The 120000-nt window shown below is 40.9% G+C and overlaps 1 protein-coding gene and 1 long non-coding RNA gene across 2 annotated transcripts; both read right to left on the bottom strand.

Moving 5' to 3' along the window:
• Positions 1 to 30738: 30738 nt before the first annotated feature.
• Positions 30739 to 109573, bottom strand: LOC145865967 (NLR family CARD domain-containing protein 3-like). Its single transcript, XM_082970859.1, has 2 exons — positions 109423 to 109573; positions 30739 to 32534 (listed from the first exon to the last, which is right to left on the bottom strand). The coding sequence occupies exons 1-2, from the start codon at positions 109571 to 109573 to the stop codon at positions 30739 to 30741; spliced, it is 1947 nt and encodes a 648-aa protein (XP_082826985.1).
• Positions 109574 to 117032: 7459 nt separating this feature from the next.
• Positions 117033 to 118519, bottom strand: LOC145865974 (uncharacterized). Its single transcript, XR_014383113.1, has 2 exons — positions 118462 to 118519; positions 117033 to 118066 (listed from the first exon to the last, which is right to left on the bottom strand). It is a non-coding gene; the product is annotated as an uncharacterized LOC145865974 (long non-coding RNA).
• Between the last annotated feature and the right edge of the window lie 1481 nt (positions 118520 to 120000).

Raw genomic sequence — 120000 nt, 5'->3', positions numbered from 1 at the left:
AGGTATCAGATTTAGATTGTATTGAGTATACAGTCCACACCATATCTATTTTGACAGTGAAGATAACATTTTAAATGTGGCTCTAAACTCCAACATTTTGGATTTCAGATCAAATGTTTCATATGAGGTGACGGTATATAATCCTCCTGTGAATGATAGTTTTTGCCTGCCTCACTAATGATGCCTTTTGCCGTTTCCCTGCCTGTACTGTTGCCTTTTTGGACCCCCTGTGTATGACCTTCTGCCTGCCCCTGGACCCAGCTACCTGCCTCCTCCTGTGGTCCTTTACAATAAACACCTGCTGAGCCCTGCGCTTGAAACCAGCTCTCTGTCTCCCATCGTGTTCATTACAGATGGTGACTGGAGTCATTTTATTTACAAGTGAGTAGATAACATGTTTCTAAACACTACTAAAAGCATCCTGATGATGCATGATTAAGAAAAATCATGAATGAATCATGAATAATAGTGAGAAAGTTACAGAAGCTACAACAAAACATGCTAACCTCTCACCATTACCAATAACAGAGGCTACAACAAAACATGCTAACCTCTCACCATTACCAATAACAGAGGATACAACAAAACATGCTAACCTCTCACCATTACCAATAACAGAGGATACAACAAAACATGCTAACCTCTCACCATTACCAATAACAGAGGATACAACAAAACATGCTAACCTCTCACCATCACCAATAACAGAGGATACAACAAAACATGCTAACCTCTCACCATCACCAATAACAGAGGCTACAACAAAACATGCTAACCTCTCACCATTACCAATAACAGAGGCTACAACAAAACATGCTAACCTCTCACCATCACCAATAACAGAGACTACAACAAAACATGCTAACCTCTCACCATTACCAATAACAGAGACTACAACAAAACATGCTAACCTCTCACCATCACCAATAACAGAGGCTCATTCCTCATTATTCACAATTAATTCCTGATTATTCATAATCATGGTAGCATCCACATGAATGTAGAAGTGTTCAGAAACATCTATTCTTACTGACAATACAAGTGAAGTGACTCCAAAATGACAGGACATTATTCACCATTCAGTTTCTATTAGGAAAAACATCATCCAAAACACAACCAAGACAAACTGTAAATGAATTCAACAGGTTTGTAGAATCACAAGCTTGATGTAATCACTGCAGGCATGGAATATGGGACTAAATACTAAACTTATGATTAAATAAATTTGTTCAAATAATTAAGACTTCTTCAAATGGGAGAACTAAACTCAGCAATAAAAGAAACGTCCTCTCACTGTCATTTGCGTTTATTTTCAGAAAACTTAACATGTGTAAATATTTGTATGAACATAACAAGATTCAACAACTGAGACATAAACTGAACAAGTTCCACAGACATGTGACTAACAGAAATGGAATAATGTGTCCCTGAACAAAGGGGGGGGGTCAAAATCAAAAGTAACAGTCAGTATCTGGTGTGGCCACCAGCTGCATCAAGAACTGCAGTGCATCTCTTCCTCATGGACTGCACCAGATTTGCCAGTTCTTGATGTGAGATTACCCCACTCTTCCACCAAGGCACCTGCAAGTTCCTGGACATTTCTGGGGGGAATGGCCCTAGCCCTCACCCTCCGATCCAACAGGTCCCAGATGTGCTCAATGGGACTGAGATTTCGGGCTCTTCGCTGGCCATGGCAGAACACTGACATTCCTGTCTTGCAGGAAATCACGCACAGAACATGCTGTATGGCTGGTGGCATTGTCATGCTGGAGGGTCATGTCAGGATGAGCCTGCAGGAAGGGTACCACATGAGAGAGGAGGATGTCTTCCCTGTAACGCACAGCATTGAGATTGCCTGCAATGACATCAAGCTCAGTCCGATGATGCTGTGACACACTGCCCCAGACCATGACGGACCCTCCACCTCCAAATCAATCCCGCTCCAGAGTACAGGCCTCGGTGTAACGCTCATTCCTTCGACGATAAACGCGAATCCGACCCTCACCCCTGGTGAGCCAAAACCTCGACTCGTCAGTGAAGAGCACTTTTTGACAGTCCTGTCTGGTCCAGCAACGGTGGGTTTGTGCCCATAGGCGACGTTGTTGCCGGTGATGTCTGGTGAGGACCTGCCTTACAACAGGCCTACAAGCCCTCAGCCCAGCCTCTCTCAGCCTATTGAGGACAGTCTGAGCACTGATGGAGGGATTGTGCATTCCTGGTGTAACTCGGGCAGTTGTTGCCATCCTGTACCTGTCCCGCAGGTGTGATGTTCAGATGTACCGATCCTGCGCAGGTGTTGTTACACATGGTCTGCCACTGTGAGGACGAACAGCTGTCCGTCCTGTCTCCCTGTAGCGCTGTCTTAGGCGTCTCATAGTACGGACATTGCAATTTATTGCCCTGGCCACATTTGCAGTCCTCATGCCTCCTTGCAGCATGCCTAATGCACGTTCACACAGATGAGCAGGGACTCTAGGCATCTTTCTTTGGGTGTTTTTCAGAGTCAGTAGAAAGGCCTCTTTAGTGTCCTAAGTTATCATAACTGTGACCTTCATTGCCTACCGTCTGTAAGCTGTTAGTGTCTTAAGGACCATTCCACAGGTGCATGTTCATTAATTGTTTATGGTTCATTGAACAAGCATGGGGAAACAGTGCTTAAACCCTTTTCAATAAAGATCTGTGAAGTTATTTAGATTTTTACGAATTATCTTTGAAAGACAGGGTCCTGAAAAAGGGATGTTTCTTTTTTTGCTGAGTTTAGATGCCGAAAGTGCTTTCATATCTAAAACGGTAAAAAATACAGTCTTGGCCAAAAGTTTTGAGAATGACACAAATATTATTTTTCACAAAGTCTGCTGCCTCAGTTTGTATGATGGCAATTTGCGTATACTCGAGAATGTTATGAAGAGTGATCAGATCAATTGCAAATAATTGCCAAGTTCCTCTTTGCCATGCAAATGAACTGAATCCCCCAAAAACATTGCCACAAAAGGACCAGCTGACATCATGTCAGTGATTCTCTCGGTAACACAGGTGTGAGTGTTGACGAGGACAAGGCTGGAGATCACTCTGTCATGCTGATTGAGTTTGAATAACAGACTGGAAGCTTCAAAAGGAGGGTGGTGCTTGGAATCATTGTTCTTACTCTGTCAACCATGGTTACCTGCAAGGAAACACGTGTCGTCATCATTGCTTTGCACAAAAAGGGCTTCACAGGCAAGGATATTGCTACCAGTAAGATTGCACCTAAATCAACCATTTATTGGATCATCAAGAACTTCAAGGAGAGCGGTTCAATTGTTGTGAAGAAGGCTTCAGGGCGCCCAAGAAAGTCCAGCAAACGCCAGGACCGTCTCCTAAAGTTGATTCAGCTGCGGGATCGGGGCACCACCAGTACAGAGCTTGCTCAGGAATGGCAGCAGGCAGGTGTGAGTTTTTCGGAGGATGGCCTGGTGTCAAGAAGGGCAGCAAAGAAGCCACTTCTCTCCAGGAAAAACATCAGGGACAGACTGATATTCTGAAAAAGGTACAGGGATTGGATTGCTGAGGACTGGGGTAAAGTCATTTTCTCTGATGAATCCCCTTTCCGATTGTTTGGGGCATCCGGAAAAAAGCTTGTCCAGAGAAGGCAAGGTGAGCGTTACCATCAGTCCTGTGTCATGCCAACAGTAAAGCATCCTGAGACCATTCATGTGTGGGGTTGCTTCTCAGCCAAGGGAGTGGGCTCACTCACAATTTTGCCTAAGAACACAGCCATGAATAAAGAATGGTACCAACACATCCTCCGAGAGCAACTTCTCCCAACCAGTCAGGAACAGTTTGGTGACGAACAATGCCTTTTCCAGCATGATGGAGCACCTTGCCATAAGGCAAAAGTGATAACTAAGTGGCTCTGGGAACAAAACATCGATATTTTGGGTCCATGGCCAGGAAACTCCCCAGACCTTAATCCCATTGAGAACTTGTGGTCAATCCTCAAGAGGCAGGTGGACAAACAAAAACCCACAAATTCTGACAAACTCCAAGCATTGATTATGCAAGAATGGGCTGCCATCAGTCAGGATGTGGCCCAGAAGTTAATTGACAGCATGCCAGGGCAGATTGCAGAGGTCTTGAAAAAGAAGGGTCAGCACTGCAAATATTGACTGATTGCTTCAACTTCATGTGATTGTCAATAAAAGCCTTTGACACTTATGAAATGCTTGTAATTATACTTCAGTATTCCATAGTAACATCTGACAAAAATATCTAAAGACACTGAAGCAGTAGACTTCTGAAAATTAATATTTGTGTCATTCTCAAAACTTTTGGCCACGACTGTATATGTATGAATACCTTTAAATAAAAGGTGACATTCTGTACTGTCACCTAATATGAAACATTCGATCTCAAATCCAAAATGCTGGAGCATAGCACCACATTTAAAACTGTAAGCTTCACTGTCCAAACATATATGGTGTGGACTATGTGTGTCTGGTAAACACATGTGGATCTAGTGAACAGTTATCACTTGTTGACCAACTACAGGAATACTGACCTCAGAGTCTCCAGTTTACAGTGGGGATTATCCAGTCCAGCAGAGAGCAGCTTCACTCCTGAATCCTTCAGGTCATTGTTACTCAGGTCCAGCTCTCTCAGGTGTGAGGGGTTTGACTCCAGAGCTGAGACCAGAGAAGCACAGCCTTCCTCTGTGACTCCACAGCCTGACAGCCTGCAAAGAGTCAAATCATATTAAAATCACACTGCTATGCTTTGGTGGTGAAAATAGAAGCAGTATATTTTTATTAACATATTCAGATACATCAGTCTCCTGAAACCTTCCATATCTATTCATAAATTAATGTATCATTATTAGAAATGACAAATTATCAAAGTTTTGCCTGCAGATAGAAACATGTATAATACAAATATTTGAGTAGACTGACCAGACCAGTTTAAAAGCAGTATCAGTCAAAAGACAGACAGTGAGGTATCAGATTTAGATTGTATTGAGTATACAGTCCACACCATATCTATTTTGACAGTGAAGATAACAATTTAAATGTGGTTCTAAACTCCAACATTTTGGATTTCAGATCAAATGTTTCATGTGAGGTGACAGTATATAATGTCACCTTTTATTTGAGGATATTTTAATTCATATCTGTTTCACCATTTAGACAAATAAAAGCACTTTATGTATCTAGTCCCCCCATTTGAAGAAGTCATAAGTATTCTGACCAAATCACTCATAGTGTATTAAAATAGTCAAACGTTTAGTATTTGGTCCCATATTCCTTTAATGCAACAACTACATCAAGCTTGTGACTCAAAGTCGTGTGTTGCATTTGCAGTTTGTTTTGGTTGTGTTTTGGGTTATGTTTTGCACAATATTAAAATGGTGGATGTTTTCTGTCTAAGTGAGAAGATACATGCTGGAGCATAGCACCAAATTTAAAACTTTAAGCTTCACTGTCCAAACACATATGGTGTGGACTATGTGTGTCTGGTAAACACATGTGGATCTGGTGAACAGTTATCACTTGTTGACCAACTACAGGAATACTGACCTCAGAGTCTCCAGTTTACAGTGGGGATTCCCCAGTCCAGCAGAGAGCAGCTCCACTCCTGAATCCTTCAGGTCATTGTTACTCAGGTCCAGCTCTCTCAGGTGTGAGGGGTTTGAACTGAGAACTGAGACCAGAGAAGCACAGCCTTCCTCTGTGACTAGACAGCCTGACAGCCTGCAAAGAGTCAAATCATATTAAAACCACACTGATATTCTTTGGTGGTGAAAATAGTGGCAGTATATTTCTTCAACATATTCAGATATATCAGTGTCCTGAAACCTTCCATATCTATTCAGAAATTAATGTATCATATTATAAATTACAAATTATCAACGTTTTGCCTGCAGATAGAAACATGTATAGTACAAATATTTGAGTAGACTGACCAGACCAGTTTAAAAGCAGTATCAGTCAAAAGACAGACAGTGAGTTATCAGATTTAGATTGTATTGAGTATACAGTCCACACCATATCTATTTTGACAGTGAAGATAACATTTTAAATGTGGCTCTATACTCCAACATTTTGGATTTGAGATCAAATGTTTCATTTGAGGTGACAGTATAAAATGTCACCTTTTATTTGAGGATATTTTCATACATATCTGTTTCAAAACATTGCCACAAAAGGACCAGCTGACATCATGTCAGTGATTCTCTCGGTAACACAGGTGTGAGTGTTGACGAGGACAAGGCTGGAGATCACTCTGTCATGCTGATTGAGTTTGAATAACAGACTGGAAGCTTCAAAAGGAGGGTGGTGCTTGGAATCATTGTTCTTACTCTGTCAACCATGGTTACCTGCAAGGAAACACGTGTCGTCATCATTGCTTTGCACAAAAAGGGCTTCACAGGCAAGGATATTGCTACCAGTAAGATTGCACCTAAATCAACCATTTATTGGATCATCAAGAACTTCAAGGAGAGCGGTTCAATTGTTGTGAAGAAGGCTTCAGGGCGCCCAAGAAAGTCCAGCAAACGCCAGGACCGTCTCCTAAAGTTGATTCAGCTGCGGGATCGGGGCACCACCAGTACAGAGCTTGCTCAGGAATGGCAGCAGGCAGGTGTGAGTTTTTCGGAGGATGGCCTGGTGTCAAGAAGGGCAGCAAAGAAGCCACTTCTCTCCAGGAAAAACATCAGGGACAGACTGATATTCTGAAAAAGGTACAGGGATTGGATTGCTGAGGACTGGGGTAAAGTCATTTTCTCTGATGAATCCCCTTTCCGATTGTTTGGGGCATCCGGAAAAAAGCTTGTCCAGAGAAGGCAAGGTGAGCGTTACCATCAGTCCTGTGTCATGCCAACAGTAAAGCATCCTGAGACCATTCATGTGTGGGGTTGCTTCTCAGCCAAGGGAGTGGGCTCACTCACAATTTTGCCTAAGAACACAGCCATGAATAAAGAATGGTACCAACACATCCTCCGAGAGCAACTTCTCCCAACCAGTCAGGAACAGTTTGGTGACGAACAATGCCTTTTCCAGCATGATGGAGCACCTTGCCATAAGGCAAAAGTGATAACTAAGTGGCTCTGGGAACAAAACATCGATATTTTGGGTCCATGGCCAGGAAACTCCCCAGACCTTAATCCCATTGAGAACTTGTGGTCAATCCTCAAGAGGCAGGTGGACAAACAAAAACCCACAAATTCTGACAAACTCCAAGCATTGATTATGCAAGAATGGGCTGCCATCAGTCAGGATGTGGCCCAGAAGTTAATTGACAGCATGCCAGGGCAGATTGCAGAGGTCTTGAAAAAGAAGGGTCAGCACTGCAAATATTGACTGATTGCTTCAACTTCATGTGATTGTCAATAAAAGCCTTTGACACTTATGAAATGCTTGTAATTATACTTCAGTATTCCATAGTAACATCTGACAAAAATATCTAAAGACACTGAAGCAGTAGACTTCTGAAAATTAATATTTGTGTCATTCTCAAAACTTTTGGCCACGACTGTATATGTATGAATACCTTTAAATAAAAGGTGACATTCTGTACTGTCACCTAATATGAAACATTCGATCTCAAATCCAAAATGCTGGAGCATAGCACCACATTTAAAACTGTAAGCTTCACTGTCCAAACATATATGGTGTGGACTATGTGTGTCTGGTAAACACATGTGGATCTAGTGAACAGTTATCACTTGTTGACCAACTACAGGAATACTGACCTCAGAGTCTCCAGTTTACAGTGGGGATTATCCAGTCCAGCAGAGAGCAGCTTCACTCCTGAATCCTTCAGGTCATTGTTACTCAGGTCCAGCTCTCTCAGGTGTGAGGGGTTTGACTCCAGAGCTGAGACCAGAGAAGCACAGCCTTCCTCTGTGACTAGACAGCCTGACAGCCTGCAAAGAGTCAAATCATATTAAAATCACACTGCTATGCTTTGGTGGTGAAAATAGAAGCAGTATATTTTTATTAACATATTCAGATACATCAGTCTCCTGAAACCTTCCATATCTATTCATAAATTAATGTATCATTATTAGAAATGACAAATTATCAAAGTTTTGCCTGCAGATAGAAACATGTATAATACAAATATTTGAGTAGACTGACCAGACCAGTTTAAAAGCAGTATCAGTCAAAAGACAGACAGTGAGGTATCAGATTTAGATTGTATTGAGTATACAGTCCACACCATATCTATTTTGACAGTGAAGATAACAATTTAAATGTGGTTCTAAACTCCAACATTTTGGATTTCAGATCAAATGTTTCATGTGAGGTGACAGTATATAATGTCACCTTTTATTTGAGGATATTTTAATTCATATCTGTTTCACCATTTAGACAAATAAAAGCACTTTATGTATCTAGTCCCCCCATTTGAAGAAGTCATAAGTATTCTGACCAAATCACTCATAGTGTATTAAAATAGTCAAACGTTTAGTATTTGGTCCCATATTCCTTTAATGCAACAACTACATCAAGCTTGTGACTCAAAGTCGTGTGTTGCATTTGCAGTTTGTTTTGGTTGTGTTTTGGGTTATGTTTTGCACAATATTAAAATGGTGGATGTTTTCTGTCTAAGTGAGAAGATACATGCTGGAGCATAGCACCAAATTTAAAACTTTAAGCTTCACTGTCCAAACACATATGGTGTGGACTATGTGTGTCTGGTAAACACATGTGGATCTGGTGAACAGTTATCACTTGTTGACCAACTACAGGAATACTGACCTCAGAGTCTCCAGTTTACAGTGGGGATTCCCCAGTCCAGCAGAGAGCAGCTCCACTCCTGAATCCTTCAGGTCATTGTTACTCAGGTCCAGCTCTCTCAGGTGTGAGGGGTTTGAACTGAGAACTGAGACCAGAGAAGCACAGCCTTCCTCTGTGACTAGACAGCCTGACAGCCTGCAAAGAGTCAAATCATATTAAAACCACACTGATATTCTTTGGTGGTGAAAATAGTGGCAGTATATTTCTTCAACATATTCAGATATATCAGTGTCCTGAAACCTTCCATATCTATTCAGAAATTAATGTATCATATTATAAATTACAAATTATCAACGTTTTGCCTGCAGATAGAAACATGTATAGTACAAATATTTGAGTAGACTGACCAGACCAGTTTAAAAGCAGTATCAGTCAAAAGACAGACAGTGAGTTATCAGATTTAGATTGTATTGAGTATACAGTCCACACCATATCTATTTTGACAGTGAAGATAACATTTTAAATGTGGCTCTATACTCCAACATTTTGGATTTGAGATCAAATGTTTCATTTGAGGTGACAGTATAAAATGTCACCTTTTATTTGAGGATATTTTCATACATATCTGTTTCACGTTTAAAAATGAAAGCACTTTATGTATCTAGTCCCCCTATTTGAAGAAGTCATAAGTATTTTGACCAATTCATTTATAGTGTGTTAAAGTAGTCAAAAGATTAGTGTTTGGTTGTAAACTAGTTGGTTGCATTTCCAGTTTGTTTTGGTTGTGTTTTGCCCAATAATAAAATGGTGGATGATGACTGGATAATTTTCTGTCTAAGTGAGTAGATAACATGTTTATAAACACTAAATTAATCCTGATGATAAAATGATTAATACAAATCATGAATGAATCATCAATAATAATGAGTGAGAAAGTTACAGAGGCTACAACAAAACATGCTAACCTCTCACCATTACCAATAACAGAGGCTACAACAAAACAAGCTAACCTCTCACCATTACCAACAACAGAGGCTACAACAAAACATGCTAACCTCTCACCATTACCAATAACAGAGGATAGAACAAAACATGCTAACCTCACCATTACCAATAACAGAGACTACAACAAAACATGCTAACCTCTCACCATTACCAATAACAGAGACTACAACAAAACATTCTAACCTCTCACCATTACCAATAACAGAGGATACAACAAAACATGCTAACCTCTCACCATTACCAATAACAGAGGATACAACAAAACATGCTAACCTCTCACCATTACCAATAACAGAGGCTACAACAAAACATGCTAACCTCTCACCATTACCAATAACAGAGGATACAACAAAACATGCTAACCTCTCACCATTACCAATAACAGAGGCTACAACAAAACATGCTAACCTCTCACCATTACCAATAACAGAGGCTATAACAAAACATGCTAACCTCTCACCATTACCAATAACAGAGGCTACAACAAAACATGCTAACCTCTCACCATTACCAATAACAGAGGCTACAACAAAACATGCTAACCTCTCACCATTAACAATAACAGAGGGGGTTTGATCTTTGTTAGTAGAATCACAAGCCTCACTGCAGGTGTCAGGAATCCCGCTTCCTGAGTCTGTTTCTGCCTGAGCTGACTGTTTTCTGTTTGGAGTCTAAGGGTGCGTTCAGAAACCTATCTGGTTGCCAGGCGACGAAGTTAGGCGGGAGATCTAGTGATTACCCTACACCTGCATCTCATCAACCTTCTGCACACCTGGTCCTGATCATCACCTCTTCATAAGCCCTGAGCTGACATCCATTCCCTGCTGGATCGTTAGCAACGAACAGCCTCATGTTTCCTGAGCTAGTCTTGTTGTTTTGTTCTTGTTACTGGTTACTCCCCCCCCCCCCCGTTTACTCTGTCTACAGTCATCCTCCCGGAACATTCAACTCCCTTGCCTGGCCGTCGGTGGATACAGTGACGTCATTGAATCCACCCATCTACTCTCATCAACTCACCTCCGCTGCCGCTCTGTCTCCTGGATCACTCAAATTACACATCAAGACTACCAATAAATACTCACCTTCATTTTACTCACCTTGTCCTGGTCTGCTTCTGGGTTCTGTCTTAGAGAAACGTGACAGCAGGCATGGAATATGGGACAACATGCTAAACTTATGACTACTTTAATACACTATAAGTAATATGTCCGAATAATTACGACTTTTTCAAATGGGAGAACTACATGCATAAAGTACTTTCATATCTGATAATACTGACCTCAGAGTCTCCAGTTTACAGTGGGGATTCCCTAGTCCAGCAGAGAGCAGCTTCACGCCTGAATCCTTCAGGTCATTGTTACTCAGGTCCAGCTCTCTCAGGTGTGAGGGGTTTGAACTGAAAACTGAGGCCAGAGAATCACAGGCTTCCTCTGTGACTAGACAGCCTGACAGCCTGCAAAGAGTCAAATCATATTAAAATCACACTGCTATTCTTTGGTGGTGAAAATAGTAGCAGTATATTTTTTCAACATATTTAGATATATCAGTGTCCTGAAACCTTCCATATCTATTCGTAAATTAAAGTATCATATTATAAATTACAAATTATCAAAGTTTTGCCTGCAGATAGAAACATGTATAGTACAAATATTTGAGTAGACTGACCAGACCAGTTTAAAAGCAGTATCAGTCAAAAGACAGACAGTGAGGTATCAGATTTAGATTGTATTGAGTATACAGTCCACAACATATCTATTTCGACAGTGAAGATAACATTTTAAATGTGGCTCTAAACTCCAACATTTTGGATTTCAGATCAAATGTTTCATATGAGGTGACAGTATATAATGTCACCTTTTATTTGAGGATATTTTCATACATATCTGTTTCACCATTTAGAAAAATGAAAGCACTTCATGCATCTAGTCCCCCTATTTAAAAAAGTCATATGTTTTCTGACCAATTCACTCATAGTGTATTAAATTAGTCAAAAGTTTATTATTTGGTCCCATATTCTTTGACTGCAATGACTACATCAAGCCTGTGACTACCATGATTGAGAAAGATCATGAATAATAATGAGTGAGAGAGTTACAGAGGCCACAACAAAACATGCTAACCTCTCACCATTACCAATAACAGAGGCTACAACAAAACATGCTAACCTCCCACCATTACCAATAACAGAGGTTACAACAAAACATGCTAACCTCTCACCATTACCAATAACAGAGGCTACAACAAAACATGCTAACCTCTCACCATTACCAATAACAGAGGCTACAACAAAACATGCTAACCTCTCACCATTACCAATAACAGAGGCTACAACAAAACATGCTAACCTCTCACCATTACCAATAACAGAGGTTACAACAAAACATGCTAACCTCTCACCATTACCAATAACAGAGGCTACAACAAAACATGCTAACCTCTCACCATTACCAATAACAGAGGCTACAACAAAATACTTGTTGACCAACTACAGGAATACTGACCTCAGAGTCTCCAGTCTGCAGTGTGGATCCTCCAGTCCAGCAGAGAGCAGCTCCACTCCTGAATCGTTCAGGTCATTGTTACTCAGATCCAGCTCTCTCAGGTGTGAGGGGTTTGAACTGAGAACTGAGGCCAACACTTTACAGGATGTGTTTCTGAGTTTACAGCCAGTGAGTCTGCCAACACAGAAGAAATACAATGACAGACAGGTTGTATTAAAATGATACGCTTAGCTTTCTCTGTTTACGCTGTTACCCATTTACAAATAATGTGTTGGGTTTGACCACAGATCTGAGACCAGAGAAGCACAGCCTTCCTCTGTGACTCCACAGCCTGACAGCCTGCAAAGAGTCAAATCATATTAAAATCACACTGCTATTCTTTGGTGGTGAAAATAGTGGCAGTATATTTCTTCAACATATTCAGATATATCAGTCATGAAACCTGCAATATCTATTTAGAAATTAATGTATCATATTATAAATTATCAACGTTTTGCCTGCAGATAGAAACATGTATAATACAAATATTTGAGTAGACTGACCAGACCAGTTTAAAAGCAGTATCAGTCAAAAGACAGACAGTGAGGTATCAGATTTAGATTGTATTGAGTATACAGTCCACACCATATCTATTTTGACAGTGAAGATAACATTTTAAATGTGGCTCTAAACTCCAACATTTTGGATTTCAGATCAAATGTTTCATATGAGGTGACAGTATATAATGTCACCTTTTATTTGAGGGTATTTTAATACATATCTGTTTCACCATTTAGAAAAATGAAAGCACTTTATGCATCTAGTCCCCTATTTAAAGAAGTCATATGTTTTCTGACCAATTCACTTAAACCTGTTAGGGCTAGGGGGCAGTATTGACACGGCTGGATAAAAAACGTACCCGATTTAATCTGGTTACTACTCCTGCCCAGTAACTAGAATATGCATATAATTATTGGCTTTGGATAGAAAACACCCTAAAGTTTCTAAAACTGTTTGAATGGTGTCTGTGAGTATAACAGAACTCCTATGGCAGGCCAAAACCTGAGAAGATTTCAAGCAGGAAGTGGCCTGTCTGAGAAGTAGTGTTTCATCTTGGCTCTTTTTATTGAAGACTCAGGATCTGTGCAATAACGTGACACTTCCTACGGCTTCCATAGGGTCTCAGAGCCCGGGAAAAAGTTGAACGATATCGAGGCAGGCTCTGGCTGAAACACTTTATCGCTTTTGGCAAGTGGCCACTCAGAGTACTATGGGCTTAGGCGCGTGCCCGCTTCGACCGAATGATTTCTTTTCCTTTGTCTGTTTAGCTAAAAGCAGATTCCCGGTCGGAATATTATCGCTTTTTTATGAGAAAAATGGCATAAAAATTGATTTTAAACAGCGGTTGACATGCTTCGAAGTACGGTAATGGAATATTTAGATTTTTTTTGTCACGAATTGCACCATGCTCGCTACCCTTATTTACCCTTTAGGATAGTGTCTAGAACGCACAAACAAAACGCCGCTGTTTGGATATAACGATGGATTATTTTGGACCAAACCAACATTTGGTATTGAAGTAGAAGTCCTGGGAGTGCATTCTGACGAAGACAACAAAGGTAATAACATTTTTCTTATAGTAAATCTGACTTTGATGAGTGCTAAACTTGCTGGGTGTCTAAATAGCTAGCCCTGTGATGCCGGGCTATCTACTGAGAATATTGTAAAATGTGCTTTCAACGAAAAGCTATTTTAAAATCGGACATATCGAGTGCATAGAGGAGTTCTGTATCTATAATTCTTAAAATAATTGTTATGCTTTTTGTGAACGTTTATCGTGAGTAATTTAGTAAATTCACCGGCAGTGTTCGGTGGGAATGCTAGTCACATGCTAGTCACTTGCTAATGTAAAAAGCTGGTTTTTGATATAAATATGAACTTGATTGAACAAAACATGCATGTATTGTATAACATAATGTCCTAGGGTTGTCATCTGATGAAGATCATCAAAGGTTAGTGCTACATTTACCTGTGGTTTGGGTTTATGTGACATTATATGCTAGCTTGAAAAATGGGTGTCTGATTATTTCTGGCTGGGTACTCTGCTGACATAATCTAATGTTTTGCTTTCGTTGTAAAACCTTTTTGAAATCGGACAGTGTGGTTAGATTAACGAGAGTCTTATCTTTAAATAGCTGTAAAATAGTCATATTTTTGAAAAATTGAAGTAATATCATATCTAAGGATTTGAATAACGCGCCACAGGATTCAACTGGCTGTTGAGTAGGTGGGACGCAAGCGTCCCACCTAGCCCATAGAGGTTAAAGTGTGTTAAATTAGTCAAAAGTTTAGTATTTGGTCCCATATTCTTTGACTGCAATGACTACATCAAGCCTGTGACTGCCATGATTGAGAAAGATCATGAATAATAATGAGTGAGAGAGTTACAGAGGCTGCAACAAAACATGCTAACCTCTCACCATTACCAATAACAGTGGCTACAACAAAACATGCTAACCTCTCACCATTACCAATAACAGAGGCTACAACAAAACATGCTAACCTCTCACCATTACCAATAACAGAGACTACAACAAAACATGCTAACCTCTCACCATTACCAATAACAGAGGCTACAACAAAACATGCTAACCTCTCACCATTAACAATAACAGAGACTACAACAAAACATGCTAACCTCTCACCATTACCAATAACAGAGGCTACAACAAAACATGCTAACCTCTCACCATTACCAATAACAGAGGCTACAACAAAACATGCTAACCTCTCAGCATTACCAATAACAGAGGCTACAACAAAACATGCTAACCTCTCACTTTTATCCCCAAATTAAAGGTGACATTCTGTACTGTCGCCTGATATGAAACATTCGATCTCAAATCCAAAATGCTGGAGCATAGCACCACATTTAAAACTGTAAGCTTCACTGTCCAAACACATATGGTGTGGACTATGTGTGCCTGGTAAACACATGTGGATCTGGTGAACAGTTATCACTTGTTGACCAACTACAGGAATACTGACCTCAGAGTCTCCAGTCTGCAGTGTGGATCCTCCAGTCCAGCAGAGAGCAGCTCCACTCCTGAATCCTTCAGGTCATTGTTACTCAGGTCCAGCTCTCTCAGGTGTGAGGGATTTGAACTGAGAACTGAGGCCAACACTTTACAGGATGTGTCTGTGAGTTTACAGCCAGTGAGTCTGCCAACACAGAAGAAATACAATGACAGACAGGTTGTATTAAAATTATACGCTTAGCTTTCCCTGTTTACGCTGTTACCCGTTTACAAATAATGTGTTGGGTTTGACCACAGAGCTGAGACCAGAGGAGCACAGCCTTCCTCTGTGACTAGACAGCCTGACAGCCTGCAGAGTCAAATCATATTAAAATCACACTGCTATTCTTTGGTGGTGAAAATAGTGGCAGTATATTTCTTCAACATATTCAGATACATCAGTGTCCTGAAACCTGCCATATCTACTCATAAATTAAAGTATCATATTATAAATTACAAATTATCAAAGTTTTGCCTGCAGATAGAAACATGTATAATACAAATATTTGAGTAGACTGACCAGACCAGTTTAAAAGCAGTATCAGTCAAAAGACAGACAGTGAGGTATCAGATTTAGATTGTATTGAGTATACAGTCCACACCATATCTATTTTGACAGTGAAGATAACATTTTAAATGTGGCTCTAAACTCCAACATTTTGGATTTCAGATCAAATGTTTCATATGAGGTGACAGTATATAATGTCACCTTTTATTTGAGGATATTTTCATACATATCTGTTTCACCGTTTAGAAAAATGAAAGCAGTTTATGTATCTAATCCCCCTATTTAAAGAAGTCATATGTTTTCATATGTTTTCTGACCAATTCACTTAAAGTGTATTAAATTAGTCAAAAGTTTAGTATTTGGTCCCATATTCTTTGACTGCAATGACTACATCAAGCCTGTGACTGCCATGATTGAGAAAGATCATGAATAATAATGAGTGAGAGACTTACAGAGGCTACAACAAAACATGCTAACCTCTCACCATTACCAATAACAGAGACTACAACAAAACATGCTAACCTCTCACCATTACCAATAACAGAGACTACAACTAAACAGCTAACCTCTCACCATTACCAATAACAGAGGCTACAACAAAACATGCTAACCTCTCACCATTACCAATAACAGAGGCTACAACAAAACATGCTAACCTCTCAGCATTACCAATAACAGAGGCTACAACAAAACATGCTAACCTCTCACCATTACCAATAACAGAGGCTACAACAAAACATGCTAACCTCTCAGCATTACCAATAACAGAGGCTACAACAAAACATGCTAACCTTTCACCATTACCAATAACAGTGGATACAACAAAACATGCTAACCTCTCACCATTACCAATAACAGAGGCTACAACAAAATATGCTAACCTCTCACCATTACCAAAAACAGAGGCTACAACAAAACATGCTAAACTCACCATTACCAATGTATTTATTTATAAGCACCTCACATTGTGCTTACTCACGACTTGATAGATATTCCCTCAGCGAAGTATGGCAGTTCCATGCAGGTTTCCTCACCAAGTCCATGGCAGCACAGCTACCCATGCAGACAGTACTCCTTAGTAACCGATATCCCCATGGCAACACGAACTCGTTAAGCTTCCCAAGCAATTCTCTCCCGGTGTCACACGATGCTAGGCTAACCTCTAGCTGGCTAATACCTCCACAACGAGACGGTAGCTTCAGTCGTTACTAAGTTTTAACTAAATTATAACAACTCTTTTATTAAATAAAACATGTATTTCCCTTCATGTCTTAGTAGCTATGGGTTTTGTTGTAGTTCTGTCGTCTTCTTTTATAATTTTTCTTCACCAACCGTCCTGAGGTAAAACGTCCATCCTTTCATCAACGTCTTTTTCCCTCCCGTTAACCAGGTCAACTCCCATTGGCCACAACTTAACAAGCGACCTTATTGGTCAAAACGTAAACTTCAAAGTAAAACAAACTATTCACTTATACATTAAATAAATATTTCTTCAAAAAGCATAATGCATTAACAACATTACAGTTTAGGAGCAATTCAATCATCTTTTAAATATAATACCAATTCATTATAACAAATAAACTCAATACTTGGTTCAAACAAGGGTATTACACAAACATACAGTCAATAATACAGTAGAAAAATAAGTCTATATACAAGGTGAGCAAATGAAGTGAAATAAGGGAGGTAAAGGCAAAAAAAGTCCATAGTGGTAAAGTAAATACAATATAGCAAGTAAAACACTGGAATGGTAGATATGCAGTGGAAGAAAGTGCAAAGTAGAAATAATGGGGAGCAAAGGAGCTAAATAAATAAATACAGTAGGGGAAGAGGTAGTTGGGCTAAATTATAGATGGGCTATGTACAGGTGCAGTAATCTGTGAGCTGCTCTGACAGCTGGTGCTTAAAGCTAGTGAGGGAGATAAGTGTTTCCAGTTTTAGAGATTTTTGTAGTTCGTTCCAGTCATTGGCAGCAGAGAACTGGAAGAAGAGGCGGCCGAAGGAGGAATTGGCTTTGGGAGTGACCAGAGAGATATACCTGCTGGAGCGCGTGCTACAAGTGGGTGCTGCTATGGTGACCAGCGAGCTGAGATAAGGGGGGACTTTACCTAGCAGGGTCTTGTAGATGACCTGGAGCCAGTGGGTTTAGCGACGAGTATGAAGCGAGGGCCAGACAACGAGACCGTACAGGTCGCAGTGGTGGGTAGTACAGTGGGGGAAAGTATTTGATCCCCTGCTGATTTTGTACGTTTGCCCACTGACAAAGAAATAATCAGTCTATAATTTTAATGGTAGGTTTATTTGAACAGTGAGAGACAGAATAACAGCAAAAAAATCAAGAAAAACGCATGTTAAAAATGTTATACAATTATTTGCATTTTAATGAGGGAAATAAGTATTTGACCCCTCTGCAAAACATGACTTCGTACTTGGTGGCAAAACCCTTGTTGGCAATCAGAGGTCAGACGTTTCTTGTAGTTGGCCACCAGGTTTGCACACATCTCAGGAGGGATTTTGTCCCACTCCTCTTTGCAGATCTTCTCCAAGTCATTAAGGTTTCGAGGCTGAGGTTTGGCAACTCGAACCTTCAGCTCCCTCCACAGATTTTCTATGGGATTAAGGTCTGGAGACTGGCTCGGCCACTCCAGGACCTTAATGTGCTTCTTCTTGAGCCAGTCCTTTGTTGCCTTGGCCGTGTGTTTTGGGTCATTGTCATGCTGGAATATCCATCCACGACCCATTTTCAATGCCCTGGCTGAGGGAAGGAGGTTCTTACCCAAGATTTGATGGTACATGGCCCCGTCCATCGTCCCTTTGATGCAGTGAAGTTGTCCTGTCCCCTTAGCAGAAAAACACCCCCTTAGCATAATGTTTCCACCTCCATGTTTGACGGTGGAGATGGTGTTCTTGGGGTCATAGGCAGCATTCCTCCTCCTCCAAACACGGCGAGTTGAGTTGATGTCAAAGAGCTCCATTTTGGTCTCATCTGACCACAACACTTTCACCAGTTGTCCTCTGAGTCATTCAGATGTTCATTGGCAAACTTCAGACGGGCATGTATATGTATTCTTGAGCAGGGGGACCTTGCGGGCGCTGCAGGATTTCAGTCCTTCACGGCGTAGTGTGTTACCAATTGTTTTCTTGGTGACTATGGTCCCAGCTGCCTTGAGATCATTGACAAGATCCTCCCGTGTAGTTCTGGGCTGATTCCTCACCGTTCTCATGATCATTGCAACTCCACCAGGTGAGATCTTGCATGGAGCCCCAGGCCGAGGGATATTGACAGTTCTTTTGGGTTTCTTCCATTTGCGAATAATCGCACCAAATGTTGTCACCTTCTCACCAAGCTGCTTGGCGATGGTCGTGTAGCCCATTCCAGCCTTGTGTAGGTCTACAATCTTGTCCCTGACATCCTTGGAGAGCTCTTTGGTCTTGGCCATTGTGGAGAGTTTGGAATCTGATTGATTGATTGCTTCTGTGGACAGGTGTCTTTTTTACAAGTAACAAGTTGCGGTTAGGAGCACTCCCTTTAAGAGTGTGCTCCTAATCTCAGCTCGTTACCTGTATAAAAGACACCTGGGAGCCAGAAATCTTTCTGATTGAGAGGGGGTCAAATACTTATTTCCCTCATTAAAATGCAAATCAATGTATAACATTTCTGACATGAGTTTTTCTGGATGTTTTTGTTGTTATTCTGTCTCTCACTGTTCAAGTAAACCATTAAAATTATAGACTGATCCTTTCTTTGTCAGTGGGCAAACGTACAAAATCAGCAGGGGATCAAATGCTTTTTTCCCCCACTGTATATGGGGCTTTGGTGACAAAACGGATTGCACTGTGATAGACTGCATCCAATTTATTGAGTAGGGTATTGGAGGCTATTTTGTAAATGACATCGCCGAAGTCGAGGATCGGTAGGATGGTCAGTTTTACGAGGGTATGTTTGGCAGCATGAGTGAAGGATGCTATGTTGCGAAATAGGAAGCCAATTCTAGATTTAACTTTGGATTGGAGATGCTTATAGTGAGTCTGGAAGGAGAGTTTACAGTCTAACCAGACACCCAGGTATTTGTAGTTGTCCACATATTCTAAGTCAGAACCGTCCAGAGTAGTGATGCTGGACAGGCGGGCAGGTGCAGGCAGCAATAGGTTGAAGAGCATGCATATAGTTTTACTTGTATTTAAGAGCAGTTGGAGGCCACGGAAGGAGAGTTGTATGGCATTGAAGCTCGTCTGGAGGTTAGTTAACACAGTGTCCAAAGAAGGGCCAGAAGTATACAGAATAACACCAATAACAGAGGGGGTCTGATCTTTGTGCCTCTGTAAATTTCTCATTCATCATCATTATTCATTCATGATTATTCATAATCATGGTAGCATCCACATGAATGTAGAAGTGTTCAGAAACATCTTCTATTCTTACTGACAATACAAGTGAAGTGACTCCAAAATGACAGGACATTATTCACCATTCAGTTTCTATTAGGAAAAACATCATCCAAAACACAACCAAAACAAACTGAAAAATGAATTCAACAAGTTAGTAGAATCACAAGCTTGATGTAATCACTGCAGGCATGGAATATGGGACTAAATACTAAACTTATGGCTACTTTAATACAATATAAGTGAATTTGTCCGAATATGTCCAACTTTTTCAAATGGGAGAACTAAATACATAAAGTGCTTTCCTTTCTTAACAGTAACACAGCTATGTATGAAAATACCCTCAAATAAAAGGTGACATTCTGTACTGTCACCTAATATGAAACATTATATCTCAAATCCAATATGCTGGAGCATAGCACCACATTTAAAACTGTAAGCTTCACTGTCCAAACACATATGGTGTGGACTTTGTTTGTCTGGTAAACACATGTGGATCTGGTGAACAGTTATCACTTGTTGACCAACTACAGGAATACTGACCTCAGAGTCTCCAGTTTACAGTGGGGATTCCCCAGTCCAGCAGAGACCAGCTTCACGCCTGAATCCTTCAGGTCATTGTTACTCAGGTCCAGCTCTCTCAGGTGTGAGGGGTTTGACCTCAGAGCTGAGACCAGAGAATCACAGCCTTCCTCTGTGACTCCACAGCCTGACAGCCTGCAAAGAGTCAAATCATATTAAAATCACACTGCTATGCTTTGGTGGTGAAAATAGTGGCAGTATCATTTTTCAACATATTCAGATATCAGTGTCCTGAAACCTTTCATATCTATTCGTAAATGAATGTATCATCATTAAAAATGACAAATTATCAAAGTTTTGCCTGCAGATAGAAACATGTATAATACAAATATTTGAGTAGACTGACCAGACCAGTTTAAAAGCAGTATCAGTCAGAAGACAGACAGTGAGGTATCAGATTTAGATTGTATTGAGTATACAGTCCACACATATCTATTTTGACAGTGAAGATAACATTTTAAATGTGGCTCTAAACTCCAACATTTTGGATTTCACATCAAATGTTTCATATGAGGTGACAGTATATAATGTCACCTTTTATTTGAGGGTATTTTAATACATACAGTTGAAGTCAGAAGTTTACATACACCTTAGCCAAATACATTTAAACTCCATTTTTACAATTCCTGACATTTAATCCTAGTAAAAGTCCCCTGTCTTAGGTCAGTTAGGATCACCACTTTATTTTAAGAATGTGAAATGTCAGAATAATAGTAGAGAGAATGATTTATTTCAGGTTTTATTTCTTTCATCACATTCCCAGTGGGTCAGAAGTTTACATACACTCAATTAGTATTTGGTAGCATTGCCTTTAAATGGTTTAACTTGGGTTAAACGTTTCGGGTAGCCTTCTACAAGCTTCCCACAATAAGTTGGGTGAATTTTGGCCCATTCCTCCTGAAAGAGCTGGTGTAACTGAGTCAGGTTTGTAGGCCTCTTGCTCGCACACGCTTTTTCAGTTCTGCCCACAAATTTTCTATAGGATTGAGGTCAAGGTTTTGTGATGGCCACTCCAATACCTTGACTTTGTTGTCCTTAATCCATTTTGCCACAAATTTGGAAGTATGCTTGGGGTCATTTTCCATTTGGAAGACCCATTTGTGACCAAGCTTTAACTTCCTGACTGATGTCTTGAGATGTTGCTTCAATATATCCACGTAATTTTCCGCCCTCATGATGCCATCTATTTTGTGAAGTGCACCAGTCCCTCCTGCAGCAAAACACCCCCACAACATGATGCTGCCACCCCCGGGCTTCACGGTTGGGATGGTGTTCTTTGGCTTGCAAGCCTCCCCCTTTTTCCTCCAAACATAACGATGTTCATTATGGCCAAACAGTTCTTGTATTGTTTCATCTGACCAGAGGACATTTCTCCAAAAAGTACGATCTTTGTCCCCATGTGCAGTTGCAAACCGTAGTCTGGCTTTTTTTATGGTGGTTTGGGAGCAGTGGCTTCTTCCTTGCTGAGCAACCTTTCAGATTATGTCGATATAGGACTCATTTTACTGTGGATATAGATACTTTTGTACCTGTTTCCTCCAACATCTTCACAAGGTCCTTTGCTGTTGTTCTGGGATTGATTTGCACCAAAGTAAGTTAATCTCTAGGAGACAGAACGCGTCTCCTTCCTGAGCGGAATGGCGGCTGTGTGGTCCCATGGTGTTTAGACTTGCGTACTATTGTTTGAACAGATGAACGTGTTACCTTCAGGCGTTTGGAAATTGTTCCCAAGGATGAACCATACTTGTCGAGGTCTACAATTTTTTTTCTGAGATCTTGGCTGATTTCTTTTCATTTTCCCATGATGTCAAGCAAAGAGGCACTGAGTTTGAAGGTAGTCCTTGAAATACATCCAAATGATGTCAATTAGCCTACCAGATGCTTCTAAAGCCATAACATGATTTTCTGGAATTTTCCAAGCTGTTTAAAGGCACAGTCAACTTAGTGTATGTAAACTTCTGACCCACTGGAATTGTGATACAGTGAATTATAAGTGAAATAATCTGACTGTAAACAATTGTTTCAAAAATTACTTGTGTCATGCACAAAGTAGATGTCCTAACCGACTTGCCAAAACTATATAGTTTGTTAACAAGAAATTTGTGGAGAGGTTCAAAAACACGTTTTAATGACTCCAACCTAAGTGTATGTACACATCCGACTTCAACTGTATGTGATTGACGATTAAAAATTCAATTCTCATGATGCCATGATTAAGAACAATCATGAATAAATCATGAATCAGAATGAGTGAGAAAGTTACAGAGGCCACAACAGAACATGCTAACCTCCCACCATTACCAATAACAGAGGATACAACAAAACATGCTAACCTCTCACCATTACCAATAACAGAGGCTACAACAAAACATGCTAACCTCTCACCATTACCAATAACAGAGGCTACAACAAAACATGCTAACCTCTCACCATTACCAATACCAGAGGCTACAACAAAACATGCTAACCTCTCACCATTACCAATACCAGAGGGGGTATGATCCTTGTGCCGCTTTAACTTTCTCATTCATCATCATTCTCGATTCATTCTTATTCTTACTGACAATACAAGTAAAGTGACTCCAAAATGACAGGACATTATTCACCAATCTGTTTCTATTAGGAAAAACATAATCCAAAATACAATCAAAACAAACTGCAAATGAATTCAACAAGTTTGTAGAATCACAAGCTTGATGTAATCACTGGAGGCATATAACATGGGACTAAATACTAAACTTATGACTACTTTAATACAATATAAGTGAATTTGTCCAAATATGTTCAACTTTTTCAAATGGGAGAACTAAATACATAAAGTGCTTTCCTTTCTTAAAACCTGTTAGGGCTAGGGGGCAGCATTGACACGGCTGGATAAAAAACATACCCGATTTAATCTGGTTACCACTCCTACTCAGTAACTAGAATATGCATATACTTATTACATATGGATAGAAAACACCCTAAATTTTCTAAAACTGTTTGAATGGTGTCTGTGAGTATAACAGAACTCAAATGGCAGGTCAAAACCTGAGAGATTCCTTTACAGGAAGTGGCCTGTCTGACCATTTCTGGAACTTCTTTGCCATCTCTATCATTTACTAAGGATCTCTGCTCTAACGTGACACTTCCTACGTCGTCCATAGGCTCTCATAGCCCGGGAAAAAAGAGAATGTCGTCATTCCAGCCCCAGGCTGAAACACATTATCGCCTTTCTCAAGTGGCCCATCAAGAGACACTAGCTTATGCGCGTGACCCCGACCGCCCCCGCCTTTGGGATTTTTTCCTCTGTTTGCCGAAAAGGAGATTCCCTGTCGGAATTTTACCGCTTTTCTACGAGAAAAATGACGTAAAAATTGATTTTAAACAGCGGTTGACATGCTTCGACGTACGGCAATTGAATACTTTGAATTTTATTGTCAGGAATTGCGCCAAGCGCGCGACACTTCTTTACTATTTCGGATAGTGTCTGGAACGCACGAACAAAACGCCGCTATTCGGATATAACGATGGATTATTTTGGACCAAACCAACATTTGTTATTGAAGTAGACGTCCTGGGTGTGCATTCTGACGAAGACAACAAAAGGTAATGACATTTTTATAATAGTAAATATGATTATGGTGAGTGCTAAACTTGCCGGGTGTCTAAATAGCGAGCCCGTGATGCCTGGGCTATATACTTAGAATATTGCAAAATGTGCTTTCACCAAAAAGCTATTTTAAAATCGGACATATCGAGTGCATAGAGGAGGTCTGTATCTATAATTCTTAAAATAATTGTTATGCTTTTTGTGAACGTTTATCGTGAGTAATTTAGTAAAATGTTAGCGAATTCCCCGTAAGTTTGCGGGGGGTATGCTAGTTCTGAACGTCACATGCTAATGTAAAAAGCTGGTTTTTGATATAAATATGAACTTGATTGAACAAAACATGCATGTATTGTATAACATAATGTCCTAGGGTTGTCATCTGATGAAGATCATTAAAGGTGAGTGCTGCATTTAGCTGTCTTCTGGGTTTTGGTGACATTATATGCTGGCTTGAAAAATGGGTGTCTGATTATTTCTGGCTTGGTACTCTGCTGACATAATCTAATGTTTTGCTTTCGTTGTAAAGCCTTTTTGAAATCGGACAGTGTGGTTAGATTAACGAGAGTCTTATCTTTAAATGGCTGTAAAATAGTCATATGTTTGAGAAATTGAAGTAATAGGATTTTGAAGATTTTGAAAATCGCGCCACAGGCTGGCAGTGGATGTTACGTAGGTGGGACGAATTCGTCCCGCCGGTCCCATCAGTAACACAGCTATGTATGAAAATACCCTCAAATAAAAGGTGACATTCTGTACTGTCACCTAATATGAAACATTCTATCTCAAATCAAAAATGCTGGAGCATAGCACCACATTTAAAACTGTAAGCTTCACTGTCCAAACACATATGGTGTGGACTATGTGTGTCTGGTAAACACATGTGGATCTGGTGAACAGTTATCACTTGTTGACCAACTACAGGAATACTGACCTCAGAGTCTCCAGTTTACAGTGGGGATTCCCCAGCCCAGCAGAGAGCAGCTTCACTCCTGAATCCTTCAGGTCATTGTTACTCAGGTCCAGCTCTCTCAGGTGTGAGGGGTTTGACCTCAGAGCTGAGACCAGAGAATCACAGCCTTCCTCTGTGACTCCACAGCCTGACAGCCTGCAAAGAGTCAAATCATATTAAAATCACACTGCTATGCTTTGGTGGTGAAAATAGTGGCAGTATCATTTTTCAACATATTCAGATATCAGTGTCCTGAAACCTTCCATATCTATTCGTAAATGAATGTATCATCATTAAAAATGACAAATTATCAAAGTTTTGCCTGCAGATAGAAACATGTATAATACAAATATTTGAGTAGACTGATCAGACCAGTTTAAAAGCAGTATCAGTCAAAAGACAGACAGTGAGGTATCAGATTTAGATTGTATTGAGTATACAGTCCACACCATATCTATTTTGACAGTGAAGATAACATTTTAAATGTGGCTCTATACTCCAACATTTTGGATTTTAGATCAAATGTTTCATATGAGGTGACAGTATATAATGTCACCTTTTATTTGAGGGTATTTTAATACATACAGTTGAAGTCAGAAGTTTACATATACCTTAGCCAAATGCATTTAAACTCAATTTTTACAATTCCTGACATTTAATCCAAATAAAAATGCCCTGGCTTAGGTCAGTTAGGATCACCACTTTATTTTAAGAATGTGAAATGTCAGAATAATAGTAGAGGAATGATTAATTTCAGCTTTTATTTCTTTCATCACATTCCCAGTGGGTCAGAAGTTTACATACACTCAATTAGTATTTGGTAGCATTGCCTTTAAATGGTTTAACTTGGGTTAAACGTTTCGGGTAGCCTTCCACAAGCTTCCCACAATAAGTTGGGTGAATTTTGGCCCATTCCTCCTGACAGAGCTGGTGTAACTGAGTCAGGTTTGTAGGCCTCTTGCTCGCACACGCTTTTTCAGTTCTGCCCACAAATTTTCTATAGGATTGAGGTCAAGGTTTTGTGATGGCCACTCCAATACCTTGACTTTGTTGTCCTTAATCCATTTTGCCACAACTTTGGAAGTATGCTTGGGGTCATTGTCCATTTGGAAGACCCATTTGTGACCAAGCTTTAACTTCCTGACTGATGACTCGAGATGTTGCTTCAATATATCCACAATTTTCCTGCCTCATGATGCCATCTATTTTGTGAAGTGCGCCAGTCCCTCCTGCAGCAAAGCACCCCCACAACATGATGCTGCCACCGCCGTGCTTCACAGTTGGGATGGTATGATGGCTGTGTGGTCCCATGGTGTTTAGACTTGCGTACTATTGATTGAACGTGTTACCTTCAGGCGTTTGGAAATTGCTCCCAAGGATGAAGCAGACTTGTGGAGGTCTACAATTTTTTTTTCTGAGATTTTGGCTGATTCCTTTTCATTTTCCCATGATGTCAAGCAAAGAGGCACTGAGTTTGAAGGTAGGCCTTGAAATACATCCAAATTATGTCAATTAGTCTATCAGATGCTTCTAAAGCCATGACATAATTTTCTGGAATTTTCCAAGCTGTTTAAAGGCACAGTCAACTTAGTGTATGTAAACTTCTGACCCACTGGAATTGTGATACAGTGAAATATAAGTGAAATAATCTGTCTGTAATCAATTGTTTCAAAAATTACTTGTGTCATGCACAAAGTAGATGTCCTAACCGACTTGCCAAAACTATATAGTTTGTTAACAAGAAATTTGTGGAGAGGTTCAAAAACACGTTTTAATGACTCCAACCTAAGTCTATGTACACTTCCGACTTCAACTGTATGTGTTTCACCATTAAAAATTAAATTCTGATGATGCCATGATTAAGAAAAATCATGAATGAATCATGAATCTGAATGAGTGAGAAAGTTAAGAGGCTAAAACAAAACATGCTAACCTCTCACCATTACCAATAACAGAGGCTACAACAAAACATGCTAACCTCTCACCATTACCAATAGCAGAGGCTACAACAAAACATGCTAACCTCTCACCATTACCAATAGCAGAGGCTACAACAAAACATGCTAACCTCTCACCATTACCATTAACAGAGGCTACACCAAAACATGCTAACCTCTCACCATTACCAATAACAGAGGATACAACAAAACATGCTAACCTCTCACCATTACCAATAACAGAGCCTACAACAAAACATACTAACCTCTCACCATTACCAATAAGAGAGGCTACAACAAAACATGCTAACCTCTCACCATTACCAATAAGAGAGGCTACAACAAAACATGCTAACCTCTCACATTACCAATAAGAGAGGCTACAACAAAACATGCTAACCTCTCACCATTACCAATAACAGAGGCTACAACAAAACAGCTAACATCTCACCATTACCAATTACAGAGGCTACAACAAAACATGCTAACCTCTCACCACTACCAATAACAGAGGCTACAACAAAACATGCTAACCTCTCACCATTTCCAATAACAGAGGCTACAACAAAACATGCTAACCTCTCACCATTACCAATAACAGAGGCTACAACAAAACATGCTAACCTCTCACCATTACCAATAACAGAGGCTACAACAAAACATGCTAACCTCTCACCACTACCAATAACAGAGGCTACAACAAACCATGCTAACCTCTCACCATTACCAATAACAGAGGCTACAAGAAAACATGCTAACCTCTCACCATTACCAATAACAGAGGCTACAACAAAACATGCTAACCTCTCACCATTACCAATAACAGAGGCTACAGCAAAACATGCTAACCTCTCACCATTACCAATAACAGAGGCTACAACAAAACATGCTAACCTCTCACCATTACCAATAACAGAGGGGGTATGATCCTTGTGCCTCTGTAACTTTCTCATTCCTCATCATTCTCGATTCATTCTTATTCTTACTGACAATACAAGTGAAGTGACTCCAAAATGACAGGACATTATTCACCAATCAGTTTCTATTAGTAAAAACATCATCCAAAATACAATCAAAACAAACTGCAAATGAATTCAACCAGTTTGTAGAATCACAAGCTTGATGTAATCACTGCAGGCATGGAATATGGGACCAAATACTAAACTTATGACTACTTTAATACAATATAAGTGAATTTGTCCAAATAATTAAGACTTCTTCAAATGGTAGAACTACAGTGCCTTGCAAAAGTATTCATCCCCCTTGGCGTTTTTCCCATTTTGTTACAACCTGTAATTTAAATTGATTTTATTTGGATTTCATGTAATGGACAAACACAAAATAGTCCAAATTGGTCAAGAGAAATAAAAAAAAATGACTTTAAAAATAAAGTTAAAAACAGAAAAGTGGTGCGTGCATATGTATTCACCCCCTTTGCTATGAAGCCCATAAATAATATCTGGTGCAACCAATTACCTTCAGAAGTCACATCATTAGTTAAATAAACTCCACATGTGTGCAATCTAAGTGTCACATGATCTGTCATATGATCTCAGTGTATATACACCTGTTCTGAAAGGCCCCAGAGTCTACAACACCACTAAGCAAGGGGCACCACCAAGCAAGCGGTACCATGAAGACCAAGGAGCTCTCCAAACAGGTCAGGGACAGAGTTGTGGAGAAGTACAGATCAGGGTTGGGCTATAAAAAAATATCTGAAACTTTTAACATCCCACGGAGCACTATTAAATCCGTTATTAAAAAATGGAAAGAATATGGCACCAAAACAAACCTGCCAAGAGAGGGCCGCCCACCAAAACTCACAGACCAGGCAAGGAGGGCATTAATCAGAGAGGCAACAAAGAGACCAAAGATAACCCTGAAGGAGCTGCAAAGCTCCACAGCGGAGATTGGAGTATCTGTCCATGGGACCACTTTAAGCCGTACACTCCACAGAGCTGGGCTTTACGGAAGAGTGGCCAGAAAAAAAGCCATTGCTTGAAGAAAAAAAATAAGCAGACACATTTGGTGTTCACCAAAAGGCATGTGGCAGACTCCCCAAACATATGGAAGAAGGTACTCTGGTTAGATGAGACTAAAATTGAGCTTTTTGGCCATCAATGAAAACGCTATGTCTGGTGCAAACCCAACACCTCTCATCACCCCGAGAAACTCATCCCCACAGTGAAGCATGGTGGTGGCAGCATCATGCTGTGGGTTTGTTTTTCATTGGCAGGGACTGGGAAACTGGTCAGAATTGAAGGAATGATGGATGGTGCTAGACACAGGGAAATCCTTGAGGGAAACCTGTTTCAGTCTTCCAGAGATTTGAGACTGCTAAAGCAACACTCGAGTGGTTTAAGGGGAAAAATGTAACTGTTTTGTAATGGCCTAGTCAAAGCCCAGACCTCAATCCAATTGAGAATCTGTGGTATGACTTACAGATTGCTGTACACCAGCAGAACCCATCCAACTTGAAGGAGCTGGAGCAGTTTTGCCTTGAAAAATGGGCGAAAATCCCAGTGGCTAGATGTGCCAAGCTTATAGAGACATTCCCCAAGAGACTTGCAGCTGTAATAGCTGCAAAAGGTGGCTCTATAAAGTATTGTCTTTGGGGGAGTGAATAGTTAAGCACGGTCAAGTTAAAATATTTTGCATCTTCAAAGTGGTAGGCATGTTTTGTAAATCATATGATACAAACCCCCAAAAATCAATTTTAATTCCAGGTTGTAAGGCAACAAAAAAAGGAAAAATGCCATGGGGGTGAATACTTTTGCAAGCCACTGTACATACATAAAATGGGAGAACTAGATACATAAAATGCTTTAATTTGTAAACGGTAAAACAGATACGAATAGTCTCAAATAAAAGGTGACATTCTGTACTGTCAACTAATATGAAACATTTGATCTCAAATCCAAAATGCTGGAGCACAGCACCAAATGTAAAACTGTAAGCTTCACTGTCCAAACACATATGGTGTGGACTATGTGTGCCTGGTAAACACATGTGGATCTGGTGAACAGTTACCACTTGTTGACCAACTACAGGAATACTGACCTCAGAGTCTCCAGTTTACTGTGGGGATTCCCCAGTACAGCAGAGAGCAGCTTCACTCCTGAATCCTTCAGGCCATTGTTACTCAGGTCCAGCTCTCTCAGGTGTGAGGGGTTTGACTCCAGAGCTGAGACCAGAGAAGCACAGCCTTCCTCTGTGACTCCACAGCCTGACAGCCTATCAAAGAGATCATCATGACTTCACAAACACACTGTTCATTTAACGAGTAGTGTAGAAGGACAACGGTAGATGCATTTGGTTTATTCTCTCAAACAACATATAGATTCATCTTCCGTCTCCTAGAATTGTATGGTCATAATGTTATATTAGATTGAATATCTGATTCAATATGTTATTCAATATAATATTATATACATATTATAATACATATTTTTTCTCTAAACTGAATATTGCTTCCTGATGATTAGTTCTTATATGTCATTTTATTTACTCACAGAGCAGCTCTGGAGGCTTTGACCACTGGCAGCAGCCTCAGAAGACCTTCCTCTGATCTGGAGTATTTCTTCAGGTCAAACACATCCAGCTCCTTTTCTGAAGTCAGCAACACAAAGACCAGAGCTGACCACTGTGCAGGTGACAGGTTGGGTTCTGAGAGACTTCCTGAGCTCAGGTAGCTTTGGATCTCCTCCACTAGAGAATGGTCATTCAGTTCATTCAGACAGTGGAACAGATTGATGCTCCTCTCTGGAGAGGGATTCTCCCTGATCTTCTCCTTGATGTACTTGACTGTCTCTTCATGGCTCTGTGAGCTGCTTCTTGTCTTTGTCAGTAGACCTCGTAAGTGCTTCTGATTGGACTCCAGTGAGAGTCCCAGAAGGAAGCGGAGGAACAGGTCCAGGTTTCCCATCTCACTTTGTAAGGCTTTATCCACAGCACTCTTGTAGACAGTAACTTCAGACTTGTCTCTGTACAGCAGAGAAAAGATACTGGAATTTGTTTGCTGTTTGTCCATGAGATTCTCATTGTTGTTGATGAATGAGAGGAACACATATACAGCAGCCAGAAACTCCTGAATGCTCAGATGAACGAAGCAGTACACCTTGTCCTGGTACAGCCCACATTCCTCTTTAAAGAGCTGTGTGCACAATCCTGAGTACACTGAGGCTTCATTGACATCAATGCCAGCCTCTTTCAGGTCTTCTTCATAGAAAATCAGATTGCCCTTCACTAGCTGTTGAAAAGCCAGTTTTCCCAGTGACAGAATGCTCTCTTTATTCCAGTGTGGATCTGTCTCTTCTTTCCCAAGATACTTTTCATTCTTCTGTTTGGTATGAAACACCACAAGGTGTGTGTACATCTCAGTCAGAGTCTTGGGCATCTCTTCTCTCTTATGTTTCAGCATGTGTTCGAGGACTGTTGCAGAAATCCAACAGAAGACTGGAATGTGGCACATGATGTGGAGGCTCCTTGATGTCTTTATGTGTGAGATGATTCTGCTGGCCAGCTCCTCATCACTGAATCTCTTTCTGAAGTACTCCTCCTTCTGTGGGTCATTGAACCCTCGTACCTCTGTCACCTGGTCAACACACCCTGAAGGGATCGTATTGGCTGCTGCAGGTCGGGTAGTTATCCAGAGGAGAGCAGAGGGAAGCAGATTTCCCTTGATGAGGTTTGTCAGCAGAACATCCACTGAGGTTGACTCTGTGACGTCCCAACAGATCTTGTTCTTCTGGAAGTCTAGGGGCAGTCGGCACTCATCCAGACCATCAAAGATGAACAGAACTTTGTACTTGTTGTAGATGGAGATTCTTGATTGTTTGGTTTCCATTGAGAAGTGATTGACAAGTTCAATCAAAGTGTGTTTGTCCCCTTTCATCAAATTCAGCTCCCGAAAAGGGATTGAAAACACAAATTGAACATCCTGATTGGCTTTTCCTTCAGCCCAGTCCAGAATGAACTTCTGCACAGAGACTGTTTTTCCAATGCCAGCGACTCCCTTTGTCAGCACAGTTCTGATAAGTTTGTCTTGTCCAGTTAAGGGTTTGAAGATGTCGTTACATTTGACTGCAGTCTCTGGTCTTGCTTGTTTCCTGGTTGTTGTCTCAATCTGTCTCAGCTCATGTTCATTATTGACCTCTCCTGTTCCACCCTCTGTGATGTAGAGCTCTGTGTAGATCTTATTGAGAAGTGTTGGGTTTCCTTGTTTAGCGATCCCCTCAAATACACATTGAAACTTCTTCTTTAGATTAGATTTGAGTTCACGTTGGCAAATCACAGCAAGCTCATCTGAATGAAGAAATAACACAGAGGATATTAATATTACATCTGCTTTAATGTCTACAGTATTGTAGGACTGTTATAACATTTTAAATTATAATCATTTATTCTCTTAACTGACTGTTTAAATGTTTTCATAATGCATTACAGACTGGTGTGACTGATAATGTAATTATTGGTATTATTGATGGTATTATTAATGTTGTCTCTCTGTCTCTGTCTCTCTCTCTAAATTAATCAACACAACACATCCCTTCTGCTACTTGATGAGGTCACTAGGTGTTGTGTTAAGGCTGCTACAATATCATTGAGTTACTCAGCTACTTTAGCTGTACTTTAGCTACAGCTTTTAAATGTTATAAAACAGCATTCAACATGAGGCAGACAGATCTTACATTTCTCCAGTGTGTCAGCAAGCTCCTTCTGGTTCATTTTCCTCAGGACGTGCAGTGTGATCTTCAGAGCCCCCTCTCTGGCACTGCTCTCCTGCTTCTCATCTTCAGCATCCACCACTTCCTCATCCTGCTTCTGACTCTCAAAGCCTTCTGGGAGTTCTGGACTAAGAATCCTCTTGAACATCTTCAGCTCGTTCTTCACAAATGTCATCATTTTCTCTTCAAGCAACTAAAATAAATCAAGTAAATAAGTTAAGCAAGAGAACAAATGCTTTCTCATTAACACATTAATGAATGATTGACAGATCAACTTTACTTGAGGTAAACAAAAACAAATGTACATAACAGGACCACATACACTGAATATAGAGTCCAGGTCTGTTTGATGACTCTGGGAAGACTGACCACTGAGAATCTCTGACTCTGATCTCTCCTGTTGGTTTCTGTGGACAAAACATGAGATTACATCTCCTCAACCAGGGAGTGAGTGAGTACGGACAGACAAACAGACAGACATAGACAGAAAGCGGGACAGACAGTCAGAGACAGACAGACAGAAAGAGATAGACAGAGACACAGACAGACAGACACAGACAGAAACATACAGACAAAGAGAGACAAACAGACAGAAAGCGGGACAGACAGTCAGAGACAGGCAGAGACAGACAGACACATAGACACACAGAGACAGACAGACACATACAGACACAGAGACATACAGGCACAGAGACAGACACATACAGACACAGAGACATACAGACACAGAGACAGACACATACAGACACAGAGACATACAGGCACAGAGACAGACACAGAGACATACAGACACACAGACAGACACATACAGACACAGAGACATACAGGCACAGAGACAGACACATACAGACACAGAGACATACAGACACACAGAAACAGACACACCGACAGAGAGACAGACATAGACAGACAGCGACAGTCACAGACAGACATAGACAGACACACAGACAGCGAAATACACACAGACATAGACAGACACAGACAGATAGAGATAGACAGACAGACAGACAGACAGACAGACAGACAGACAGACAGACAGACAGACAGACAGACACACACACAGACAGCGAACGACACAGAGACATACAGGCACAGAGACAGACACATACAGACACAGAGACATACAGACACACAGAAACAGACACACCGACAGAGAGACAGACATAGACAGACAGCGACAGTCACAGAGAGACAGAGAGAGAGACACACACAGACACAGAGACAGTGAGACAGAGACACACAGTCAGACAGAGACAGACAGTGAAAGACACACAGACAGAGAAAGACACACAGATAGACAGGCAGAGACAGACAGAGACAGACACACAGACAGAAACAGACATACAGACAGAGACAGACATACAGACACAGGAACAGACAGACAGACAGACAGACAGACAGACAGACAGACAGACAGACAGACAGACAGAGACAGACACACAGACAGACAGAGAGACAGACACAGAGACAGACACAGAGACAGACAGAAACAGCCACAGAGACAGTGAGACACAGACAGACAGACAGACAGACAGACAGACAGACAGACAGACAGACACAGAGACACACAGACACAGAGACAGACACAGAGAGACAGAGAGACACGCACAGACAGACAGACACACAGACATAGACAGACACACAGATAGAGACAGACACAGACAGACAGCGACACATAGAGACAGACAGACAGACAGACAGACAGACAGACAGACAGACAGACAGACAGACAGACAGACACAGAGACACAGAGACAGACAGACACAGCGACAGAGAGACACAGAGACAGAGAGACACAGACACACAGCCAGACAGAAACAGATAGACAGACACACAGACGGACAGAGACAGACACACAGACAGACATAGACAGACACACAGACAGCGAAATACACACAGACATAGACAGACACAGACAGATAGAGATAGATAGAGACAGACAGACAGACAGACAGACAGACAGACAGACAGACACAGAGAGACAGAGAGACACGCACAGACAGACAGACAGACAGACAGACAGACAGACAGACAGACAGACAGATACAGGGAGGGAATGTGGTGTTTGTTTAATATTGTTTTAGGACTATGAAAATGGACTAAAGTATTAGCCTATGGATTATGAAAACAACAAAAAGAAATGTGAAAATGTGAGAGGAGAAATGACTAGAGACAGTGTTGTTTAACTCACTGACCATGACCCATGAGTTCTTCTTACCTTTGTTCAGTAGAAAAGTCTTCCTCTCTAAACTTCATAGGAGGATCCATAGACTGGTCACTCTTCATGGACACACAGCTGGGTACAGGGGAGGCTGGTCTCTCCTGCTTGATTGGACTTCAACAAAACAGAGACAAACATTACATCTCTCATCTACTCTGATCTCAGATGGGAAACATATGAAGAGCTCTGGAACAGACAGACAGACAGACAGACAGACAGACAGACAGACAGACAGACAGACAGACAGACAGACAGACAGACACAGACAGACACAGAGACAGAGACACAGAGACAGACAGACACAGCGACAGAGAGACACAGAGACAGAGAGACACAGACACACAGCCAGACAGAAACAGATAGACAGACACACAGACGGACAGAGACAGACACACAGACAGACATAGACAGACACACAGACAGCGAAATACACACAGACATAGACAGACACAGACAGATAGAGATAGATAGAGACAGACAGACAGACAGACAGACAGACAGACAGACAGACAGACAGACAGACAGACAGACAGACAGACAGACAGACAGACAGACAGACAGACAGACAGACAGACAGAGAGTCACATACAGGGAGGGAATGTTGTGTTTGTTTAATATTGTTTTAGGACTATGAAAATGGACAAAATTATTAGCCTATGGATTATGAAAACAACAAAAAGAAATGTGAAAATGGGAGAGGAGAAATGACTAGAGACAGTGTTGTTTAACTCACTGACCATGACCCATGAGTTCTTCTTACCTTTGTTCAGTAGAAAAGTCTCCCTCTCTAAACCGTATAGGAAGTTCCATAGACCAGTCACTCTTCATGGACACACAGCTGGGAACAGGGGAGGTTGGTCTCTCCTGCTTGATTGGACTTCAACACAACAGAGACAAACATTACATCTCTCATCTACTAAATGTCTGGTGTTTTTGGTTTATGTCAGTTTCATTGTTTGTTATGCTATAAATTGTTATTTTATGGTTGTAAGTGGTAAAATGAACTAGAAAATGTTATATTTTGCAATTCTGAGTAAATACTACTTTAGTAAGGAATTACACATTATTCAGTAGTACTGTAGTTGCTAAATAATTCCAATAGATGGAAGCATAAGACCACGATAGATAGTTCAACAGATTAGTTTAGTTCTCCCTGGATACACCACCACTCCCCCCCACAGGAAAATAATCAGGATGCTGCTGGTAGAGTAGCTAGCTAGCTTACCTAGCTGTACCGACTAGCTAGGATAACTAGGATGCTGCTGGTAGAGTAGCTAGCTAGCTTACCTAGCTGTACCGACTAGCTAGGATAACTAGGATGCTGCTGGTAGAGTAGCTAGCTAGCTTACCTAGCTGTACTGACTAGCTAGGATAACTAGGATGCTGCTGGTAGAGTAGCTAGCTAGCTTACCTAGCTGTACCGACTAGCTAGGATAACTAGGATGCTGCTGGTAGAGTAGTTTTCTAGCTTACCTAGCTGTACCGACTAGCTAGGATAACTAGGTTGCTGCTGGTAGAGTAGCTAGCTAGCTTACCTAGCTGTACCAACTAGCTAGGATAACTAGGATGCTGCTGGTAGAGTAGCTAGCTAGCTTACCGAGCTGTACCGACTAGCTAGGATAACTAGGATGCTGGTGGTAGAGTAGCTAGCTAGCTTACCTAGCTGTACCGACTAGCTAGGTTAACTAGGATGCTGCTGGTAGAGTAGCTAGCTAGCTTTCCTAGCTGTACCAACTAGCTTGGCTAGGTAACAGGTTGTTCTGTACTTCGTCTCGAGGATGATGACGAATCCGGTGAACCACAAAATGAAACAAGGATAGAGAGTGAAAAGGATCTGGCTACAGTCATACTGTCCCTGACCATTAAGCAAAAAGCAAATTGAATAATAAACTTCGGCATCTCAACACTGTAGTGAACTCTGTAGTTATTCCCCAAGATCACCTCAGCCCACTCTGCACGTAACCGCTTGGTGCCACACCGTACGTGGACACGGACAGTTCTGTACGGGAAGTTCCAGAACAGTGGTACAAAACAACTAAACCCAGTCTTTACAGTGGGTTACATTAGTAATATTCATTTTTTATTATTATGTTAAACAAACATTCAAAGTTTTTTTATAACTATATTTTAAAATCTGGGCCCATATCCACAAAGCGTCTCAGAGTAGAAAATTGGTTGTAGAAGTGCTGACAAAAAAGAGAATTTACTCTTATGGTCATATGGGGGGGGGGGGTTACGAACGAAGCAGAAGATACATGTTTGTTGTTTGCTGTAACTAATGGACAAAGTTGTATTGTATTGTATTGTATTGTCTTGTCTTGTATTGTAATGTATTGTATTGTATTATAATGTATTGTATTGTATAGTATTGTATTGTCTTGTCTTGTCTTGTCTTGTCTTGTCTTGTCTTGTCTTGTCTTGTATTGTAATGTAGTGTATTATAATGTATTGTATTGTAATGTATTGTAATGTATTGTAATGTAGTGTATTGTATTGTATTATAATGTATTGTATTATAATGTATTGTATTGTAAAGTGTTGTAATATTACATATTATTATAATATAATATAATATAATTATTACATTAGTAATATTTACATTTTTATTTATTATGTAAAACAAACATGTTTTTTTGTAACAATATTTTGGATCTGGGCCCATATTCTCAAAGTGTCTCAGAGTAGAAAATTGGTGGTGTCAGTGCTGAGAATAAAGACATTTTACACTTATGGGTATAAATCAAAGCTATGCATGAAGTCTCATGTACCACCTAGTCGGTAGATATTTAGGACACCTCGTGAGCTGTCCTAAGTAGTTAAGAGTTAACAGCAGGTGTCTTGATAATACTATAGAATAATGCAGCGAGTCAGTGGTTCCTGCTCCACATGTAAATGCTTTGGAGTAGTTAAAAATAATGTTTTATATTTCTATATGATCAATCCATTAATAATATATGTCTTGTGCTTTTGGCAATGATTTTTCAATCCATAAAACAGTGTACGGGTGCTGGAAAAAACAGATGGAATTGATCTGACCACTGGAGGGCTACTGGGTTCACATCCTCAAAACATTAACCTTCCGTTGATCAGAACTCTAGTAGATCTTCTTCACTGAACCCAAAAATATATATAACTTTTAGTGGTTCCATATATTAAGGAAGTGATGGAAGCCTTTTTGGTTCTATAAGGAACCTTCTTTTCTAAGAGTGTAAAATAAACACGGTTTTCTTTTGATTATTTAATTATCTACATCATGTTATTTCAAGATATCCCTTTGGAGCGCAACATCACATTGTTAAAAAATAATCCTAAATTGGGCGTGGCTATAAATTAGGCAGTTGAAGGCATCTAGGGCGTAATATGTGTTCGATGAAAATGAACATTGTATGCAACGTTGTAGGCACCATTATTGGCAAGGGACTTGATGCCTACTATGCCAAAGCTATTTAGAGTTGTTAAACGGGTGTGAAGAGTGTGCTGATATAACGGGAATATTGTCAAAATTCTTATTGTAACAACGATCAGAATTGGTAAAAAAAATATGTATTCCATTATATAATAATAATAATAATAATTAAGAGCAAAGTGGTCGTGTCATGATTGAGAACCCCTGATTTAGCAGATGCTCTTTCTTATCCAGAGTGATTTACAGTAAGTGCATTCATCTAAAGATATCTAGGTGAGACAATCACATATCACAGTCAAATATACAGGATACCAACATTCCATTCCTGTTAAACAATGGATCAACCACTATAAAAAATGTCCCTCAATTTACAATCCACACGAACAAACACATTTGCTGCTGTTTTCCTGCTGTGAGAAACTGGGTCAAATTAAGAGATGGCATCTGTAAGTGCATTCATCTAAAGATATCTAGGTGAGACAATCACATATCACAGTCAGAATACGAACATTCCATTCCTGCTAAACAATGGATATATTGCATTTTGCAATAAAAAATAAATAATAATACACATCTAAAAACGATGAATTAAAAATCTGAGAACGGTAATATTGAAGGTCCCATAAGCAGCCATTTATGATTAAAAAAACAAATGTGATCATTTTTGGAAATGGCATTTTTGAAAAAAACTCTTAATAATTCTTAAACAAAATTGTCATCTCACCTCTTGGCTTTGGTGTCATGTTCCCTAGAGAGTCTCATTTTAGAGGCAGGGCCCCCCTCCACTCTCTCCCCAGAGAGACTCATTTTAGAGGCAGGACCCCCCTCCTCTCTCTCCCCAGAGAGACTCATTTTAGAGGCAGGGTCCCCCTCCTTTCTCTCCCCAGAGAGACTCATTTTAGAGCACTGACCCCTGTAAACAGAGATCCAGCATGTTGGTTGTGGTTAACACAGTGACAACTAAACAGAGATCCAGCATGTTGATTGTGGTCAACACAGTGACAACTAAACAGAGATCCAGCGTGTTGGTTGTGGTTAACACAGTGACAACTAAACAGAGATCCAGCATGTTGGTTGTGGTTAACACAGTAACACCTAAACAGAGATCCAGCATGTTGGTTGTGGTTAACACAGGGACAACTAAACAGAGATCCAGCATGTTGGTTGTGGTTAACACAGTAACAACTAAACAGAGATCCAGCGTGTTGGTTGTGGTTAACACAGTGACAACTAAACAGAGATCCAGCATGTTGGTTGTGGTTAACACAGTGACAACTAAACAGAGATCCAGCATGTTGGTTGTGGTTAACACAGTGACAACTAAACAGAGATCCAGCATGTTGGTTGTGGTTAACACAGTGACAACTAAACAGAGATCCAGCGTGTTGGTTGTGGTTAACACAGTAACAACTAAACAGAGATCCAGCGTGTTGGTTGTGGTTAACACAGTGACAACTAAACAGAGATCCAGCATGTTGGTTGTGGTTAACACAGTGACAACTAATTATTGACTGTCAATTGTTCTCATGTATTCATTATCTCTTAGAGAAATAAAACATTTACTAACAGACATAGAAACAGTCAGGTGATTTAAAGCATCACATGAACATGTTGTTGTGACATTTCATCTCCATGGTAACTGTCAATAATAATAAGTCACTGTTTGTTAAGGTAGTTATAGACAGTACAGCAACAATAATAATAATAATAATAATAATAATAATAATAAGTCACTGTTTGTTATGGTAGTTATAGACAGAACAACAACAATAACAATAATAATAATAATAATTATAATAATAATAATAATAATAATAACAATAATAATAATAACAATAATAATAACAATAATAATAATAATAGTAATAATAATAATAATAATAATAGTAATAATAATAATAATAATAATAATAATAATAACAATAATATAATGTGTCACTCTTCGTTAAGGCAGGGGTTCCCAGATGTGCTTGGTGACCCACCAACGGAGGTGTTTTTGAGTTGGGTTGAACGGTGAAAACCAAACCATCTGACATGGATAATCCTGTGTTCTGATGCTCTAACATGATAACAACATCAGTGGGGGCCTAATTGTCTAGCTTTTATTCAGCTGATTGAAAATTATCAAAGATTATATGCTATAATTGAAAAAGTCCATTATCTTTTCTACATACTTTCTATTTGGTTTTAGTCGTTTAATAAGTTAATACTGAAAATATTTGTTTTTGGCAATGTCATCCCTCGACCCACCTGTACCCCTGCCGTGATCCACAAGTGGTCCTGACAGAGTTCACATAGGCTACCAGTAGCAGGACTCATCACCTTCAAGTCAGTTTCATTCTAAATAACTGAGCATGTAGCAATATTATCTAAACATTTCCTACAGAGACCATCAGGTCATCATCAATATAAAGGATATTTAAAAACATTTCCTACAGAGACCATCAGGTCATCATCAATATAAAGGATATTATCTAAACATTACCTACAGAGACCATCAGGTCATCATCAATATAAAGGATATTATCTAAACATTTCCTACAGAGACCATCAGGTCATCATCAATATAAAGGATATTATCTAAACATTTCCTACAGAGACCATCAGGTCATCATCAATATAAAGGATATTTAAAAACATTACCTACAGAGACCATCAGGTCGTCATCAATATAAAGGATATTATCTAAACATTTCCTACAGAGACCATCAGGTCATCATCAATATAAAGGATATTATCTAAACATTACCTACAGAGACCATCAGGTCATCATCAATATAAAGGATATTATCTAAACATTACCTACAGAGACCATCAGGTCATCATCAATATAAAGGATATTATCTAAACATTACCTACAGAGACCATCAGGTCATCATCAATATAAAGGATATTATCTAAACATTTCCTACAGAGACCATCAGGTCATCATGAATATAAAGGATATTATCTAAACATTTCCTACAGAGACCATCAGGTCATCATCAATATAAAGGATATTATCTAAACATTTCCTACAGAGACCATCAGGTCATCATCAATATAAAGGATATTATCTAAACATTTCCTACAGAGACCATCAGGTCATCATCAATATAAAGGATATTTAAAAACATTACCTACAGAGACCATCAGGTCATCATCAATATAAAGGATATTATCTAAACATTTCCTACAGAGACCATCAGGTCATCATCAATATAAAGGATATTATCTAAACATTTCCTACAGAGACCATCAGGTCATCATCAATATAAAGGATATTATCTAAACATTTCCTACAGAGACCATCAGGTCATCATCAATATAAAGGATATTATCTAAACATTTCCTACAGAGACCATCAGGTCATCATCAATATAAAGGATATTATCTAAACATTACCTACAGAGACCATCAGGTCATCATCAATATAAAGGATATTATCTAAACATTTCCTACAGAGACCATCAGGTCATCATCAATATAAAGGATATTATCTAAACATTTCCTACAGAGACCATCAGGTCATCAGCAATATAAAGGATATTATCTAAACATTTCCTACAGAGACCATCAGGTCATCAGCAATATAAAGGATCATATCTCAAGCCTACTCTCTCTATTGAATGTTTATATAAAGGATATTTAAAAACATAATAATTAGCCTAGACTTACCAGAGTCTGTCTGTCTTTCCTTCAAATCAACACAACACAGGAAATCAAATATTTTCTGATGCTCTTGCAGAGGAAGTAGTCTATATTACAAACTTCAAAATCCTTTTTATATTCATCTCAAATACACTACAAGTTTTAAATTCCCTACATTGCAGGAAAGTTCTCATGCAAAAGGTTATACAATTCAGATCCTGTACAGGGTTTGTCTTTGGTTTCGGGAAGGCTGAAAGATAACATTGAAATCCCCCCAAGTATTGCAAACAGGATGTTAACTTAGTCACAAGGTTGCGCTAACTACAGTAGTGTTGCAAAATCCTTTACACCCCACTCTTCCCCATCAGTCTTAAGAACAAAACATGTGGTTTAATGTAGATACATTTAGATACAACAGAAACAACATGTGGTATTCTCAACTTCTCTTTTAACAGAACAGAGACATTTCAGAGGAAAGAATGGTGGGAAGTGTTATAGGAGGACGGGTTCATTTTTATGGCTGAAATGAAATAAATAAATGAATTCCATTTATTCCATTCCAGTCTTTACACTGAGCCTGTCCTCATATTGCTCCTCCACCAGCCTCCTCTGGTTTGTATGTGAAAGTATGCAGGTATTCAAGTTGTTGTGGAGGCAAATTATATTTAAACAAAATACTTTTAAAAGGTATAATGCAGCCGTAAAAATAAAATAAAATCAGATGTGAAAATGGTGCATTTCTAAGTTTTGTAGAAAAAATATGAAGTTAAAAAGTTCTACCTGATGACATCATCAAAAGTTGAATCATTTTAAAAGCAGTGATTTTTCAAACACAATTAGATTGTCAGTGGTGTGGGGAGCAATAAAATGCCCTCTACTGGGCTAGAAACTCAATGCAGGTTTTGAAAATCACCGTTTTTAAAGAGTTTTCTTCTCATTTTTTTTTTAACTACAGATCATAAAAATGTGAAAGGTGCTGTTTTCAGAAATATAGATACTGTTTTGGTGCTGGAGAGGATGAATATGAGGTTGAAAAGTGCAGGACTTGCCTTTTAACACTAGAATCAGTCCTGCTCCCGGCCTTTTAACACTAGAATCAGACCTGCTCCCTGACTTTTAACACTAGAATCAGTCCTGCTCCCTGACTTTTAACACTAGAATCAGACCTGCTCCCTGACTTTAACACTAGAATCAGACCTGCTCCCTGACTTTTAACACTAGAATCAGTCCTGCTCCCTGACTTTTAACACTAGAATCAGACCTGCCTTTTAACACTAGAATCAGACCTGCCTTTTAACACTAGAATCAGACCTGCTCCCTGACTTTTAACACTAGAATCAGACCTGACTTTTAACACTAGAATCAGTCCTGCTCCCTGACTTTTAACACTAGAATCAGTCCTGCTCCCTGACTTTTAACACTAGAATCAGTCCTGCTCCCTGACTTTTAACACTAGAATCAGACCTGCCTTTTAACACTAGAATCAGACCTGACTTTTAACACTAGAATCAGTCCTGCTCCCTGACTTTTAACACTAGAATCAGACCTGCTCCCTGACTTTTAACACTAGAATCAGTCCTGCTCCCTGACTTTTCCTAAATGTTTGTATTTTACACTGCTCATTTGTCCAAATTTTGAAATCAAGAACAGAAAAGAGCCTTTTGACCAGTTTTTTCCCACCTACTACCTGCCCATCAAGACAATGTGCTGTTGGACCTTGGTACCCAGCCAGCCACTAATGAGTCTCCCTTTCCTCACTGAATAAATGGGCCATAATTGTACACCTTATATGATAATATACGTTTTTACCTTTATTTAACTAGGCAAATCAGTTAAGAACAAATTCTTATTTTCAATGACGGCCTAGGAACAGTGGGTTAACTGCCTTGTTCAGGGGCAGAACGACAGATTTTTACCTTCTCAGCTCAGGGATTCAATCCAGCAACCTTTCAAGTACTGGCTCAACACTCTAACCACTAGGCTACCTGCCGCCCCTCCACTCTAACCACTAGGCTACCTGCCGCCCCTCCACTCTAACCACTAGACTACCTGCCACCTCTACACTCTAACCACTAGGCTACCTGCCGTCCCTCCACTCTAACCACTAGGCTACCTGCCGCCTCTACACTCTAACCACTAGGCTACCTGCCGCCCCTCCACTCTAACCACTAGGCTACCTGCCGCCCCTCCACTCTAACCACTAGGCTACCTGCCGCCCCTCCACTCTAACCACTAGGCTACCTGCCGCCCCTCCACTCTAACCACTAGGCTACCTGCCGCCCCTCCACTCTAACCACTAGACTACCTGCCGCCCCTACACTCTAACCACTAGGCTACCTGCCGCCTCTACACTCTAACCACTAGGCTACCTGCCGTCCCTCCACTCTAACCACTAGGCTACCTGCCGCCCCTCCACTCTAACCACTAGGCTACCTGCCGCCCCTCCACTCTAACCACTAGGCTACCTGCCGCCTCTACACTCTAACCACTAGGCTACCTGCCGCCCCTCCACTCTAACCACTAGGCTACCTGCCGCCCCTCCACTCTAACCACTAGGCTACCTGCCGCCCCTCCACTCTAACCACTAGGCTACCTGCCGCCCCTCCACTCTAACCACTAGGCTACCTGCCGCCACTCCACTCTAACCACTAGGCTACCTGCCGCCTCTACACTCTAACCACTAGGCTACCTGCCGCCTCTACATTCTAACCACTAGGCTACCTGCCGCCCCTCCACTCTAACCACTAGACTACCTGCCACCTCTACACTCTAACCACTAGGCTACCTGCCGTCCCTCCACTCTAACCACTAGGCTACCTGCCGCCTCTACACTCTAACCACTAGGCTACCTGCCGCCCCTCCACTCTAACCACTAGGCTACCTGCCGCCCCTCCACTCTAACCACTAGGCTACCTGCCGCCCCTCCACTCTAACCACTAGGCTACCTGCCGCCCCTCCACTCTAACCACTAGGCTACCTGCCGCCCCTCCACTCTAACCACTAGGCTACCTGCCGCCCCTCCACTCTAACCACTAGGCTACCTGCCGCCCCTCCACTCTAACCACTAGGCTACCTGCCGCCCCTCCACTCTAACCACTAGACTACCTGCCGCCCCTACACTCTAACCACTAGGCTACCTGCCGCCTCTACACTCTAACCACTAGGCTACCTGCCGTCCCTCCACTCTAACCACTAGGCTACCTGCCGCCCCTCCACTCTAACCACTAGGCTACCTGCCGCCCCTCCACTCTAACCACTAGGCTACCTGCCGCCTCTACACTCTAACCACTATGCTACCTGCCGCCCCTCCACTCTAACCACTAGGCTACCTGCCGCCCCTCCACTCTAACCACTAGGCTACCTGCCGCCCCTCCACTCTAACCACTAGGCTACCTGCCGCCTCTACACTCTAACCACTAGGCTACCTGCCACCCCTCCACTCTAACCACTAGGCTACCTGCCGCCTCTACACTCTAACCACTAGACTACCTGCCGCCCCTACACTCTAACCACTAGGCTACCTGCCGCCTCTACACTCTAACCACTAGGCTACCTGCCGCCCCTCCACTCTAACCACTAGGCTACCTGCCGCCCCTCCACTCTAACCACTAGGCTACCTGCCGCCTCTACACTCTAACCACTAGACTACCTGCCACCCCTCCACTCTAACCACTAGGCTACCTGCCGCCTCTACACTCTAACCACTAGACTACCTGCCGCCTCTACACCCTAACCACTAGGCTACCTGCCGCCTCTACACTCTAACCACTAGGCTACCTGCCGCCCCTCCACTCTAACCACTAGGCTACCTGCCGTCCCTCCACTCTAACCACTAGGCTACCTGCCGCCCCTCCACTCTAACCACTAGACTACCTGCCGTCCACTAATGAGGCCTAACTGAATGATAAGAAGGATGAAGGGGTTGATGTAATGTAGAAAGACAATAGTGTAATGATGAGTTTGTGTTATGCCTATTTATCAGCAGCAAATCATTTGACCACACCCCCTTGTGGGTTAATAATATTCTCTTTTATGTTTTACTTTCCACAAATAAACTGTTGTGGGTCTGTTTTATTGACTGTAACTCTAACACTAATCACATGTATTGTAAGGAAATGAACACATGCTATGAGTTACAGTAGGCCTTTAGAGTGATGTAAAACATGTCCTGGACTCTGTCCAAGTTGATGAGCGGGAAACAAACAATAGCAGTCAACCTTCACAGCCGGCCCATCGACACTACTCCTAAACTATACCAAAACTAATTTCACACATGATAAGAGTTATCCTGATCAGCCGGCCCATCGACACTACTCCTAAACTATACCACAACTAATTTCACACATGATAAGAGTTATCCTGATCAGCTGGCCCATCGACACTACTCCTAAACTATACCAAAACTAATTTCACACATGATAAGAGTTATCCTGATCAGCTGGCCCATCGACACTACTCCTAAACTATACCAAAACTAATTTCACACATGATAAGAGTTATCCTGATCAGCCGGCCCATCGACCCGCTGCGTTTTGGTCCCCCTTTTTCGACGTATGTGACAAAATGAGCATCTATTTACCAAATCCTCCTTCAGAGTCATGTGCAGGTAAAATACTTTTATTTCTATATAATACTGTATCTGAAAGAGCAGATTCTGCAGGTAAAACATTGTGATTTCTATATAGTACTGTATCTGAAAGAGCAGATTCTGCAGGTAAAACATTGTGATTTCTATATAGTACTGTATCTGAAAGAGCAGATTCTGCAGTTTCCTTGACACTTACCTTTATCAAATAACTCTCAACATTCAAGAGGTGCAGCTTTATTTCCAAAGTTCAATTTTTCTTCAACAATATCCGTGTTGTCCATGTTTTAATCACATGACCACTCCAGCAGCAGCATTGATCTGGCGACTACGCAAAAACTATTAACATAATCAAATTAAAATCTGCTATTCTGTCGTCAATGGATGAACGGCCAATAGAAACCAGATAGAAACTGATCGTGGTGCATGTGACTTCAGTTCTGGTTAGCCACAGATGTAGAAACCAACTTGCTCAAGGTCTTTCCATGTCTGGGGAAAGATGAAACCAGGCCAGCGGGTGACTGTCTGAGACTGTGGTTTTGAGTCATGTGGAGGCTTACATGGGCAAAGGCAGAAATGTGACTGTGGACAGCTTCTTCACATCAGTTTCCCTGTCAGACAAGTCGATTGCAAAGAACACCAGCCTTCTCAGAATAGTGAACAAACAAAGGGGGGAGCTGCCCTCCTCTGCGCAAAACAAAATATCTGCTGAGAGAGGTAAAGCAACACTCACAGTGTGATGGAGAGTGGTAAAGCAACACTCACAGTGTGATGGAGAGTGGTAAAGCAACACTCACAGTGTGATGGAGAGAGGTAAAGCAACACTCACGGTGTGATGGAGCGAGGTAAAGCAACAATCACGGTGTGATGGAGAGACGTAAAGCAACACTTACGGTGTGATGGAGAGAGGTAAAGCAACACTCACGGTGTGATGGAGCGAGGTAATGCAACACTCACAGTGTGATGGAGAGAGGTAAAGCAACACTCACGGTGTGATGGAGAGAGGTAAAGCAACACTCACAGTGTACAGATGTAAAATAAATAAGTGTTTGCTTCCTCAGCACGATGCACCTCACTGTTGCCACCGTCAGTGACCAGAAGAAGAAACCGGAGACAGTAACAGACTACAATCACACAAAGGTTTAAACAGTATCTCTACCATCTAGCCAGGTCATTACAGTATATACAGTATCTCTACCATCTAGCCAGGTCATTACAGTATATACAGTATCTCTACCATCTAGCCAGGCCATTACAGTATATACAGTATCTCTACCATCTAGCCAGGTCATTACAGTATATACAGTATCTCTACCATCTAGCCAGGTCATTACAGTATATACAGTATCTCTACCATCTAGCCAGGTCATTACAGTATATACAGTATCTCTACCATCTAGCTAAGGCCAATACAGTATATACAGTATCTCTACCATCTAGCCAGGCCAATACAGTATATACAGTATCTCTACCATCTAGCCAGGCCATTACAGTATATACAGTATCTCTACCATCTAGCCAGGTCATTACAGTATATACAGTATCTCTACCATCTAGCCAGGCCATTACAGTATATACAGTATCTCTACCATCTAGCCAGGTCATTACAGTATATACAGTATCTCTACCATCTAGCTAAGGCCAATACAGTATATACAGTATCTCTACCATCTAGCCAGGTCATTACAGTATATACAGTATCTCTACCATCTAGCTAAGGCCAATACAGTATATACAGTATCTCTACCATCTAGCCAGGTCATTACAGTATATACAGTATCTCTACCATCTAGCCAGGCCATTACAGTATATACAGTATCTCTACCATCTAGCCAGGTCATTACAGAATATACAGTATCTCTACCATCTAGCCAGGCCATTACAGTATATACAGTATCTCTACCATCTAGCCAGGTCATTACAGTATATACAGTATCTCTACCATCTAGCCAGGTCATTACAGTATATACAGTATCTCTACCATCTAGCCAGGCCATTACAGTATATACAGTATCTCTACCATCTAGCCAGGTCATTACAGTATATACAGTATCTCTACCATCTAGCCAGGTCATTACAGTATATACAGTATCTCTACCATCTAGCCAGGCCATTACAGTATATACAGTATCTCTACCATCTAGCCAGGCCATTACAGTATATACAGTATCTCTACCATCTAGCCAGGCCAATACAGTATATACAGTATCTCTACCATCTAGCCAGGCCATTACAGTATATACAGTATCTCTACCATCTAGCCAGGCCATTACAGTATATACAGTATCTCTACCATCTAGCCAGGCCATTACAGTATATACAGTATCTCTACCATCTAGCCAGGCCATTACAGTATATACAGTATCTCTACCATCTAGCCAGGTCATTACAGTATATACAGTATCTCTACCATCTAGCCAGGCCATTACAGTATATACAGTATCTCTACCATCTAGCCAGGCCATTACAGTATATACAGTATCTCTACCATCTAGCTAAGGCCAATACAGTATATACAGTATCTCTACCATCTAGCCAGGCCATTACAGTATATACAGTATCTCTACCATCTAGCCAGGCCAATACAGTATATACAGTATCTCTACCATCTAGCCAGGTCATTACAGTATATACAGTATCTCTACCATCTAGCCAGGCCATTACAGTATATACAGTATCTCTACCATCTAGCCAGGCCAATACAGTATATACAGTATCTCTACCATCTAGCCAGGCCATTACAGTATATACAGTATCTCTACCATCTAGCCAGGTCATTACAGTAAATACAGTATCTCTACCATCTAGCCAGGCCATTACAGTATATACAGTATCTCTACCATCTAGCCAGGTCATTACAGTATATACAGTATCTCTACCATCTAGCCAGGCCATTACAGTATATACAGTATCTCTACCATCTAGCCAGGCCATTACAGTATATACAGTATCTCTACCATCTAGCCAGGTCATTACAGTATATACAGTATCTCTACCATCTAGCCAGGCCATTACAGTATATACAGTATCTCTACCATCTAGCCAGGCCAATACAGTATATACAGTATCTCTACCATCTAGCCAGGCCATTACAGTATATACAGTATCTCTACCATCTAGCCAGGCCATTACAGTATATACAGTATCTCTACCATCTAGCCAGGCCATTACAGTATATATAGTATCTCTACCATCTAGCCAGGTCATTACAGTATATACAGTATCTCTACCATCTAGCCAGGCCATTACAGTATATACAGTATCTCTACCATCTAGCCAGGCCAATACAGTATATACAGTATCTCTACCATCTAGCCAGGCCATTACAGTATATACAGTATCTCTACCATCTAGCCAGGCCAATACAGTATATACAGTATCTCTACCATCTAGCCAGGTCATTACAGTATATACAGTATCTCTACCATCTAGCCAGGCCATTACAGTATATACAGTATCTCTACCATCTAGCCAGACACCAACTAGTATCCCCTTTATGATCTATCCAGGTCATTACAGTATATACAGTATCTCTACCATAAACAGACACCAACTACTATCCCCTTTATGATCTAGCCAGGTCATTACAGTATATACAGTATCTCTACCATATACAGACACCAACTAGTATCCCCTTTATAATCTAGCCAGGCCATTACAGTATATACAGTATCTCTACCATATACAGACACCAACTAGTATCCCCTTTATGTTCTAGCCAGGTCATTACAGTATATACAGTATCTCTACCATATACAGACACCAACTAGTATCCCCTTTATGTTCTAGCCAGGTCATTACAGTATATACAGTATCTCTACCATCTAGCCAGGCCATTACAGTATATACAGTATCTCTACCATCTAGCCAGGTCATTACAGTATATACAGTATCTCTACCATCTGCCAGACACCAACTAGTATCCCCTTTATGATCTAGCCAGGCCATTACAGTATATACAGTATCTCTACCATCTAGCCAGGCCATTACAGTATATACAGTATCTCTACCATCTAGCCAGGCCATTACAGTATATACAGTATCTCTACCATCTAGCCAGGTCATTACAGTATATACAGTATCTCTACCATCTAGCCAGGTCATTACAGTATATACAGTATCTCTACCATCTAGCCAGGCCATTACAGTATATACAGTATCTCTACCATCTAGCCAGGCCATTACAGTATATACAGTATCTCTACCATCTAGCCAGGCCATTACAGTATATACAGTATCTCTACCATCTAGCCAGGCCATTACAGTAGATACAGTATCTCTACCATCTAGCCAGGTCATTACAGTATATACAGTATCTCTACCATATACAGACACCAACTAGTATCCCCTTTATGATCTAGCCAGGTCATTACAGTATATACAGTATCTCTACCATATACAGACACCAACTAGTATCCCCTTTATGATCTAGCCAGGTCATTACAGTATATACAGTATCTCTACCATCTGCCAGACACCAACTAGTATCCCCTTTATGATCTAGCCAGTTCATTACAGTATATACAGTATCTCTACCATCTGCCAGACACCAACTAGTATCCCCTTTATGATCTAGCCAGGTCATTACAGTACATACAGTATCTCTACCATATACAGACACCAACTAGTATCCCCTTTATGATCTAGCCAGGTCATTACAGTATATACAGTATCTCTACCATATACAGACACCAACTAGTATCCCCTTTATGATCTAGCCAGGTCATTACAGTATATACAGTATCTCTACCATATACAGACACCAACTAGTATCCCCTTTATGATCTAGCCAGGCCATTACAGTATATACAGTATCTCTACCATATACAGACACCAACTAGTATCCCCTTTATGATCTAGCCAGGTCATTACAGTATATACAGTATCTCTACCATATACAGACACCAACTACTATCCCCTTTATGGTCTAGCCAGGTCATTACAGTATCTACAGTATCTCTACCATCTGCCAGACACCAACTAGTATCCCCTTTATGATCTAGCCAGGCCATTACAGTATATACAGTATCTCTACCATCTGCCAGACACCAACTAGTATCCCCTTTATGATCTAGCCAGGTCATTACAGTATATACAGTATCTCTACCATCTAGCCAGGTCATTACAGTATATACAGTATCTCTACCATCTAGCCAGGCCATTACAGTATATACAGTATCTCTACCATCTAGCCAGGCCAATACAGTATATACAGTATCTCTACCATCTAGCCAGGCCATTACAGTATATACAGTATCTCTACCATCTAGCCAGGCCATTACAGTATATACAGTATCTCTACCATCTAGCCAGGCCAATACAGTATATACAGTATCTCTACCATCTAGCCAGGTCATTACAGTATATACAGTATCTCTACCATCTAGCCAGGTCATTACAGTATATACAGTATCTCTACCATCTAGCCAGGCCAATACAGTATATACAGTATCTCTACCATCTAGCCAGGCCATTACAGTATATACAGTATCTCTACCATCTAGCCAGGTCATTACAGTATATACAGTATCTCTACCATATACAGACACCAACTAGTATCCCCTTTATGATCTAGCCAGGTCATTACAGTATATACAGTATCTCTACCATCTGCCAGACACCAACTAGTATCCCCTTTATGATCTAGCCAGGTCATTACAGTATATACAGTATCTCTACCATCTAGCCAGGTCATTACAGTATATACAGTATCTCTACCATCTAGCCAGGCCATTACAGTATATACAGTATCTCTACCATCTAGCCAGGCCAATACAGTATATACAGTATCTCTACCATCTAGCCAGGTCATTACAGTATATACAGTATCTCTACCATCTAGCCAGGTCATTACAGTATATACAGTATCTCTACCATCTAGCCAGGCCATTACAGTATATACAGTATCTCTACCATCTAGCCAGGCCAATACAGTATATACAGTATCTCTACCATCTAGCCAGGTCATTACAGTATATACAGTATCTCTACCATCTAGCCAGGCCATTACAGTATATACAGTATCTCTACCATCTAGCCAGACACCAACTAGTATCCCCTTTATGATCTATCCAGGTCATTACTGTATATACAGTATCTCTACCATAAACAGACACCAACTACTATCCCCTTTATGATCTAGCCAGGTCATTACAGTATATACAGTATCTCTACCATATACAGACACCAACTAGTATCCCCTTTATGATCTAACCAGGCCATTACAGTATACACAGTATCTCTACCATCTAGCCAGGTCATTACAGTATATACAGTATCTCTACCATCTAGCCAGGCCATTACAGTATATACAGTATCTCTACCATCTAGCCAGGTCATTACGGTATATACAGTATCTCTACCATCTACAGACACCAACTAGTATCCCCTTTATGATCTAGCCAGGCCATTACAGTATATACAGTATCTCTACCATATACAGACACCAACTAGTATCCCCTTTATGATCTAGCCAGGCCATTACAGTATATACAGTATCTCTACCATATACAGACACCAACTAGTATCACCTTTATGATCTAGCCAGGTCATTACAGTATATACAGTATCTCTACCATATACAGACACCAACTAGTATCCCCTTTATGATCTAGCCAGGTCATTACAGTATATACAGTATCTCTACCATATACAGACACCAACTAGTATCCCCTTTATGATCTAGCCAGGCCATTACAGTATATACAGTATCTCTACCATATACAGACACCAACTAGTATCCCCTTTATGATCTAGCCAGGCCATTACAGTATATACAGTATCTCTACCATATACAGACACCAACTAGTATCCCCTTTATGATCTAGCCAGGTCATTACAGTATATACAGTATCTCTACCATATACAGACACCAACTACTATCCCCTTTATGATCTAGCCAGGCCATTACAGTATATACAGTATCTGTACCATATACAGACACCAACTAGTATCCCCTTTATTATCTAGCTAGGCCATTACAGTATATACAGTATCTCTACCATATACAGACACCAACTAGTATCCCCTTTATCTTCTAGCCAGGTCATTACAGTATATACAGTATCTCTACCATATACAGACACCAACTAGTATCCCCTTTATTATCTAGCCAGGTCATTACAGTATATACAGTATCTCTACCATCTGCCAGACACCAACTAGTATCCCCTTTATGATCTAGCCAGGTCATTACAGTATATACAGTATCTCTACCATATACAGACACCAACTAGTATCCCCTTTATGATCTAGCCAGGTCATTACAGTATATACAGTATCTCTACCATATACAGACACCAACTAGTATCCCCTTTATGATCTAGCCAGGTCATTACAGTATATACAGTATCTCTACCATCTGCCAGACACCAACTAGTATCCCCTTTATGATCTAGCCAGGTCATTACAGTATATACAGTATCTCTACCATCTAGCCAGGCCATTACAGTATATACAGTATCTCTACCATCTAGCCAGGTCATTACAGTATATACAGTATCTCTACCATCTAGCCAGGCCATTACAGTATATACAGTATCTCTACCATCTAGCCAGGCCATTACAGTATATACAGTATCTCTACCATCTAGCCAGGCCATTACAGTATATACAGTATCTCTACCATCTAGCCAGGCCATTACAGTATATACAGTATCTCTACCATCTAGCCAGGTCATTACAGTATATACAGTATCTCTACCATCTAGCCAGGCCATTACAGTATATACAGTATCTCTACCATCTAGCCAGGCCATTACAGTATATACAGTATCTCTACCATCTAGCCAGGCCATTACAGTATATACAGTATCTCTACCATCTAGCCAGGCCAATACAGTATATACAGTATCTCTACCATCTAGCCAGGTCATTACAGTATATACAGTATCTCTACCATCTAGCCAGGCCATTACAGTATATACAGTATCTCTACCATCTAGCCAGACACCAACTAGTATCCCCTTTATGATCTATCCAGGTCATTACAGTATATACAGTATCTCTACCATAAACAGACACCAACTACTATCCCCTTTATGATCTAGCCAGGTCATTACAGTATATACAGTATCTCTACCATATACAGACACCAACTAGTATCCCCTTTATAATCTAGCCAGGCCATTACAGTATATACAGTATCTCTACCATATACAGACACCAACTAGTATCCCCTTTATGTTCTAGCCAGGTCATTACAGTATATACAGTATCTCTACCATATACAGACACCAACTAGTATCCCCTTTATGTTCTAGCCAGGTCATTACAGTATATACAGTATCTCTACCATCTAGCCAGGCCATTACAGTATATACAGTATCTCTACCATCTAGCCAGGTCATTACAGTATATACAGTATCTCTACCATCTGCCAGACACCAACTAGTATCCCCTTTATGATCTAGCCAGGCCATTACAGTATATACAGTATCTCTACCATCTAGCCAGGCCATTACAGTATATACAGTATCTCTACCATCTAGCCAGGCCATTACAGTATATACAGTATCTCTACCATCTAGCCAGGTCATTACAGTATATACAGTATCTCTACCATCTAGCCAGGCCATTACAGTATATACAGTATCTCTACCATCTAGCCAGGCCATTACAGTATATACAGTATCTCTACCATCTAGCCAGGCCATTACAGTATATACAGTATCTCTACCATCTAGCCAGGCCATTACAGTATATACAGTATCTCTACCATCTAGCCAGGCCATTACAGTATATACAGTATCTCTACCATCTAGCCAGGTCATTACAGTATATACAGTATCTCTACCATATACAGACACCAACTAGTATCCCCTTTATGATCTAGCCAGGCCATTACAGTATATACAGTATCTCTACCATATACAGACACCAACTAGTATCCCCTTTATGATCTAGCCAGGTCATTACAGTATATACAGTATCTCTACCATCTGCCAGACACCAACTAGTATCCCCTTTATGATCTAGCCAGGTCATTACAGTATATACAGTATCTCTACCATCTGCCAGACACCAACTAGTATCCCCTTTATTATCTAGCCAGGTCATTACAGTACATACAGTATCTCTACCATATACAGACACCAACTAGTATCCCCTTTGTGATCTAGCCAGGTCATTACAGTATATACAGTATCTCTACCATATACAGACACCAACTAGTATCCCCTTTATGATCTAGCCAGGTCATTACAGTATATACAGTATCTCTACCATATACAGACACCAACTAGTATCCCCTTTATGATCTAGCCAGGTCATTACAGTATATACAGTATCTCTACCATCTAGCCAGGCCATTACAGTATATACAGTATCTCTACCATCTAGCCAGGCCAATACAGTATATACAGTATCTCTACCATCTAGCCAGGTCATTACAGTATATACAGTATCTCTACCATCTAGCCAGGCCATTACAGTATATACAGTATCTCTACCATCTAGCCAGGTCATTACAGTATATACAGTATCTCTACCATCTAGCCAGACACCAACTAGTATCCCCTTTATGATCTATCCAGGTCATTACAGTATATACAGTATCTCTACCATAAACAGACACCAACTACTATCCCCTTTATGATCTAGCCAGGCCATTACAGTATATACAGTATCTCTACCATATACAGACACCAACTAGTATCCCCTTTATGATCTAGCCAGGTCATTACAGTATATACAGTATCTCTACCATCTGCCAGACACCAACTAGTATCCCCTTTATGATCTAGCCAGGTCATTACAGTATATACAGTATCTCTACCATCTAGCCAGGTCATTACAGTATATACAGTATCTCTACCATCTAGCCAGGCCATTACAGTATATACAGTATCTCTACCATCTAGCCAGGCCAATACAGTATATACAGTATCTCTACCATCTAGCCAGGCCATTACAGTATATACAGTATCTCTACCATCTAGCCAGGCCATTACAGTATATACAGTATCTCTACCATCTAGCCAGGCCAATACAGTATATACAGTATCTCTACCATCTAGCCAGGTCATTACAGTATATACAGTATCTCTACCATCTAGCCAGGCCATTACAGTATATACAGTATCTCTACCATCTAGCCAGACACCAACTAGTATCCCCTTTATGATCTATCCAGGTCATTACAGTATATACAGTATCTCTACCATAAACAGACACCAACTACTATCCCCTTTATGATCTAGCCAGGTCATTACAGTATATACAGTATCTCTACCATATACAGACACCAACTAGTATCCCCTTTATAATCTAGCCAGGCCATTACAGTATATACAGTATCTCTACCATATACAGACACCAACTAGTATCCCCTTTATGTTCTAGCCTGGTCATTACAGTATATACAGTATCTCTACCATATACAGACACCAACTAGTATCCCCTTTATGATCTAGCCAGGTCATTACAGTATATACAGTATCTCTACCATATACAGACACCAACTAGTATCCCCTTTATGTTCTAGCCAGGTCATTACAGTATATACAGTATCTCTACCATATACAGACACCAACTAGTATCCCCTTTATGATCTAGCCAGGCCATTACAGTATATACAGTATCTCTACCATATACAGACACCAACTAGTATCCCCTTTATGATCTAGCCAGGTCATTACAGTATATACAGTATCTCTACCATATACAGACACCAACTAGTATCCCCTTTATGATCTAGCCAGGTCATTACAGTATATACAGTATCTCTACCATATACAGACACCAACTAGTATCCCCTTTATGATCTAGCCAGGCCATTACAGTATATACAGTATCTCTACCATATACAGACACCAACTAGTATCCCCTTTATGATCTAGCCAGGCCATTACAGTATACACAGTATCTCTACCATCTAGCCAGGTCATTACAGTATATACAGTATCTCTACCATCTAGCCAGGTCATTACAGTATATACAGTATCTCTACCATCTAGCCAGGCCATTACAGTATATACAGTATCTCTACCATCTAGCCAGGCCATTACAGTATATACAGTATCTCTACCATCTAGCCAGGCCATTACAGTATATACAGTATCTCTACCATCTAGCCAGGCCATTACAGTATATACAGTATCTCTACCATCTAGCCAGGCCATTACAGTATATACAGTATCTCTACCATCTAGCCAGGTCATTACAGTATATACAGTATCTCTACCATCTACAGACACCAACTAGTATCCCCTTTATGATCTAGCCAGGCCATTACAGTATATACAGTATCTCTACCATATACAGACACCAACTAGTATCCCCTTTATGATCTAGCCAGGTCATTACAGTATATACAGTATCTCTACCATATACAGACACCAACTAGTATCCCCTTTATGATCTAGCTAGGCCATTACAGTATATACAGTATCTCTACCATATACAGACACCAACTAGTATCCCCTTTATAATCTAGCCAGGCCATTACAGTATATACAGTATCTCTACCATATACAGACACCAACTAGTATCCCCTTTATGTTCTAGCCAGGTCATTACAGTATATACAGTATCTCTACCATATACAGACACCAACTAGTATCCCCTTTATGTTCTAGCCAGGTCATTACAGTATATACAGTATCTCTACCATCTAGCCAGGCCATTACAGTATATACAGTATCTCTACCATCTAGCCAGGTCATTACAGTATATACAGTATCTCTACCATCTGCCAGACACCAACTAGTATCCCCTTTATGATCTAGCCAGGCCATTACAGTATATACAGTATCTCTACCATCTAGCCAGGCCATTACAGTATATACAGTATCTCTACCATCTAGCCAGGCCATTACAGTATATACAGTATCTCTACCATCTAGCCAGGTCATTACAGTATATACAGTATCTCTACCATCTAGCCAGGCCATTACAGTATATACAGTATCTCTACCATCTAGCCAGGCCATTACAGTATATACAGTATCTCTACCATCTAGCCAGGCCATTACAGTATATACAGTATCTCTACCATCTAGCCAGGCCATTACAGTATATACAGTATCTCTACCATCTAGCCAGGCCATTACAGTATATACAGTATCTCTACCATCTAGCCAGGTCATTACAGTATATACAGTATCTCTACCATATACAGACACCAACTAGTATCCCCTTTATGATCTAGCCAGGCCATTACAGTATATACAGTATCTCTACCATATACAGACACCAACTAGTATCCCCTTTATGATCTAGCCAGGTCATTACAGTATATACAGTATCTCTACCATCTGCCAGACACCAACTAGTATCCCCTTTATGATCTAGCCAGGTCATTACAGTATATACAGTATCTCTACCATCTGCCAGACACCAACTAGTATCCCCTTTATTATCTAGCCAGGTCATTACAGTACATACAGTATCTCTACCATATACAGACACCAACTAGTATCCCCTTTGTGATCTAGCCAGGTCATTACAGTATATACAGTATCTCTACCATATACAGACACCAACTAGTATCCCCTTTATGATCTAGCCAGGTCATTACAGTATATACAGTATCTCTACCATATACAGACACCAACTAGTATCCCCTTTATGATCTAGCCAGGTCATTACAGTATATACAGTATCTCTACCATCTAGCCAGGCCATTACAGTATATACAGTATCTCTACCATCTAGCCAGGCCAATACAGTATATACAGTATCTCTACCATCTAGCCAGGTCATTACAGTATATACAGTATCTCTACCATCTAGCCAGGCCATTACAGTATATACAGTATCTCTACCATCTAGCCAGGTCATTACAGTATATACAGTATCTCTACCATCTAGCCAGACACCAACTAGTATCCCCTTTATGATCTATCCAGGTCATTACAGTATATACAGTATCTCTACCATAAACAGACACCAACTACTATCCCCTTTATGATCTAGCCAGGCCATTACAGTATATACAGTATCTCTACCATATACAGACACCAACTAGTATCCCCTTTATAATCTAGCCAGGCCATTACAGTATATACAGTATCTCTACCATATACAGACACCAACTAGTATCCCCTTTATGTTCTAGCCAGGTCATTACAGTATATACAGTATCTCTACCATATACAGACACCAACTAGTATCCCCTTTATGTTCTAGCCAGGTCATTACAGTATATACAGTATCTCTACCATCTAGCCAGGCCATTACAGTATATACAGTATCTCTACCATCTAGCCAGGTCATTACAGTATATACAGTATCTCTACCATCTGCCAGACACCAACTAGTATCCCCTTTATGATCTAGCCAGGCCATTACAGTATATACAGTATCTCTACCATCTAGCCAGGCCATTACAGTATATACAGTATCTCTACCATCTAGCCAGGCCATTACAGTATATACAGTATCTCTACCATCTAGCCAGGTCATTACAGTATATACAGTATCTCTACCATCTAGCCAGGCCATTACAGTATATACAGTATCTCTACCATCTAGCCAGGCCATTACAGTATATACAGTATCTCTACCATCTAGCCAGGCCATTACAGTATATACAGTATCTCTACCATCTAGCCAGGCCATTACAGTATATACAGTATCTCTACCATCTAGCCAGGCCATTACAGTATATACAGTATCTCTACCATCTAGCCAGGTCATTACAGTATATACAGTATCTCTACCATATACAGACACCAACTAGTATCCCCTTTATGATCTAGCCAGGCCATTACAGTATATACAGTATCTCTACCATATACAGACACCAACTAGTATCCCCTTTATGATCTAGCCAGGTCATTACAGTATATACAGTATCTCTACCATCTGCCAGACACCAACTAGTATCCCCTTTATGATCTAGCCAGGTCATTACAGTATATACAGTATCTCTACCATCTGCCAGACACCAACTAGTATCCCCTTTATTATCTAGCCAGGTCATTACAGTACATACAGTATCTCTACCATATACAGACACCAACTAGTATCCCCTTTGTGATCTAGCCAGGTCATTACAGTATATACAGTATCTCTACCATATACAGACACCAACTAGTATCCCCTTTATGATCTAGCCAGGTCATTACAGTATATACAGTATCTCTACCATATACAGACACCAACTAGTATCCCCTTTATGATCTAGCCAGGTCATTACAGTATATACAGTATCTCTACCATCTAGCCAGGCCATTACAGTATATACAGTATCTCTACCATCTAGCCAGGCCAATACAGTATATACAGTATCTCTACCATCTAGCCAGGTCATTACAGTATATACAGTATCTCTACCATCTAGCCAGGCCATTACAGTATATACAGTATCTCTACCATCTAGCCAGGTCATTACAGTATATACAGTATCTCTACCATCTAGCCAGACACCAACTAGTATCCCCTTTATGATCTATCCAGGTCATTACAGTATATACAGTATCTCTACCATAAACAGACACCAACTACTATCCCCTTTATGATCTAGCCAGGCCATTACAGTATATACAGTATCTCTACCATATACAGACACCAACTAGTATCCCCTTTATGATCTAGCCAGGTCATTACAGTATATACAGTATCTCTACCATCTGCCAGACACCAACTAGTATCCCCTTTATGATCTAGCCAGGTCATTACAGTATATACAGTATCTCTACCATCTAGCCAGGTCATTACAGTATTTACAGTATCTCTACCATCTAGCCAGGCCATTACAGTATATACAGTATCTCTACCATCTAGCCAGGCCAATACAGTATATACAGTATCTCTACCATCTAGCCAGGCCATTACAGTATATACAGTATCTCTACCATCTAGCCAGGCCATTACAGTATATACAGTATCTCTACCATCTAGCCAGGCCAATACAGTATATACAGTATCTCTACCATCTAGCCAGGTCATTACAGTATATACAGTATCTCTACCATCTAGCCAGGCCATTACAGTATATACAGTATCTCTACCATCTAGCCAGACACCAACTAGTATCCCCTTTATGATCTATCCAGGTCATTACAGTATATACAGTATCTCTACCATAAACAGACACCAACTACTATCCCCTTTATGATCTAGCCAGGTCATTACAGTATATACAGTATCTCTACCATATACAGACACCAACTAGTATCCCCTTTATAATCTAGCCAGGCCATTACAGTATATACAGTATCTCTACCATATACAGACACCAACTAGTATCCCCTTTATGTTCTAGCCTGGTCATTACAGTATATACAGTATCTCTACCATATACAGACACCAACTAGTATCCCCTTTATGATCTAGCCAGGTCATTACAGTATATACAGTATCTCTACCATATACAGACACCAACTAGTATCCCCTTTATGTTCTAGCCAGGTCATTACAGTATATACAGTATCTCTACCATATACAGACACCAACTAGTATCCCCTTTATGATCTAGCCAGGCCATTACAGTATATACAGTATCTCTACCATATACAGACACCAACTAGTATCCCCTTTATGATCTAGCCAGGTCATTACAGTATATACAGTATCTCTACCATATACAGACACCAACTAGTATCCCCTTTATGATCTAGCCAGGTCATTACAGTATATACAGTATCTCTACCATATACAGACACCAACTAGTATCCCCTTTATGATCTAGCCAGGCCATTACAGTATATACAGTATCTCTACCATATACAGACACCAACTAGTATCCCCTTTATGATCTAGCCAGGCCATTACAGTATACACAGTATCTCTACCATCTAGCCAGGTCATTACAGTATATACAGTATCTCTACCATCTAGCCAGGCCATTACAGTATATACAGTATCTCTACCATCTAGCCAGGCCATTACAGTATATACAGTATCTCTACCATCTAGCCAGGCCAATACAGTATATACAGTATCTCTACCATCTAGCCAGGTCATTACAGTATATACAGTATCTCTACCATCTAGCCAGGCCATTACAGTATATACAGTATCTCTACCATCTAGCCAGACACCAACTAGTATCCCCTTTATGATCTATCCAGGTCATTACAGTATATACAGTATCTCTACCATAAACAGACACCAACTACTATCCCCTTTATGATCTAGCCAGGTCATTACAGTATATACAGTATCTCTACCATATACAGACACCAACTAGTATCCCCTTTATAATCTAGCCAGGCCATTACAGTATATACAGTATCTCTACCATATACAGACACCAACTAGTATCCCCTTTATGTTCTAGCCTGGTCATTACAGTATATACAGTATCTCTACCATATACAGACACCAACTAGTATCCCCTTTATGATCTAGCCAGGTCATTACAGTATATACAGTATCTCTACCATATACAGACACCAACTAGTATCCCCTTTATGTTCTAGCCAGGTCATTACAGTATATACAGTATCTCTACCATATACAGACACCAACTAGTATCCCCTTTATGATCTAGCCAGGCCATTACAGTATATACAGTATCTCTACCATATACAGACACCAACTAGTATCCCCTTTATGATCTAGCCAGGTCATTACAGTATATACAGTATCTCTACCATATACAGACACCAACTAGTATCCCCTTTATGATCTAGCCAGGTCATTACAGTATATACAGTATCTCTACCATATACAGACACCAACTAGTATCCCCTTTATGATCTAGCCAGGCCATTACAGTATATACAGTATCTCTACCATATACAGACACCAACTAGTATCCCCTTTATGATCTAGCCAGGCCATTACAGTATACACAGTATCTCTACCATCTAGCCAGGTCATTACAGTATATACAGTATCTCTACCATCTAGCCAGGCCATTACAGTATATACAGTATCTCTACCATCTAGCCAGGCCATTACAGTATATACAGTATCTCTACCATCTAGCCAGGCCAATACAGTATATACAGTATCTCTACCATCTAGCCAGGTCATTACAGTATATACAGTATCTCTACCATCTAGCCAGGCCATTACAGTATATACAGTATCTCTACCATCTAGCCAGACACCAACTAGTATCCCCTTTATGATCTATCCAGGTCATTACAGTATATACAGTATCTCTACCATAAACAGACACCAACTACTATCCCCTTTATGATCTAGCCAGGTCATTACAGTATATACAGTATCTCTACCATATACAGACACCAACTAGTATCCCCTTTATAATCTAGCCAGGCCATTACAGTATATACAGTATCTCTACCATATACAGACACCAACTAGTATCCCCTTTATGTTCTAGCCTGGTCATTACAGTATATACAGTATCTCTACCATATACAGACACCAACTAGTATCCCCTTTATGATCTAGCCAGGTCATTACAGTATATACAGTATCTCTACCATATACAGACACCAACTAGTATCCCCTTTATGTTCTAGCCAGGTCATTACAGTATATACAGTATCTCTACCATATACAGACACCAACTAGTATCCCCTTTATGATCTAGCCAGGCCATTACAGTATATACAGTATCTCTACCATATACAGACACCAACTAGTATCCCCTTTATGATCTAGCCAGGTCATTACAGTATATACAGTATCTCTACCATATACAGACACCAACTAGTATCCCCTTTATGATCTAGCCAGGTCATTACAGTATATACAGTATCTCTACCATATACAGACACCAACTAGTATCCCCTTTATGATCTAGCCAGGCCATTACAGTATATACAGTATCTCTACCATATACAGACACCAACTAGTATCCCCTTTATGATCTAGCCAGGCCATTACAGTATACACAGTATCTCTACCATCTAGCCAGGTCATTACAGTATATACAGTATCTCTACCATCTAGCCAGGTCATTACAGTATATACAGTATCTCTACCATCTAGCCAGGCCATTACAGTATATACAGTATCTCTACCATCTAGCCAGGCCATTACAGTATATACAGTATCTCTACCATCTAGCCAGGCCATTACAGTATATACAGTATCTCTACCATCTAGCCAGGCCATTACAGTATATACAGTATCTCTACCATCTAGCCAGGCCATTACAGTATATACAGTATCTCTACCATCTAGCCAGGTCATTACAGTATATACAGTATCTCTACCATCTACAGACACCAACTAGTATCCCCTTTATGATCTAGCCAGGCCATTACAGTATATACAGTATCTCTACCATATACAGACACCAACTAGTATCCCCTTTATGATCTAGCCAGGTCATTACAGTATATACAGTATCTCTACCATATACAGACACCAACTAGTATCCCCTTTATGATCTAGCTAGGCCATTACAGTATATACAGTATCTCTACCATATACAGACACCAACTAGTATCCCCTTTATGATCTAGCCAGGTCATTACAGTATATACAGTATCTCTACCATATACAGACACCAACTAGTATCCCCTTTATGATCTAGCCAGGTCATTACAGTATATACAGTATCTCTACCATATACAGACACCAACTACTATCCCCTTTATGATCTAGCCAGGTCATTACAGTATATACAGTATCTCTACCATATACAGACACCAACTACTATCCCCTTTATGATCTAGCCAGGCCATTACAGTATATACAGTATCTCTACCATATACATACACCAACTAGTATCCCCTTTATGATCTAGCCAGGTCATTACAGTATATACAGTATCTCTACCATATACAGACACCAACTAGTATCCCCTTTATGATCTAGCCAGGTCATTACAGTATATACAGTATCTCTACCATTTACAGACACCAACTACTATCCCCTTTATGATCTAGCCAGGCAATTACAGTATATACAGTATCTCTACCATATACAGACACCAACTAGTATCCCCTTTATGATCTAGCCAGGTCATTACAGTATATACAGTATCTCTACCATCTGCCAGACACCAACTAGTATCCCCTTTATGATCTAGCCAGGTCATTACAGTATATACAGTATCTCTACCATATACAGACACCAACTAGTATCCCCTTTATGATCTAGCCAGGCCATTACAGTATATACAGTATCTCTACCATATACAGACAGCAACTAGTATCCCCTTTATTATCTAGCCAGGCCATTACAGTATATACAGTATCTCTACCATCTGCCAGACACCAACTAGTATCCCCTTTATGATCTAGCCAGGTCATTACAGTATATACAGTATCTCTACCATATACAGACACCAACTAGTATCCCCTTTATGATCTAGCCAGGTCATTACAGTATATACAGTATCTCTACCATATACAGACACCAACTAGTATCCCCTTTATGATCTAGCCAGGTCATTACAGTATATACAGTATCTCTACCATATACAGACACCAACTAGTATCCCCTTTATGATCTAGCCAGGTCATTACAGTATATACAGTATCTCTACCATATACAGACACCAACTAGTATCCCCTTTATGATCTAGCCAGGTCATTACAGTATATACAGTATCTCTACCATATACAGACACCAACTAGTATCCCCTTTATGATCTAGCCAGGTCATTACAGTATATACAGTATCTCTACCATATACAGACACCAACTAGTATCCCCTTTATGATCTAGCCAGGTCATTACAGTATATACAGTATCTCTACCATATACAGACACCAACTAGTATCCCCTTTATGATCTAGCCAGGTCATTACAGTATATACAGTATCTCTACCATATACAGACACCAACTAGTATCCCCTTTATGATCTAGCCAGGTCATTACAGTATATACAGTATCTCTACCATATACAGACACCAACTAGTATCCCCTTTATGATCTAGCCAGGTCATTACAGTATATACAGTATCTCTACCATATACAGACACCAATTAGTATCCCCTTTATGTTCTAGCCAGGTCATTACAGTATATACAGTATCTCTACCATATACAGACACCAACTAGTATCCCCTTTATGGTCTAGCCAGGCCATTACAGTATATACAGTATCTCTACCATATACAGACACCAACTAGTATCCCCTTTATGATCTAGCCAGGCCATTACAGTATATACAGTATCTCTACCATATACAGACACCAACTAGTATCCCCTTTATGATCTAGCCAGGTCATTACAGTATATACAGTATCTCTACCATATACAGACACCAACTAGTATCCCCTTTATGATCTAGCCAGGTCATTACAGTATATACAGTATCTCTACCATCTGCCAGACACCAACTAGTATCCCCTTTATGATCTAGCCAGGTCATTACAGTATATACAGTATCTCTACCATCTGCCAGACACCAACTAGTATCCCCTTTATGATCTAGCCAGGTCATTACAGTATATACAGTATCTCTACCATATACAGACACCAACTAGTATCCCCTTTATGATCTAGCCAGGTCATTACAGTATATACAGTATCTCTACCATATACAGACACCAACTAGTATCCCCTTTATGATCTAGCCAGGTCATTACAGTATATACTGTATCTCTACCATCTGCCAGACACCAACTAGTATCCCCTTTATGATCTAGCCAGGTCATTACAGTATATACAGTATCTCTACCATATACAGACACCAACAAGTATTCCCTTTATGATCTAGCCAGGTCATTACAGTATATACAGTATCTCTACCATCTGCCAGACACCAACTAGTATCCCCTTTATGATCTAGCCAGGCCATTACAGTATATACAGTATCTCTACCATATACAGACACCAACTAGTATCCCCTTTATGATCTAGCTAGGCCATTACAGTATATACAGTATCTCTACCATATACAGACACCAACTAGTATCCCCTTTATGTTCTAGCCATGTCATTACAGTATATACAGTATCTCTACCATATACAGACACCAACTAGTATCCCCTTTATGATCTAGCCAGGTCATTACAGTATATACAGTATCTCTACCATCTGCCAGACACCAACTAGTATCCCCTTTATGATCTAGCCAGGTCATTACAGTATATACAGTATCTCTACCATCTGCCAGACACCAACTAGTATCCCCTTTATGATCTAGCCAGGTCATTACAGTATATACAGTATCTCTACCATATACAGACACCAACTAGTATCCCCTTTATGATCTAGCCAGGTCATTACAGTATATACAGTATCTCTACCATATACAGACACCAACTAGTATCCCCTTTATGATCTAGCCAGGTCATTACAGTATATACAGTATCTCTACCATCTGCCAGACACCAACTAGTATCCCCTTTATGATCTAGCCAGGTCATTACAGTATATACAGTATCTCTACCATCTGCCAGACACCAACTAGTATCCCCTTTATGATCTAGCCAGGCCATTACAGTATATACAGTATCTCTACCATATACAGACACCAACTACTATCCCCTTTATGATCTAGCCAGGTCATTACAGTATATACAGTATCTCTACCATCTGCCAGACACCAACTAATATCCCCTTTATGATCTAGCCAGGTCATTACAGTATATACAGTATCTCTACCATATACAGACACCAACTAGTATCCCCTTTATGATCTAGCCAGGTCATTACAGTATATACAGTATCTCTACCATATACAGACACCAACTACTATCCCCTTTATGATCTAGCCAGGTCATTACAGTATATACAGTATCTCTACCATATACAGACACCTAGTATCCCCTTTATGATCTAGCCAGGCCATTACAGTATATACAGTATCTCTACCATATACAGACACCAACTAGTATCCCCTTTATGATCTAGCCAGGTCATTACAGTATATACAGTATCTCTACCATATACAGACACCAACTAGTATCCCCTTTATGATCTAGCCAGGCCATTACAGTATATACAGTATCTCTACCATCTGCCAGACACCAACTAGTATCCCCTTTATGATCTAGCCAGGCCATTACAGTATATACAGTATCTCTACCATCTGCCAGACACCAACTAGTATCCCCTTTATGATCAAGCCAGGTCATTACAGTATATACAGTATCTCTACCATCTGCCAGACACCAACTAGTATCCCCTTTATGATCTAGCTAGGTCATTACAGTATATACAGTATCTCAACCATATACAGACACCAACTAGTATCCCCTTTATGATCTAGCCAGGTCATTACAGTATATACAGTATCTCTACCATATACAGACACCAACTAGTATCCCCTTTATGATCTAGCCAGGTCATTACAGTATATACAGTATCTCTACCATATACAGACACCAACTAGTATCCCCTTTATGATCTAGCCAGGTCATTACAGTATATACAGTATCTCTACCATATACAGACACCAACTAGTATCCCCTTTATGATCTAGCCAGGTCATTACAGTATATACAGTATCTCTACCATATACAGACACCAACTAGTATCCCCTTTATGATCTAGCCAGGTCATTACAGTATATACAGTATCTCTACCATATACAGACAGCAACTAGTATCCCCTTTATGATCTAGCCAGGTCATTACAGTATATACAGTATCTCTACCATATACAGACACCAACTAGTATCCCCTTTATGATCTAGCCAGGTCATTACAGTATATACAGTATCTCTACCATATACAGACACCAACTACTATCCCCTTTATGATCTAGCCAGGTCATTACAGTATATACAGTATCTCTACCATATACAGACACCTAGTATCCCCTTTATGATCTAGCCAGGCCATTACAGTATATACAGTATCTCTACCATATACAGACACCAACTAGTATCCCCTTTATGATCTAGCCAGGTCATTACAGTATATACAGTATCTCTACCATATACAGACACCAACTAGTATCCCCTTTATGATCTAGCCAGGCCATTACAGTATATACAGTATCTCTACCATCTGCCAGACACCAACTAGTATCCCCTTTATGATCTAGCCAGGCCATTACAGTATATACAGTATCTCTACCATCTGCCAGACACCAACTAGTATCCCCTTTATGATCAAGCCAGGTCATTACAGTATATACAGTATCTCTACCATCTGCCAGACACCAACTAGTATCCCCTTTATGATCTAGCTAGGTCATTACAGTATATACAGTATCTCAACCATATACAGACACCAACTAGTATCCCCTTTATGATCTAGCCAGGTCATTACAGTATATACAGTATCTCTACCATATACAGACACCAACTAGTATCCCCTTCATGATCTAGCCAGGTCATTACAGTATATACAGTATCTCTACCATATACAGACACCAACTACTATCCCCTTTATGATCTAGCCAGGCCATTACAGTATATACAGTATCTCTACCATATACAGACACCAACTAGTATCCCCTTTATGATCTAGCTAGGCCATTACAGTATATACAGTATCTCTACCATATACAGACACCAACTAGTATCCCCTTTATGTTCTAGCCATGTCATTACAGTATATACAGTATCTCTACCATATACAGACACCAACTAGTATCCCCTTTATGATCTAGCCAGGTCATTACAGTATATACAGTATCTCTACCATATACAGACACCAACTAGTATCCCCTTTATGATCTAGCCAGGTCATTACAGTATATACAGTATCTCTACCATCTGCCAGACACCAACTAGTATCCCCTTTATGATCTAGCCAGGTCATTACAGTATATACAGTATCTCTACCATCTGCCAGACACCAACTAGTATCCCCTTTATGATCTAGCCAGGTCATTACAGTATATACAGTATCTGTACCATATACAGACACCAACTAGTATCCCCTTTATGATCTAGCCAGGTCATTACAGTATATACAGTATCTCTACCATCTGCCAGACACCAACTAGTATCCCCTTTATGATCTAGCCAGGTCATTACAGTATATACAGTATCTCTACCATATACAGACACCAACTAGTATCCCCTTTATGTTCTAGCCATGTCATTACAGTATATACAGTATCTCTACCATATACAGACACCAACTAGTATCCCCTTTATGATCTAGCCAGGTCATTACAGTATATACAGTATCTCTACCATCTGCCAGACACCAACTAGTATCCCCTTTATGATCTAGCCAGGTCATTACAGTATATACAGTATCTCTACCATCTGCCAGACACCAACTAGTATCCCCTTTATGATCTAGCCAGGTCATTACAGTATATACAGTATCTCTACCATATACAGACACCAACTAGTATCCCCTTTATGATCTAGCCACGTCATTACAGTATATACAGTATCTCTACCATATACAGACACCAACTAGTATCCCCTTTATGATCTAGCCAGGTCATTACAGTATATACAGTATCTCTACCATCTGCCAGACACCAACTAGTATCCCCTTTATGATCTAGCCAGGTCATTACAGTATATACAGTATCTCTACCATATACAGACACCAACTAGTATTCCCTTTATGATCTAGCCAGGTCATTACAGTATATACAGTATCTCTACCATATACAGACACCAACTACTATCCCCTTTATGATCTAGCCAGGTCATTACAGTATATACAGTATCTCTACCATATACAGACACCAACTAGTATCCCCTTTATGATCTAGCCAGGTCATTACAGTATATACAGTATCTCTACCATCTGCCAGACACCAACTAGTATCCCCTTTATGATCTAGCCAGGCCATTACAGTATATACAGTATCTCTACCATATACAGACACCAACTACTATCCCCTTTATGATCTAGCCAGGTCATTACAGTATATACAGTATCTCTACCATCTGCCAGACACCAACTAGTATCCCCTTTATGATCTAGCCAGGTCATTACAGTATATACAGTATCTCTACCATATACAGACACCAACTAGTATCCCCTTTATGATCTAGCCAGGTCATTACAGTATATACAGTATCTCTACCATATACAGACACCAACTAGTATCCCCTTTATGATCTAGCTAGGTCATTACAGTATATACAGTATCTCTACCATCTGCCAGACACCAACTAGTAACCCCTTTATGATCTAGCTAGGCCATTACAGTATATACAGTATCTCTACCATATACAGACACCAACTAGTATCCCCTTTATGATCTAGCCAGGTCATTACAGTATATACAGTATCTCTACCATATACAGACACCAACTAGTATCCCCTTTATGATCTAGCCAGGTCATTACAGTATATACAGTATCTCTACCACATACAGACACCAACTACTATCCCCTTTATGATCTAGCCAGGTCATTACAGTATATACAGTATCTCTACCACATACAGACACCAACTACTATCCCCTTTATAATCTAGCCAGGTCATTACAGTATATACAGTATCTCTACCATATACAGACACCAACTACTATCCCCTTTATGATCTAGCCACGTCATTACAGTATATACAGTATCTCTACCATCTGCCAGACACCAACTAGTATCCCCTTTATGATCTAGCCAGGTCATTACAGTATATACAGTATCTCTACCATATACAGACACCAACTAGTATCCCCTTTATGATCTAGCCAGGTCATTACAGTATATACAGTATCTCTACCATATACAGACACCAACTAGTATCCCCTTTATGATCTAGCCAGGTCATTACAGTATATACAGTATCTCTACCATATACAGACACCAACTAGTATCCCCTTTATGATCTAGCCAGGTCATTACAGTATATACAGTATCTCTACCATATACAGACACCAACTAGTATCCCCTTTATGATCTAGCCAGGTCATTATAGTATATACAGTATCTCTACCATATACAGACACCAACTACTATCCCCTTTATGATCTAGCCAGGTCATTACAGTATATACAGTATCTCTACCATATACAGACACCAACTAGTATCCCCTTTATGATCTAGCCAGGTCATTACAGTATATACAGTATCTCTACCATATACAGACACCAACTAGTATCCCCTTTATGATCTAGCCAGGCCATTACAGTATATACAGTATCTCTACCATCTGCCAGACACCAACTAGTATCCCCTTTATGATCTAGCCAGGTCATTACAGTATATACAGTATCTCTACCATATACAGACACCAACTAGTATCCCCTTTATGATCTAGCCAGGTCATTATAGTATATACAGTATCTCTACCATATACAGACACCAACTACTATCCCCTTTATGATCTAGCCAGGTCATTACAGTATATACAGTATCTCTACCATATACAGACACCAACTAGTATCCCCTTTATGATCTAGCCAGGTCATTACAGTATATACAGTATCTCTACCATATACAGACACCAAGTAGTATCCCCTTTATGATCTAGCCAGGTCATTACAGTACATACAGTATCTCTACCATATACAGACAGCAACTAGTATCCCCTTTATGATCTAGCCAGGTCATTACAGTATATACAGTATCTCTACCATATACAGACACCAACTAGTATCCCCTTTATGATCTAGCCAGGTCATTACAGTATATACAGTATCTCTACCATATACAGACACCAACTACTATCCCCTTTATGATCTAGCCAGGTCATTACAGTATATACAGTATCTCTACCATATACAGACACCAACTAGTATCCCCTTTATGATCTAGCCAGGCCATTACAGTATATACAGTATCTCTACCATATACAGACACCAACTAGTATTCCCTTTATGATCTAGCCAGGTCATTACAGTATATACAGTATCTCTACCATATACAGACACCAACTACTATCCCCTTTATGATCTAGCCAGGTCATTACAGTATATACAGTATCTCTACCATATACAGACACCAACTAGTATCCCCTTTATGATCTAGCCAGGTCATTACAGTATATACAGTATCTCTACCATATACAGACACCAACTAGTATCCCCTTTATGATCTAGCCAGGCCATTACAGTATATACAGTATCTCTACCATCTGCCAGACACCAACTAGTATCCCCTTTATGATCTAGCCAGGTCATTACAGTATATACAGTATCTCTACCATATACAGACACCAACTAGTATCCCCTTTATGATCTAGCCAGGTCATTATAGTATATACAGTATCTCTACCATATACAGACACCAACTACTATCCCCTTTATGATCTAGCCAGGTCATTACAGTATATACAGTATCTCTACCATATACAGACACCAACTAGTATCCCCTTTATGATCTAGCCAGGTCATTACAGTATATACAGTATCTCTACCATATACAGACACCAACTAGTATCCCCTTTATGATCTAGCCAGGTCATTACAGTATATACAGTATCTCTACCATATACAGACACCAACTAGTATCCCCTTTATGATCTAGCCAGGTCATTACAGTATATACAGTATCTCTACCATCTGCCAGACACCAACTAGTATCCCCTTTATGATCTAGCCAGGTCATTACAGTATATACAGTATCTCTACCATCTGCCAGACACCAACTAGTATCCCCTTTATGATCTAGCCAGGTCATTACAGTATATACAGTATCTCTACCATATACAGACACCAACTAGTATCCCCTTTATGATCTAGCCACGTCATTACAGTATATACAGTATCTCTACCATATACAGACACCAACTAGTATCCCCTTTATGATCTAGCCAGGTCATTACAGTATATACAGTATCTCTACCATCTGCCAGACACCAACTAGTATCCCCTTTATGATCTAGCCAGGTCATTACAGTATATACAGTATCTCTACCATATACAGACACCAACTAGTATTCCCTTTATGATCTAGCCAGGTCATTACAGTATATACAGTATCTCTACCATCTGCCAGACACCAACTAGTATCCCCTTTATGATCTAGCCAGGCCATTACAGTATATACAGTATCTCTACCATATACAGACACCAACTACTATCCCCTTTATGATCTAGCCAGGTCATTACAGTATATACAGTATCTCTACCATCTGCCAGACACCAACTAGTATCCCCTTTATGATCTAGCCAGGTCATTACAGTATATACAGTATCTCTACCATATACAGACACCAACTAGTATCCCCTTTATGATCTAGCCAGGTCATTACAGTATATACAGTATCTCTACCATATACAGACACCAACTAGTATCCCCTTTATGATCTAGCTAGGTCATTACAGTATATACAGTATCTCTACCATCTGCCAGACACCAACTAGTAACCCCTTTATGATCTAGCTAGGCCATTACAGTATATACAGTATCTCTACCATATACAGACACCAACTAGTATCCCCTTTATGATCTAGCCAGGTCATTACAGTATACACAGTATCTCTACCATATACAGACACCAACTAGTATCCCCTTTATGATCTAGCCAGGTCATTACAGTATATACAGTATCTCTACCACATACAGACACCAACTACTATCCCCTTTATGATCTAGCCAGGTCATTACAGTATATACAGTATCTCTACCACATACAGACACCAACTACTATCCCCTTTATAATCTAGCCAGGTCATTACAGTATATACAGTATCTCTACCATATACAGACACCAACTACTATCCCCTTTATGATCTAGCCACGTCATTACAGTATATACAGTATCTCTACCATCTGCCAGACACCAACTAGTATCCCCTTTATGATCTAGCCAGGTCATTACAGTATATACAGTATCTCTACCATATACAGACACCAACTAGTATCCCCTTTATGATCTAGCCAGGTCATTACAGTATATACAGTATCTCTACCATATACAGACACCAACTAGTATCCCCTTTATGATCTAGCCAGGTCATTACAGTATATACAGTATCTCTACCATATACAGACACCAACTAGTATCCCCTTTATGATCTAGCCAGGTCATTACAGTATATACAGTATCTCTACCATATACAGACACCAACTAGTATCCCCTTTATGATCTAGCCAGGTCATTATAGTATATACAGTATCTCTACCATATACAGACACCAACTACTATCCCCTTTATGATCTAGCCAGGTCATTACAGTATATACAGTATCTCTACCATATACAGACACCAACTAGTATCCCCTTTATGATCTAGCCAGGTCATTACAGTATATACAGTATCTCTACCATATACAGACACCAACTAGTATCCCCTTTATGATCTAGCCAGGCCATTACAGTATATACAGTATCTCTACCATCTGCCAGACACCAACTAGTATCCCCTTTATGATCTAGCCAGGTCATTACAGTATATACAGTATCTCTACCATATACAGACACCAACTAGTATCCCCTTTATGATCTAGCCAGGTCATTATAGTATATACAGTATCTCTACCATATACAGACACCAACTACTATCCCCTTTATGATCTAGCCAGGTCATTACAGTATATACAGTATCTCTACCATATACAGACACCAACTAGTATCCCCTTTATGATCTAGCCAGGTCATTACAGTATATACAGTATCTCTACCATATACAGACACCAACTAGTATCCCCTTTATGATCTAGCCAGGTCATTACAGTATATACAGTATCTCTATCATATACAGACAGCAACTAGTATCCCCTTTATGATCTAGCCAGGTCATTACAGTATATACAGTATCTCTACCATATACAGACACCAACTAGTATCCCCTTTATGATCTAGCCAGGTCATTACAGTATATACAGTATCTCTACCATATACAGACACCAACTACTATCCCCTTTATGATCTAGCCAGGTCATTACAGTATATACAGTATCTCTACCATATACAGACACCAACTAGTATCCCCTTTATGATCTAGCCAGGTCATTATAGTATATACAGTATCTCTACCATATACAGACACCAACTACTATCCCCTTTATGATCTAGCCAGGTCATTACAGTATATACAGTATCTCTACCATATACAGACACCAACTAGTATCCCCTTTATGATCTAGCCAGGTCATTACAGTATATACAGTATCTCTACCATATACAGACACCAACTAGTATCCCCTTTATGATCTAGCCAGGCCATTACAGTATATACAGTATCTCTACCATCTGCCAGACACCAACTAGTATCCCCTTTATGATCTAGCCAGGTCATTACAGTATATACAGTATCTCTACCATATACAGACACCAACTAGTATCCCCTTTATGATCTAGCCAGGTCATTATAGTATATACAGTATCTCTACCATATACAGACACCAACTACTATCCCCTTTATGATCTAGCCAGGTCATTACAGTATATACAGTATCTCTACCATATACAGACACCAACTAGTATCCCCTTTATGATCTAGCCAGGTCATTACAGTATATACAGTATCTCTACCATATACAGACACCAACTAGTATCCCCTTTATGATCTAGCCAGGTCATTACAGTATATACAGTATCTCTACCATATACAGACAGCAACTAGTATCCCCTTTATGATCTAGCCAGGTCATTACAGTATATACAGTATCTCTACCATATACAGACACCAACTAGTATCCCCTTTATGATCTAGCCAGGTCATTACAGTATATACAGTATCTCTACCATATACAGACACCAACTAGTATCCCCTTTATGATCTAGCCAGGCCATTACAGTATATACAGTATCTCTACCATCTGCCAGACACCAACTAGTATCCCCTTTATGATCTAGCCAGGCCATTACAGTATATACAGTATCTCTACCATCTGCCAGACACCAACTAGTATCCCCTTTATGATCAAGCCAGGTCATTACAGTATATACAGTATCTCTACCATCTGCCAGACACCAACTAGTATCCCCTTTATGATCTAGCTAGGTCATTACAGTATATACAGTATCTCAACCATATACAGACACCAACTAGTATCCCCTTTATGATCTAGCCAGGTCATTACAGTATATACAGTATCTCTACCATATACAGACACCAACTAGTATCCCCTTCATGATCTAGCCAGGTCATTACAGTATATACAGTATCTCTACCATATACAGACACCAACTACTATCCCCTTTATGATCTAGCCAGGCCATTACAGTATATACAGTATCTCTACCATATACAGACACCAACTAGTATCCCCTTTATGATCTAGCTAGGCCATTACAGTATATACAGTATCTCTACCATATACAGACACCAACTAGTATCCCCTTTATGTTCTAGCCATGTCATTACAGTATATACAGTATCTCTACCATATACAGACACCAACTAGTATCCCCTTTATGATCTAGCCAGGTCATTACAGTATATACAGTATCTCTACCATCTGCCAGACACCAACTAGTATCCCCTTTATGATCTAGCCAGGTCATTACAGTATATACAGTATCTCTACCATCTGCCAGACACCAACTAGTATCCCCTTTATGATCTAGCCAGGTCATTACAGTATATACAGTATCTCTACCATATACAGACACCAACTAGTATCCCCTTTATGATCTAGCCAGGTCATTACAGTATATACAGTATCTCTACCATCTGCCAGACACCAACTAGTATCCCCTTTATGATCTAGCCAGGTCATTACAGTATATACAGTATCTCTACCATATACAGACACCAACTAGTATCCCCTTTATGTTCTAGCCATGTCATTACAGTATATACAGTATCTCTACCATATACAGACACCAACTAGTATCCCCTTTATGATCTAGCCAGGTCATTACAGTATATACAGTATCTCTACCATCTGCCAGACACCAACTAGTATCCCCTTTATGATCTAGCCAGGTCATTACAGTATATACAGTATCTCTACCATCTGCCAGACACCAACTAGTATCCCCTTTATGATCTAGCCAGGTCATTACAGTATATACAGTATCTCTACCATATACAGACACCAACTAGTATCCCCTTTATGATCTAGCCACGTCATTACAGTATATACAGTATCTCTACCATATACAGACACCAACTAGTATCCCCTTTATGATCTAGCCAGGTCATTACAGTATATACAGTATCTCTACCATCTGCCAGACACCAACTAGTATCCCCTTTATGATCTAGCCAGGTCATTACAGTATATACAGTATCTCTACCATATACAGACACCAACTAGTATCCCCTTTATGATCTAGCCAGGCCATTACAGTATATACAGTATCTCTACCATATACAGACACCAACTACTATCCCCTTTATGATCTAGCCAGGTCATTACAGTATATACAGTATCTCTACCATATACAGACACCAACTAGTATCCCCTTTATGATCTAGCTAGGTCATTACAGTATATACAGTATCTCTACCATCTGCCAGACACCAACTAGTAACCCCTTTATGATCTAGCTAGGCCATTACAGTATATACAGTATCTCTACCATATACAGACACCAACTAGTATCCCCTTTATGATCTAGCCAGGTCATTACAGTATATACAGTATCTCTACCATATACAGACACCAACTACTATCCCCTTTATGATCTAGCCAGGTCATTACAGTATATACAGTATCTCTACCATATACAGACACCAACTAGTATCCCCTTTATGTTCTAGCCATGTCATTACAGTATATACAGTATCTCTACCATATACAGACACCAACTACTATCCCCTTTATGATCTAGCCAGGCCATTACAGTATATACAGTATCTCTACCATATACAGACACCAACTACTATCCCCTTTATGATCTAGCCAGGTCATTACAGTATATACAGTATCTCTACCATCTGCCAGACACCAACTAGTATCCCCTTTATGATCTAGCCAGGTCATTACAGTATATACAGTATCTCTACCATATACAGACACCAACTAGTATCCCCTTTATGATCTAGCCAGGTCATTACAGTATATACAGTATCTCTACCATATACAGACACCAACTAGTATCCCCTTTATGATCTAGCTAGGTCATTACAGTATATACAGTATCTCTACCATCTGCCAGACACCAACTAGTAACCCCTTTATGATCTAGCTAGGCCATTACAGTATATACAGTATCTCTACCATATACAGACACCAACTAGTATCCCCTTTATGATCTAGCCAGGTCATTACAGTATATACAGTATCTCTACCATATACAGACACCAACTAGTATCCCCTTTATGATCTAGCCAGGTCATTACAGTATATACAGTATCTCTACCACATACAGACACCAACTACTATCCCCTTTATGATCTAGCCAGGTCATTACAGTATATACAGTATCTCTACCACATACAGACACCAACTACTATCCCCTTTATAATCTAGCCAGGTCATTACAGTATATACAGTATCTCTACCATATACAGACACCAACTACTATCCCCTTTATGATCTAGCCACGTCATTACAGTATATACAGGATCTCTACCATCTGCCAGACACCAACTAGTATCCCCTTTATGATCTAGCCAGGTCATTACAGTATATACAGTATCTCTACCATATACAGACACCAACTAGTATCCCCTTTATGATCTAGCCAGGTCATTACAGTATATACAGTATCTCTACCATATACAGACACCAACTAGTATCCCCTTTATGATCTAGCCAGGTCATTACAGTATATACAGTATCTCTACCATATACAGACACCAACTAGTATCCCCTTTATGATCTAGCCAGGTCATTACAGTATATACAGTATCTCTACCATATACAGACACCAACTAGTATCCCCTTTATGATCTAGCCAGGTCATTATAGTATATACAGTATCTCTACCATATACAGACACCAACTACTATCCCCTTTATGATCTAGCCAGGTCATTACAGTATATACAGTATCTCTACCATATACAGACACCAACTAGTATCCCCTTTATGATCTAGCCAGGTCATTACAGTATATACAGTATCTCTACCATATACAGACACCAACTAGTATCCCCTTTATGATCTAGCCAGGCCATTACAGTATATACAGTATCTCTACCATCTGCCAGACACCAACTAGTATCCCCTTTATGATCTAGCCAGGCCATTACAGTATATACAGTATCTCTACCATCTGCCAGACACCAACTAGTATCCCCTTTATGATCTAGCCAGGTCATTACAGTATATACAGTATCTCTACCATATACAGACACCAACTAGTATCCCCTTTATGATCTAGCCAGGTCATTACAGTATATACAGTATCTCTACCATATACAGACAGCAACTAGTATCCCCTTTATGATCTAGCCAGGTCATTACAGTATATACAGTATCTCTACCATATACAGACAGCAACTAGTATCCCCTTTATGATCTAGCCAGGTCATTACAGTATATACAGTATCTCTACCATCTGCCAGACACCAACTAGTATCCCCTTTATGATCTAGCCAGGTCATTACAGTATATACAGTATCTCTACCATATACAGACACCAACTAGTATCCCCTTTATGATCTAGCCAGGTCATTACAGTATATACAGTATCTCTACCATATACAGACACCAACTAGTATCCCCTTTATGATCTAGCTAGGTCATTACAGTATATACAGTATCTCTACCATCTGCCAGACACCAACTAGTAACCCCTCTATGATCTAGCTAGGCCATTACAGTATATACAGTATCTCTACCATATACAGACACCAACTAGTATCCCCTTTATGATCTAGCCAGGTCATTACAGTATATACAGTATCTCTACCACATACAGACAGCAACTAGTATCCCCTTTATGATCTAGCCAGGTCATTACAGTATATACAGTATCTCTACCATCTGCCAGACACCAACTAGTATCCCCTTTATGATCTAGCCAGGTCATTACAGTATATACAGTATCTCTACCATATACAGACACCAACTAGTATCCCCTTTATGATCTAGCCAGGTCATTACAGTATATACAGTATCTCTACCATATACAGACACCAACTAGTATCCCCTTTATGATCTAGCTAGGTCATTACAGTATATACAGTATCTCTACCATATACAGACACCAACTAGTATCCCCTTTATGATCTAGCCAGGTCATTACAGTATATACAGTATCTCTACCATATACAGACACCAACTAGTATCCCCTTTATGATCTAGCCAGGTCATTACAGTATATACAGTATCTCTACCACATACAGACACCAACTACTATCCCCTTTATGATCTAGCCAGGTCATTACAGTATATACAGAATCTCTACCATATACAGACACCAACTACTATCCCCTTTATGATCTAGCCAGGTCATTACAGTATATACAGTATCTCTACCATATACAGACACCAACTACTATCCCCTTTATGATATAGCCACGTCATTACAGTATATACAGTATCTCTACCATCTGCCAGACACCAACTAGTATCCCCTTTATTATCTAGCCAGGTCATTACAGTATATACAGTATCTCTACCATATACAGACACCAACTAGTATCCCCTTTATGATCTAGCCAGGTCATTACAGTATATACAGTATCTCTACCATATACAGACACCAACTAGTATCCCCTTTATGATCTAGCCAGGTCATTACAGTATATACAGTATCTCTACCATATACAGACACCAACTAGTATCCCCTTTATTATCTAGCCAGGTCATTACAGTATATACAGTATCTCTACCATATACAGACAGCAACTAGTATCCCCTTTATGATCTAGCCAGGTCATTACAGTATATACAGTATCTCTACCATATACAGACACCAACTACTATCCCCTTTATGATCTAGCCACGTCATTACAGTATATACAGTATCTCTACCATCTGCCAGACACCAACTAGTATCCCCTTTATGATCTAGCCAGGTCATTACAGTATATACAGTATCTCTACCATATACAGACACCAACTAGTATCCCCTTTATGATCTAGCCAGGTCATTACAGTATATACAGTATCTCTACCATCTGCCAGACACCAACTAGTATCCCCTTTATGATCTAGCCAGGTCATTACAGTATATACAGTATCTCTACCATATACAGACACCAACTAGTATCCCCTTTATGATCTAGCCAGGTCATTACAGTATATACAGTATCTCTACCATATACAGACACCAACTAGTATCCCCTTTATGATCTAGCTAGGTCATTACAGTATATACAGTATCTCTACCATCTGCCAGACACCAACTAGTAACCCCTCTATGATCTAGCTAGGCCATTACAGTATATACAGTATCTCTACCATTGGCCAGACACCAACTACTATCCCCTTTATGATCTAGCCAGGTCATTACAGTATATACAGTATCTCTACCATATACAGACACCAACTACTATCCCCTTTATGATCTAGCCACGTCATTACAGTATATACAGTATCTCTACCATCTGCCAGACACCAACTAGTATCCCCTTTATGATCTAGCCAGGTCATTACAGTATATACAGTATCTCTACCATATACAGACACCAACTAGTATCCCCTTTATGATCTAGCCAGGTCATTACAGTATATAAAGTATCTCTACCATATACAGACACCAACTAGTATCCCCTTTATGATCTAGCCAGGTCATTACAGTATATACAGTATCTCTACCATGTACAGACACCAACTAGTATCCCCTTTATGATCTAGCCAGGTCATTACAGTATATACAGTATCTCTACCATCTGCCAGACACCAACTAGTATCCCCTTTATGATCTAGCCAGGTCATTACAGTATATACAGTATCTCTACCATATACAGACACCAACTACTATCCCCTTTATGATCTAGCCAGGCCATTACAGTATATACAGTATCTCTACCATATACAGACAGCAACTAGTATCCCCTTTATGATCTAGCCAGGCCATTACAGTATATACAGTATCTCTACCATCTGCCAGACACCAACTAGTATCCCCTTTATGATCTAGCCAGGCCATTACAGTATATACAGTATCTCTACCATTTGCCAGACACCAACTAGTATCCCCTTTATGATCAAGCCAGGTCATTACAGTATATACAGTATCTCTACCATCTGCCAGACACCAACTAGTATCCCCTTTATGATCTAGCTAGGTCATTACAGTATATACAGTATCTCAACCATATACAGACACCAACTAGTATCCCCTTTATGATCTAGCCAGGTCATTACAGTATATACAGTATCTCTACCATATACAGACACCAACTAGTATCCCCTTTATTATCTAGCCAGGCCATTACAGTATATACAGTATCTCTACCATCTGCCAGACACCAACTAGTATCCCCTTTATGATCTAGCCAGGCCATTACAGTATATACAGTATCTCTACCATCTGCCAGACACCAACTAGTATCCCCTTTATGATCTAGCTAGGTCATTACAGTATATACAGTATCTCAACCATATACAGACACCAACTAGTATCCCCTTTATGATCTAGCCAGGTCATTACAGTATATACAGTATCTCTACCATATACAGACACCAACTAGTATCCCCTTCATGATCTAGCCAGGTCATTACAGTATATACAGTATCTCTACCATATACAGACACCAACTACTATCCCCTTTATGATCTAGCCAGGCCATTACAGTATATACAGTATCTCTACCATATACAGACACCAACTAGTATCCCCTTTATGATCTAGCTAGGCCATTACAGTATATACAGTATCTCTACCATATACAGACACCAACTAGTATCCCCTTTATGTTCTAGCCATGTCATTACAGTATATACAGTATCTCTACCATATACAGACACCAACTAGTATCCCCTTTATGATCTAGCCAGGTCATTACAGTATATACAGTATCTCTACCATCTGCCAGACACCAACTAGTATCCCCTTTATGATCTAGCCAGGTCATTACAGTATATACAGTATCTCTACCATATACAGACACCAACTAGTATCCCCTTTATGATCTAGCCAGGTCATTACAGTATATACAGTATCTCTACCATCTGCCAGACACCAACTAGTATCCCCTTTATGATCTAGCCAGGTCATTACAGTATATACAGTATCTCTACCATATACAGACACCAACTACTATCCCCTTTATGATCTAGCCAGGTCATTACAGTATATACAGTATCTCTACCATCTGCCAGACACCAACTAGTATCCCCTTTATGATCTAGCCAGGTCATTACAGTATATACAGTATCTCTACCATATACAGACACCAACTAGTATCCCCTTTATTATCTAGCCAGGTCATTACAGTATATACAGTATCTCTACCATATACAGACACCAACTAGTATCCCCTTTATGATCTAGCTAGGTCATTACAGTATATACAGTATCTCTACCATCTGCCAGACACCAACTAGTAACCCCTTTATGATCTAGCCAGGTCATTACAGTATATACAGTATCTCTACCATATACAGACACCAACTACTATCCCCTTTATGATCTAGCTAGGCCATTACAGTATATACAGTATCTCTACCATATACAGACACCAACTAGTATCCCCTTTATGATCTAGCCAGGTCATTACAGTATATACAGTATCTCTACCATATACAGACACCAACTAGTATCCCCTTTATGATCTAGCCAGGTCATTACAGTATATACAGTATCTCTACCATATACAGACACCAACTAGTATCCCATTCATGATCTAGCCAGGTCATTACAGTATATACAGTATCTCTACCATATACAGACACCAACTACTATCCCCTTTATGATCTAGCCAGGCCATTACAGTATATACAGTATCTCTACCATATACAGACACCAACTAGTATCCCCTTTATGATCTAGCCAGGCCATTACAGTATATACAGTATCTCTACCATATACAGACACCAACTAGTATCCCCTTTATGTTCTAGCCATGTCATTACAGTATATACAGTATCTCTACCATCTGCCAGACACCAACTAGTATCCCCTTTATGATCTAGCCAGGTCATTACAGTATATACAGTATCTCTACCATATACAGACACCAACTAGTATCCCCTTTATGATCTAGCCAGGTCATTACAGTATATACAGTATCTCTACCATCTGCCAGACACCAACTAGTATCCCCTTTATGATCTAGCCAGGTCATTACAGTATATACAGTATCTCTACCATATACAGACACCAACTAGTATTCCCTTTTTGATCTAGCCAGGTCATTACAGTATATACAGTATCTCTACCATCTGCCAGACACCAACTAGTATCCCCTTTATGATCTAGCCAGGCCATTACAGTATATACAGTATCTCTACCATATACAGACAGCAACTAGTATCCCCTTTATGATCTAGCCAGGTCATTACAGTATATACAGTATCTCTACCATATACAGACACCAACTAGTATCCCCTTTATGATCTAGCCAGGTCATTACAGTATATACAGTATCTCTACCATATACAGACACCAACTAGTATCCCCTTTATGATCTAGCCAGGTCATTACAGTATATACAGTATCTCTACCATATACAGACACCAACTACTATCCCCTTTATGATATAGCCACGTCATTACAGTATATACAGTATCTCTACCATCTGCCAGACACCAACTAGTATCCCCTTTATGATCTAGCCAGGTCATTACAGTATATACAGTATCTCTACCATATACAGACACCAACTAGTATCCCCTTTATGATCTAGCCAGGTCATTACAGTATATACAGTATCTCTACCATATACAGACACCAACTAGTATCCCCTTTATGATCTAGCCAGGTCATTACAGTATATACAGTATCTCTACCATATACAGACACCAACTAGTATCCCCTTTATTATCTAGCCAGGTCATTACAGTATATACAGTATCTCTACCATATACAGACAGCAACTAGTATCCCCTTTATGATCTAGCCAGGTCATTACAGTATATACAGTATCTCTACCATATACAGACACCAACTACTATCCCCTTTATGATCTAGCCACGTCATTACAGTATATACAGTATCTCTACCATCTGCCAGACACCAACTAGTATCCCCTTTATGATCTAGCCAGGTCATTACAGTATATACAGTATCTCTACCATATACAGACACCAACTACTATCCCCTTTATGATCTAGCCAGGCCATTACAGTATATACAGTATCTCTACCATATACAGACACCAACTAGTATCCCCTTTATGATCTAGCCAGGCCATTACAGTATATACAGTATCTCTACCATATACAGACACCAACTAGTATCCCCTTTATGTTCTAGCCATGTCATTACAGTATATACAGTATCTCTACCATCTGCCAGACACCAACTAGTATCCCCTTTATGATCTAGCCAGGTCATTACAGTATATACAGTATCTCTACCATATACAGACACCAACTAGTATCCCCTTTATGATCTAGCCAGGTCATTACAGTATATACAGTATCTCTACCATCTGCCAGACACCAACTAGTATCCCCTTTATGATCTAGCCAGGTCATTACAGTATATACAGTATCTCTACCATATACAGACACCAACTAGTATTCCCTTTATGATCTAGCCAGGTCATTACAGTATATACAGTATCTCTACCATCTGCCAGACACCAACTAGTATCCCCTTTATGATCTAGCCAGGCCATTACAGTATATACAGTATCTCTACCATATACAGACAGCAACTAGTATCCCCTTTATGATCTAGCCAGGTCATTACAGTATATACAGTATCTCTACCATATACAGACACCAACTAGTATCCCCTTTATGATCTAGCCAGGTCATTACAGTATATACAGTATCTCTACCATATACAGACACCAACTAGTATCCCCTTTATGATCTAGCCAGGTCATTACAGTATATACAGTATCTCTACCATATACAGACACCAACTACTATCCCCTTTATGATATAGCCACGTCATTACAGTATATACAGTATCTCTACCATCTGCCAGACACCAACTAGTATCCCCTTTATGATCTAGCCAGGTCATTACAGTATATACAGTATCTCTACCATATACAGACACCAACTAGTATCCCCTTTATGATCTAGCCAGGTCATTACAGTATATACAGTATCTCTACCATATACAGACACCAACTAGTATCCCCTTTATGATCTAGCCAGGTCATTACAGTATATACAGTATCTCTACCATATACAGACACCAACTAGTATCCCCTTTATTATCTAGCCAGGTCATTACAGTATATACAGTATCTCTACCATATACAGACAGCAACTAGTATCCCCTTTATGATCTAGCCAGGTCATTACAGTATATACAGTATCTCTACCATATACAGACACCAACTACTATCCCCTTTATGATCTAGCCACGTCATTACAGTATATACAGTATCTCTACCATCTGCCAGACACCAACTAGTATCCCCTTTATGATCTAGCCAGGTCATTACAGTATATACAGTATCTCTACCATATACAGACACCAACTAGTATCCCCTTTATGATCTAGCCAGGTCATTACAGTATATACAGTATCTCTACCATCTGCCAGACACCAACTAGTATCCCCTTTATGATCTAGCCAGGTCATTACAGTATATACAGTATCTCTACCATCTGCCAGACACCAACTAGTATCCCCTTTATGATCTAGCCAGGTCATTACAGTATATACAGTATCTCTACCATCTGCCAGACACCAACTAGTAACCCCTCTATGATCTAGCTAGGCCATTACAGTATATACAGTATCTCTACCATTGGCCAGACACCAACTACTATCCCCTTTATGATCTAGCCAGGTCATTACAGTATATACAGTATCTCTACCATATACAGACACCAACTACTATCCCCTTTATGATCTAGCCACGTCATTACAGTATATACAGTATCTCTACCATCTGCCAGACACCAACTAGTATCCCCTTTATGATCTAGCCAGGTCATTACAGTATATACAGTATCTCTACCATATACAGACACCAACTAGTATCCCCATTATGATCTAGCCAGGTCATTACAGTATATACAGTATCTCTACCATATACAGACACCAACTAGTATCCCCTTTATGATCTAGCCAGGTCATTACAGTATATACAGTATCTCTACCATGTACAGACACCAACTAGTATCCCCTTTATGATCTAGCCAGGTCATTACAGTATATACAGTATCTCTACCATCTGCCAGACACCAACTAGTATCCCCTTTATGATCTAGCCAGGTCATTACAGTATATACAGTATCTCTACCATATACAGACACCAACTACTATCCCCTTTATGATCTAGCCAGGCCATTACAGTATATACAGTATCTCTACCATCTGCCAGACACCAACTAGTATCCCCTTTATGATCTAGCCAGGCCATTACAGTATATACAGTATCTCTACCATTTGCCAGACACCAACTAGTATCCCCTTTATGATCAAGCCAGGTCATTACAGTATATACAGTATCTCTACCATCTGCCAGACACCAACTAGTATCCCCTTTATGATCTAGCTAGGTCATTACAGTATATACAGTATCTCAACCATATACAGAATCCAACTAGTATCCCCTTTATGATCTAGCCAGGTCATTACAGTATATACAGTATCTCTACCATATACAGACACCAACTAGTATCCCCTTCATGATCTAGCCAGGTCATTACAGTATATACAGTATCTCTACCATATACAGACACCAACTACTATCCCCTTTATGATCTAGCCAGGCCATTACAGTATATACAGTATCTCTACCATATACAGACACCAACTAGTATCCCCTTTATGATCTAGCTAGGCCATTACAGTATATACAGTATCTCTACCATATACAGACACCAACTAGTATCCCCTTTATGTTCTAGCCATGTCATTACAGTATATACAGTATCTCTACCATATACAGACACCAACTAGTATCCCCTTTATGATCTAGCCAGGTCATTACAGTATATACAGTATCTCTACCATCTGCCAGACACCAACTAGTATCCCCTTTATGATCTAGCCAGGTCATTACAGTATATACAGTATCTCTACCATCTGCCAGACACCAACTAGTATCCCCTTTATGATCTAGCCAGGTCATTACAGTATATACAGTATCTCTACCATATACAGACACCAACTAGTATCCCCTTTATGATCTAGCCAGGTCATTACAGTATATACAGTATCTCTACCATCTGCCAGACACCAACTAGTATCCCCTTTATGATCTAGCCAGGTCATTACAGTATATACAGTATCTCTACCATATACAGACACCAACTACTATCCCCTTTATGATCTAGCCAGGTCATTACAGTATATACAGTATCTCTACCATCTGCCAGACACCAACTAGTATCCCCTTTATGATCTAGCCAGGTCATTAAAGTATATACAGTATCTCTACCATATACAGACACCAACTAGTATCCCCTTTATTATCTAGCCAGGTCATTACAGTATATACAGTATCTCTACCATATACAGACACCAACTAGTATCCCCTTTATGATCTAGCTAGGTCATTACAGTATATACAGTATCTCTACCATCTGCCAGACACCAACTAGTAACCCCTTTATGATCTAGCTAGGCCATTACAGTATATACAGTATCTCTACCATATACAGACACCAACTAGTATCCCCTTTATGATCTAGCCAGGTCATTACAGTATATACAGTATCTCTACCATATACAGACACCAACTAGTATCCCCTTTATGATCTAGCCAGGTCATTACAGTATATACAGTATCTCTACCATATACAGACACCAACTACTATCCCATTCATGATCTAGCCAGGTCATTACAGTATATACAGTATCTCTACCATATACAGACACCAACTACTATCCCCTTTATGATCTAGCCAGGCCATTACAGTATATACAGTATCTCTACCATATACAGACACCAACTAGTATCCCCTTTATGATCTAGCTAGGCCATTACAGTATATACAGTATCTCTACCATATACAGACACCAACTAGTATCCCCTTTATGTTCTAGCCATGTCATTACAGTATATACAGTATCTCTACCATATACAGACACCAACTAGTATCCCCTTTATGATCTAGCCAGGTCATTACAGTATATACAGTATCTCTACCATCTGCCAGACACCAACTAGTATCCCCTTTATGATCTAGCCAGGTCATTACAGTATATACAGTATCTCTACCATCTGCCAGACACCAACTAGTATCCCCTTTATGATCTAGCCAGGTCATTACAGTATATACAGTATCTCTACCATATACAGACACCAACTAGTATCCCCTTTATGATCTAGCCAGGTCATTACAGTATATACAGTATCTCTACCATCTGCCAGACACCAACTAGTATCCCCTTTATGATCTAGCCAGGTCATTACAGTATATACAGTATCTCTACCATATACAGACACCAACTAGTATTCCCTTTATGATCTAGCCAGGTCATTACAGTATATACAGTATCTCTACCATCTGCCAGACACCAACTAGTATCCCCTTTATGATCTAGCCAGGCCATTACAGTATATACAGTATCTCTACCATATACAGACACCAACTAGTATCCCCTTTATGATCTAGCCAGGTCATTACAGTATATACAGTATCTCTACCATATACAGACACCAACTAGTATCCCCTTTATGATCTAGCCAGGTCATTACAGTATATACAGTATCTCTACCATATACAGACACCAACTAGTATCCCCTTTATGATCTAGCCAGGTCATTACAGTATATACAGTATCTCTACCATCTGCCAGACACCAACTACTATCCCCTTTATGATCTAGCCAGGTCATTACAGTATATACAGTATCTCTACCATATACAGACACCAACTACTATCCCCTTTATGATCTAGCCAGGTCATTACAGTATATACAGTATCTCTACCATCTGCCAGACACCAACTAGTATCCCCTTTATGATCTAGCCAGGTCATTACAGTATATACAGTATCTCTACCATATACAGACACCAACTAGTATCCCCTTTATGATCTAGCCAGGTCATTACAGTATATACAGTATCTCTACCATATACAGACACCAACTAGTATCCCCTTTATGATCTAGCTAGGTCATTACAGTATATACAGTATCTCTACCATCTGCCAGACACCAACTAGTAACCCCTTTATGATCTAGCTAGGCCATTACAGTATATACAGTATCTCTACCATATACAGACACCAACTAGTATCCCCTTTATGATCTAGCCAGGTCATTACAGTATATACAGTATCTCTACCATATACAGACACCAACTAGTATCCCCTTTATGATCTAGCCAGGTCATTACAGTATATACAGTATCTCTACCATATACAGACACCAACTACTATCCCCTTTATGATCTAGCCAGGTCATTACAGTATATACAGTATCTCTACCATATACAGACACCAACTACTATCCCCTTTATGATCTAGCCACGTCATTACAGTATATACAGTATCTCTACCATCTGCCAGACACCAACTAGTATCCCCTTTATGATCTAGCCAGGTCATTACAGTATATACAGTATCTCTACCATATACAGACACCAACTAGTATCCCCTTTATGATGTAGCCAGGTCATTACAGTATATACAGTATCTCTACCATATACAGACACCAACTAGTATCCCCTTTATGATCTAGCCAGGTCATTACAGTATATACAGTATCTCTACCATATACAGACACCAACTAGTATCCCCTTTATGATCTAGCCAGGTCATTACAGTATATACAGTATCTCTACCATATACAGACAGCAACTAGTATCCCCTTTATGATCTAGCCAGGTCATTACAGTATATACAGTATCTCTACCATATACAGACACCAACTAGTATCCCCTTTATGATCTAGCCAGGTCATTACAGTATATACAGTATCTCTACCATCTGCCAGACACCAACTAGTATCCCCTTTATGATCTAGCCAGGTCATTACAGTATATACAGTATCTCTACCATATACAGACACCAACTAGTATCCCCTTTATGATCTAGCCAGGCCATTACAGTATATACAGTATCTCTACCATATACAGACACCAACTAGTATCCCCTTTATGATCTAGCCAGGTCATTACAGTATATACAGTATCTCTACCATATACAGACACCAACTAGTATCCCCTTTATGATCTAGCCAGGTCATTACAGTATATACAGTATCTCTACCATATACAGACACCAACTAGTATCCCCTTTATGATCTAGCCAGGTCATTACAGTATATACAGTATCTCTACCATCTGCCAGACACCAACTAGTATCCCCTTTATGATCTAGCCAGGTCATTACAGTATATACAGTATCTCTACCATATACACACACCAACTAGTATTAACTTTATGATCTAGCCAGGCCATTACAGTATATACAGTATCTCTACCATCTGCCAGACACCAACTAGTATCCCCTTTATGATCTAGCCAGGCCATTACAGTATATACAGTATCTCTACCATATACAGACACCAACTACTATCCCCTTTATGATCTAGCCAGGTCATTACAGTATATACAGTATCTCTACCATCTGCCAGACACCAACTAGTATCCCCTTTATGATCTAGCCAGGTCATTACAGTATATACAGTATCTCTACCATATACAGACACCAACTACTATCCCCTTTATGATCTAGCCAGGTCATTACAGTATATACAGTATCTCTACCATATACAGACACCAACTAGTATCCCCTTTATGATCTAGCCAGGCCATTACAGTATATACAGTATCTCTACCATATACAGACACCAACTAGTATCCCCTTTATGATCTAGCCAGGTCATTACAGTATATACAGTATCTCTACCATATACAGACACCAACTAGTATCCCCTTTATGATCTAGCCAGGCCATTACAGTATATACAGTATCTCTACCATCTGCCAGACACCAACTAGTATACCCTTTATGATCTAGCCAGGCCATTACAGTATATACAGTATCTCTACCATCTGCCAGACACCAACTAGTATCCCCTTTATGATCTAGCCAGGTCATTACAGTATATACAGTATCTCTACCATCTGCCAGACACCAACTAGTATCCCCTTTATGATCTAGCCAGGTCATTACAGTATATACAGTATCTCTACCATCTGCCAGACACCAACTAGTATCCCCTTTATGATCTAGCTAGGTCATTACAGTATATACAGTATCTCTACCATCTAGCCAGGTCATTACAGTATATACAGTAGCTCTACCATCTGCCAGACACCAACTAGTATCCCCTTTATGATCTAGCCAGGTCATTACAGTATATACAGTATCTCTACCATATACAGACACCAACTACTATCCCCTTTATGATCTAGCCAGGTCATTACAGTATATACAGTATCTCTACCATATACAGACACCAACTACTATCCCCTTTATGATCTAGCCAGGTCATTACAGTATATACAGTATCTCTACCATCTGCCAGACACCAACTAGTATCCCCTTTATGATCTAGCCAGGTCATTACAGTATATACAGTATCTCTACCATATACAGACACCAACTAGTATCCCCTTTATGATCTAGCCAGGTCATTACAGTATATACAGTATCTCTACCATATACAGACACCAACTAGTATCCCCTTTATGATCTAGCCAGGTCATTACAGTATATACATTATCTCTACCATATACAGACACCAACTAGTATCCCATTTATGATCTAGCAAGGTCATTACAGTATATACAGTATCTCTACCATATACAGACACCAACTAGTATCCCCTTTATGATCTAGCCAGGTCATTACAGTATATACAGTATCTCTACCATATACAGACACCAACTAGTATCCCCTTTATGATCTAGCCAGGTCATTACAGTATATACAGTATCTCTACCATATACAGACAGCAACTAGTATCCCCTTTATGATCCAGCCAGGTCATTACAGTATATACAGTATCTCTACCATATACAGACACCAACTAGTATCCCCTTTATGATCTAGCCAGGTCATTACAGTATATACAGTATCTCTACCATATACAGACACCAACTACTATCCCCTTTATGATCTAGCCAGGTCATTACAGTATATACAGTATCTCTACCATATACAGACACCAACTAGTATCCCCTTTATGATATAGCCAGGCCATTACAGTATATACAGTATCTCTACCATATACAGACACCAACTAGTATCCCCTTTATGATCTAGCCAGGTCATTACAGTATATACAGTATCTCTACCATATACAGACACCAACTAGTATCCCCTTTATGATCTAGCCAGGCCATTACAGTATATACAGTATCTCTACCATATACAGACAGCAACTAGTATCCCCTTTATGATCTAGCCAGGTCATTACAGTATATACAGTATCTCTACCATCTGCCAGACACCAACTAGTATCCCCTTTATGATCTAGCCAGGCCATTACAGTATATACAGTATCTCTACCATCTGCCAGACACCAACTAGTATCCCCTTTATGATCTAGCCAGGTCATTACAGTATATACAGTATCTCTACCATCTGCCAGACACCAACTAGTATCCCCTTTATGATCTAGCCAGGTCATTACAGTATATACAGTATCTCTACCATATACAGACACCAACTAGTATCCCCTTTATGATCTAGCCAGGCCATTACAGTATATACAGTATCTCTACCATCTGCCAGACACCAACTAGTATACCCTTTATGATCTAGCCAGGCCATTACAGTATATACAGTATCTCTACCATCTGCCAGACACCAACTAGTATCCCCTTTATGATCTAGCCAGGTCATTACAGTATATACAGTATCTCTACCATCTGCCAGACACCAACTAGTATCCCCTTTATGATCTAGCCAGGTCATTACAGTATATACAGTATCTCTACCATCTGCCAGACACCAACTAGTATCCCCTTTATGATCTAGCCAGGTCATTACAGTATATACAGTATCTCTACCATATACAGACACCAACTACTATCCCCTTTATGATCTAGCCAGGTCATTACAGTATATACAGTATCTCTACCATATACAGACACCAACTACTATCCCCTTTATGATCTAGCCAGGTCATTACAGTATATACAGTATCTCTACCATCTGCCAGACACCAACTAGTATCCCCTTTATGATCTAGCCAGGTCATTACAGTATATACAGTATCTCTACCATATACAGACACCAACTAGTATCCCCTTTATGATCTAGCCAGGTCATTACAGTATATACAGTATCTCTACCATATACAGACACCAACTAGTATCCCCTTTATGATCTAGCCAGGTCATTACAGTATATACATTATCTCTACCATATACAGACACCAACTAGTATCCCATTTATGATCTAGCAAGGTCATTACAGTATATACAGTATCTCTACCATATACAGACACCAACTAGTATCCCCTTTATGATCTAGCCAGGTCATTACAGTATATACAGTATCTCTACCATATACAGACACCAACTAGTATCCCCTTTATGATCTAGCCAGGTCATTACAGTATATACAGTATCTCTACCATATACAGACAGCAACTAGTATCCCCTTTATGATCTAGCCAGGTCATTACAGTATATACAGTATCTCTACCATATACAGACACCAACTAGTATCCCCTTTATGATCTAGCCAGGTCATTACAGTATATACAGTATCTCTACCATATACAGACACCAACTACTATCCCCTTTATGATCTAGCCAGGTCATTACAGTATATACAGTATCTCTACCATATACAGACACCAACTAGTATCCCCTTTATGATCTAGCCAGGCCATTACAGTATATACAGTATCTCTACCATATACAGACACCAACTAGTATCCCCTTTATGATCTAGCCAGGTCATTACAGTATATACAGTATCTCTACCATATACAGACACCAACTAGTATCCCCTTTATGATCTAGCCAGGCCATTACAGTATATACAGTATCTCTACCATATACAGACAGCAACTAGTATCCCCTTTATGATCTAGCCAGGTCATTACAGTATATACAGTATCTCTACCATCTGCCAGACACCAACTAGTATCCCCTTTATGATCTAGCCAGGCCATTACAGTATATACAGTATCTCTACCATCTGCCAGACACCAACTAGTATCCCCTTTATGATCTAGCCAGGTCATTACAGTATATACAGTATCTCTACCATCTGCCAGACACCAACTAGTATCCCCTTTATGATCTAGCCAGGTCATTACAGTATATACAGTATCTCTACCATATACAGACACCAACTAGTATCCCCTTTATGATCTAGCCAGGCCATTACAGTATATACAGTATCTCTTCCATATACAGACACCAACTAGTATCCCCTTTATGATCTAGCTAGGTCATTACAGTATATACAGTATCTCTACCATATACAGACACCAACTAGTATCCCCTTTATGATATAGCCAGGCCAATACAGTATATACAGTATCTCTACCATATACAGACACCAACTAGTATCCCCTTTATGATCTAGCCAGGTCATTACAGTATATACAGTATCTCTACCATATACAGACACCAACTAGTATCCCCTTTATGAACTAGCCAGGTCATTACAGTATATACAGTATCTCTACCATCTGCCAGACATCAACTAGTATCCACTTTATGATCTAGCCAGGTCATTACAGTATATACAGTATCTCTACCATATACAGACACCAACTAGTATCCCCTTTATGATCTAGCCAGGTCATTACAGTATATACAGTATCTCTACCATATACAGACACCAACTACTATCCCCTTTATGATCTAGCCAGGTCATTACAGTATATACAGTATCTCTACCATATACAGACACCAACTAGTATCCCCTTTATGATCTAGCCAGGTCATTACAGTATATACAGTATCTCTACCATCTGCCAGACACCAACTAGTATCCCCTTTATGATCTAGCCAGGTCATTACAGTATATACAGTATCTCTACCATCTGCCAGACACCAACTAGTATCCCCTTTATGATCTAGCCAGGTCATTACAGTATATACAGTATCTCTACCATATACAGACACCAACTAGTATCCCCTTTATGATCTAGCCAGGTCATTACAGTATATACAGTATCTCTACCATATACAGACACCAACTAGTATCCCCTTTATGATCTAGCCAGGTCATTACAGTATATATAGTATCTCTACCATCTGCCAGACACCAACTAGTATCCCCTTTATGATCTAGCCAGGTCATTACAGTATATACAGTATCTCTACCATATACAGACACCAACTAGTATCCCCTTTATGATCTAGCCAGGTCATTACAGTATATACAGTATCTCTACCATATACAGACACCAACTAGTATCCCCTTTATGATCTAGCCAGGTCATTACAGTATATACAGTATCTCTACCATATACAGACACCAACTAGTATCCCCTTTATGATCTAGCTAGGTCATTACAGTATATACAGTATCTCTACCATATACAGACACCAACTAGTATCCCCTTTATGATCTAGCCAGGTCATTACAGTATATACAGTATCTCTACCATATACAGACACCAACTAGTATCCCCTTTATGATCTAGCCAGGTCATTACAGTATATACAGTATCTCTACCATATACAGACACCAACTAGTATCCCCTTTATTATCTAGCCAGGTCATTACAGTATATACAGTATCTCTACCATCTGCCAGACACCAACTAGTATCCCCTTTATGATCTAGCCAGGTCATTACAGTATATACAGTATCTCTACCATCTGCCAGACACCAACTAGTATCCCCTTTATGATCTAGCCAGGTCATTACAGTATATACAGTATCTCTACCATATACAGACACCAACTAGTATCCCCTTTATGATCTAGCCAGGTCATTACAGTATATACAGTATCTCTACCATATACAGACACCAACTAGTATCCCCTTTATGATCTAGCCAGGTCATTACAGTATATATAGTATCTCTACCATCTGCCAGACACCAACTAGTATCCCCTTTATGATCTAGCCAGGTCATTACAGTATATACAGTATCTCTACCATATACAGACACCAACTAGTATCCCCTTTATGATCTAGCCAGGTCATTACAGTATATACAGTATCTCTACCATATACAGACACCAACTACTATCCCCTTTATGATCTAGCCAGGTCATTACAGTATATACAGTATCTCTACCATATACAGACACCAACTAGTATCCCCTTTATGATCTAGCCAGGTCATTACAGTATATACAGTATCTCTACCATCTGCCAGACACCAACTAGTATCCCCTTTATGATCTAGCCAGGTCATTACAGTATATACAGTATCTCTACCATCTGCCAGACACCAACTAGTATCCCCTTTATGATCTAGCCAGGTCATTACAGTATATACAGTATCTCTACCATATACAGACACAAACTAGTATCCCCTTTATGATCTAGCCAGGTCATTACAGTATATACAGTATCTCTACCATCTGCCAGACACCAACTAGTATCCCCTTTATGATCTAGCCAGGTCATTACAGTATATACAGTATCTCTACCATATACAGACACCAACTAGTATCCCCTTTATGATCTAGCCAGGTCATTACAGTATATACAGTATCTCTACCATATACAGACACCAACTAGTATCCCCTTTATGATCTAGCCAGGTCATTACAGTATATACAGTATCTCTACCATATACAGACACCAACTAGTATCCCCTTTATGATCTAGCTAGGTCATTACAGTATATACAGTATCTCTACCATATACAGACACCAACTAGTATCCCCTTTATGATCTAGCCAGGTCATTACAGTATATACAGTATCTCTACCATATACAGACACCAACTACTATCCCCTTTATGATCTAGCCAGGTCATTACAGTATATACAGTATCTCTACCATATACAGACACCAACTAGTATCCCCTTTATGATCTAGCCAGGTCATTACAGTATATACAGTATCTCTACCATCTGCCAGACACCAACTAGTATCCCCTTTATGATCTAGCCAGGTCATTACAGTATATACAGTATCTCTACCATCTGCCAGACACCAACTAGTATCCCCTTTATGATCTAGCCAGGTCATTACAGTATATACAGTATCTCTACCATATACAGACACCAACTAGTATCCCCTTTATGATCTAGCCAGGTCATTACAGTATATACAGTATCTCTACCATATACAGACACCAACTAGTATCCCCTTTATGATCTAGCCAGGTCATTACAGTATATATAGTATCTCTACCATCTGCCAGACACCAACTAGTATCCCCTTTATGATCTAGCCAGGTCATTACAGTATATACAGTATCTCTACCATATACAGACACCAACTAGTATCCCCTTTATGATCTAGCCAGGTCATTACAGTATATACAGTATCTCTACCATATACAGACACCAACTACTATCCCCTTTATGATCTAGCCAGGTCATTACAGTATATACAGTATCTCTACCATATACAGACACCAACTAGTATCCCCTTTATGATCTAGCCAGGTCATTACAGTATATACAGTATCTCTACCATCTGCCAGACACCAACTAGTATCCCCTTTATGATCTAGCCAGGTCATTACAGTATATACAGTATCTCTACCATATACAGACACCAACTACTATCCCCTTTATGATCTAGCCAGGTCATTACAGTATATACAGTATCTCTACCATCTGCCAGACACCAACTAGTATCCCCTTTATGATCTAGCCAGGTCATTACAGTATATACAGTATCTCTACCATCTGCCAGACACCAACTAGTATCCCCTTTATGATCTAGCCAGGTCATTACAGTATATACAGTATCTCTACCATATACAGACACCAACTAGTATCCCCTTTATGATCTAGCTAGGTCATTACAGTATATACAGTATCTCTACCATATACAGACACCAACTAGTATCCCCTTTATGATCTAGCCAGGTCATTACAGTATATACAGTATCTCTACCATCTGCCAGACACCAACTAGTATCCCCTTTATGATCTAGCCAGGTCATTACAGTATATACAGTATCTCTACCATATACAGACACCAACTAGTATCCCCTTTATGATCTAGCCAGGTCATTACAGTATATACAGTATCTCTACCATATACAGACACCAACTAGTATCCCCTTTATGATCTAGCCAGGTCATTACAGTATATACAGTATCTCTACCATATACAGACACCAACTAGTATCCCCTTTATGATCTAGCCAGGTCATTACAGTATATACAGTATCTCTACCATCTGCCAGACACCAACTAGTATCCCCTTTATGATCTAGCCAGGTCATTACAGTATATACAGTATCTCTACCATCTGCCAGACACCAACTAGTATCCCCTTTATGATCTAGCCAGGTCATTACAGTATATACAGTATCTCTACCATATACAGACACCAACTAGTATCCCCTTTATGATCTAGCCAGGTCATTACAGTATATACAGTATCTCTACCATATACAGACACCAACTAGTATCCCCTTTATGATCTAGCCAGGTCATTACAGTATATATAGTATCTCTACCATCTGCCAGACACCAACTAGTATCCCCTTTATGATCTAGCCAGGTCATTACAGTATATACAGTATCTCTACCATATACAGACACCAACTAGTATCCCCTTTATGATCTAGCCAGGTCATTACAGTATATACAGTATCTCTACCATATACAGACACCAACTACTATCCCCTTTATGATCTAGCCAGGTCATTACAGTATATACAGTATCTCTACCATATACAGACACCAACTAGTATCCCCTTTATGATCTAGCCAGGTCATTACAGTATATACAGTATCTCTACCATCTGCCAGACACCAACTAGTATCCCCTTTATGATCTAGCCAGGTCATTACAGTATATACAGTATCTCTACCATCTGCCAGACACCAACTAGTATCCCCTTTATGATCTAGCCAGGTCATTACAGTATATACAGTATCTCTACCATATACAGACACCAACTAGTATCCCCTTTATGATCTAGCCAGGTCATTACAGTATATACAGTATCTCTACCATCTGCCAGACACCAACTAGTATCCCCTTTATGATCTAGCCAGGTCATTACAGTATATACAGTATCTCTACCATATACAGACACCAACTAGTATCCCCTTTATGATCTAGCCAGGTCATTACAGTATATACAGTATCTCTACCATATACAGACACCAACTAGTATCCCCTTTATGATCTAGCCAGGTCATTACAGTATATACAGTATCTCTACCATATACAGACACCAACTAGTATCCCCTTTATGATCTAGCCAGGTCATTACAGTATATACAGTATCTCTACCATATACAGACACCAACTAGTATCCCCTTTATGATCTAGCCAGGTCATTACAGTATATACAGTATCTCTACCATATACAGACACCAACTACTATCCCCTTTATGATCTAGCCAGGTCATTACAGTATATACAGTATCTCTACCATATACAGACACCAACTAGTATCCCCTTTATGATCTAGCCAGGTCATTACAGTATATACAGTATCTCTACCATCTGCCAGACACCAACTAGTATCCCCTTTATGATCTAGCCAGGTCATTACAGTATATACAGTATCTCTACCATCTGCCAGACACCAACTAGTATCCCCTTTATGATCTAGCCAGGTCATTACAGTATATACAGTATCTCTACCATATACAGACACCAACTAGTATCCCCTTTATGATCTAGCCAGGTCATTACAGTATATACAGTATCTCTACCATATACAGACACCAACTAGTATCCCCTTTATGATCTAGCCAGGTCATTACAGTATATATAGTATCTCTACCATCTGCCAGACACCAACTAGTATCCCCTTTATGATCTAGCCAGGTCATTACAGTATATACAGTATCTCTACCATATACAGACACCAACTAGTATCCCCTTTATGATCTAGCCAGGTCATTACAGTATATACAGTATCTCTACCATATACAGACACCAACTACTATCCCCTTTATGATCTAGCCAGGTCATTACAGTATATACAGTATCTCTACCATATACAGACACCAACTAGTATCCCCTTTATGATCTAGCCAGGTCATTACAGTATATACAGTATCTCTACCATCTGCCAGACACCAACTAGTATCCCCTTTATGATCTAGCCAGGTCATTACAGTATATACAGTATCTCTACCATATACAGACACCAACTACTATCCCCTTTATGATCTAGCCAGGTCATTACAGTATATACAGTATCTCTACCATCTGCCAGACACCAACTAGTATCCCCTTTATGATCTAGCCAGGTCATTACAGTATATACAGTATCTCTACCATCTGCCAGACACCAACTAGTATCCCCTTTATGATCTAGCCAGGTCATTACAGTATATACAGTATCTCTACCATATACAGACACCAACTAGTATCCCCTTTATGATCTAGCTAGGTCATTACAGTATATACAGTATCTCTACCATATACAGACACCAACTAGTATCCCCTTTATGATCTAGCCAGGTCATTACAGTATATACAGTATCTCTACCATCTGCCAGACACCAACTAGTATCCCCTTTATGATCTAGCCAGGTCATTACAGTATATACAGTATCTCTACCATCTGCCAGACACCAACTAGTATCCCCTTTATGATCTAGCCAGGTCATTACAGTATATACAGTATCTCTACCATATACAGACACCAACTAGTATCCCCTTTATGAACTAGCCAGGTCATTACAGTATATACAGTATCTCTACCATCTGCCAGACACCAACTAGTATCCCCTTTATGATCTAGCCAGGTCATTACAGTATATACAGTATCTCTACCATATACAGACAGCAACTAGTATCCCCTTTATGATCTAGCCAGGTCATTACAGTATATACAGTATCTCTACCATATACAGACAGCAACTAGTATCCCCTTTATGATCTAGCCAGGTCATTACAGTATATACAGTATCTCTACCATCTGCCAGACACCAACTAGTATCCCCTTTATGATCTAGCCAGGTCATTACAGTATATACAGTATCTCTACCATATACAGACACCAACTAGTATCCCCTTTATGATCTATCCAGGTCATTACAGTATATACAGTATCTCTACCATCTGCCAGACACCAACTAGTATCCCCTTTATGATCTAGCCAGGTCATTACAGTATATACAGTATCTCTACCATATACAGACACCAACTAGTATCCCCTTTATGATCTAGCCAGGTCATTACAGTATATACAGTATCTCTACCATATACAGACACCAACTAGTATCCCCTTTATGATCTAGCCAGGTCATTACAGTATATACAGTATCTCTACCATATACAGACACCAACTAGTATCCCCTTTATGATCTAGCCAGGTCATTACAGTATATACAGTATCTCTACCATATACAGACACCAACTAGTATCCCCTTTATGATCTAGCCAGGTCATTACAGTATATACAGTATCTCTACCATATACAGACACCAACTAGTATCCCCTTTATGATCTAGCCAGGTCATTACAGTATATACAGTATCTCTACCATATACAGACACCAACTAGTATCCCCTTTATGATCTAGCCAGGTCATTACAGTATATACAGTATCTCTACCATATACAGACACCAACTAGTATCCCCTTTATGATCTAGCCAGGCCATTACAGTATATACAGTATCTCTACCATATACAGACACCAACTAGTATCCCCTTTATGATCTAGCCAGGTCATTACAGTATATACAGTATCTCTACCATATACAGACACCAACTAGTATCCCCTTTATGATCTAGCCAGGTCATTACAGTATATACAGTATCTCTACCATCTGCCAGACACCAACTAGTATCCCCTTTATGATCTAGCCAGGCCATTACAGTATATACAGTATCTCTACCATATACAGACACCAACTAGTATCCCCTTTATGATCTAGCCAGGTCATTACAGTATATACAGTATCTCTACCATATACAGACACCAACTAGTATCCCCTTTATGATCTAGCCAGGCCATTACAGTATATACAGTATCTCTACCATATACAGACACCAACTAGTATCCCCTTTATGATCTAGCCAGGTCATTACAGTATATACAGTATCTCTACCATCTGCCAGACACCAACTAGTATCCCCTTTATGATCTAGCCAGGTCATTACAGTATATACAGTATCTCTACCATATACAGACACCAACTAGTATCCCCTTTATGATCTAGCCAGGTCATTACAGTATATACAGTATCTCTACCATCTGCCAGACACCAACTAGTATCCCCTTTATGATCTAGCTAGGTCATTACAGTATATACAGTATCTCTACCATATACATACACCAACTACGATCCCCTTTATGATCTAGCCAGGTCATTAGAGTATATACAGTATCTCTACCATATACAGACACCAACTACTATCCCCTTTATGATCTAGCCAGGTCATTACAGTATATACAGTATCTCTACCATATACAGACACCAACTAGTATCCCCTTTATGATCTAGCCAGGTCATTACAGTATATACAGTATCTCTACCATATACAGACACCAACTAGTATCCCCTTTATGATCTAGCCAGGTCATTACAGTATATACAGTATCTCTACCATATACAGACACCAACTAGTATCCCCTTTATGATCTAGCCAGGTCATTACAGTATATACAGTATCTCTACCATCTGCCAGACACCAACTAGTATCCCCTTTATGATCTAGCCAGGTCATTACAGTATATACAGTATCTCTACCATCTGCCAGACACCAACTAGTATCCCCTTTATGATCTAGCCAGGTCATTACAGTATATACAGTATCTCTACCATCTGCCAGACACCAACTAGTATCCCCTTTATGATCTAGCTAGGTCATTACAGTATATACAGTATCTCTACCATATACAGACACCAACTACGATCCCCTTTATGATCTAGCCAGGTCATTAGAGTATATACAGTATCTCTACCATATACAGACACCAACTAGTATCCCCTTTATGATCTAGCCAGGCCATTACAGTATATACAGTATCTCTACCATATACAGACACCAACTAGTATCCCCTTTATGATCTAGCCTGGTCATTACAGTATATACAGTATCTCTACCATATACAGACACCAACTAGTATCCCCTTTATGATCTAGCCAGGTCATTACAGTATATACAGTATCTCTACCATATACAGACACCAACTACTATCCCATTTATGATCTAGCCAGGTCATTACAGTATATACAGTATCTCTACCATATACAGACACCAACTAGTATCCCCTTTATGATCTAGCCAGGTCATTACAGTATATACAGTATCTCTACCATATACAGACACCAACTAGTATCCCCTTTATGATCTAGCCAGGTCATTACAGTATATACAGTATCTCTACCATATACAGACACCAACTAGTATCCCCTTTATGATCTAGCCTGGTCATTACAGTATATACAGTATCTCTACCATATACAGACAGCAACTAGTATCCCCTTTATGATATAGCCAGGCCAATACAGTATATACAGTATCTCTACCATATACAGACAGCAACTAGTATCCCCTTTATGATCTAGCTAGGTCATTACAGTATATACAGTATCTCTACCATATACAGACACCAACTACGATCCCCTTTATGATCTAGCCAGGTCATTAGAGTATATACAGTATCTCTACCATATACAGACACCAACTACTATCCCCTTTATGATCTAGCCAGGTCATTACAGTATATACAGTATCTCTACCATATACAGACACCAACTACTATCCCCTTTATGATCTAGCCAGGCCATTACAGTATATACAGTATCTCTACCATATACAGACACCAACTAGTATCCCCTTTATGATCTAGCCTGGTCATTACAGTATATACAGTATCTCTACCATATACAGACACCAACTAGTATCCCCTTTATGATCTAGCCAGGTCATTACAGTATATACAGTATCTCTACCATATACAGACACCAACTAGTATCCCCTTTATGATCTAGCCTGGTCATTACAGTATATACAGTATCTCTACCATATACAGACAGCAACTAGTATCCCCTTTATGATATAGCCAGGCCAATACAGTATATACAGTATCTCTACCATATACAGACACCAACTAGTATCCCCTTTATGATCTAGCCAGGTCATTACAGTATATACAGTATCTCTACCATCTAGCCAGGTCATTACAGTATATACAGTATCTCTACCATCTAGCCAGGTCATTACAGTATATACAGTATCTCTACCATCTAGCCAGGTCATTACAGTATATACAGTATCTCTACCATATACAGACACCAACTAGTATCCCCTTTATGATCTAGCCAGGCCATTACAGAGATTTCATGATGGATCTGGCATGTGAGCTTTGTGAGAACCACATGAACACAGAGAAAGAAGCTACAGTCACCAAGCAGGAAGCAGGTCCTGTTCTCTCTCTTCCCCCAGGCACCACATCTCCCTCGGGGGAGAAAGAAGCTACAGTCACCAAGCAGGAAGCAGGTCCTGCTCTCCCTTTTCCCCCAGGCACCACATCTCCCTCGGGGGAGAAAGAAGCTACAGTCACCAAGCAGGCAGCAGGTCCTGCTCTCCCTCTTCCCCAAGCACCACAGCTCCAAGCAGGCAGCAGGTCTTGCTCTCCCTCTTCCCCAAGCACCACAGCTCCAAGCAGGCAGCAGGTCCTGCTCTCCCTCTTCCCCAAGCACCACAGCTCCAAGCAGGCAGCAGGTCCTGCTCTCCCTCTTCCCCAAGCACCACAGCTCCAAGCAGGCAGCAGGTCCTGCTCTCCCTCTTCCCCAAGCACCACAGCTCCAAGCAGGCAGCAGGTCCTGCTCTCCCTCTTCCCCAAGCACCACAGCTCCAAGCAGGCAGCAGGTCCTGCTCTCTCTCTTCCCCAAGCACCACAGCTCCAAGCAGGCAGCAGGTCCTGCTCTCCCTCTTCCCCAAGCACCACAGCTCCAAGCAGGCAGCAGGTCCTGCTCTCCCTCTTCCCCAAGCACCACAGCTCCAAGCAGGCAGCAGGTCCTGCTCTCCCTCTTCCCCAAGCACCACAGCTCCAAGCAGGCAGCAGGTCCTGCTCTCCCTCTTCCCCAAGCACCACAGCTCCAAGCAGGCAGCAGGTCCTGCTCTCCCTCTTCCCCAAGCACCACAGCTCCAAGCAGGCAGCAGGTCCTGCTCTCCCTCTTCCCCAAGCACCACAGCTCCAAGCAGGCAGCAGGTCCTGCTCTCCCTCTTCCCCAAGCACCACAGCTCCAAGCAGGCAGCAGGTCCTGCTCTCCCTCTTCCCCAAGCACCACAGCTCCAAGCAGGCAGCAGGTCCTGCTCTCTCTCTCTTCCCCAAGCACCACAGCTCCAAGCAGCCAGCAGGTCCTGCTCTCCCTCTTCCCCAAGCACTACATCTCCCTCGGTGGAGAAAGAAGACACAATGACATGTCGGCAGGTGCACACCAAACAAGGCCAATGAAACCTGTGTGCAGGGCAACCGATTTGATTTGTTTGTGGACCCAAAGCATAAAGAGAAGACAGGATTGATTCATGTGTAAAGGCCCGGTACAGTGTCTGATACAATCAACAAATTATTGTTTTAATATATTTTTATAAATATATTTCCACCAATATTTTTTAATGCAATTCATCCTTTACAATTGTGCTTTTGTTTAGGAATACAGAATACATTTCTGCTCACCTTATTCAAATATTACTTTTTCGGTTGTTTCTAATTTGTCAAAAGAATCTGTAAATTGACTTTATTAATTACTATAACTCTTACTAATCAAATCTACAAGTACAGTTGATCAAATGGATTCCACTGTAGAGTTTTTATTGTAAGGGAGATAGGACAATTTATTTTCTACATTGTAGAATTAACAATTGTTGTTATTTTACTGATATATTTCCACTAATCTTTATTAATGTAATTAATATTTTACAGTAGTTTATACACTATTTATCAAGTATTTATTTAACAAACCATGTTTTCACACCTTGCAACTTTCTGGATGATATGCATCTGATGCATATGCTAAAGTGGACGCCTGGCAACTTTCTCTAGCAGGGACTTATATACTGAAAGACCAGGTGTGTAACGGCCGTCGTTCAAATGAGACCAAGGTGCAGCGGAGGATGTGTTCATCTTAAATGAATTTAATGGATCGATTGAACACTATACAAAAATAAACCAAAAAACGACCAGCAACAGTTCTGTCAGGATACAAAACTAAACAAGAAAATATTCACCCACAAACCCCAAAGGAAAAACAGGCTGCCTATGTATGACTGTCAATCAGCAACAACGATCTACAGCTGTTCCTGATTGAGAGCCATACACGGCCGAAACAAAGAAAACCACCAACATAGAAAAAGAAACCTAGAACGCCCACCCATGTCACACCCTGGCCTAACCAAAAATAGAGAACAAAAAACCCTCTCTATGGCTAGGGCATTACAAGGTGGTTCTAGTGTTAAGGACTGGTAGATGGGTGTTCTGATAGGCTGATAGACCAGGTGGTTCTAGTGTTAATTAATGACTGGTAGATGGGTGTTCTGATAGGCTGAAAGACCAGGTGGTTCTAGTGTTAAGGACTGGTAGATGGGTGTTCTGATAGGCTGATAGACCAGGTGGTTCTAGTGTTAAGGACTGGTAGATGGGTGTTCTGATAGGCTGAAAGACCAGGTGGTTCTAGTGTTAATTAATGACTGGTAGATGGGTGTTCTGATAGGCTGAAAGACCAGGTGGTTCTAGTGTTAATTAAGGACTGGTAGATGGGTGTTCTGATAGGCTGAAAGACCAGGTGGTTCTAGTGTTAAGGACTGGTAGATGGGTGTTCTGATAGGCTGATAGACCAGGTGGTTCTAGTGTTAAGGACTGGTAGATGGGTGTTCTGATAGGCTGAAAGACCAGGTGGTTCTAGTGTTAAGGACTGGTAGATGGGTGTTCTGATAGGCTGAAAGACCAGGTGGTTCTAGTGTTAATTAATGACTGGTAGATGGGTGTTCTGATAGGCTGAAAGACCAGGTGGTTTTAGTGTTAAGGACTGGTAGATGGGTGTTCTGATAGGCTGATAGACCAGGTGGTTCTAGTGTTAAGGACTGGTAGATGGGTGTTGCTCATGCATTCACTCATGCTGACCGGCTCCAGTACTTTGTTCTTGACTAAAGCCTCCAAGTCAGCCTCCACTTTTGGTCTGATAGCAGAAGCTACAGGTCCTGCTTTCAGAACCTTTGGTTTGCTGTCTGGCTTAATGCCAAGCTTCCCTGTGATGTCGTTCATACAACCCTGCTGTCCATTAAATCCATCTGTTTCTTTAAGATGGCAGGTAGGTCTGTGTCTCCATGTGTCATTGTCTGCACTGATGGCCAGTCCAGTGTGATTTTCTCCAACTATGAACATCCCAGTAGTGACGCATAGTCTCCTTTCAGGAGGTAGAGTGGCAGCTTTCAGTTTGTCTGTATACCTGAACTGTGACATCAGTGATGTCTCTCAAGGTGACAGATTCACCTGTGTAAGTCTTTAACACGAGGTGCGCTGGTTGAAGTGGAAGGTGTTTCAGTGTGATTTCCTGGTCTGATGAGTCACTCACCTCAGTGTTCTCTTACTCAACAGTGTGAACATGTTTCTTGTTTCCCGTTTTGCATTTTCTGTTCTCTTTTTGTTTCTAGAGGATTTGTCAAGTGTGTATTTTTTTACCACAGGCTGGACAATCCATGTCCTTACACCAGCATGTAGAATCCTGACATCCCTTTATACCACAGGCTGGACAATCCATGTCCTTACACCAGCATGTAGAATCCTGACACCCCTTTATACCACAGGCTGGACAATCCATGTCCTTACACCAGCATGTAGAATCCTGACATCCCTTTATACCACAGGCTGGGCAATCCATGTCCTTACACCAGCATGTAGAATCCTGACACCCCTTTATACCACAGGCTGGACAATCCATGTCCTTACACCAGCATGTAGAATCCTGACATCCCTTTATACCACAGGCTGGACAATCCATGTCCTTACACCAACATGTAGAATCCTGACATCCCTTTATACCACAGGCTGGACAATCCATGTCCTTACACCAGCATGTAGAATCCTGACATCCCTTTATACCACAGGCTGGACAATCCATGTCCTTACACCAGCATGTAGAATCCTGACATCCCTTTATACCACAGGCTGGACAATCCATGTCCTTACACCAGCATGTAGAATCCTGACATCCCTTTATACCACAGGCTGGACAATCCATGTCCTTACACCAGCATGTAGAATCCTGACATCCCTTTATACCACAGGCTGGACAATCCATGTCCTTACACCAGCATGTAGAATCCTGACATCCCTTTATACCACAGGCTGGACAATCCATGTCCTTACACCAGCATGTAGAATCCTGACATCCCTTTATACCACAGGCTGGACAATCCATGTCCTTACACCAGCATGTAGAATCCTGACATCCCTTTATACCACAGGCTGGACAATCCATGTCCTTACACCAGCATGTAGAATCCTGACATCCCTTTATACCACAGGCTGGACAATCCATGTCCTTACACCAGCATGTAGAATCCTGACATCCCTTTATACCACAGGCTGGACAATCCATGTCCTTACACCAGCATGTAGAATCCTGACATCCCTTTATACCACAGGCTGGGCAATCCATGTCCTTACACCAGCATGTAGAATCCTGACATCCCTTTATACCACAGGCTGGACAATCCATGTCCTTACACCAGCATGTAGAATCCTGACATCCCTTTATACCACAGGCTGGACAATCCATGTCCTTACACCAGCATGTAGAATCCTGACATCCCTTTATACCACAGGCTGGACAATCCATGTCCTTACACCAGCATGTAGAATCCTGACATCCCTTTATACCACAGGCTGGACAATCCATGTCCTTACACCAGCATGTAGAATCCTGACATCCCTTTATACCACAGGCTGGACAATCCATGTCCTTACACCAGCATGTAGAATCCTGACATCCCTTTATACCACAGGCTGGACAATCCATGTCCTTACACCAGCATGTAGAATCCTGACATCCCTTTATACCACAGGCTGGACAATCCATGTCCTTACACCAGCATGTAGAATCCTGACATCCCTTTATACCACAGGCTGGACAATCCATGTCCTTACACCAGCATGTAGAATCCTGACATCCCTTTATACCACAGGCTGGACAATCCATGTCCTTACACCAGCATGTAGAATCCTGACATCCCTTTATACCACAGGCTGGACAATCCATGTCCTTACACCAGCATGTAGAATCCTGACATCCCTTTATACCACAGGCTGGACAATCCATGTCCTTACACCAGCATGTAGAATCCTGACATCCCTTTATACCACAGGCTGGACAATCCATGTCCTTACACCAGCATGTAGAATCCTGACATCCCTTTATACCACAGGCTGGGCAATCCATGTCCTTACACCAGCATGTAGAATCCTGACATCCCTTTATACCACAGGCTGGACAATCCATGTCCTTACACCAGCATGTAGAATCCTGACATCCCTTTATACCACAGGCTGGACAATCCATGTCCTTACACCAGCATGTAGAATCCTGACATCCCTTTATACCACAGGCTGGACAATCCATGTCCTTACACCAGCATGTAGAATCCTGACATCCCTTTATACCACAGGCTGGACAATCCATGTCCTTACACCAGCATGTAGAATCCTGACATCCCTTTATACCACAGGCTGGACAATCCATGTCCTTACACCAGCATGTAGAATCCTGACATCCCTTTATACCACAGGCTGGGCAATCCATGTCCTTACACCAGCATGTAGAATCCTGACATCCCTTTATACCACAGGCTGGACAATCCATGTCCTTACACCAGCATGTAGAATCCTGACATCCCTTTATACCACAGGCTGGACAATCCATGTCCTTACACCAGCATGTAGAATCCTGACATCCCTTTATACCACAGGCTGGACAATCCATGTCCTTACACCAGCATGTAGAATCCTGACATCCCTTTATACCACAGGCTGGACAATCCATGTCCTTACACCAGCATGTAGAATCCTGACATCCCTTTATACCACAGGCTGGACAATCCATGTCCTTACACCAACATGTAGAATCCTGACATCCCTTTATACCACAGGCTGGACAATCCATGTCCTTACACCAGCATGTAGAATCCTGACACCCCTTTATACCACAGGCTGGACAATCCATGTCCTTACACCAGCATGTAGAATCCTGACATCCCTTTATACCACAGGCTGGACAATCCATGTCCTTACACCAGCATGTAGAAGAAGCCTGATGTCCCACCTTGCCACAGTGGAAGCATGTGACTTGATTTTCCCGTCTCTGATTTTCAGTTGAAACTCTGAGCACTTTTCCTTTTTTTGTGATCAACTTTTTTATTTATTATAAAGGAACACAGACAAGAACAAAAAGCAGCAGGAATGGTTATACAGCTAGAGACACAATACTGTTAATATATATATCAGAACTAATAGCAGCAGGAATGGTTATACAGCTAGAGACACAATACTGTTAAAATATATATCAGAATAAATAGCAGCAGGAATGGTTATACAGCTAGAGAAACAATACTGTTAATATATATATCAGAATAAATAGCAGCAGGAATGGTTATACAGCTAGAGACACAATACTGTTAATATATATATCAGAACTAATAGCAGCAGGAATGGTTATACAGCTAGAGACACAATACTGTTAATATATATATCAGAACTAATAGCAGCAGGAATGGTTATACAGCTAGAGACACAATACTGTTAATATATATATAAGTATAATATGTAAACCAGGTATTGCAGGTAAAAACAATTATAATTAACCACATATACAATCACTCACCTGAGCTGCATCAACCCCTCCTGGGACCACCCCAACCCACCCTCCATCCCCTCCTGGGACCACCCCAACCCACCCTCCATCCTCTCCTGGGACCACCCCAACCCACCCTCCAACCCCTCCTGGTACCACCCCAACCCACCCTCCAACCCCTCCTGGGACCACCCCAACCCACCCTCCATCCCCTCCTGGGACCACCCCAACCCACCCTCCTACACCTCCTGGGACCAACCCAACCCACCCTCCAACACCTCCTGGGACAGATTTTGACTCATATTGACTGATAAGACTGAGCTATTTAAAAACACTTTTTCAACATTTCAAGATAGCAGTTAGTTCAGTTTGATCTTATTAAAGACAGCTGTATCATTTTTTTATTCATTTTGACATATTGTTTGGGACCACTTTTTTTGCTCTGTTTGAAGGCTGTCAGCTTCTTCTCAGGAAGAGAATCCCTTAGCCTTTCGACTAATTTTGGGTTAGTTCGACTCATTTTGGGTTAGTTCTCTCAAGAAGAACTAACCCATCTCAACATGACAGAAAGTAAGACAGGAGAACCTATTTCAACATGACGGAGAGTAAGACAGGAGAACCTATTTCAACATGACGGAGAGTAAGTCAGGAGTCCCTGACCTTATCTTCTCTCAAGAAGATGTCTGGTAGGCCCATTTAAATACCTTTTTTGGACATTTCAAGAGCCGTCCGCCAGTCCGGAGCCGCCAGAGCCGCCCGCCAGTCCAGAGCCGCCCGCCAGTCCGGAGCTGCCCGCCAGTCCAGAGCCGCCCGCCAGTCCAGAGCCGCCAGAGCCGCCCGCCAGTCCAGAGCCACCTAAGTGGGCGAAGCCTAGGGTGGAGCGGAGTCCACGTCCCGAACCTAAGCCACCTCCAGTATAGGTGGGTTGGGGAGGGGGGGTGTAGCACTAGTGCCGTCGTTGACGGCAGCCACCCTCCCTTCCCTCCCTTTTTGTTTAGGGGGTATTTGGGTTTTGTTTTTGTTCTTGTTTTGGGGGGGATTTTGGTTTTTCTTTTTAGGTGCATTCTGGGGTCTGCACCTTTAGGGGGGGTACTGTCACGTCCTGACCAGCAGAGGGAGTAATTGTATTATATTTGGTCAGGACGTGGCAGAGGGGTATTTGTTTCATATGGTTCGGGTTGTGTGTGTTATTTAAGGGGTGTTTGATTTATGTAGTCTGGGGTTTAAGTTTTGTTCTAGTGTTGGTGTCACGTCCTGACCAGCAGATGGAGCTATTGTTTTAGTTTTGGGGTCAGGACGTGGCAGTTTTGTGTATGAGAATGTTTGTATTGTTGATTGGGACTTCCAATTGAAGGCAGGTGTGTTGAGTTGCCGTTGATTGGAAGTCCTATATAGGTGTGTGTGTTTTTCTTTGGGGTTGTGGGTGGTTGTTCTTGCACTGCGTTTTTGTATGCCTGTAAGACTGTCCCTGTTGTGTTTATTGTTTTTTCAGCGGATGCTTTACTCGTTTTTTTTAAATTAAAATATGAGCATCCATATTCCCGCTGCGCCTTGGTCCTCCTTTCAACAGCACGAAGGATTTTGTGACAGAACCACCCACCAAAGGACCAAGCAGCAGAAGAGGAGGAAGCCACTGGAGAAAAAAATGGAGGAATGGACCTGGCAGGACGAAAGACAATTCTGGGAGGACAAGTTAAGGGAGCTAAGGGAACCTGAGAGGCAGCCCCAAGATTTTTTTTTGGGGGGGGCACACGAGTAGTTTGGCCAGGCCAGGGAAGAGCCGTAAGCCAGCTACCCGTGACTACAGGGAGGTGCGTATGAGGTGGAGGGCGCCATGTTACGCTGAGGTACGCACCATCTCGCCTATACGGACGCACAGCCCAGTCCGCCCGGTACCAGCGCCCCGCAGGTGCCAGGGCAAGGTGAGCATCGAGCGGAAGGGGTGAAGCCAACCCTGCACTCAAGACCACCAGTGCGCCCTTTCGGTCCGGTGTTTCCCGCTAGACGCACTAGCATGGAGGTGCGTGTCTCCAGGCTGGCACGTCCAGTACCAGCCCCACGCATCAGGAGTCTAGTGCGTCAGCCCAGTCTCGCCAGGCGTAAGTCGCCAGAGCTGCCCGCAAGTCAACAGTCACCAGAGCTGCCCGCCAGTCAACAGTCACCAGAGCTGCCCGCCAGTCAACAGTCACCAGAGCTGCCCGCAAGTCAACAGTCACCAGAGCTGCCCGCCAGTCAACAGTCGCCAGAGCTGCCCGCCAGTCAACAGTCGCCAGAGCTGCCCGCCAGTCAACAGTCACCAGAGCTGCCCGCCAGTCGTACGTCGCCAGAGCTGCCCGCCAGTCGTACGTCGCCAGAGCTGCCCGCCAGTCGTACGTCACCAGAGCTGCCCGCCAGTCGTACGTCGCCAGAGCTGCCCGCCAGTCGTACGTCGCCAGAGCTGCCCGCCAGTCGTACGTCACCAGAGCTGCCCGCCAGTCGTACGTCACCAGAGCTGCCCGCCAGTCAGGAGTCACCAGAGCTGCCCGCTAGTCAGGAGCCGCCAGAGCCGCCCGCTAGTCAGAAGCTGCCAGAGCCGACTGCCCGGTTCTGCCAGAGTGGCCCGACTGCCCGGTTCTGCCAGAGTGGCCCGACTGCCCGGTTCTGCCAGAGTGGCCAGACTGCCCGGTTCTGCCAGAGTGGCCCGACTGCCCGGTTCTGCCAGAGGTGTCCGCCTGCCCGGATCTGTCAGGGTGCCCTGCCTGCCCTCCGGCCCAGCCCGAGTGGCCCTCCTGTCCTCCGGCCCAGCCCGAGTGGCCCTCCTGTCCTCCGGCCCAGCCCGACTGGCCCTCCTGCCCCCCGGCCCAGCCCGAGTGGCCCTCCTGCCCCCCGGCCCAGCCCGAGTGGCCCTCCTGCCCTCCGGCCCAGCCCGAGTGGCCCTCCTGCCCTCCGGCCCAGCCCGAGTGGCCCTCCTGTCCTCCGGCCCAGCCCGAGTGGCCCTCCTGTCCTCCGGCCCAGCCCGAGTGGTCCTCCTGTCCTCCGGCCCAGCCCGAGTGGCCCGCATGTCTTCCGACCCAGCCCGAGTGGTCGGTCTGCCAGGGTCAGCCCGAGTGGCCCGTCTGCAGCTATCGGCGCCACCAAAGTGGGCGACGCCGAAGGTGGAGCGAGGTCCACGTCCTGCACCTGAGCCACCTCCAGGATAGGTGGGTTGGGGAGGGAGGGTGTAGCACAGTGCCGTCGGTGACAGCAGCCACCCCCCTTCCCTCCCTTATTGTTTAGGGGTTATTGTTTATGGGTTTTTTGTTGGTGTTTTCTGTTGGTAGGTGCATTCCGGGGTCTGCACCTTTAGGGGGGGGGGGGTACTGTCACGTCCTGACCAGCAGATGGAGCTATTGTTTTAGTTTTGGGGTCAGGACGTGGCAGTTTTTTGTATGAGAATGTTTGTATTGTTGATTGGGACTTCCAATTGAAGGCAGGTGTGTTGAGTTGCCGTTGATTGGAAGTCCTATATAGGTGTGTGTGTTTTTCTTTGGGGTTGTGGGTGGTTGTTCTTGCACTGCGTTTTTGTATGCCTGTAAGACTGTCCCTGTTGTGTTTATTGTTTTTTCAGTGGATGCTTTACTCCTTTTTTTAAAATTAAAATATGAGCATCCATATTCCCGCTGCGCCTTGGTCCTCCTTTCAACAGCACGAAGGATTTTGTGACAGTTGGTTTTCTATGGTTTATCTAGTTGTTCTGTTTCTTTGTTAGTCTGTGTGGCTCCCGATCAGGAACAGCTGTATGTCGTTGTTCCTGATTGGGAGTCATGTATTAGGAGTGTGTTTTCACCTGGGGTTTGTGGGTTGTTGATTTTGCACTGCTGTATGTAAGTCCAAAAAATGACAAACCGACAGACAGGCTTTCTTGTTTTCCGTGTTCATTTTATTCTAATTAAATAGAAGAATGAGCATTCCCATCTGCGTTTTGTCATCCATTCACCACGACAGCCATTACAACATGAGACAGGGAGAAGCAATGTAAAATCAATAATGAAATTGTTTCCACAATTAACATGCTTTTTCTTGTTTCAAGTATGTTTTATTATGAAAAGTACAATATAACCATATATACTTGTACAACTATGGAGCGTATGTCCACATATAATTGTACAATTTGTTTTTCCAACATAAAAGACAAGAAATGATCACATTGGTATTTTAACAGTGTTATTGTAAGAGTTTAAATGTTTAAACAGAGGATACATCTAAAACAGGATAAAACAAGTGCAGTATGTTGTGAGAATGTTACTTTAACGTCGACTCATAACGTCACACTATAACTTCATGGGAGTCTTGTGGAAAGACTGCATGTTGTTTTGGGTGGATTGAGTGACGTCTACAAGCCTGTCACGTGTGAGTGTCCAGTTATTATTTCAGGGACACTGAGGATTCATCATAAACCCAAAACCCTGGATAGAGGGGCTCAGTGAATGTGGAGGTGAATGTGATCAGGTGGGTCAGTGTGTCAGAGGAGGCTCTATAGAAGGACAGAGTGCCGGCTGACCAGTCCAGATACACTCCTACTCTGTGGGAGCTGGAGGAGGGGACGTCTATGGTAGTGGAGTTATTATTATGCCTGGCAATGTAACTGTAGTCAGAGCAGGTCAGACTCCAGGACTTGTCATTCCATCCAAGCCAACAGTCCTCACCCCTTCCTCTCCTGCTGATTCCTTTATATGTCACTCCTATATCAACCTCTCTCCCACTCCACTCTACCTCCCAGTAACAGCGCCCAGTCAGACCCTCTCTACACAGCACCTGTCTGCAGTCCTCAAATCTCTCTGGGTGATCAGGATACGGCTGCTCCTCTCTCATACATGTCACCTTTCTGTTCTCCTCAGACAGAGAGAGGAGTCTGTCTACTGTGTTTAGGTCCAGTGTGAGATCACAGACATCTGATGGATGAAACCAGACACAATATTAGAAATCATCATCATTCACATTAGAATGTTAACTCACTTTTCACTAATTCATTTAATGTAGATGTTTCTAGGTATCAAAAGGAGAAGTTAAGGTAACTTGAGACTTGTTGAATGATCACATGTTATACTGTATGGTAATATAATACACACTTATTCACATTAATTACACACACACACACACACACACACACACACACACACACACACACACACAGCAACTCTTTGTAAACGTTGGTGTCCCTGATTTGTGCTTCTGTAGAACTACAGATGATATTTAATATGACCAAGTCAGTAATGATGGTGGTCTTTGACTTAACTTGAATTAAGACTTATTCTTAGTCATATTCTTCACAGCAGTCAACACTCACATTTTCTAAGTCCAGGTTTCATTCTGTTCTCTCCACCATGTTCCACACTGTAGCGGTAAGCAGAAGAACAGACAGTCATTGAGCGATACACCTGAACTCTCACACACACACACACACACACACACACACACACACACACACACACACACACACACACACACACACACACACACACACTCACACAAACTGGACACAAACACACACTGGACACAAACACACACACACTGGACACAAACACACACACACTGGACACAAACACACACACACTGGACACACACACACACACACACAAACTGGACAAAAAGACACACAGGACACACACACACACACACGGTCAAGCGTGGTAAGAACATTTTCAGTGTTTGTGTCCAGTGTGTGTGTCCAGTAAGTGTGTGTCCAGTGTGTGTGTCCAGTGTGTGTGTATGTGTCCAGTGTGTGTGTGTGTGTGTCCTGTGTGTGTGTGTGTCCTGTGTGTGTGTGTGTGTGTGTGTCCTGTGTGTCCTGTGTGTGTGTGTGTGTGTCCTGTGTGTCCTGTGTGTCCTGTGTGTCCTGTGTGTGTGTGTCCTGTGTGTCCTGTCTGTCCTGTGTGTGTGTGTGTGTCCTGTGTGTGTATGTGTGTCCTGTGTGTGTGTGTATGTGTGTCCTGTGTGTGTGTGTGTGTGTGTCCTGTGTGTGTGTGTGTGTGTGTCCTGTGTGTGTGTGTGTGTCCGTCCTGTGTGTGTGTGTCCGTCCTGTGTGTGTGTGTCCGTCCTGTGTGTGTCCGTCCTGTGTGTGTCCGTCCTGTGTGTGTCCGTCCTGTGTGTGTCCGTCCTGTGTGTGTGTGTGTGTGTGTCCGTCCTGTGTGTGTCCTGTGTGTGTGTGTGTGTGTCCGTCCTGTGTGTGTCCCGTGTGTGTGTGTGTGTCCCGTGTGTGTGTGTGTGTCCCGTGTGTGTGTGTGTCCTGTGTGTGTGTGTGCTGTGTGTGTGTGTGTCCTGTGTGTGTGTGTGTGTGTGTGTCCTGTGTGTGTCCTGTGTATGTCATGTGTGTGTGTGTGTGTGTGTGTCCTGTGAGTGTGTGTGTCCTGTGAGTGTGTGTGTCCTGTGAGTGTGTGTGTCCTGTGAGTGTGTGTGTGTCCTGTGAGTGTGTGTGTGTGTGTCCTGTGTGAGTCCTGTGTGTGCGTGTGTGTGTGTGTCCTTGTGTGTGTGTGTCCGTCCTGTGTGTGTGTGTGTCCCCTGTGTGTGTGTGTGTCCCCTGTGTGTGTCCGTCCTGTGTGTGTGTGTGTGTCCGTCTTGTGTGTGTCCTGTGTGTGTCTGTGTGTGTGTGTGTGTGTCCCGTGTGTGTCCCGTGTGTGTGTGTGTGTGTGTGTCCCGTGTGTGTCCCGTGTGTGTGTGTGTGTCCTGTGTGTGTGTGTGTCCTGTGTGTGTGTGTATGTGTGTCCTGTGTGTGTGTGTGTGTCCTGTGTGTGTGTGTGTGTCCTGTGTGTGTGTGTGTGTGTGTGTGTCCTGTGTGAGTCCTGTGTGTGTGTGTCATGTGAGTGTGTGTGTGTGTGTCCTGTGAGTG

This window comes from Salmo salar, unplaced genomic scaffold, assembly GCF_965601325.2.
Source record: "Salmo salar unplaced genomic scaffold, fSalSal1 ptg000005l, whole genome shotgun sequence".
Lineage (NCBI taxonomy): Eukaryota > Metazoa > Chordata > Actinopteri > Salmoniformes > Salmonidae > Salmo > Salmo salar.
The sequence above is the reverse complement of the archived record's forward strand: the minus strand, read 5'-3'. Positions and strand labels throughout refer to the sequence as shown.

Coding starts and splice junctions, on each gene's coding strand:
- LOC145865967 (XM_082970859.1), bottom strand. CDS start 109,573: ATGAACGACATCACAGGGAAGCTTGGCATTAAGCCAGACAGCAAACCA. Junction 32,535..109,422: donor ACTGGAGCCGGTCAGCATGA/GTGAATGCATGA, acceptor TTCTTCATTCAG/ATGAGCTTGCTGTGATTTGC.